We start from the raw sequence: 120704 nt of genomic DNA, 5'->3' as shown, positions 1-120704 counted from the left end.
TCACTCATAGTTACAAGGTGTGTATTTCCTACCGACTTCCTCTGCAGCCTGTTTAATTGACCTGACCTACAATATCTTGTGTTTTTTAGGTCACCCCCCGCCGCCCCGCCCCTCGCCAACATCTGTGGAGTCCAAAACAAAAACCTCTAAACCAGGCCAACATGGCTGCGTTACGTAACTCCCTCGCACTGTTCAGCCGTCCCAAGGTTATGTTAAAAGACTCAGTCCTCGATTACGTAATGACTGGTCACCCGTGAGTGCGGCCGTCCCTCCCAAAGGCGACTATGATGACACCCAGTTTGTCAGGTTGAAGCAGTTCTTTTGTGTCAGTGGGTTTAGATTCAAAACACATTAATGAAAAAGTTGTTGTTTTTTATTGTTGTGTCTCTCCTCACAACAGTTCTCTGTCTGCAGGGCAACAAACCAGTACACTGCTCTTAATGGGAACAACATGGAGGAAATGTTGGTGCTCTCAACTTTTTTAAGCAGGATGTGGGACAGTGTGGTGAACTCCTTTCTTCTTTTCTGACAACATATTGTTGCAGTGTGACTCACCAGTGAAGGTGTTCACCTTACAGTCAACATTACTAACACAGAGTGAGTGAGTGTCCGCTGCAGTTTGTGTACGTCTGGTTTATAAAACAATAAAGTAGTTGATTTAAATGAATGGAAATGTTTCAGCAAGTGTCAGCAGCAGGCTGTAGCAATAACACATGATATGCTTATCACAAGTTAAGTTAAGTTAAGTTAAAGAGGAACTATGTAAGTCTGGTCACTTTTCTGCAGTTTTGCTAACCCTCCTTCTGGCCATGTGCATTTGTTTACAACGAAGCCATCCAGAATGCAATCAATAGAGCGGTACATAACGTTATATATCATATACGATGTTACGACTGGCATATTTGTGTAGTTTATGTCATAAGCAAGAGATTACGAGTTATGGGGTGCGTTTGTGTCGCAGTGCCACAGGGACGAGGGCTGGGACACAAGGGCGGCGGGCCGGCGTCCCTGATCTTGCACAGTTGTTTTTCAGCCAAGAGACGCAATCAGAGACATGCAAGTGGAAGGCAGAGAGCCTCCATTCTCCCTCGTAACAAGTTAAGCCATTTAATAAGCCATCACAATTATTCCAAAGCTATTTAAAGGGATACTTCACCCAAAATCGATAATTCACCAATTTTCGACTCACCGTCATGCCAAGGAAGGGTTCAGAGAACTTTTGGAGTTATCAAAATGCTTTTGGAGTTCTAGGGGGTGTCCGGCTGGCAACGGATTTTCATATATGGCGGCTGATAGACTTTTGAATCATCCAAAACACACACTATGAAACATCCAAATACCTCCATACTGCTCGTCTGTACTGACCCAAGTGTCCTGAAGCCGCGACATGAAAAAGTTGTACGGAAAAAAACAATTTGATTTATGTTTTCCATGTTTATATCATACGTCCAGTGGTTTACAATGATGAACAAACATCTTGCAGCAAATCTCGCGCATGCGCACAAACATCAACAGAGCCAGTCTGGGAGTGATGAGTGAGTGTGGATCAGAGACCTGCATTTAGCTCAGAGAGCTCAGTGACTCTGTTCTGTCACGGTCTTTTAGTCTTTTTTTGCCCACGTGTTCAGTTTCACTCAAACAAACAGGTGTACAACAAACTCCCACAGTTCTCTCAGTGCCCTCCTCCCTCTTTCCTCCAAGATGCCCCCCCCCTCCCTCCATCTTCCCTGCTCGTGCAAATGTCAGCCTTCACATCCTCTGCTATCAAAGGCTCTGCGGCCGCAGCAGGTTCCACCCTGACCTGACTGTTCCTCTCACATCATACAACTTCACACAAAAATGCAGACGGAGGCTCCATGACACACAGTCGCTCTTCCAGAAACACACAATGGTTCCATTTAACAAATATATAAAGTGATAATCAAATTAGCATGCATTTTAATCTTTGTGCAACTTTTCCTCTGGATAGTAGGAAACATAATGCACTAAAAACACAGGATATGATTTTAGTCTTATACAATATTTAAACACACAGATCACATGTGGTGCTTCCCATAGTCTGGAAGGCATTAAAGTCAGCAAAGGACAATGTGATCACCACGGAGACCAGGCAAAGTGTACCGACTGTAAAGACAAATTAAAATTCACATCACCTCATTCTGACTAATAGCGACGAAAAGAACAGAGCTTGTTTGTGCCGTGATGTCACAAAAACAAAAAGATGTTTTATACTGAATCATCGCTGAATTAAAACCTCCACTGCTTTTATCTAAAACTTTACGGGCCACTGCACAGGATCCACTAATCAAAATAAAGTCGCTAGTTCTTAGTGACACTTTCTTGACCTCTGGGGGTTATGTCATCTTCGCTACCTCAGGCTGGTGCTGAGGACTTTTCATTTACTAACAAGAAGTCTGAAACATGAGCGTTTACCACCAGGAGGGGACAAGATGCTAAAGGAGCAAACACTTTTCTGAGCTTGAGCCACTTACTGTAGTAAGACCCACCAGTGTTGTTATGTAATCTGTCTCTCATAAATCCTCAAACTATAGCAATGACCAACAGTGAATCACTGGAGTGAATTAGAATCATTTACTGTAACCTGTGTTCAACTTTAAAGCTCCTCTTCCTCATGACATAATTTATGACATACAAATCCCAAATCAATATATTTTCTTTTATTCAAAACTTTAACACATGAACACATGAAAGCAGTTTCCTACTGCAAAGTCCAGGCCAGAGAAGTCTATTTCCTCCTATGTCTGACAACTCATGTAAAGGAAATAGATTTAAAGAAAATATAGAGTTACACTAAGGGTGATTCACATAAGGAAAATAAAAAGTCTGTCCCGGGAAATCTTTGATAACCATGACTCAATTTCACTGCGAAGATGGCGACCATTGTTGTACATTCTCATTCCTCTTTTGTTCGTATTTTTTTGGGGCGATGGAAGGTTTTCTGAACACGTGTGATTAAAAATCATGCGTGACTGCTGGCTGCAGGGTGGCAGCCTCCTGTCAGTGGGATGTGGAGAACAGAGGAGATCTTTAGCCCTCGTGGCGCCGTGGCCCTTTGGAGCTCACTGTAGTTAATTAGTGGCATGGCCTCGGGACTTTTATCTGCTCTGTGTATGGGCGAGAGAGAGAGGGAGAGAGAGAGAGAAAGAGAGGGGGAAAAAGAGAGAGAGAGTACTGATGCTGCACTGGGGAGCTGCTGTGACCTGTGTGTGTGTGTGTGTGTGTGTGTGGAGCGAATTTTTAATTGTAAGAGCGTTCTGAGCTGGTTGCATGTTTGCGTGCTTTGCATATTATATCTGGGTGTGTTGGGTTCAGTGTATGTGTGTGTGCGTGTGTGTGTGTGTGTGTGTGTGTGTGTTTGAGATCTACTGATGGCTCATCAGGGTCTTTGAGAGATGATAGGGGCTGGCTGAGTGAGGCTTGAAAGACTGGGGGGGCATTAGAGCTCGATTCAGTCAATGTTACAGAGAAAGGAAAGAGGAGGAGATGGTGAAGAGGTCACTTTATCCCCACTGTTCAAAACAAGAGCTCTCTAATTACCAACACATCTCCCCAGAATTCATGGGCTATTGAAGCTCCTGTGGGTTTTGAAATTAGTCTCTTTTCATTGGGGATCTCTCTCCCTGTAGGAGTGAGCTGCAGCAAAATGGCCGATCTGGAAAGATATCCTCCTTGTTTCGTTCCACCACTGAAACCTTCTCTGTAGCAGAACGTTTTCCCCTGTGCATCCTTCTTCCTCATCAAAATCAGGTGCCTACACTACCCATGATGCAACTCAGCCACTGCCAGCTCCATCAGAGATTTGGCTGTACAGTACATTACTGTATAATTAGCAGCTAATGTGGTTTAGCAGTACGCATCAAGTGGAAATGAGTGACTTCATTTCCGTCATTTTTTTTTGTTGGTTCCAACTGAAGTCAACTGAATGCAATACTAGTAATTAATAATAATGACTTGAAATAAATCATTTATTTGCCCTCCAGATGCGTCTTTAAACCTGAGCTGATTCATTGTGAATACAGCTTGTCATGTGCAACAGAAAGTGTCTGAGCTAAACTGTGAAAGTCTCACCAGGAACCAGTAAACAATGTTCTGCACCTCTGTCACACTGAAGAGCTCAGGTGTAAAACAATGACAAGTAATGCAACACAAGTGCAGTAAGTGAGGAAACCATAGAGATGCATCACTGTGTGTGTGTGTGTGAGCCACAAGTTGTTATTTGTTACTCCTCAAAGATGTTAAACAGTCTGTGAGTGTGTGAAGTGGCAAAGAAGAGAAATTGTAAGTGGGAGTGAGTTCACCCTTAGTTGTTGTTGTCTTAGAGCTTTGTCCCCTCTCGATAACAGAGCTAAACAAATCATTTAGTCGCTAAATGTGTGTTTCGTCTATTGTTATGTGGGTGATGTGTTAATGTGGGTATGTGCATCTTGAGGATGTTTTGTACGGGTTGGTGAAAACAAGTTTCCTGCAAAGGACAAATAAAGATGAATCTGAAGAGTATAGAAAAACAAATAGACTCTGAAATACTTTCAAGGCTATTCTAAGATGGAAAAGGTAAAGAGTGTGTCAGTGTGTGTTCACACTCATGAGCTTCCTCCATCAGACCGCTGAGAGGAAGGGATGATGATGTGCTTTCAGAATGAAGTGCATGAGACCATTGTGGTTAAAACATTGAAGTGGTTGCTGTTCCCACACAGTGAGCAGGTTTGTGTTTTGGTCCTGACACATGAAGCGGTTCAGGGTTGAGACTTGATTCGGGATAACACAGATCTGTGTTTAGAAAAACATTTAGATTAATTGTTTTTTTAATTAAGTCTAAATGTTTTATGGAAATTAAAATTTCCTGCACTTGCAACCACTAACAACTCTTCAAATTTTGTTTTGCACACTGCAAACGTAAAAAAAAAATAGTCAGACTTGTTGATTCCCAGATGCTTGTAAGAGGTGAACACAGCTGATTTCTTAACAATGGCGCCCTCTTGTGGTCTTTCTTTATCTAACCAGGATTATTCCTGGTTATTATATTATAACAGGTGTAACAGGTTACCAATGGTTAAACTAATTAATAACAACACTAAAAAGCAGGTTCAGATGTTGTTTTTTATAAAATGAATGTTAATTGCTTTTTGAGTAGTAAAAACTTAATTGTCTTTTGACACATTTACATGCTATATGATTTATTTTGTGCTGTGAATGCAAAAGAAAAACAGACACACCTTCGAGTTTTTTATAGTATTTTTATTTTTTTAACTTTTTTTCTTTAAAAAATGACAAGGTCCAAGGATTTTGGAAGCCCCGCCCTCACCGTATGTTCCCCAGCCGGCCAGCTCGACTCTAAAGCAACCAGCAAAGAAAAATAGTCATATGGACAATTGATAATATACACCCCATATACAGCAATACATAGTGGTCTACCATAATGTTACCAATAATACGCAACCTCCAATGAGGCTTCAATTCAAACTGTTGCCACTGATATGGTTCATTTCAATAGCAACTGTCAACCAATGACGGTTGGTTTCTTTTTTTTTTGTTTTGTTTGTTTTTGCTTTTTTTTGACTAGTGTGGGCGGGGTTCAGGTTTCCACGGTGAGATGATGAGACCACCGACTGTGCCGTTTGTTTTCACACCATCAACTGACCAGTACAGCACACTGTAGCGTTCAATCAGCATCACCACGCAGCGCTGACACTTCAGCCGTCCGCCTGAACTCCCCCCCTTTAAACCAATCAGATTCAGCATAAGTGCAAAGTTTAGGAGGCACTGACACACACACTCTGCTTTTTTTTTTTCCTCCAGGAGCCAACGACGGCTCCTCGTCAACTTTCGTCTGTCAAACCGTTTTCCAAGGGTTGAAATGACGTTATTACAGTGACCTACAGTTTTTCTGCTGGTTCAATTAACCTGGTTATACTGGAGAAGATGGGATGTTACAGTCTCCTGTACCAATCCCCATAGAATTAAAATTCAAAGTCCACTTCAGTCCCACCTATTCAAGTCTTCTCTATGAATTTAATATCTATGTTTTGTCCACCTCATCCTGCATATAGTAACAGCCAGTGAAAGACAGGGTAAATTGTGTAAATGTGTGTGTGTGTGCGTGTATTTGCATGTGCCAGTGACCCCTGCAGTGGTAGAGACAGCATAGAGAAGGTTTCTGTATGTGCATGAAATAAAGACAGAGCCTGTACACAGTGTGAGCGAGTGTGTGTCCGTCTGTGCGCGCCGAGCTACAGACACGACTCCCAGTGCAGCTGCAGGTCCGTGCTGTCCAGAAAATCGGCCGAGAAGACGCTCGGCGGAGTGTGCGGCGCCAGCGGGGCCAGACTCGTCCCTCCGTCTCCTTCGCCGGCTCCTCCTCCTCCCCCTCTCCCGCCGCCGCTTCCTCCGCTGGCGCTCCCCACCATGGAGATGTCCAGCCAGTCCATGCTGTCCAAGGCGGCGTCGCCAAAGTCCAACCCCGCGGAGTGGGGCGAGAAGCCCAGGTCGGACGTGTCCATGGGGGAGGGGGGGTGGTCCAGGATGCTGTGCGTGCTCAGCATCTGGCTGTGCAGGTCGTCGATCAGCGTCAGGCCGCCGTCGGGCTCCACGCCCAGCAGGGGGGCCCCCGTGGTGCTCTCCAGGAAGTCCTCCAGGCGCCCGCTGCCCGCGCAGGGCTCGCCCACGGAGGGCTGAGGGGAGATGAGGGGGGAGGTGGGGGTGGGAGGGGAGAGGTGGAGGGGAGACGGGGGAGAGGACGGGGAGGGCGGGTCGGAGTGGAGGGGGGCGAGGGAAGGGTCCGGGTTGGCCTTGAAGCCGGGGATTTCTGAGGGAGGACAGAGAGAGAAAATCTGGTCAGTGCCGGGGACGACAGACTCGGGACGTCTTCGTGTCCACGGTGACGACGGGTCGTTACCTCCGCTCTTCAGCAGGATGTCAAACAGGTCGTCCATGTGCTGACTGTTCACACCGTTCTCCTGCAAACAGACAGAGAGGGAAACATGAGTCCATAGACAACAAGAGCACAAAGCACACAGACACAATGCACCATAGACAAACTCCACGTTTTTAAATAGAGATAAACTCTGCATTTTGCATTTTACCTTGATTTATTTCTTATTTCATTGAATAACTGGACATCCCATTACAGCACATTTACAATACAGTGTGCAGCCTGTTTGACTTTATCTAAATCAGCAGTTCCTAAACCTTTTAAACCACAGCACTGCTTCATTATGAGTTTGTCGGTGCACTAACTTCCCACCTCCCCTAAACGTCTCATATAGAAACTAAAAAAATATTCAATTTATGATGTACGTATGTGGTCTCAAGAAGGATGTGGAGGTATTTAAAAAAAACATGAGGGGGCATTTACTTCTTTACTTAAATCTTATATTACGTCTTCAAAGTGCCGATATTGCGTGTTTAGGGATTTCCACCTACTTTAGTGTCATGGTTCATGTGCATCTAAAGCTGAAAAGTTCTCATTACAGGCTTTTCTTCTCTCACAGTGAACAGCAGACTGGTTAGTTTCTGACTGTTGCTATGTGATTCTCACTTTCTCTTGACATGAAACACTTGAATAACCACCAGTTCATTTTGTCTACAGATGTCTGATGTCTGAGTGAAAGTTTACAACAACTTTCTGTGAAATGTCTGGAGCATTATGGGAAACACAGTCAGTAAATTAAAAGGACACAACAAAACACAGAAAAGAAAACATATCAAGATGATGACTTCACAGGAGGTTGTTACTTTAAGTCAGACACATTTCAAAGTTCAGTAAAATGTGCACAATAAAGTTTGGAAATGGAGAGACAGACAAAAAAGAAGGACAATAAAGAAAAGAGGGAAAGAAAAGACATGCTAGAAGACATACTTTGGAGCGTTGAGTAGGAAGGGAGGTGTTGGGTTTGGGAGAGGGAGGGGTGAACAGTGTGTGCCGGTCGTAAGGCGGACACACCTCCTCTCCCTGCCAGGATGGAGTGATGAAGTGATGAAATGAAAAAGAAAAGAGGGAGAAACAAGGAGAAAAAAGGTTAATGAAGTTGACAACATGTGGAGCGGCAGACTGAGCAGTAAGGTCGACATGACGACGGGAGCTCCCAAGAGCAGAGGAGGTAGAGGCGGAGGCGGCGGCTGTGGTGTTACCTTCAGAGACGAGATTAAACTGCTTTGGCTTTCGCTGTCCGACATGTCGTCGAAGAAGGGCTGCAGGTTGGGCGGAGCTGTGGCTGGCAGGCTGGGCTGGGGGACGCCGTTGGTGTCTAGGTGCAGCCCCGCCTTCTGTCCCTGAGGGGAGACACAGGGACGAGAAGATATGTTAAATACTCAGTTGTGATTGGCTCGTGAAGCAATACATCTGAATAACAAGCTGCTTTTCTCATGATTCCTCATGATTTTCATTAACTGTGTGAGTGGCGACCCTCTGTGGCAGAGGGATGTTACTGCTGTTGCATTACAGTTGGTTTTATTAATATTTTTTCCGATGTGCACACACAGTCGGACATATTTAAGGTTCTACTGTCAGGTTCGACACCCATAGACAAAAGGAGCTGATGAATGCCAATCACATCCTTTAATCATGATATTATATGAGACATTTAAGGTAAGTTGTTAGGAGTAAAAATACAATTTTGGACATAATAAAAACTGTCCATAGTTAGGGATAGTTTTTATGTCAGCCTGTTCTTGAATGTTATTGTGTTCATCAGGATATGTCATAATAATATATCATCATACATATGCTTTATATGTGTATATGTTCAAGATACACCTATGATGTGGTTGTGGAAGAAAGAAAGAAATTTGTGGATTTGATTTAAAAAAAAAGAAAAGAAAACCAAACCATTAACAATAAATTATGTGTATGTATTCACATAGGTGGCTTTTAGATCCTGCTCCTTTCTGACCATTGAAAGAAAGAAATATAGAAAGGAATATAAGCCTACAAATCTAGTTTTATTAAGTGACATAATTTTAGCGTCTGGAGATTTTGAGCAAGATCATTCAAAACTTACACCTAAAAGAAGGTGGCTAATGTGAGACTATTAAATTGTGCACTACTAAATAATAACAAGGTGTATTTGATGGTAACACATGCTGAGTATGGATCGTACCTTTTTGATTGGCTGGCTCACAGGCTCGGCCTCTGGCTGCTCTTTTGATTGGCTGTCATTGCTGGGCAGTTTACTTGGAGTCGACTGCAATCTCTGAAAAACAACAACAATACACATAAATACTCCATCACACATCAACACAGTTCAGTCCTACAAAGAATCAACATTGTACTGTACCTGCAGTGTGATGCGTCCATTGGTTTTGGCCAATGGGGACACTCCGTTCTGACTCTCTGTGGCTTGACTGGTGAGAGCGATCAGGTAGTGGTTGCCGTTGCTGTCGGTGACCAGTGTGGGCGTGCCGTTGGCCTTGAGGAGGTCTAGTGAAATGGCCTGAGTGTGGATCTGGGTGCCGTTCTGCTGGTTGATGAAGACCGGAGTCACCTGGGAATCAAACAGGACGTTTTTCCATTTTACCATTGATGATATTTTAACACCAAGAAACTTCAACATATCGACATTTTAGCTGTGAGGTGGCTAAAATGACCTCACCTTGACCTAACAATAATTTCAACAAAGTAAAGAAATAATATTAACATACCTTGTGCGAGGTAGAGAAATAAAAAAAATAAAAAATAGAAATTAAAATAAATGAAGTAAATTAAAAAAAAAATATATATATATAAAATAGTAGTAGTAGTAATGATAATAACTAAATGAATAAATAAATGGGAAAAAGGTTACAGTCTATTGAAACTAAAAATTCTAGTGAGGGTTGATGACTGTGTTAAAGTTGGTCGGGGTGATCACCTGTTGCGTGGCAACGGTTGCCGTCTGCTGTTTCTGCTGCTGCCTGTGTTGAGTCTTCTGCTGTTTCCTCTGCTGGGTCAGGGTCGTAGTCGCCGGCTTCTGGCTCGCCGCCGTCTGGTTCTGGATCTGCACCTGGACCTGCTTCAGCTGGACTTGGCTCTTCTGCTGGCTCTGCTGGACCTGGCCCTGGGTCTGTTTGAGCTGGTTCTGCTGCGCGAGCTTCTGCTGCGTGAGTTTCTGCTGCGTGAGTTTCTGCTGGGCCAGTTTCTGCTGGGCCAGTTTCTGCTGGGCCAGTTTCTGCTGCGCTAACTTCTGCTGGGCCTGGAGCTGCTTCTGTTGGGTCTGCTGGATGATGAGCTGCTGGAGGTGCTGCTGCTGCTGGAGCAGGATCTGAGCTTCTTTCTTTTGCTGCTGCTGCTGCTGCTGTTGTTGTTGTTGTTGTTGTTGTTTCTGAGGGTTTGCTTTGGCCTCCGGTGCCCTCTGCAGCTGCACCTGGCCCTGCGGCAGTTTGGGCTGCTGTAGCTGCTGTTTCTGCTGCTCGGCCTGTTGGACCTGCAGCCGGTGAATCTGCTGCAGCCTCAGCAGAGTCTCCTGTGAACACTGCATCGGCTGGGCCAGCTTCTTGCCCAGGGCCTCCTCCGTTATCCCCTCCATTTCTTCCTCGGACTCCACCTCCTTCTTCACCTTCACCACCACGCCGTTAGGGAGAATCGGGGGTTGAATGGCTGAGGCTTTTATTAGAGTCTGGAGTTTCACCTCTGGGCACGTTTTGCTCTTCTCGCCTCCTTCTTTCTCCGCGACTGTTCCACCCGCCATTTTGCCCTGCTCCAGCTGGGACCTGAGGGTCTCCACTAGTCTCTGCTTCTGCCTCAACATCCTGGTCAGCTCCTCAATCTGTTTGTCCTTCTCCTGGAGCATCTGGTCCTTGTCCAAAGAGGACGTGTCCATGGCCAAGGCCGGCAGGGACTCAGGAGTTTGGCCTGAGGCGGCTGAAGACTTGGCCTGGCTGCATGCGCTCTGGGTCTCCTCCTTGACCTTAGAGAGAGGCTGTGAGAGTGGAGAGATGTTCGATGGGTGCTGAGGAGACGGGTGTAGGGTGAGCTGGGTAAGGGGAGAGCTCACCTGAAGGACAACAAAACAGGAAGAGGATGTTAGAAAACGCTTCAAAGGAACTTAGTCAATGTTGTTTTTTCCTTTTTACTGTGAAATACAAGACAAACAACATAGTGGACATACATCAGTGTTTATACAAAGTGTGAACAAGGTGTGTGTGTATGTGTGCGTGTGTAATTCAAATATAATATATAATATAAATGGTGGTCATGACAGTAATAGCAGTAATAAAGAAAGAAATTAAGGAATAATAATAGTAATATTGGTCATAATAATAATAATATCATATATTAATAATAACATTAATCATAACATAAATATGAATAATATTAATAATAATAGTTGTGACAGCAATAGCTAGACAGCAATAATTACAGTAATAATAATAGCAATAATAACAGCAATAATTCTAAAAATAAGAAAGAAAAATTTGAATGAAGGATGAAAGAAGGATGTAGGAGGGGAGGATGCCTCCTTGCCCTATATGGAAATTATAATTTTTTTTATTTGTTTGTGTATGTTAATGATGTGCATTAAAAACAGGGTAGGAGTTAGTCAACATCTGCACAAGTCTATCGACTTTGTAATCAATGCTGTTAACAAACATCTGCTTTACATAAAGCTCTCACCATCTCTCCAAACATGTCTCCGTTACAGCTCGTCTCGTCTGGACTCATACCGGCCAGCGACCTCTCAGACGGAGTGGGCGACACGGGAGGGCTGGAGCTGGTGCTGCCGAAACGCATGACCCTCCCAGGGACCGCGTGAGCCAATGAGGACAGAGCTAACTTAAAACCACACTCTCCTGGCTGGGCGTCAGGGGCGGCGGTGGCTGTTGGTGAGGATACGATGCCACTGGAGGCCGAGCCGACGCCCTGCTGGCTGGGCGGCAACATGCCGTTTTTCAAAACCGTCGTGCCGCCTCCGCCATTTTGCTCCTGGTAGTTGCGGAGCCTCTCGATGAGATCATTCTTGGTGCCTGACACGGTCAAACCACGTAACTTCAGTTCCTGTTTCAGCTCAGCGACCTGATGAGAAACCAAACCACCATTGACTCAAAGTGAAAGAGCAAAACGACTGATAGGTCAGAAAACATGATTTCATAGTCAGATGTCCCCTTATCATACGTTGGACTTTTAGAAGACAGTTACAGTCTGTGTAATGTCTGCTATCACTATTTATAATTTATTCTACTAATTTAAGTCAGTTCTCTTAATGAAAACAAGTATCCATTCTTGAGAAGTACATTTCTGAGTCAAGTTGTCTATAAATTACTTTGAACTCATCCAGGTTGGCTGGCAGAGTGCCGGGTTTGGCTCCCGCTGTCTGGCCCTGACGTGCATTCCCACTCTGATTGGAGGAGGCCATGGTTGTTGTCGTGGGAGTGCTGCGCGAGGGGGAGGGGCCAGAGTTGGTTGTCGGGGGCTGCTCAGTCGGAGGCCTGAAGGGAGACAGAAAACAATCAAGTATGAAAATCCCAGCGATGGATCGTTTTGGAAACATCTTTTCCTATTACTATCAACACCGTGGGGGACTCACTTGGGCGGTGCAGGGAGGATGGTGTGGTAGTTGTAGTGCTGCTGTTGCTGGCTGAGGATCTGCAGCTGCAGGAAGAGCTGCTGCTGCTGGAGCAGCTTCGCGTAGGACGAGTCCATCTGCGGTGGACGCTCCTTATCTGCCTTCTGGTCTGGAGGGATGTATTGGTGGTACTTCAGCTTCTTCACCTACACCCAGATGAAGAGGACGGTTAAAATGACAATTCCACTCTTTAATGCTTTTACACTGTACGATGTCTTTAAAGGGACTACGAGGACTTTCGGAAAGCAGAAGTGTTTTCACACTACATTTCCAATGAGCCTCAGTGCGCACGGTGAAATTCTTGGGCCGGCGCAAGACGGACGAAAGCGAAAACATTTGCCAAGAATGTTTTCATTAATCAAGAATGAAAGTCTGAGGTTCGAGGATGATCAGATACCGTCGTAATTCCGACCATAAACGATGCCAACTAGTGATCCGGCAGCGTTATTCCCATGACCCTGGGGGCAGCGTCCGGGAAACCGAAACTAGGAAATGCTGGGCGAGTCGACCACTAAATAATAATATCAAAATAACTATAAAGACAAAACGATATATTTATCGAAAATAGACCCATTAACAAGTGTGGGTAACGTAGATTCATCCACATTAATGAGACTCTTTGATAACCAAAAGCAAACTCCTTGGGGTCTCTTTAATGAGGGATGCTTGTTGTGTAGATAACACTGGATATTCCTAGAAAATGCTGAAAGAACCTTTGAAAAACCAGCATGCGTATTCAACAGGTCTTCATGGAAAGAGCATAACTAGAACAAAAGAGCAAGTGTTTACTCTGTTGAACTGAGCAGTATCTCTTCCTCTTCTTTGATGGATGGGATTGTTAAATGTGAAAACGTTGTGGGTGTTCAGTTTAGAGTCTATGAAACCTGTCACCACATCTTTTATTAACGTTATAGAGGTAGGTGATGGAGTTAGGACCACATGATGACTTGAACAGCTGAACTGGTGTCACGAGAAAACAATGCTACTGTTCCTCCATGTCACTTACCCATCAAAGCCATAAAATCATGCGTCACTGCCTGTCAAAGTGAAAATGAAATGAAACACAAAGCATGCTGACCTTGGGTTTGTTGTCCTTTGGTTTCTTGGGTCTCTGTGGGGGACGATCTGAAGACGACTTAGCTTGAGACTGTTGACAGAGTGTGAGAAATGTGGTTGAGGAGGGGGAAGTGAGGAAAGGAAGACATGAGGGAGGGGTTAGACACTTATAGCTGCACCACAAATACAGATCAGATCGAGGTCGTATTTACTCACTTGTCATCAAATCTACAAGATGTTTAGTTTGAAACAACCTAATTCTCAGTGACTCTGTGTGCAGAAAACAACCAGCATTCACACACCTTGATGTGTCCTGTAAGACGGGAGTTTGCCGAGGTCACCGTCGTTCCATTTGTCAATTTTGGGGGTGGGGTGGCGGGTGACCCATTCACCTGTGGAGGAGGTGGTGGAGGGGGTGGAGGAGGAGGCTGAGCAAACTGAGGAAAACATAACTGGTTAATGGCATGACTGCAAATTTGAATTTTGTTCTGATAACATGAACCTTTAAGTGACTCTCTACCTGTGTGGGAGACAGTTCCCCGTTCTGTGTGACCGCGTCGGAGGGGGACAGCTGAGGGACCGCGCTCAGGGGAGAGTCATGGTTGGTCAGCGTGTCCGGCGACAGAGCGTCACTGCTGTCTTCATCCAAAGACGAGCTCTCTCCTTTTGGAGAATCTGTGACAGAGCAGATAAAGTTTTCAGTTTCAGCTCAACTGAGTCACGGTGGCATCTTTGTTGCTTTTTTCTTCTGTGGTCAATAAAAAAAAAGTGACCACGGCTCATGAATCAAACTTCTCCCAGACCACAGTGTGTAACACTGTTACAGCGATGAAGATTGCAAAAGAGGGATGAGCAATTTTAGAGAAGCTATGTCCAAGTAACCAAGTTTCAAAACAGGACTGTGTCCAAACAATGGTGTTGTGTCATTTCTGTGCGGTTGACTTTTTATTATCACATCTACTGGAATGACGCAACCTGAACTACTAAGCAGTGTGTGTTTGAACACTCACCCTGGAAATATTGTATTAAGTGTGTGAGGATTCCTAAATGTTGTAATTACTCAGGTTAAGGTGTGTTCGCAATCAACGTAAATCAATGGTACGGTGGCAATGAAATAACGGAGGTGAGCATGTTGCAACATCTCCACTCATCCCCTGACCTGCATGACCCAATGAATCAGCGAGCAGACAGCGTATACGTGAGGCAATACTTGAATGCATCTTTAGGAGCCATAAGGTTGTGTGTAAGTGTTTATAAATCCTGCATTTGTGCTTGTGAGTGTTACAAAACGCTGCGTAAAGGTGTGCATTCCTGCACCGGCTTGTTTTGAACACCATAATGGATTAGAATAGAGTTGTGTTGGGTGTGTTTTTCTTGCTTTATCTCAGCCTGTGCTCATGTTCTAATGCCGTTTTACAGCGGTACAGATAACAAGTCGGCCCATATTCTGCAAGGGGTGCGGCCGACTGTGGTAAGGTGTGTGTGTGTGTGTGTTTACTCACCCAGCAGCGGCGAGTGCACAGGGCAGGTGACAGACAGGATGTTTTTGTGAACCAGTTCGATGGGCCCCGGCCTGTGCGAGATCTTGTCGTTGAGGTCGTCGGCCAGTCGCGCTCGCTTCAGCTGCAGCTGCTTGGCCTGCAGGGACGGCTCTGCTGACGTCTCTGTGTAGGAGACAACACGACAACATGCATACACGCAAATTTATTAATCAAACGAATCACTTGGGTGTACAGCATCGGGAAAAACGGCCCATGGGAAGCGCTTAGTATCTGAGGGATATAAATCAACACTGTAGATGAAATATTGTACAGATACAGGAAGCTGGTTTTCCTGAGATCACAGATATCGTGTTTTGGGCCTTTTTTTGGCACTTCCTGATTCAGAATAGATCTAAACCAAAAGCTGCTTCTCGCAAATGAAAATATATCTTCTACTTTGCATTAACTGGTTTTGCAATATAACAAATTCTAGGGCAACAAGTTGAACTGGAAAAGGCCTCATATCTGACTCAGAGGTCGATGTCGCTTATAAGAACTTACAGCAACCAAGTAGGAACTATACAGTAACCTCATCACTTGGAATTGTTCCGTTTCGTTTGTTATATGGTTCCTTTTAAAAAGGTTTCTAACTTTTCATCTCAGGGCTCCAGACTAACTGTTTTTACTCACAGCACAGTGGCACCTAACCTAAAATTGTGCAAGCAGAAAGTTTAGGGGCGCACACTGTAAATCGACTTGAAAAGCAAATATTCACATCTCCTATTCATTCATGATCCTCACACACATTGGCCTGACACCTGTAATGACATAGTCCACATTCTTTGAGTCGTCACTTCCATGTTTCACCAGTGTAAAAAAAAAAAAAGCCCCACATCTGGAGCACTGCATCTGATGTCCACCTTTCTTCCTACTCTGCGCTTTTGTTCTCGCCGACAGCGCAGCTCCATTTGCAGGTAAAAACTTACCCTCCAGGATGTGCATCCTGACGAGCTCGGAGCGCTCGGGACGACTCCGGATCTTCCTCTTCAGATAGTCCTCGGTCTGGGGGATGAGACAAAGAGACGCACATGTCAGGGCGGGGCAGCGAATGGAAGACAAGAGGCAGGAGGAAGAGAAAGAAGAAACGCTCTTACCATTCGATAAACTGCTACTGATCACACATTTTTGCCGTGTCTCAGCATTACACTTCCCAGAAATCAACTAATAAGCAGTGTGATCTGGTGCTTTTTTTTTTTTCTTTGTTTGAATGGATGGTTCTCAACGCTAACACGAAGTACTGCAAAGTATCAATAAGCTATAGAGTGAGACATGCATGTTGTAGGCTGCAGGCTGGAGCAGGTCTGAACTAATACAACCCTGCCAGTTCATGTGGCTTCATATAACATAGATGTGCTGCTTTAATACTGTTTGTTTGGTTCCAAGGTTTTGATTTGCTTCCTGTAAGCAAATAAGTGTCTGCGCTAACATTAGAATTCAATTCCTGCTTTGTGTTATGCTCTTTTACACAGTACGAGTGTTTTCAAGCACATTTTACTCCACATAAATCCATCACTGTGCTTAAGACACTCACCCTTGCTCGCTCCAGACTCCTCCGCTGTTCGTGAAAGGCTGCCGGGCTTTTCAGTGCTGCATGGAGAAAGGGATGGAGGGAGGGAGGGAGGGAAACGGAGAGAGAGATGAGCGTGGCACAGAATCGCACAGCCTTGTGTCGTGATGCTCTTTTCAGCAGGGGACTCTGAGAGAACAGAAAAAGCTATAGAGGAAGACAGACTCAAAGCAGAAGAGGCTGCAGATGAGAAGGTCAAGATGGCTATTCTAAACCACACACACACACACACACACACAGAGAAGCACACACTCTGATCGGCCTCTGCGGCGTGCTGCTGTGTGCGCACACTTTTTCTGCAGTGGAGGCAAATCTGTTATCGCTATGAAAATTCAAAACCAAAGTTGTTTTTCTTGTTACTGTGCTGTTTAGATCCCTGTGGCTTTTTTACATCGAAGCAGCTGAAAAACAGCGGTGCAGGCTTTTTAGGTGAGTTACGCTTTCATAGGAGCAAACAGTCAGCCATACCTCCACTGTAACCGTGACCAAACCCTAACTCAGCAGTTTCATCGGCCAAACTGTAACCGAACTCCGCTGTGGGAGCTCAGACGCTCACATTATTCCATACGCTTTTTCCGACATTCTAAGTATTTTCCAGCGGCACCAACTCCAACAAACACAACCGCATCAATGTAGCAAAATCTTTTCACTTATCGAATACTTGATTCAAGTCTTACATACTCTAACAGCCTGGAAAGAGGGATGCTTTATGATAAGTTATATGTATACTTCTCCCTCTGTGTGCTGACTTTTCCGTAGCAGACAACACACATTGTTTCAAAGGCCAATTGTCTGCGTTAAGTCTGATAGATGGACTGAGCCTGGGAGTCAATTCTTGATGTCCAGTATAAAAATTTTAAAAAAGTACCATGAAGACAGAGGAAGAGTGTGTATGTGGACTGATGGATGGACCGCTGCTCGCAAAAAAAACATCTACATTCATCACTGGCCGTAATGTATGTGGGCGGGGGCGTAAATGTCTATGTGCTGTGTGTGTCTGTGAGTAAGAACAGATATTTTGATATTTTTAGCGAGTCAGTTGTGGCCTGTGTTTGGCTGCTTTTAAAAACACAACTGAGAACAACAACAAAAAATAAAATCGCTTTGAATTGTAGTTGAATCTGTACCATGCATAAAGTTTATTCTCACTTTTAACATCAGAGGATGTGGCCTGGTCACAGTTTCTTTCTAAACTGAATAAAGAATATTTGATTTTTTTTCTTTTTAATAAAATTCATAAAAGTTTTTAACATATAACCTTACCATTTCAAATATAAAGGAGAAGCTTAACAGTCTCAAACAAAGCAGTCTGCTCTATTTGGGGAAGGATACTCGGAGGACAGTGGCAGTTACAATGATGTAACGGAGCGATGGTTTGATTGGTCAAGAGCTGGTGAAATTTGTGCCCAGGGGTGTGTGAGCGTGGACATTCTGGCTACAGCCTGGGGCGTCGACTGTGTGTGTGTGTGCCACAGATGACTGGGTGGGGGTGGGAGGCATTCCTATGTCACAACCCCCTCGACTTGGAAAGAAGAAGACCCACATACCGACTGTGATATAACCAAACGGTCCAGATCACAACAAAAAACTAAGCGGCCAGTCAGCTGATCCCGTCACTATCGTCTGCTGTGACTCGTATTTCTTGCCTCCTATTGGCTGTTTTTGACCATTCACTGATTCTGTTCATGCATTTAACCTTTCTACGGTGTTTTGTGAAACTGATTCTAGGGCAAGTTCCTCCAGGACCTAAGGAGCTGTTAAACATGAAAGGATGAAATTACTGTGACCTGAGGAAAGTGCACATACATTTGACAACACTTTTCATAACTGGAAACGGAAAAACCGAGCTTTTCTTGAACGGTGACATGTAACTGTCAGCGTCTCAATCTCTTCTACTATTTCCACTTCCACTGCAGCTGCTGCCACCGACTCCCTCTGTTATTGCTTGTTGTTTTGTACGTTATATCGTGTTTTTAGGTATGATTGACATCTTTATTCTGTTTCTGCACAAGTGTAAAACAATAAGCGTCTGAACAGCTGGCCTTCGTGACAGGAACATCACTCTCTGCTCTATCCTTATGAAATTAACAGGAACAATCCAAACAACACCTGTGTTGTGTATCTGGCTACAGTGAACAAAAGACACAATCACAGGGAAATCAAAACAAAGGGTTACCCCGATGAACAAGCCGAGTAAAAAGACGTGTTTCTGCAATGATCTATTGATTCAACAGAGCTCCTTACAAGCTGCTGCAGCTGTTGTACAACTGAATTCTTTGACAACAAACTAAATAAGAAATGAAAATGAATGACGCAAGGAGAAGAGAAGGATACAGAGTATTTTCAAATCTGTTTTCAGCAGTGAGATCATGACCTGATACCTGATATCGCCCTTCACAAAAACTACCCTGACACTGACCTATTATGTCACAGATGAATCACATGACCGACCTAAAGACACAGGAGCATTGTTATTGCTTGTCCGCCCGTATTTCTATACATTTAAAGGGATAGTTCAACATTTTGGCAAATTGGCCCATTGCCATAATCCCTATAGTTTTAGGAGTAGATTTGTTACCTTTAATTGTTGAATGGCAGAGTCGAGCCACGAGCTGCTCAGAGCTACACGACGGACGCTCATGGGATTTCAAACGCTGTCATGGACAAGTTGTGACCAGCACATTCACCACGCTATGAGATAATAACAGAATGTTACGAGACAGAGTTGTTTTCAAGGCAAACGCAGAGACTGCTTGCTGAAAAACTGCCCCTGACGGGAACACGCATCAGCGGTTTTGCTTGAATTTACCTCAAAAAACAACTCTGTCTCGCAACGTTCTGTTATTATCTCATAGCGTGGTGAATGTGCAGGTCACAACTTGTCCACCAGAGCGTTTTGGAGTTGTTGGATTGTGTATTTGATGAGTTTGATGAGGGAAACCGAGAAATCCCATGAGCCTCCGTAGCGGTAGCTGAGCAGTTCGCGTCGCTGCTCTGCTGTTCTAAAAATAGCTTGCACCGACAATTAAAGGTAACAAACCTACTGCTAAAACTATAGGGATTATGGCAATGGGCCAATTAGCCAAAATGTTGAACTATCTCTTTAACCTAATCCTCCACAATTACTCTCTTCTGTATCCTTGTACCCAGGATCAACCTACGTTACATTTACGTGGCAGACATTGACACAGAACGACAGCAGTGACTTAAGTTCATCACTGCAGCGACGGGAGGTCAAGTGTCTTGACCAAAAATATCTAGACCAGACAGAAAGAGAGAGACAGAGAGAGGGTTGGTGGAAAGTTTCTCATTCACACCACCTACTGCTGCAAAAACCTGAGTGTGAGGATTCGATACCACAGCAGGAACTCACCCTTCATCAGTTCCCAGTAACTGGCTGCGTCCTCTACAGGTTTGCACCATAACGTCACAATTATGGTGACTGTTTACGTTTGTATCGTCATGATACGATTCCACTGAAAGCCGATAAGGATAACGCACCCTCCCTCCTCTCCCGTCAGCAGTTCATATGATCTTTACGGTTCTATAACTCAACATGGGGCCTTGACAGCTGAAGGGCCTTTGCTCTACCTTTGCTCAGTCTCAAGGCAACAGTCAAAACAAGTGCTCTTTGTTGGGGGGCAAACACAGTCTTTGATAACTCTCTTATCACCTCTCATGTCCCTTTATGTTTTTACCCTCTCTCTCAACAGAACTATATCTAGACAATGAAATATCCCACCAGTACATACTGATCCCAGGGCAGCTAATGGCCTGGCATGAGGCCTGTTGCATAAGGAGGACAGGACATATTCACTGTAACGACTTAATAGTCGAATGTGAGACTCCGTGCTGCCCACTGAAACATGCCCTGTATCTCAGAGCCCACTCTTTTCTTTTGTGCCTGATGCTTTTATCTAAACCAAGCCTGCCTACTTACTTCATCTATTTTAAGTGGACTTACAGCACTTAATTCAGGGTCAGATGTTACCATTAGCAAACAGCAGACAACAAAGATCGACATGAGGCTCTGAACAGGAAAACAGCAACCCTGCGAGCTGTTCTACTTCCATGTGTCTCTCTCTTGGTCACAGAAGATTAGCCACCATATGTGCTGTATGGAGCTGGATGCTGGGTACTTTTCTGTTTTTTATAGAAAGAACCTTCTTGAAAAAAGCCTGTTGGGAAAAGAAAGTTTTTAATAACTTTGTCTCCGCCTCTTATGATGTGTGGGACCATGAAACAGGAAGTGGATACAGAAGAAGAGGAAGCTGCTGTGTTTGATAACACAAAGTGGTGCAAAGACGCCACAGAATATAACACATACAGAGAGCACAAAACTCATACTGATATTGCATGTAGATAAGGCCATTGTCTGCCAGTACTTGAATGTCTTAACCTTTATATTATATTCACTTAAGATTCTTTGATATCAAACACTGGCAGACGGATAAAATTACAAATTGCTGACATGTCTTGTATTGCTGACGTAGATAACCAGATATGATATGTGTAACAAGGCCCATTCATTGTGTGGATCAATGGCCCATATACAGAGGTCAGTGTTGGTATCATATAACAAACCCAATCAATCTTTGACAGGATCCGACATGCTGTCTGATGCTGGAGCAGGAAGGAGTTAACACACTCCGATCTCGACTCACGGGCACAGATACACTTCCCTAGTTGTCTGCATGGGTGTATATGAAGCGTTGTAACACTAAGATCTTCTATATATTAACTATGTTCAGGCGAGGCTGTCTCAGTTTGACCTTTTTCTGCCTGTGAATCACCCTGCAAAACGTATATATGTTCGAGTGGAACTAACCGCACTGACGGCGCATTGTGGAAGTTGCACAGCGCTGCGCTGTTTGACTCACCGACACATACCCCCCACCCCCCGAGCATCACAGAGACTTAAGGGCAAAGGAGACTTACGTGGCATGATCCCTTGGCTGACCAGTTCCTCTCGTGTTCGTCTCTGCTGGAGTTTGAGCTGGAGGACTGCATGGAGACAGAGGAGGTGAGGGGGGGGGGGGACACAGAGGAGAAGACAGAGTCAGTCAACGGCCCCGGTGAGAGCGAGACGCTGCAGCGGCGGAGCTCTGAGCCCTTAAAGCTTCCTTATTCTCGCTTGTTGTCCACTGATCTGCCACATTCAGATGGATAACCGACGCAAGGGGAGCCCAGATGCAACCGCTCTGACATGAAGAGGACCTGCGCTCTCTAGCACCCAAGTCATCCTCCCATTTCCCCCTTCTTTGCAGCTTTTTTAGAAGCTACAGAGGAGGCGGGCACAGAGAGGGTGTGAGCAGAGTACTACATACTTCCTGTTTCTGGACTTTTTTTTTTAAAATTCTGTGCAGAGATGTGTATGAAAGAAAAAGTAACCATTCATCACATAACCAGTGAGAGGCACGGAGCAAATGCAGCATATGAAAAAAAAAAAGATAAAAAGAAATCAGCAGAAGAAGCAAAAAGAACAATGAGAATTTAGCAGTCACGATCTGAGTGGAGATGAGGAGAGAGAAAAAAAACAGAGCATATGGGCTGATTGCGGCGTCATTTCAAAACAGGAAGTGCTTGTTACATAACGCCGATGCAAGTTTAAGGAACACAGCACTGGACAAAAGTACATGGACCATGTTTGACCCTCTTGCACACACCAAGTCTCACTTCTTGTGCATCGTGTTGCCCAGTTGTTCTCGTCTTGGTGCCTTTAAAGAAAAACAAAACAACACACCACTGATCCCCCGTTTGCAGCCTCTAGCCTCAGAACCTGCATGTTAGACTTCAAAACACTTAGGAATGAATGAAACTGTCAAAACTGGAGAGGTTTACAAAAAGAATTATATAAGCACGGACGGCTGCAGGATCAAGCCAGTGCAACGTATTTCTTCATACATGTTGCAGTATCAGTTTCTTGCGACACAGTTGAAACTAAGGGAAGTAAAAGCGACGTTCGATCGACCTTCAGTCTGACATCTAACTTCAAAGATCACTATGACAGAAATACACAAAACAGAGAACCGTCTGTGGTTTGGATGCTGTTTCTCAGATCAATAAGTGAACTCCACTTCCACTGTACTTCTTAGCAACAGCCTGTTGCCATTTTTAAACTGACAGTGCGACACATGTTCTCATTGTCTCGGCCTCGAGTTCACACAGTTTGATAAAATCAAAAAGGAAAGAGTACATGCGCTGCTGGTATACCAAATACTATTTTCACCGACAGACAGCTCAGCTCCACTCAGCTGAGACTCTTGTTTTATATGCACCAGCTGTCGCTGCTGAAGCGGTGTGTGTGTGTGTGTGCATGCATGAAGTGGAACACACCACTGAGGCTTCCCGAGCATTTCTGGCCAGGGTTGTGTCTGCTACTTTGAGGACAAGCAGCACCTGTTCCTCCCCCACTAACAGAATGACATCATTGGTGCTCGCGGGGCTAGCCGGCCTGTTAGCGTCCTGCGTAGCCCGGCCGCCGTTTGTGTTGTTAGCCCTCTCTGTTTGTTATGACAAAACGGTCCGATTCCTGGGCGGCGACGCTGCGATTCGCGTGAACTAACGTCACAGCCCGTGTGAGTAAACGTCGTTCTCCCCGGCTCTAAATCCTTGGCCTGCGATCCTGCGGCCTCCCTTCTGTTATAGTTACAAGTGTGTGTGCTCTAAATCTGGAGGGATCAGAGCGGCACGGGAGACTCCCTCTTCTCTGGAAGCAATAACATGTCAGCTCACATTCAGCGGCATAAACACACAGACCTGAACGGAGCCAGAGGACTTCATGTATATGTTGCACCCATGCAGCAGCTCAGAGATTAATATCCCCCCCCCCCGGTGCCAAGCACACAAGCAAACACTTAGGAGACTCACGTGTTGCCTGGACCAGTGCACACACAAATGCAAAAACACACACACAGACATGCTGACCGTGCCGTGGCACAGTGCAGGATAAGATGCCGAGAGGTTTATTCTGGGAAGGAGAATCTTACACTTTCTCTCCATCTCACTGCTCCATCCTTCCACACCAAGGACACTACAGTTCATTTATTTATTCTCTCCTGCTGCACTCCCCCTTTTCTCATCATTCTTCCTCTTGGTGTGACGCCAAGCGAAATGGAAGCTTGCGTCGCGTTTAGTCCGGTGGCCACGTTTGCTTGAAATGGCTTTTATAACCGGCTAAGAGTGATAAAGTGTCGACCATCACTGAAGTCATTTTTACAGAGAGGAAGACAAAAAAGCCAAAGAAGAAGTCTCACGCTCTTAGGTGCTTGTGAACCGTGTGTGAGAAAAGTGTGAAAAGCTGCAATGGTGAGGAAGCTGTGAGATGAAGTGGGGGGGGGGACCGAATCATATGATAGTGAAGAGATAACAACTTCACTTCTGAATAAATGAAACAAAGTTATCCAAACAGTTAACAAGTATGGAGGAAGAAATGGGTAGTCCAATCACAATAACCGTTACATAAGCTCTGCATTTGCGTCACTATCTGTTACAAACAAAACCATCACTGGAGAAAGGATATTAAATATTTTAGTTAGTAAGAAAAGTTCTATGATGGCAGATTGGAGAGAAAAGTTATAACTACAGAGCATGTAAATATGTTATCTGATCTGACCAACAGTAACCTGATTCCACATGTGTTTAAGTTAATATTGCAAATGTAAGAAGCTAATGGATGATTTAAAAAGAACAAAAAAGAACTGAGGTGAAACATAAAACCGTCTTTGTCTTCAGGAGATCAGGACACACTCTGGAGCTTAAATCAGGTTTGAAGGCCATTTTGGTTAATTTAAGAAAAGGATGAGAAGGCAGGGCAGTTTTATTAGGATACTAGGCCACAGCCAAAACCGGCCTCCGCAGTCAAACGAAGTTAGAGCGAAGGAACACGGAGGGAGAGAGAGGGAGAGGGAGATGAGACGGCTGCTTTAACATGAATCAAAGGAAACGACTATCGCTGTGCTTCCTATTCAAACCTGCAATCTGTTGGTTACTAGGTGTCATCTCAAGTCAACCTGCTGCTAGACTGAGACTGAGTCACAGTGAAAGTCACAAAATGTCAAGTTTTCACGCTTCGTTATATTAAATTTAGACATCTGGATGTTCACTTTTTTTCAATTATCTGCCAATATTGAATGTCTTGGGGCATCATGTAGCTCAGTGGGTATAGCAGGTGGTGCCCCACATACAGAGGCTGCAGCGGCCTAGGTTCGATTCCACCAGTTGCCCCCCTGCTGCATGTCATTCCTCGTTGCTCTGTCTCGCCATTTCCTGTCTCTCTATTGTCCTATCCATTAAAATAAATAAAAACAAATGAAATAAATGTGTCATCTTTCTGTCCCTATGTCACACACAATGACAAAAATATAGAGAAAATAAAGCAATTATTGATATTTCACCTGATCAATATCCAGATAACTACAACTGATTACATTTTTGATTGAATATCACATTATTTGAGCAATACAAGAATACTTGTCACACATTTCCAATCTTGTTCTGCAGACTTTACAGTAGTCCACCATGGCACACAGTTTGTGAGCGCATTCACTGATTCAGAGGTCATGTATTAAGGGGCCACCTTTAACAGTAAACCTGTGTAAAAGTGAAAACAGGTTGGATTTAAGGTTTCAAGTTGCCTCAAGAAAGGGAGAAGAAGAAGATCTCTGACGTAGAGTCAAGTTCTTAGTAGTAGCCAACTGGGCTAATCCTGCTGCGCTCATGTGTCATTAGATCTGATTAAACATGTCTGAGTTTGTCACTGTCCCCAAAGACCCCCGGGCCTGGCACAGCTAAGCCTCACACACACACACACACACACACCCATTTTAGCAAGACACATGAGGGAATGAATGCTACGAGAAGCCCACACCGGCTGAGGAAGTGGGCACACGAAGACAGAGACATATGTGATTACACTGACCCGCACCCAGCTACTGAACCCACTCACACAAGTCTCTCAGACTCTCCGGGCATTACACTTGGCACCGATGATGGAAATATTCTTTTTGGAAAGCTTGTTAACGTCCTCCCGCATGAGCTCATCCTCTGCACGGTAGCAGCAGTTTGATTGCATCTGCCGAGCGGAGAGACCCGACGCTGCGCTGCGCCCGACCGCGGCGAATGTTTCACACGTCGGTGAGAATGGAAAAGATGCTAGAGGGCAGGAACAATACAAGGTTAAGGCCTTGGACTGGCTCCCACTGCCTTCACACTGCTGCACTGCTCCGGGAAGGCAGATGACAACAAGGAGGGCTGGAGTGAATACTAATTATCTTCAAGTTCAAGGAACACAAGTTGAATTCTTAAAGCCTGTCGTTGCTTAATGTGTTTCATCGTATCATTTCTGTGGACGTGATGTGTGCTCCTGATGAGCAGGTAGCAAAAAATGTAAATGTGGACCATGCCACATGTCAGTGGTTCTCACAGCACTGTAAAAATACATTTCTATAAATTTGATTACACTTTATTCAATATAACCTTATCTTCTAACGACTATTTTTATTTCACTGTCACACTGACTCTAAACCCTTTTCACACTGGGCAAAAAAAAAAAACAGCTGACATCCAGCTTTGTACTATCAATGTGAAAGGGGACGTAACGACATTCACTCCTGCGTCAAATGACTCTGCAGTTGTCACAAGTATTTCTTGGCGCCGACTCCGATCGGTGGGGATGCAAATGTGATATGTGGGTGAAGACGCCAATTTTCGCAGCGGCGTCTCTCGGAGCACGTAAACACTGTAAATAAATGTGTCGCACGCCCAGCGTGGCGCCGTTAAAGCAGAAACACTGCGGCTAAACCTTCCACGGAGAGCGTGCTGCAAGACTGAACACACAATCACTGGTGTCTCACACGGAGGCCCAGACACTGACAGGAGCACCGGGATGCAACAGATCCATTATACTGTACCAGCCTGCACTTTCTGGAGATATTTCTTCCCCAGCGTCCAACTGTGTGTGTGTGTGTGATGATGTTGCTCCCTGTAATTGTGTGTCTGTGTGTCCTCTCAGTCTGGACACAGCAAACTTGTCTTTTAGCAGGTTTAATAACCTTCTTTCATGTGTTAGTTTTAGTGTAAAAAGGCTGTCAGGCTATATCTCAAAAAATTGATTTCACTGCCGGCTTCTTTGGAGCAAGATGTTTTTGTACATTTTTCACTCACAGCACATCCAAATCCCCAAATCCCTGTGCTAATAAGTGTCACGCCATCACCTTGATAAACGGTATAAAGCCTAGAATACTTTGGATACTACTATTCACCACAACCAGGAAAACTATTGAAAAGCAGCAATTTTCAGTTTGGCAGAAAACTTAATTCTATCTGAATCAAACAGTTGGAAAGTGTCCCTTGCTGAGGCAGAAATGAAAACTGCTCTGTGGAGTTTCTGGCCAACAGCAGCAGCAGCAGCAGCAGCAGCACCATGCTATAAATGTTCCAGTGAGTCAATGTTTTGTTTGTTATCTGGCACGTACACGTGACATGATATCAGCCCTCCTACTGGCTTCACTGATCTACAGGTGGCAGCAATGCCACAAGAGACGCAGAGTATTCTTACCAAGAAAAACAGAGGAAGAAGGCGACTACTAGCTAGCGTGCTAAAGTAGTTGTAAATCGGTTTTATAATCAATAATTCACACATTTGTTCGATTTCAATGACAAAACCAATCTATTCTGTAAACGCAAACATTCATTTTTACATTTAGAGAAAAAAAATAAATACCACAGAGCACCTTTAATCTTGAAACGATCTGACTTTAACATAACTCCTACACTCTTTCACACGTCCTTAATTTAACACAGAGGTCAAGTTTGGTCTATTGAGGAGGTGTATCAGACACAACATATAACCACTGTGGCTTCCGGCCATCTTATCTGGCACTCTTATCTTTAGTGAAACCCCATAAACTATTTCTATGAAGCCATAAAGTGAGATATAAACCTGGGGAGGCACACAAACACAAATCATATCAGATAACTTTGTGTTTTTTCTGAGCCTGGCTCCAGATTGCCCACCTTCTTTCAAGCTGTGATAGACATGTCTGTCATGCTCCATCTTCAGTCCTGCCTTCTCCATGTCATCTCCCATTGGAGGAGAACCCATGGGGGAGGTTTCGAAGGACAGGCAGTGGTTGGTGTCCAGCATTATCATTCAGAATGAAGCCCAGTTATTTGGTAAACATTGAACTTCTCAGTCAAAAGCGGTCCTACTCCAAAGTACCCAAATGTTTAGCAGTCTTTGAGCTGAAGAGCAGAGGGGGGAGAAGAGTCCTTGATGTGTCAAAACTGCACTGGCTGTCCCTTCAGTTAGCTGTCCCCTCTTTCCAAGGGGAGGACGTGAATGAAATGCTTTAGAAGACTCCCATACAAGTCCGAGAAAACCTCCTTTCAAAAGCAAAGCAAGTAGGAAAATCACTGCTACTGCCTCTCCACTCCCAGTGCCTCTCTCCTCTGTATGAGAGTAATCGATTGGTCTGTCTCAGCTTCTCTTCTCTTTCACTTCTTCCTCCTGCTCTCTCCTTCCCTTGCAGTGGCAGCCGGAGAGTCACGACGGCGCTGCTCTGCGAAAAGGTTTCCCGGAGAGATGAGGGAGGGAAGAAATCCACACAGGGACTGGTCGTGGATGAGAAAGAACGAGGGAGCCGAAAGGGGAGGAAACTGAAAAGAGGCCAGTGGAGGAGGAAGCGAGGACAGCAGTGAGCTCAGCAGAGAAGAGTGCCCAGAGAGACTGCTCTGGTTGCTGCTCCTCCTGAATCTACACACACACACACACACAGAGACGGACACACAAGCAGGGAGTGCTGCTAAAGTTCTCCTGCTCAGCTGTTGCCATTCATTCACCGTTACAGGCTGAGGGGGTCGGCCACATGCGAAACCTCCTCCCGTTTCGAACGCCAACACACCAATAACACCATCGATGACACAATTTGTTCCTCCGCACACACAGACTCGCTCTCAAAAAACAGTGACTCAGGCCGACTATGAACACTTTTTATTGAACAGCGGTAACCGCTTACAGCGATGACCTCATTGACCGTAATTGACCTTTGTTCAGAGATGCTTGAGTAAATCTGATCTGGGGATGAATCACGCGTCCTCTGGAGTGATTGATTGATACCCAATCACTGATGCAATTCTGAAATGTGTTTTTTTGGGACAGTCTGTCCTTGAGAACAGGCGGTTTACTCATACAGGGACTCTGAGAATATGTTTCGAGAGCGGACGAGACTCTTATTAGACTCGTGCAACCTGAGGATGGAATCAAAGCGGATGTATTTTAATCCTTCCGAAAAACTCGATTCTTTTGCAGTCCAGCGCTGCCATCAAACTGTCTCTGACTCCTGCAGAATGCTGATGGTAAACGCCACCACCCCTCCTCCTCTCCACTGTTTTAAATAGAAAAGGCCAGCTGGCCATAAGGGGGCTATATTCAGCTTGGTATCACCTGTGCACTTGCAGGGTAAGGTTACTTTGAGGCACACACATCACAGCCTGCAAACACACACAAACTTTAAGTTCCATTTCCTGAGACAGAATCAATATTTTATCAGTCACGACACAAAGGGAGATTCGAGGCTTTCAAACATATCTTTTTCTCCATACATACAGCACAGAGCGAAGTCGACTCATTAATAAAACAGGAGGCATGAGTATAAATATCAGATATGAAACTTGCATGCTGCGTGGCACGGTGTCTGAACAGTGCAGCGCTCTCCTGTGTCACACAGGTGACACACACACGACTACGGTGCACCTGAAAACATAGACGACACCTTAAACAAACGGTGGCCAGCATCTACAATAACTGTCTGTCATGAATGTGTGATTAAAGTCCACCTGCTGGTATGATTCACAGTCTGGGCAGGAAACGCAGAGATGACAACACACACTGGGATTAGGATGTTGCTGTGTGGGTTGAACCAATCTCAGTAACACACACACACACACACCACTGATTTGCTATATTCTTGGGGACACGTCTCTGACACACTGCATTCCACAGTCCCTTAACTTAACGTGTGACTCTGACCGAAACAAGCCTTTAAACTCAGAAGGTCCGACATTTTTGTCCCCACAAAGCTCATAGACGCCACATATAGGCTATAGCCAACCCTTGTGAACCCTGTGAATGTAGGACAACAAGTCCACACCCACACCCACACACACACACACACATACACATACACAAACACAAACACATTCAAAAGCAGAAACCCAATTCCTAAGGTAATATAAACCCCATGTGAGGCGGGTAATTTACAGCTTAGCAGTTAAGTATAAATTCAGTGTTGTTTGATAATTGTTATCTGTAGCTTTACTGAGGAGATAAAGATGCAGTTTGCATGGAAGCCTTTATGGTTTTAGGGCTTATTGGACAGTATGTGGGAAGTACCGCTGATGTTTCCCATGGTTGTCTACACTTGAATTAGTAGCTGTGAAACACTTTAAGAACCGGAGGACAATGTGTCTTGGAAATATTTTATGTGGCGTTTACAGGCATGCTGATGGCTTGGAGCTAAATCCCAAAGCTAGCGTGACAACATGGCCTCAATCACAATGATATTATTCCGTATCATTATATAGCTTGTACAGTGTTTACTACTGTCACTATTTTAACTTAGCTATCATGCTAACAAGGGCGGCAGAACCCTACATGGACATAGCCAACGAATGGATGGGTCATGCTAATGTTAGCTAATTAGCACTAAACTCAAAGAACAGCTGAGGAGGATGTGAATGTCTAGTGAGAATGTGAATATAATTTTGCAAGTATTTAGTTATGAAAAAAAGCAGAGTAGCTGAGAAGTCAGTGAATTACTAAATTACATGACAATCTATCCAGTAAAGGCAAAAGTATGACTAGAGCCATGCTGCTGTGCTAGCTAGACTAAAAACAGCATGATAATATGAGCTACCAAGCATGACATGCCCGATTCCCAAGAGGCCGCCCATGTTTACATGTTGAATATCAGTACTACTACTATAAGATGCTTTTGCATGCTGTTTATATTTAGTATGACAGTCACGGCCATTTGATTGGGTGGTAATTTTAACCTTTAGCAAGAGAAATTAGCTGTCATGGCTCAGGCTTTGGGAACATTCCAGTGAAGCTATTTGGCCTTGGACATCCTTATCTGTGTCTGAAAGAAGTTCTGGGAAATTAAGAAAGAAAAAAAACACTCCTCTTTATGCAAGCACACAGGATACAATTACAATACGAAGGTCTGGCTGAAATAGTGACTCAAAGACTTCCTGTGGATGTGTAAATGAATGGGAAACTCCCCCACGGCTTCCAGTTGGTCATTATAACCTGGACAACTTGGAACATAGTCAGCTAAAAAATGTGTTTTCTTTATTTCTACATTATTGGAATAAAGGCCAATCCTGATTCAAAAGGCAACACGCAAATCCAAATCCAATAATCACATCAACTGAACTTTCAATCAACACAGATGAGCGTTAAAATGTCATCCAGCAAATTATCTCAGCACAAGTTCAGGCAAGAAGACAACCATCAACCAGAGCTTTCTCACCATCACACTAGTGCCACCTCTGTCCTATTCGTTGGTTGGCTTTGACTACTGATCATCTTAGCTGAGGAATATAAACCAGCAAACTCCATATTATCTCTCTCTGCTGCCACTGCAGTCCATACCCTCCATCAACCCAGCGCCACCAGCGACACGGCCCCCTCTAACCCTCCCTCAGGGGGTTTTAGATTGACTGCTATTCATAGGACTCTGTCTCTATACATCTCCTTTATCAAGAAGGATTAATGCCAAAGACGTTCATAAAAAAGTTCCTGCCTGTTCTTGACTTAACTGGTTGTTAGTGTTAGGTGAAGTTGAAGACTCAGAGAACATGTCAGAACTAAAAGCCCCATCTCTGCCAGCTGAAGACAAGACAGTGTTGTAGCATGCCACAGTGTGGACTGTCAATGACCTGACACCAGATTTATCTGTGCGCTATTCAGTACATTACCGCTGTTTGTCTACTACAGCTATACTTGCTGTGGCGTCCCAGACATCAGCCCCCAAATTAAACAAACAGCTGCAAAAATACAACATGACCTCCCAGTGGATCTTTTATTATCCTCAGAAACGACTGCAGTTGTGGATAACCCGTCATCCTACATGTTTTTCTAACCTGGTCGTGGAACACCATGACCGTCTTGGCACGGCGTGCATGTCCTTCAGACACGAGCTGCCCAAAACAATCACCCCTCTGCATTCCATTAACCTCCCCACAACAATTAGCAGCTTTCGCAAACCTACCCCCACCTCCCCAGTCTTCGCTAACAAACAAGACCGGGCAAGTCTGGTCAAGGTGAACCACGGGAATATCCAAATATTTCACGGAGATTTTCCGTCCACAATTGGCACTAGAACACTTTCCAAAGCTGTCATGAACTCCTGCCTTCAGACCTTGTTGTCTAACGACTTCTATGCAAATGTGTTATTACCTCTCATGAAGTTTCATGATACTTACTTACTAACTCCTCCTTAATTTTGATCATGATAACAAACAAACAAAAAACTAGCTTGGTTACTATGCCACTATCCACTTCCACCATCTTCAAAATCTCTACCCACTGGTTATGCTACGCTGCAACAGAATGGTGCTGGTACCCACTTATCTCCATGGTCTATGAATTTGAGTGTAATGAAGAAAATCTGATCAGTCAGTAAATTTACCTAGTAGTGACTGTTTGATTGCTTGTTTAAGAGTGATTTACCATTGATGATTCCTGGGCACATATTTACACACTTGACAGCTGATAACATTGGCAGAGCATGGAAGCACATTAATGGGATACCAGTATCTCTCTGAGAGTATACATAGGCCTATGATCTATTCCAAGCTCTAATTCTTGCCAAGCATTTTAGGTTGTCTTTGAATTATTGGTTGTAATCTCAGGCATGTTTATGTATCTCCTGACCAGATATAAATGAGAAAACTTGATACTCTATTCAATCGGGGCAAAGTTCAGCATTTAACACTGATGCATCCATCAAATGCTCAATTTGATGAATTAAAAACACCATTAAAGACATCCAGATTCCAAAAATGTCCAGTATCAAACACTTAGATACTGGAACAATACTGTTCTGTTATTTGGCTGGTAGCATATTGGGACTGTACACAGGGAAACTGGTCACTTTGTTATTTCCTGGATTTTGAACTGGTGACCCCACACTCACAGGCAAGTTTAACAACAAGGCGTCTGGATAAAGAATGCACCAAACAGATGAACCAAACAAAACCCGACCAGCAGAGAAAAACCAACCAGGCTGAGTCTCAATCTGCCACAGGTCACCCCAGTCATTAACATTCCAGCAGCGAAAACAGAAGGTGTTTTTCCCCTTTACTTCCTGGTTCCCCCACACCCACCCAGCCTGCTATGGAATTTACCAGCACTGTTTGCATTTGGCTGCTGGTCAACACTGACATCAGGCCTGGGATTTCTTAGTGTTGATCCATAGACATTCGTGAACTGTCAAGAGACGCATCCCGAGGAATCGTGTTAATGACATCTGATGAAGGTGTTCAGGCTGAGGAGACTCTTCGCTCTGAGGAGACTGGTGGCTCCGTGGCAGATCCGTGTGCAGTCACCAGTGGGAGGGAGGAGTCCAGCAACAAAACCTAAATGTAAAGGCAGCTACAGCAAGCCTGCACTTAATCACTTACTGTGTTTGTACTCTTCCAGTACAAACAGAGTGAGTGTTTGTACTGGAAGATGTAAACTCACTGCCAGGAGCTCGCAGGCCAACTCTTCATGTGTGTGCAAATGTAGCAATTGTAGAACTCCTTCTGGGATGCATAACCCCGCACTGACCGACTCACTTCGGCTCGGCTCCCAAAGGAAACTGTGTTTTATTCTCTTTCCAGCTGCCTGGGGTAAAATTACATAACGCCAATTGGCCGATAACATATGCAAACTGTTTCAAAGAGAGTTCTGTTTAGTGATGTACTGATTGCTTTTTATCACTTCAATATCTTCAAAACAGAGGTGTCACACGTGCAGGGAATATGTGCAATGAAGGATCTGTGCGACAGCTAACACAACAATAAGTGGTTAGAGTCCTAAATGAGCCGAAAACTTTCATTCTTCAAGGAGATTTAAATCACTACAAACTATAGATAATTACAACTTTGATCTTATTTTGGTAACTCCAGCTGTTAGCTAAGCAACTTGATTTGATAACACTTTATTTGGAAATAAAACACAAGGTAAACAATGAAAATGCTGCTCATAATCACAATCATTCTAATGGGAAACTTAAATACAAACTAATGGAATAAGTAAGGTGCAATTGTGATACATTAAAGACCAGGTGACTTGGTTGTACGGTCTTTTTACCAATTAACTTTCTTTTCCAAATATGTTTAGCTAGTAGGTAGATAAGTACTGAGTGTTTGACTCTTTCCTGGAGCCCTGTTCTGGGATCTAAGTGTTGGTGAATAGTATATCCTAAAGAACCAAGACATGAAAATAAATAATAGAGTGACCTTTAAAAGTCAAAGGTTCTTTGTTTACCAGCCCGCAGCAGCACACATCACCGTGTCATATCTCGTCAATAAAAAGTAGTGCAACTGCAGTCTAATTGTGCACTGTTGAAGGACAGAGCAGCATCTATAAGAGCACAAGTGGTGAGTGAAAAACAGAGCCATGGGCCAGCTGGCAGCTGTTAGCATCTGGTAACATGAAGCCCCACTGTAAGACAGATAGGACTGGACGAGGAGGAGGAGGAAGAGGACGATGAGGAGGAGAGTCGAGGTTGTGCTCTGCAAAAAAGATTTCCAGAGAGTAACCAGTCTGAAAGAGAGGAAGAGGGAGAGGGAGAGGGAGAGGGGTGCAGAGTACCAGGGCTGGAGAGGGGGGGTGTTCCCTGCTTGGCGATGACGACTGTTTAACATACTGTTACATAACTCCAACATCTGAAAATGATTTTTATTGTAACGAACCGTCTAACCTCCTACCCCACTTATAGAGGAAACACAGCTTTCTGCTTTCAGAGTGGTTTCCATTGCAGTCCTAAAACAACAGAGTAGAAACAAAGAAAGTAGGAATAAGGAGTAAGAGGCCGTCGGACCGACCGGCCGTCAGAAAGTCTCTGGATGTTGTAGTGTGTGTGCTCAGGTCGATCTTTGGAGTTTTATTGGGCTCTTCTTCCTGCCTCCCTCTCCGCCCCTCTTTCTGTTCTAATAAAAGCCTGGCTGTTAATTTGCTCCAGCGACTAAAATGACAAGGTTTTTATTAGACACCAACTTTTAATGGGGACACAGGTTTCTATTTTATCGGAGTATTTAAGCAAGGATGCTGACGCTAAATGATATGGGCATGGGACAAAATCTAATGGAACACTTTTACATGAAAATTCAAAATGCAAAAACTCTGTTTCTTTTCTATAAATAATCTCTTAAAGGGATAGTTCAACAGAGTTGTTTTAGAGGTAAATTCATGCAAAACCGCTGAGCCTGACCGCGTTCCCGTTTTTCTGTTTTTCGACAAGCAGTCTCTGCATTTGCCTGAAAACAACTCTGTCTTGCAACGTTCCGTTATTATCTCATAGCGTGGTGAATGTGCAGGTCACAACTTGTCCGCGAGAGCGTTTTGGAGTTGTTGGATTGCGTATTTGATGAGTTTGATGGGGGAAACCAAGAAATTCCATTAGCCTCTGTAATGTAGCGCTCAGCAGCTCGCGGCTCTGCTCCGCCGTTCTAAAAACAGCTTGCACCGACAATTAAAGGTAACCAACCTACTCCTAAAACTATAGGGATTATGGCAATAGTCCAATTTGCCAAAATGTTGAACTATCCCTTTAATAATCATTTTCACAAATCACATAAACTGAAACCTCACCTTGCTTTCACAAACTACCCCTCTTTCTGGTCTACAGGGCTTATGCTTATGTCCTGGAAAATAACCTCACAATTTGTCAGTAACACAGAACTGGATTTATCCTCTTGAGATTTCTGGATGAAATTCAGTGATTTTGAATCGGCATGTTACTGGGATCAGACCCAACACTGTGGAAATTTGACACAAGTCCTTTTCTCCGGCACATGGTTCTTCGACTGAGTCAGTCTGACAAAACAACAGGAGTCCCGTCAGCTCTGGGTGACCTCTGCTACATTCATCGGCTAACGTTAAGTGTGCCACACTTGTGAGTCACAGGCTAATAGCTGCTGTATTATTCAGAAACACCAGAGCAAGTTGAGTTGGAGCAGAGACATAAACTAACAGGCTCGAGGACATGAGTCTGTGCGGCTTCGTGTTGGAGAGGACGCAGGCGTGTACCTGTGACACCAGGAGCTTTTAACTTTGTGTGTGTTTGTATGAGCTCATCGCAGTAATGCTCACGTTCATAGTGGATAATGTCAGGTTAGTTTTAACAGCATAGCAGAGCATTTACGCCACATAATCATCTTTTAATAAGTGTAAATTATTACAGTGCTTTCTCAGAAGCATGTAGCAGCACTGTGGCTCGTTCTACCGCACAATGCAACGCTGTGATTTTTAGACGGCGCAGCGATCTCATTAACACTCTGCACACTTTGTCTGCAACACGATGCTGCATTCATTTTCAGCTTTGCAATTCATGACACTAGTTATAAATGTACACGTGAGAGTGAGATGCAGCTCTGCCCAAAACTACACACCACATCATTGGTGCATTGATCAAGATTAGTACACAGAGGCTTAGAGACCTACAGATGTAGCATGATATCAATGGATGGAAGTGTCATTTAGCTTCGTAGGGAACAAAATGTGCATTTGCAGCTGCTCCGTTCTATATGCTCTAAGACTGCCTCACACCTTCAAGTGCATGTTATAAGATCCAGTAGGTAGGTGTGTGTGTGTGTGTCTGAAAAGATCACTGAGCTAACATGAGTGGGCTTGTACCACCGTGTGTGCAGCCAGGCACCATATTCCTGTTGCTACGGGCAGACCTACGGAGCTGATAAAGCTCTTTTCTTTAGCTTTGGGCTACAGATCTGAGTGGGGCTGTTTGGCAGTGCTCTCACACTTCTCATTATCTAAGAGGAATTTACTGGATCACAAATCAAGATGTGAGTGCGTTAGAGCTTGTTGAAATACTGTGCTGTCAGGACACACTGTGAAAATGGAAAGCTACCAAAGCCTGTAAGTGCATGTCCAGGTCCTGACAGTGACATGAGTTGTGAAGTGTATGTGCATGTGTGTATGTGTGTGTGTGTCCATGTCCTAGTGAGTCATGCATAGTCTGTGGGTGTGCGTGGTGCGCTCTGCACATTTAAGATTTAAGCCTTTTGCAAAAAACTACCTCACTTGCATAAAAATGTTTCTGCGCGTGTGTTTATTAGATCAAACGCTGTTTACATGCGGCAGAAACGACGACATGTGCAGTTGGTTTGTTTAGATCCAGCCTGTTTTGTAATGTTACTGGAAGGCTGAGATTTGTGCCACAGCCTAATAAGCACAAACATGTTCAGCTCCAATCCTGTTATATTTGATTTTGATACATTCTTTTAACTTGGACGTTTTTCTCGCTTCTTTTAAGCCTCTTAGGAACACAGAGATTATCTAATGCTGAGATAGCCACATTGGCAGAGCGATGAGGAGACATGCAGCTGGATTGTGTCTGCTGCAGCTGTGTGTTTAGATAAGATCGAAACATAAACCCCTCCTTCCTTCCTTCCGTCCTTTTACCATGTCTTGCTCTACGGTCTTTTTTAAAGCCTTATTTTAACATTCTTCCCTTTTCTCATCTCTCATTTTACATTTCTTCGCTCTCTTCCCTTAACCCCCGAGCTTATTCCTTCTCTTTCCCTCGATCTATCGGTCTATCTATCTCATTCTTCCCTCTGCTTCCCCCCTCCTACTCTCAGCCAGACTGAGTGCTGTAGGGACTCTGCTGCTGGCAGCTTTCCAATCTGTTACATAACAGTACCATCAGCCTCCCTGAATCACTGCTGGGCTAGGCCGGCCTCAGCCAGGCTGCATATCAAGCTCTCGTGTTTTAAATACTGCTCAACGGCATAAGAGTCTGGCTGTGTGGGCTCACATTACATTAGTGGTTTTAATTTCTGAAAGCAAGCTTATCAATTCTGGCTCTTGTCAACCAAAACCCATCATTTAATGATCCGACATTAGAGTGGGGAGCTATTGTCGTTATGCAAGGGCGGGGACGAAGAGGGATGTGATCTTTATCTGTTTTTGTTTACAAGTCTGGGTGATGTAGTCAACCACAACTTCACTGATAAGACCTCAGTCTGAGTCAGCACCCTATTCTTGACCATTGTCTAAAAGTCATTATCCTGAAGTCCAAGTGGCACATAGCACCTCCTATAAAGCTGCGGTAACTTTTCCCAGTCTCAGTCCCAGTTTCTTATTGTGACTACAAACAAAATCACTGCGGTCCAGTCAGGCCCTAAACTTGCCGTGTTCCCGTATTCAATTCAAAACAAACACCGCAGTACCAGAGCTGCAACAATTAATCGAACATAATCAATTATTAAATTAATCAACTATTTTGATAATCGATTAATCAGTTTGGGTAGTTTTTTAGAAAAAAAAGTCCAAATTATCTTATTTCAGCTCCTTAAATGTGAATATTTCTGGTTTCTTTGTTCCTTTATGACAATAAACTGGTTTTCTTTGGTTTGTGGACAAAACAAGAGATTTGAGGACGTCATCTTGTGGTTTGGGAAACTCTGATTGATATTTTTGAACATTTTTGAACATTTTATTGACCAAACAACTAATCGATTAATCATTTAACGAATTGATAACGAAAATAATCGTTAGTTGCGGCCCTCCACAGTACCCGTTATTCTGACTGTTGATGTATGAATCAGTGGCATCATGCAGACGCTGTGATTAAACATCACTGTTGATTCTTCTTGAAGACGGGGCTGGACTGGCACACGGTCTAGTTGCATTTATCATCTCAAACCTACCGTAGTAAGACATAGTCTTTGTCATGATGAGGAACAAGCTGTTCTGACTGAAATGAGTGGGTCATTTCCACTTATATCTGGAGCAGAGTGTGTGATGCCTCTAACCTACTTCCCCCCCTCCGTCAGTGAACCCCGGCTCTGTTCTCGACTCCCTCCTCCCTCAGCCAAACCTCTCATGTCTGGATCCTGGCCCCCCCTTAGCCTGCAGTCAGTCCTGGGGGCGTGAGTGGTGCCTTGTCTTTCCTCAGTGGGGGTCGGGGGCCTGTCATTTTCTGAGAAGAGCTCAATTCATCAACCACACCTTCTAACCTGCTTGACCTATTCATCTGCCAGGCGAACCCAGCCTCGCAGCTCCCAGCCTGGAGAGCCTGGGAGGTTAACCCCTAAAAAACAACATTTACACACCACTGTACATACTGTCTGGTTTATTTGCCTCTGACTCAGACTTATGAAAGAACTGTATTTACAGCATCCACGCTCTACATCATTATCCAATTTGGTAACATCTGGAAAGTTTGCGGTTTATTTCTTCTTTTAATTGAAGTTTTCCTTTGTAGCTGCCATTAAAATCCTCAGCGCAGCCTCACTGAGCTTCAAGTAAAACTGTCATCAAACTTATCACTGCTTCCAATCATAAATACCGACAGGTTTAGTTGACAGCAGCGGCCGGTATGCGTCTTAGGAAAACTTTGCGAGAACATTTCAGCAGCTGTGTAGCGGAGCGGCCGTGCTCATACAAAAACAATTAAACCAGCTCCTAATACTTCAGAGTCAACACTTCTAACATTTACACATGCAAGCAGACACACACACACACACCACACCTGTAGCCAAACAAACAACAGCACGCTGAAATGGATATTACCTGACAGGATAGTCATTTCCCTCTGCACCATGCTGAAGGGAAAGCTTCACCCTCCCGGCAAACTTTAGCGACTCATACTTCCGACACACATGCACAGTGAACAGTGTGTGGGGGGAAAAAAAACAAAAAAAAACCACAACAGCGGTAGAAGGCTGAAGAGAAATCCCGACAAGAGAAAAGCCACAGTAAACACGTTTTCTTCTCACCGGCAGCTGGTAACTCCACAGGTAGCAGTGCACCTCACATTCCCTCTCTGTGGACTGTCTGTCTCCAAGTGTGTGCACACCCCGTCAGAGAGGGCGTGTGTGTAGGTCTGTGTGCGTGTCCCTTATTGCTCCTTGGATAACAACAAGGTCCACCCATGGGTTCCAGTCTCTCTGTGGCAACACCTTTTTTTCCTCCTCCTGCTCATGTGAACTTTTTTTTTCTTTGAGCTCTTCTTACAAAATAATGATAACACCGGTAATGATGAACAAAAAAAACTTTTAGTCACTCCTCTGTAGTGTATCAGCCAGTCTGGAAGTGAAAACTAAAAAACCAAGCCTCACCTCCTCCTGCACAAGTAACACACCCCCTTTTTTCTTGCTTTCCATTTTTCCCTCGCTTTCCTTCTGTTCCATCGCGAAGAAGTTATGCAATCCTGCCATTTCAGACATGACCTCCTCCTCCTCCTCTCTTCCCCTTCCTCCTCCTCCTTCTTCTCCTGCCTCTGCAGCCCTCACTCCCACACTCCAACCAGCTTCTCCACCTCAAAACTTTTGAATGATGTGAATCACATCATCAAAACGTGACTGCTTGCTTTCCTTTGCCGTGGGACAAATTCATTTGTGCGACTGGGAAGACAGGAAGTGTCAAAATGTTTTCATAAGGCCGCTCTCTGGTGGCGGTGGTTATTGTACGCCTTGTATAAAAAGCCGCCTCTTTCACACTCACACACGTGCGCACAATGACCTCCACATCTGTCTCTCATCCTCATCCTGCAAAACAAGTCACCTCTCTATATACACACGTGTGTTTGACAATAAATCTGCAGAACGCGTCTCTTACCGAGGAAGGAAACTTGTGCAATAAACAAGATTGCATAACCTGGTGAGAGATAAAACTTTGATAAGCTTTACTGTGTGGGCATGTCGTATTCATATTCTACTGCCACACACACACGCACACACTGTATGCATATAGAAAATTCACATGCAATGCAACCCCCTGGGTCTTTAAAAGCATCTGGGTGCAAGTTTAGCTGCAAGAGTACCTGCAGCAACACGCCTGCTACTGGCTAGAAGAATGAAGCGTATAGGGAACAGGCCAACAAGAGCTGGGGTTGTTTAAATTTGGGAGTGGTGGCCTGAGGCTGTGTGAAAGAGAGTGTGTGTGTGTGTGTGTGTGTGTGTGTGTGTGTGTCTTGTGTGTTTCTGTGAGGTAAACACAGTCCTGTGACTACTTGTCACAGGACCATTCTTAAACATTTCTTAAATGATGTAAACATCGCCTGGAATATTTATGACATACACAATCACAGTTTCCTGATTTTATCACTTGTATTAAAGTCTGTGGTTAAAGCGAGCTGCGCAGTGCTTAGACTTTCACTTTAAGATTTTTATTGTATGGGCTATTGTGCATTATTCTCTGTCACTGTTGGACTCCCCTCTGACGATAGTAAATCATTTACTGGTCCGGCCTTGCCTTACCTTCCTCTCCTGGCAAATCAACAACAGGTCAACCAACTGTCTCCACAGAACCGGGTAACCAACGCCTAGCTTGAAACAATGGCCTGGGGTGGCCGAGTCTTCCGATATGGCAAGGTGTGTGTTTGTGGGTGAGTAAGGCGAACACTGTGCCAGGACTGTGCTGATATATTATCTTTCCTGGACATTTTCCCACTGATAATGTTCAGAGAAGTACAATAGAACCAAGTCAGGTGAGAGAGATGCTATGAAATGCCACCTAATCTCAGGAGCACTACGTAGCTGCATCAAGTCCACTGAATATGTGTGTATGTTGTGGTTTTACCATCCAGTTGTGGTGCATTATTTTAGGTCCGGTGATGTAATCTGAAGCAACAACAGGAAACGACCTCGGGAACAGACTGTGTGTGTGTGTGTACAAGGAGGCGAGTGTTTACATCTGGTGGCCAGCAATCACTGGTTTCTTGAGACAAAACATGAACTCAATCAGATCTGATGATTGATTTAATAGTGAAAAATCCCCATCACAATGTTCCAGTGCCTTAAGTGACACATTCAAATGTCTTGTTTTGGCCAACAGGTTTATCTTCGTTGCACTTCTTTTTTTTTTAAAGGTAGAGTCTGGAATTTTTTGCCCAAAATAAACGCTAAACTTATACAAATGAAATCCGTCTTAAACTATAGCTATGGGCTTCTAGTCCTGTGTGGTGGTGGCTGTGTCTGCAGCGCCCCCTTCCCTTGCCTGTATTTTGAACACTAACCTGGATGTTAGTGAGTGCTAGCACTTCTCTTTCTCTCTCTATCTTTCTTTCTCTCTCTCTCTCTCAGCAGCAGCATCGCGAAGAAAAAGAAAATGCAGTCTGAGTGAAGCGCTGATGCCCGATGCTAACTTCGGCTAGCGGTAGCGGTTAGCATCCGCTACTAACACCCGCTTCCCACCTCACCACAATGGCCCTCCTGCTCATTACAGCAAAACACTGGAGACTCCCATTGTTGGTGACGGCCGGGTATCGGCCCACGGCTCCAGCGCTTCACTTTGACTGTATTTCCTTTGCGGTCCTGACTACTGCTGCTGTCAGGGGCAGGAGGCTACACAGTTGAGCCCGAGAGGAGGGGCCCAGCTTGAATGTTTTGTTTACAAACTGCAACAAACAAAACTCCAGACTTTACCTTTAAGGTATATTTTGGGTTTTTTCGCCTTTAATGGATAGTATAGTCGAGACAGAGACAGGAAATGGGATGCAGAGAGAGTGGGAATGACATGCAGCAAAGGGCTGCCTCACTTGGGATTCGATACAGGGCCGGCTGCAGCGAGGACTGTAGCCTCTGCATATGGGGCCTCTGCTGTACCAACTGAGCTAAACGATGCCCCTTCGTTGTACTTTTTAACAACAAGGCGATTTATGGTGCTGTCACACAACGATATACAACAGAGCAAAGCAGCAAATCTATTCATCTGAGAAGCCTGAATGTTTGACAACTTTGCATTAACAGTTTCTATATGTGTTATAGATTAACTGACTTCTAATTATTTCAACCCTGTATCCATATTCACCCATTCATTAAAAGCAGAGAGAGGATATTGTGTCCTGTATCAGTTGTCAGTTGCAGCTCATGTCAGACATGGTGACAATTGACAAAGCTGTCCAACAAACAAAACAAACTATCTTTAAGTGCTTGTGACTTTTACTTGAGGGATCTCGACTCACGTGACCCTCAACAAAGCAAATATTCTAACTAGGTGACGACTTAGCCCTGAGGAAGGTGATGCACGTTCTCTCCGCGAAGTGGTTTATGCTAACTCCAGACACAAAAAGGCCTACAGAGTCTTAAGCAGCAAACGTGCAGCACACTCTAATCTACAGTAACAGCAGGTCAGTGCAGAGGAGCAAGCCAATTACCTACAGCATCTTCTTTACTTCCTACTTTATAGAGACTTCGCCGCAGACAGCCTCCTGTATACACACACACACCTGAGCACTTAAATCCCTATGACTCTCTCGCCTTTGAACGCCCTCTGTGGTGAGGTAAGCTCTCCTCTGACAAATGAACACGACGTACAGACACATCTGACATTTAACTTCTGCCTCTCAGATAAGTGGGTTTTCCCACTTTCAACTTGGCCTCAACTTACGTAACACGTTCTGCATGCACACTTTTTTTTTAGTTTGGAGGAATTTATATTGGAAAGAGTCCACCTCTGTGAAGGATGAGGAGTGCTACGCCAAAATATTCACTTGAGATGGGCAGCAAGAAAACAGGTCTGCCGAGTAGGTAGAGTGATGGTGAACAGTGTTCGCTACACACTCGAACGGTAGCTCAGACAAAAAACGGTCTCTTTAGTCTAGGGGGGAAAAAAAGTTCATCCTTGATGTCCGACATCCAAATAAGGTATTGGACAAAGTTGGAGTCTTTGCCTTCTTCAAAACAATGTGTATCTGCCAAATGAGTTTCTGTGTCTCTGTGGTTTACTTTACCAAAATAAGAGCAAACTTATGGGTGAGAGCCGCCATAGTCAGACGGAAGGGCAAAAGGGCAACAACACAATGTTTCTACATGTCTGCTAGATAGCTGTATATCACCTGATTATAAATCATCATTATCATCTGAATGAGAAGAGATCATACCCACATGCATAGTCTCAATAAAAGCCTGCATAGGATGATCCACAAATTAAAGAGATAGTTCAACATTTTGGCAAATGGGCCCATTGCCATAATCCCTATAGTTTTAGGAGTAAGTTTGTTACCTTTTATTGTCGGTGCAAGCTATTTTTAGAACGGCGGAGCAGAGCCGCAAGCTGCTCAGAGCTATGCTACAGAGGCTAATGGGATTTCTTGGTTTCCCTCATCAAACTCATCAAATACACAATCCAACAACTCCAAAACGCTCTCAAGTTGTGACTTGTGGCAATGGGCCAATTTGCCAAAATGTTCAACTATCCCTTTAAGTAAAGTCATTTCTACCAGAACAGAGGTTTTGCAAAGTAACCAGGCTGTCTGTCCCAGTCCTGACCAAATGATGGCTGTTATGTAAAAAAAGAAAAACATCAACAAAGAGGGTGAGAAAGTTTGGGAAAATTATGTAAATCCAGTACTGTGGACTTGAAGTTTTCATATGTATACAGTTTTCATATTCATCTGCCTAAAGCTGCATTCAAATCGATAAGAGCTCTGCATCAAAAACTTTCACAGAGGTTATTCTGGGAGCTAAAACACTGTAGTTTCTGCATTGGGGAGCTACAAGTGTCTCCCTGGAGTGGACCCACTGCAAAAACTGAGGCAGGCAGGATGAACATTTTGTGTGAAGGCTTCTCTGACCGATCGATCCAAAAATCACAACAAAACCAGCTGGTGATTGAAAGGTGAACAAAAGACAAGTGTGCACGTAACGCCCCCCTCACCATTCTTGCGCTCCTGTAATGGCAGCAGGTTGGGCGCAGGTTGAAGGGACAGCTCCTGAAGCTCATTGGTCACTGACTCGCTCTGAGGGCTTGGGGCTGAGCCTGGCGCCCCGGCCACTTCCATGCTGCCAGGACTCGGCTCCTCCCCCGTCTGTGGGTGTAACGTTGCCAGGGTGACAGAGAGACCTGTGGACAAAAACAAGGACAGCAACAGTTTAAAGACCCATTGAAATGCTAGATGTGATATTACCAATGACACCTACAAAGAATTAACTGGAAATACTTATGTAAATAAAATGATTCAGCGCGGATGGCTGTAGTCACAGAGCTGGTGTTGCGTTCACTGACAGGTATCCAGCTTTATAATGTAGCTATGGAGCACATCATAATGTTTGTGTTAGAGCTGAGTGTTTCCAGCCATTTGCCATTTCACAGGAATAAAATGCAAAGATGCACCTATGAAAATGAGCCTTGGCAAAGGTATACATTGTACATTCCGGTGTAAAGGGCAGTAACATTATATGGGGGATGGTATTAATTTGGTAAATATACCCTTCCATCTAATCTCCAGTCCCTCCCTTTTTTTCCACAAGTGTTGAGTGTTCAGAAATGTCACATTATCTTTATTGACCAACCAGAGTTGAGTATTCTACAAGGCAATGGCATAATAGAGAAAACAGCACCTCAGGCATTTTTACAGGCTACGACAAGTTAAAAAGTTATTCCCAGACATTTGAGCACCTCTCTCTCTCTCTTTCTCTGCGTCTCTTACTCACAGCACAAGCAACTGCAAAAACGAGGAAGAATGTGAGGTCGCAGACTGGGGGATTAAATCAGCCATCAGGGAAGAATTTGCATGTTTGAGCTTTTACGACTGTTGCTGTGGCCGCTGCTTTAGAAAGGCTGAACTCTCTTTATGGATTTTTTTTCTCTCTTGCTTCTTAACAACCTCAGTGTGATTTCCATATATTAAACTCATTTGACAACTTTCCCTCAGAGTTGGAGCTGCTTCATAGAGGAAGTCATAAAAAAAAGCATGTTTGTGTGTTTGTATTCTGGTCTGTATAGTCTGGCTGCAAGAACAATTTGGCCCCCTTGGGAAAAATTTGGGGTAGATTTGATCATTTGAAATGGCGCTCAATGTGAAAAGCTTGACTTGAGTGAACTTAACAACACAAACTGTTCAGTAAAGCTGACCTGGAATAAATGTTATCAGGCTAAAATGAGCCTGGATAGTTCATTTTGGGAAATACACTCCTTTACATTCTTGCTCAGAATTCATTGTGAAAGGTCTACAAATAAAGCTACAACCAACCAGCATATAGTTCACTTAGCTTAGCACAAGTAACAGCTAACCTGGCTCTGTCCAAGGTAATGGACGTACCAGCATTTCTAAAGCCCACTGCTGATCACAATGTACCGTACTCCATACGGCAATTTTGCAAACATATAAATGAGAATTTGCTGCATTACTGATCAAAAAATTAAAAGACACAATATATATTTTCTTAAAAAAAAAAACAGACCCATGTTTCCATGTCAAAAACTGATTTAGTCAGTTTTACAGTACAGTTTGCGCTGAATAGTCTACTTCACAACAACATATAATTAGGCACTTTATTTATTTACCTTGCTGTTATGGGTTTTTATTTGAGTTTATTTGCATATTTTAGTTTTTTTATTCCCTACTTGCCACATACTACTTTGCTCCCTTGTTTGATACTATAAATATTTGTCTTGTTAATTTGGTGACTGTAAGAACTGAATTGCCTTTCTGGAACAAATAAAGCATTCTGAATCTGAATCTGAATAATAGGAAAATAACAGGTATCATATATAAACATGAATATAATATATATAAACATGTATATTGCATTACAAGTGTAGTACAGTAACACTGTGTGTGTCCCCATGTCTGTGACAGTGAGCTAACAGCAGGAGCCACCATACATACTATTATCTATGCTTAAAATGTTGATCAATGACACATTTACAAATATGACACAGATTATTATTGAATTATTGCCCAGGCCTTCCACTAACGGTGTCAAAGTTTTGACATGATGTACAATTCACATGTCCAGTACCACAGTTATGAGAGTCAGTTGGGGAGGAACAATAGAAACAACATTGTGTCTCAGACTGACAGGTGCATTTGCTATACAAACTGGTTAAGCATGAAGTCATGTTAAGCGCACACACAAAGCTGTCTGAGATTAAACTGTCTGAAGGGTTATGTTTCCACTGGAACTTGCATCAAATTTATTTATGGAAGAGATTTTCCTGCTTTACTGGAGCGCGCCCGGTGTAACTGGTTATCATCCTTTCATGAAACACTCCTCTGGGCTGAGCAGGCCCAGTAGCTCGGGCGCCCGGTTGCTAATTGTTGTTTACAAAGGCAGGCCTGCCGCTATGCTGCGTGTTGATCTCTCTCTTGCTCTCTCTGCAAATATGTGTTTTCAAGCCGTGGGGTTCTGATGGGGATTCTGTCATTACTGCACAGTGGGGCCGCAAACAATGAGGCAGTGTTGTCTGAGATGTCACTCTTCTCTCTCACAATCAAATGCCGGCGCACACATGTCTGAATAGAGGCACACTAACCACATGACCCACCAAATGTGCTCTTTATGTCATTGGCCTCAGGATGTCGGGATGCAATAGTTATGGTGTCAAATTTATAAACATTAGACACTTTTATAATGCTTGCAGCTTGTTAGTACATGAGACTATATTCTTCACCAGATATATGACAGCACCTGCAGATCTATCAGAATGGAGGTAAATGGAAATACCCTCTGTAGGAAGTGTGTATAATTTTGTGTTAAATCAACTGTACATACAAAATATAAAAACATAACCAACATTTCTCACACTTTTGGGGCATGCATGGCTGGTATTAGTTCAACTGAGTACACAGCGCTCATCAGCAGACATCCTGTGTCCGGCCAAGAGCGTCAGAGAAACACAGATGTCCAACAGAGTGATAAAAACTTATTAAAGGATGGAATGTTTTATTTGTGCCACTGTTGGACACAGTAATGCAAATCATGGAGGAGGTCACAGCCCTTTTGTTTGTGTTGATCCATCCTGATTAACACTGGTACAACTGACCAATCGGCAGCTTTCAGTGCAGCAAGTCCCGCCCTGAAAGTTCCTGAACCCTCAGAAGTTGCAGCCTCCGAGGCACGGATCTTTCTCGGGCTAGAAATACAGGTAATTTCAAAGGGTTCCTATTCCCCAGGGAAACCTCCTGCTGTGGAAACACGCCTAATGAAGGCATTTCAGCCAGCACCAAACAAACAACTACTGACATTCAATACCCAGTTGTACTAACATGTTCTGTGAGATTGTTTTTTAACTTTTCTGCCCCAAGTTAGCTTTGTGAGTTTCTTTAAATGGGTTTCAGAGTAGCATTATCCATACAGGACAAATAATATACCCACAGCCATGGTATATTTAAACTAAAATGAGCATTTGTGATAAAGACATACTCAGAAAATAATATTGCATAACACTTTGACATCTTACGCCACCGTGTTTACATATTATGCCATCTGATATCCTTCAGTCAAATAGTCTGCCATTGTGCTGTCGTGTGATGAAAGCATCAACAGGCAAATCCTCTGGTATTTAAGCTAATCCATCTCCACTACAGTCAAAGAAGAGTGCTAAGCAAAAGCACACAAAATTGCGATTTTGAACATCACATCATCGTGTTACAACTGTGAAATCACATGTTAATAACCAAGAAAGTCTGGCGCAGACTCACACAAGCCGCACCACTGAGACTGAGAAAGTCAAACCAGGAAATTGATCCAGGAAGGGAAGCACATAACATGAATATTCAATCAAAAAGCATCTCAGACTGATGCAGTATGACAAATATTTCTGTGGGGAAATTACTCAGTACTTTTGATGAACACTCGATAATGCATTACTAGTATCTAGGACAGAGTGTGCGCTTTATGATGGTGCAAGCTACTGTGATGTCACGGTGCCAGCATGTGATCTCTGACACATGCAAAACACCACTTTGAAAAGCATGTTTCCTGTCAGCAAGATGAAATGACACTAGTATATTTGTGTCTTTATATTTCCGCAATGTATACAAAGATACCAAATTCATGGGCTCTGACCTAACACAGCCCATACACACTACAGTGGCCATGATATTCAGGGGGATGCTCACCGCAACATCAATTGCTTCATCTTAACTTTCCCAACAAACTGCTACTGTCCTAACCTGCAGTGTTTACTGTTCTGGTGCAATGCATTACACAGAGATACTAAAGTACTCCAGCATTCCTCACTGCACGCCCACACTAGCCTTTCAGATGTGTATCACTGTTACACTAGCGCACACACACACACACACACACACACACACACACACACACACACACACACACACACACACACACACACACACACACACACACACACACACACACACCTGCTGACAGTCATGCTTTCTTCACCGTCAGACACAGGAAAACCACAACCAAGAATTGCAACACCTCAGATGGCAGCAGCCCAGGTGAAGGATGCAGTTCCTGCACCTACTCTGCTGTAAACTAAGGCTGGGTGGGAGTCTAGGCTTGTTTGCTTACCTGTGTTACAAAATCCTGAAGGGGCGTTTTCCCATCTCAGAAGGACAGAGCTTTGAATGGTTCTGTTGAGGAAAAACAAAACAGAAAACATCAGCAATAGGAACTATCTGCTCAAACCAGTTTCACTGCCCCAGTCCTTCCCTGTGCCCTACTCCTCCATCCAGATTGTGATGGTGAGCAGCACAAGTACATGAACAGCTGTAGCCATGTGAAAATGTGGCTCTCTAAGTGGCGAACATAAGAGGCTGGAAATAATCGTGAGAAGTCATTAATAAGATCTAGTCGGATCCACGCAGCAGGAGGCCTCCTCACAGATGTCATGGGGCAGCAGCCTACAGCTGTCACTGTCCAAAACACAGACACACTGCTAAGCTATTGTTAGCCTGTCTGGGGGTGGGAGTTAACCTAAACAGTCTAAACAAAAAAGTGAGACTACAGTGTAAAAATCGCGTACGACACAATAAAACGCGAAATATTACCGACTACAGATTAGCGTGCTTATTTCTAGCTCCTGTGATACATCTCTAACCTCACCACTGCAGACAGAGAGACCCCCCAAGTTAGCCCGCTAGCCACCGTTAGCATGCTACAACAGACAGGCATTCCCCGCTACCCGCTAGCGGGATAGCTAGCTGCTCGGCTAGTCCGTCTGGCATAGCGGTGGTTTTGTTGTCAAGCTAACACAAACAAGCTAAATGCTCTGGAGCTACCTACTGGGTGAGTGTATTTTTCGCTTACTTATCATGGTCGCCACTTTGTGTGCGGTGTCTGTGAGGATAAACGGCTTTGGCATCACACTGCCACTTCCGAATCACAAAGGAAACTTTAACCGGAAAACCCTCCTCTGCGTGGGACGTAAAACCCACTTCCTCCACATCACCTTCTTCCTCCTCACTGGTTCACCGCCGCCGCTCCTCTTCAGCAGGATACAGGAGGAGAGAGGAGCTGTGTTGGCACATGTCAGACATAAAGCTACCCTACTCCAGCACAATAAATGTACACTCTTCAATTTCAGGAGACGAGTAAATAAACGATGGAGGTATGCAGTTAAAAGTATGTAGTAGTCTTTGTCTCCACCTAGTGGTATACTCTGGGTACTCCGAGAGCTACAGGTTTGTCTAGCACTGGAAACAACCATGGACTGTCACTAATAAAGATAAATAATCAGACAATGTACCAATAAACATTAAAAACAATAATGAAAGACTCACATATTTGTTGGATTAGCCTATGCCATTATTTCCTATCATGTTTTGGTTGAATACTGTACATTCATGCAAAATTTGAATTCACATTCTCAAGTTTCAAAAATACAGTCCTTCAGCACAGTTCAAATGGTCAAATGCTTTACATGCATAATATAATGCTTTGATTTCTGTAATATATTGTAAATAATGATTTACTACTGCAGCTTTGGCTTAGTGTATTTGCAATGATTTAATGTGGATGTGAATAAAATATGTTATTCTTCTTGAATATAAATTTTTATTCAAGAAGAATAACATATTTTATTCACATCCACATTAATATATTATTTCATGCAGTGGAAGATGAAGAGAAAGCAAAATAAAGTCCAAAATAAATAAAATAAAGATCCGCTTGTATTAAAACAGACCACTGCACATTACAGAAAAAAACATTTTTTCCACCGTCAATGTGATGATTCTGGAAATTATGAATAATAACCTTGGTAGTTTTTAGGTTAGGTAAAATTGTTTGAGTTTCTGAGTTGTGTAATTTGGCACATTTCTCCAAAACAACAAACTGTTCTAGAGCCCAGTAAATATTTATGTATTGTTAATTATCAAAAAATAAAAATCAGTGTATATTTGTCCAATTGTACTATATACAATTTCTACACTTTTGTAGGAAGAAGTTATTACTGTGCACCAAGACTAAGCTGCACCAGGTTATTCCAGTTTAGAGCATTATTCCCACAGTGATCTACCTGATTTCAGAACAGTATTTGACGGTATCTGGTAACCAAAATGTTAAGGCCATGATGGTGTTATTGTTTGACACCTGACCTCACCTATCTGGCTCAATAAATAGATGTAATTGCCTCCATGGCCCAGTTTAAACACTGAAGGTTTACAATGCCAAGAGTTAATCCTCAGTTAATAGCATTACAAACTTGTAACATAAAATCTGAAAAATGTGGGTGTTTCCCAGGCAGCCAGGGTCATGTGAAATGAGGCTTTAGTTAAGGAATAGGATATCAACAAATGTTGCATACTAACTATTCTTGTTTTAATTGGTCTTTCTCTGGGTAACCGTAGTTAAATCGAAATATGACATTAAATCATAAAGAATTAAAGCTGGAACTTGGTGGTATTACAGATCTCATGAATATGTTCTTTGAAAGCTAGATGAAGAAGCTACAACTGTAATTAATTAAGGGAAAACTTCTGTATTGACCATTATCTCTTATTTTAAATGCGAAAAATCCTTTGCATTTCAGATCCTAAATTCACATTCACACATCCACACATCTTTAATTTAAGATCCTTTTTGTGTTTATGAGGTTGGGGCTCTTCTCTAACAAGGGCAAACCTACAAGAATTGACTCGAGGGAGAGACAAACAAACCTCACAAAAACACATGACCGTGACCCCCTATCTTCTATCTGCCACTACTAGTAATCTTATCTCCCCGTGTTCACTCCTCACACCCCCATGCTGCATTCAGGGTGATTTGCTAGTCACAAGGCTGCGTGAACTTTTATTCCCGTGCTCACACACCCATTTACTACTACGCCTCACCGGCTACGGCAAGCGACGAGGGACCGCTCTGTTTAAGGCTTTCCGGTTTCTCAGTGTCAACATTCGGAGTGAGACAGCGCTGCTGCGGAGCAACGACGATGTCGGAGCAGGAGTCTCTGAGGTGCTCCAGTGCCAGAAACCGCGGAGGCGTCCAGAGGGTCGAAGGAAAACTGCGAGCCAGTGTGGAAAAGGGGGATTACTATGAAGCACACCAAATGTACAGGACTTTATTTTTTAGGTAAGGCATCGTTTCGTGTCCGTAACTGCAGTTGTATACAGTCATTTTGGCTTTGGGGCCTGCCTGTTCCAGATCATTCCGCTGTCAACCTTGCTGCCGTATCTGCCCGTCTCTGATTGGTCGAATCTCACCACGGATCCGCCCACTCGTGTCGATCCGTCTGTTTGTTTGGACAGCTGGGGTGTCCATCTGCGGCTACCAACGGGTCGATAGCAGGCTAGGAGTTAGCAGCGTAGCCAACAGCTAACGATAGCGGACCTAGAGTTAGCTTGCCTGTGAATGCAAGACATTCAAACGGGCTCGAGTCTTTGTGTTATATCGGTAAAGATGTCCAAGCGCTAAATATCCGAATATAGGAGATAATCATTTTGCTAACTGCTTGTATCTAGTAAACGTGTGTCTTGAACCTGTCCAGCTGTGTTAGCATTTAGCCACACTGCACCACCGCAGCCTGGACTAAGGTGGTTAGACGTGTTTCTACTTAGTTCATTTGTTTTGTCGTAACTCTGAAGTGGCAACGCTGTTATGACCATTGGTCACATTTGCAGAAACCAGAATAAGCCACGTCATGGTTGCTCTATTGTCCAGTGTGAGTGTGTGTGTCTCACTAATGAACATTCACACCCTTATTGGTGTGCACATCTACTCCCACGGACTTGGGCGCTGTTGGGGGTAATGCACGGATCCATTGTGCTGCCAATCTGACTGGAAATCTACCTCCCAATAAAGTTCCATTAAAAAAGGTGGTTTGCTCTAATCCAAATCAAATCAAAGTCAAACCTCCTCAATACCACAGTGTGGTCAATGGCTTGCTTCATGTCATGGCTAAAAGTCACAATTGCCTTATTCACCCCTGAACTCCTGTCACACCTGGTCAAAGGCATTATACTCATTGTAACATCCACATTGATCCCTTGTTGTATATGTGACGCAAAAGCAGCTTTCATGCATCTGATAGTCTTAAATTGAACTTGATCTGTAACACTTCTGTTTTCCATCAGGTACATGTCACAGGCAAAACATGCTGAGGCCAGGGAGTTGATGTACAATGGTGCTCTACTCTTCTTCAGCTATAACCAGGTATATGCAACATTTGATTTCTGCTCAAAATTAAGTTAAGGAGTTAAGTTAGAAAGCAACTCTGGGAGGCTGTGTTCATTTCCCCCTATTGTGGTATCATTTGTATAGTACTATTAATGTCTTCAATAAGTGAAACTGAGTATCTGAGATTCATTTTTTTCAACAGTGTGCAGTGGTGATAAGGACAATATATTAGTGATTGGGCTTATCAATTACAAGAGCAAGAGCAGGTTTTCAGCCTTTATCTAGCGAGTGAAAGAAACTTGTTCTTTGTGTACTTTTTACAGAAGCTAAGAATTTATGTTTCTAAATGTGTGTCTGTAAATTCTGATACAGATTTTGAAAAAACATACAAACAATTTGTTGTGAATTACAGCAAAACAGTGCAGCAGACCTGTCCATGCTGGTGCTGGAAGTGTTAGAGAAATCTGAGACAAAAGTTGAAGAGGAAATATTAGGTGAGTATCGACCTTTAACTTTGAAAACACAGATTCATCTACAAGACTGTGTGGAAAATCTGCAACAGGGTGGATAGGCACATTTGCTGTCCTCTGGATTTATGTCATTATTAAAGTCTGAGCTGCAGTGGGAAATTTGTACTTGTTATTTGCACCATCAATACCCCCCCCCCCCCCCCCCAAAAAAAAAAAACCTAGCTGTCACAGCAAGATAGATAACCTTGGTCGTGTGTATAGTGCATTAGGAAAGTGTTCAGACCCCTCTGATTGTTTCACATTTTGTCTGTTAAAAGGGAAATTTTAAAATATCATATTCAGATCATTCAGTAACATCCAGATCCCTTTTCATGACACCTCAAATTTTGCTCAGGTGCCTTCTGTTTCTCTTGATCATCTCCAAGATTTTTCGACACTTTGGATAGATAGATAGATAGATAGATAGATAGATAGATAGATAGATAGATAGATAGATAGATACCAGATCGATAGATAGAACAATCGATCAGTCTTGACTAGAGAACCTTGTTTCTCACAGTCTGAGTCCTTCAGCTGCTTTTTTACAGACTTTCAGTGAGTGGCTTCTGTCTGGCTGCTCTGCCATAAATCCCAGATGGGTGGAGGGCTGTAATGACAGTTGTCCTTCCGGAAGTTTTCTGCTATCTCCACACATGATCTCTGGAGGGCAGCCATGGTGACCGTTGGCTTCTTTCATCTCTCTTAAATAAGGCCTTTCTTCCTGAATCACTTAGTTCGGCTGGACGGCCAGATCTCGGAAAATCTTGGTTGTTTTTATTAAAACTATTAAGACTGTAATCTAGGGAACCTTCCGTGCAAAAGAAACTTGTTTTGTAGCCGTCCCTAGACCTGTTCCTCAACACCCTCTGGTCTCTGTTGGCAGTTCCTTCCTCCTCATCGCTTCCCTTTCACTCTGATATGCGTCGACAGCTGTGAGACCTTTTATATATAGACGAGTGCGTCTTTTCAAATCATGTCCATTCAGCTGTATCTATTATAGGTGGAGTGAAGTCAAAGTGTAGAAACATCTCAAAGATGATCAAAAAAAATGGGAGACACCTGGGCAAAATTTCAAGTGTGACGGCAAATGAATGAATTAATGTGATGTTTCAGTTTTTCCTTTTTTAATGAATTTGCAAAAAATTTGTTTAAAATACTGTTTTCACATCATAATAAGGCAATTGAGTGACAATCGATGACAGGGTTTGTTTTATTTTGGCATAAAATGGCTGCAATAGAGCCAAATGGAGAAACCTGACTGGACCTGAATGTATAGCCAATACATTCACACCTCTGATTGGCATTGATCCTGCTCCGCTCTGCTGGATCTATTTGTGACACCTCTTCTCTAGATAAATGCTTCAGCCTCAGACTCTCATGACATCCAGGGAAGTCAACCTTCCTTGAGGACAGCGAATCAGAAGGGACGTCCTCTGATGTTGTTGGGGTGATTTGTTTGTTTGTTGAGCAGAAAGCCTGGCTAAGCTGTTCAGCCTGATGGACCAGAACTCCCCAGAGAGAGTAGCGTTTGTTTCCAGAGCCTTGAAATGGTCGACTGGAGGCTCCGGCAAGTTGGGTCACCCAAAACTACACCAACTCCTAGCTGTCACCTTGTGGAAAGGTAATCAGTTAATAATCCATTTTATACTGTATTGACGATAATAACACAAATTATTTGATATATTTATATTGAATATATATTTGAAACAGTTGAGAACCATTAAATCAGTATTAAGGTAGTAATAACAAGCCTACTGTGTGAATCCACACACCAGCCGCATCACGGTGCTTGTCGACACACATCAGCATAGCCCACCGTCCTCTTTCTCAGCATCTGGCTGGTATGTGTTCTTCCTTATACAACAGCAGCTGTCCTCCCGGCTATGAGTTTGATACCGAAACAGTCAAAATATCGAACTTTTGTGTGTTCAGAGCAAAACTACAGTGAGTCTCGCTACCACTTCCTGCATTCGTCTGATGGAGAGGGCTGCGCGCAGATGCTGGTGGAGTATTCGGCGTCACGAGGCTTCCGCAGTGAGGTCGACATGTTTGTGGCGCAGGCCGTCCTACAGTAAGTGTTGCTCCTGCGCTCTTGAAGGTCCAGTGTGTGAAATGAGAAGAAAATAGTGACATCTAGTGTTCAGATTCTATTATTTATCTATTAAATCATTCTATTGTTTATTTATGAACGTGAAACTCTTGAAACGTGCTCTCTGGTTGGCTGGATTTTCCATTCCGTACAAACATGGCGGCACAAGATGGCGACACTCTCTAAGCGAGACCCTTGCTATACGTATGTATAAGAAGAATTATAAGGCTACGAAAACCAAACAGATTTTATTTTATAGCGATTATACAAATATATTCGTTGGTAATATATTCAGATTTTGCCAATAAACCTTGACAAATATTACATACTGGACCTTTAAAGCGCAATGTTTTTCAATCATTACATTGCAGAAATTGAAAATTTCGTCTCAAATGTCAAACCTCCTACCTGTAAATGAGTGCAGCAGTTGTTCTGTAATGTCCAGTCACCGATACATCCTCTTTCAGCATGCCAGCCTGCAGTCGTATCCATTTCCTGTTTGTCAGCAGTTTGATTGAAGTGTCTTTTTTCCCACTGTCCCTCTCTATTTCTTTGTGTTTGTCACATTTTCTGCCATATTTTCTTTCCTATCATCTCATTTTGTTCATGTTGTCTGTACCTTTTTTCTATTTCTGTACTTTCCTCCTCTTACCTCCCAACCCCTGCAGGTTCCTCTGCTTAAAGAACAAAAATAGTGCTTCTGTGGTGTTCAGCACGTACACAGAGAAACACCCGTCCATAGAGAAGGGCCCTCCCTTCGTCCAGCCTCTACTAAACTTTATCTGGTTTCTGCTGCTGGCAGTGGATGGGTGAGGAAAAAATATTTTATTTAATTAAATTTGATTTAATGCTGCACACTTAACTTATTTTAAATGTTGTTGAACTTGTAATTCCAATACTTGACACAAACAGATCAGTATAAATCAGTTAATGATTTGTAGTTGATAAATTGATTGAAGATCATATTGTGCAGTCTTTAAAACTTTTCTTAACTTTTTTTCTCCAGGGGTAAATTAACAGTTTTCACAGTGTTATGTGAACAATATCAACCTTCCCTGAAGAGGGACCCCATGTATAATGAGGTGAGTGTAAAGGTCTTCTGTCTTCACCATTTCATTTATTAAGCATGTATTAAATGAGCTAGTGTGATGTTACTATAACCAGAATACACCATGTCTACAATTATATGCACTACGCCTGCGCACATTATTTAACCTAAGGTAATCAAGAACATGACAGTAGGTGGGTTTCCATGCAAATATAGAACCACATTTTGAGAAATCCTGGAAAAGATTCCTAATTAGAATCCTATAAAGAATCCTAATTAATGCACGTCTGTCCTTCCCTGTGAAAATTTCAATAAGGAGAGATCAAAGGGAAGTGAAGAGCAACTCACAAAAGTCTCCATCCATGTGAAGCCTTGTTATAAATGTATGCCCATATGTAGATGGGAGATGGGATGTGATGCCTTGGAGTGTAGGTACTGGTGGTGGTGGTGGTGGTGGTGGTGGTGTAGAGTCGGAGGGTGTTTGATGCAGGGAACGTGTCCTTGGACTTAAATGGAGGTTGCTGTGGTGATGGGAAGGGCTGAGATGGGCAATAGTAAAGCTGAAAGACAGACTAATGCAATGACATTAAGAAAGTGGCATCTAGTAATTAATTGGCCAGGCAGAAAGGTCATTGGCCAGATACAGTGAGGTTGGGACTGAATGGAGGGATTTGAAAGAGAGGGAGAGAGCAGAAGTATAAACCCATAGCGGGGCAAGTTAGAAGGGAGATATTTTCTTTGTCTTTTCACCAAAGCTTCATCAGTTGTTGGTTCATTAAGTGGCCTCTTGATTAACCAAGGTCCCACTAAAACCACTGCAGAAGAAAAGGCCAGAGTACATCATGATTTATATTAGTGTTAAATTCATTATCAGTTAGTTGTACATTTGCCTTTGTTAATACTTAAAACTGTGTCAGCCAACCAAGCAGAACAACCTTTTTGAGATTCATTTTTGCCATAGGGAAATTACCACAGTATAAAATCAGATAGATGGAAACCCACAAGTGTCTTGTTGAAATATTGGTGTAATAGTTACATTTTAACATTTAATGTAAACCCAGTCCACATCTTTGACTGTAACTTTGTAACTTTGTAACCATGTCTCTCTGTGCTCCTCCTCCTGCCTCCCCAGTATCTCGACAGAATAGGACAGGTTTTCTTTGGCGTTCCACCCAAACAGTCTCCATCATATGGTGGGCTGCTAGGTGAGTGCAACAAGGCTTTGATCATCTCAGCGCATGTTATGGATCATTATTTGTACATAGATTATTGATGAGCCCCTTTTCAACTGTGCTGTTGGACAGATCATGTGTGATACATGGGATTTGTCTTATTGAATACTTCTCAAGTTTTGTACATGATGATAGTGTGTTATGTGCTTACTGCTTTCTTCTTGGCAGTCATATGTAAGATTGACACCATTCTCACATCTGTACAGTAAAAGAGGAACTATATATTTGCCAGAGACAACAACTTCTTGTAGTTGTATCATCAGGTAGGCGACCAGAGGAGAGATGAGTTTGTAGTGTAGGTGTAGTGAGCTTTACATCATGTCCACACACACAAGTCGTAGCACGAGCTGAACATTAGCAGCGAAGCTTAGAGTCAGAGTCAAAATAACACTCAAACCTTCCAGCACTACGAGGTTTTCCGAGTCATAACAAGCCTTTGGAAGCATTCATTGTGACGTGATATAAAACTATGCTTTAGGTTGTTTACGAGCATTTAGAGAGTAAAGCTGCATTCACATGGAATCAGGCAGACGGGAGATGACAAACAGAACAGCCATGGGACGGAACGCAAAAAACAAACAAGCTGTCCAACAGCAAAACACAACTGCAACAATACACACGACGTGATGATATGTTGCCATGCTGATGACGTGTTGTTGAAGAACAAAGTCTTGTGTATTATTTAATGTTATCACCATAGTTATATGTATATGGCCATAAAATCCTGATAGCTCTTGATATTGTAGCATAGCTAAATATCCCGCAGAGTTCCTCTTTAAAATATTTTAACTTTGGATTGCATTGCTGTTTACCGTTGCCGTCTCTGCCAGCCTCGCCCAGGTTTACTGTCCTTCTCTCATTCACTAAAATGACATCTGGTTTGCCGTCTGCCGGATTCCATGTGAATGCAGCATGAAAGTGTAGAGAGGCATCAGAACTGCAGGTTGGCACATTTGTTGTCACTGGACAGAGACAGGAGAACTGTCCCTGCCTCCAGCCCTATGCTAAGCTAACCCAGCTGCTCATCTTCTGTACAGGCATGAGAGTGGTAGCAGTCTTCTCATCTAACTCCTTTATGACTGGTCTGGAAGCACTTGATTAGAACTCATGAAGGTCATTGTGTTGCGTCATGCAGGAAACCTGCTGAACAGCCTGATGGGAGCAGGCGAGGAGGATGATGGTGCCGAAGAAGCCCAGGAGGACAGCAGCCCCATAGAGCTGGACTGAGCCCGCAGCCCAGGACGTGCAGAACAAACGAACACACACACACACACACAAAAAAAAGAGGAAGACCACCCCGCCTCCCTTCGTCACCTCGACAACAGGGATGGGGTGCGAGGCTCTGGTCGATGTTTTCAGAGGCGTGCTGTTTCCAGACACCCCATCCCACCTATAAAGTCCTAAAATCAGAATAAGAATCAGGCCACCAAAACATCCCTGTCAGCACTGCCTGGACTGACTGCGCCAAACTGCAAACTCTTCCTGTGTTGAATTATTATTATTATTATTATTATTAATATTATTATTATTATTGTTATTAATAAGACTATACTATTTTATTTTAGACATTTGGGTAGTTTGGGACTCCTGCTCTGTGGTGAGGGTTGGTCAGTTTTAAACAACAGATAAACAACTGCCCTCTCTCTGTGAATACCTGCTCTGAAGACATGGGAGTCTCCCAGTGGAGAGAATACAATCCCAAGTGCAAGCCCAAGTTAACGTCATCATTATTAAAGAGTTTAGGCAACTCACAAATATTCAACTGTTATCTTTCATTCAATCGGAGCCATGGCTGTCGAAGTTGTTGGCATTTATCAACAGCTTTTATTCCGTTACAAGTCTCTTCTGTCGGTAGTGAATTAACTTGTAGTCAGGGCCACGTTTCACTTTCTTACTCTCGTTTGTCCATCGACTTCATGGACAAACCAGACATCAGACATCAAACCAGACATCAGAGACAAGTTATTATCATAGGTCATCTTGTACCTTGAATTTCAACCAAACAAACCTTTCCTGCTCAGTGTCTCCTCTATGGATCATAGTGGTGGCTGCTTTTTTTTTTTTTTTTTTTTTTTTTTTTTTTAATTCAAGTGAATTACTACCAACATAGAGCTGTCTGTATACAAATAGCTCCAGTGTAGACGTGTCACTTTTTTTTTTTTTAACGTGCACTTGCTGAACTGCTGCTGAGCTTGTTTGCGCCATCTCCAAGAGAAACTGCGTAAAGGAAGATCCAACATTGGCCTTGTTACAGTTGCCAGAAGCCCTGCAGATTCTGGTAATGAGGTGTTTGAAGCACTGAGGGTCTTTAAAGTGATCCTCTGACGAGTGGAGCGAAATGAGACACTGTGAAAACCCCGTCTGTTGGAGTGAACCTTGCTTTGCATGTTATCAAGATGCTAATATTTAAGCTTGCTGCTTATCTGACTATTTCTGACTTTGTCTTTTGTCTTTGATTCTGTTTTTGTTTCTGTTAAACAGTTTCCTCTTGGAGGTGGAGCAGTCATTAGTTCAGCCGGTGCACATTACAATAGCTGCTGTCCATCAGTGTTAACTTCTTTGGCCCTCAGAGAACACACTCGGCTTGTTTCCCCCTCGACAGCTCGTTTTTCTTTGCTCACATCATTCAGTCTTCAGCTTCATTTTGTCCTTGTAGTGACATTCGATCAGTCCAGGTCTTGTCAGTTTGCTGTTTTAGGATTTTTTTTTTTTTAAAGAAAAAAACCTAACTGTGCTCCAGATAATCTAGAGGGGCCAAATCCCCCTTGTGAAGTCAAAATTTTTATTAAATACTAGGAAACTAGGAATGTCCACAGGTCTTCCAATGTAGAATAGTGTTTATTTACTTCTATGTAATTATCTGTGTGGGACTGTGGAAATCCAAAATGGCCAATATTCAATAAAAACGGCATTAAATAAATGTTAAATATCACTTGAGAGACGATAAAATAATTTTTATTCAAAACACATTTTTTTGGAAGTGTTATTTCAGCGTTTTTATTTTCAAGAATATGTATTGAATCAAATCTTGAAGATGAATAAAAATGGCTGAAATACCATTTCACAGTATTTTTTAATGCATTGGATTACACCACAGGTCATCAGTTAGATCAGATATTTTGACTTTTATTTCATATAGATTTAATTTTGGTCATTTTGGTCTTCCATAGAGGACTGGCTGGCTCAATGTCATAGTGCTACAGAGGGACGATAGAATAGTGTTGAGTTGTCAGTGTACATGCTCTGTCGTGATTGCATCTATCTAATGTGGTTGAGGATCATCATAGAGACCAGTGATGTGGCGGTCAAAGAGTGAGTCAAAAAGCAGCGGTCATCAGAGACTGAAAAACAGAGAAATCTACAATTACTCTGCCACAAAATCCTCCAAATGATTATTTAAATGACTTGACAAGATTGTATTAATGTGTTTTAAGTCATTGGAAATTGAGGATGAGGATTCTCTCTGGTGGCCAGCTCCTCCTGCAGGCCTCTTTGTTTTACCACCATCCATCATCCAAAAAGGGAAATCCAGACAAAACTGACTGAGGTTCCTCAACAACAGTCACATTTTCTACAGAGATCAACTAAATGTCATAAAACAACTTTCAGATGAAGACGGAACAAAACTTACAATTTCTTTTCTCCCCATTTCCATCACTAACCTCAGAGTCAGTTTTGTCTGGATTCTCTCTTATCTGGCAGTAAAAAAGGTGTGTGACCAAAGGCCTACTGTGTGTGTGTCTCAGTGAACATCGTCACAGCTTTTGTATATGTTTTTTTTTTTCCTTTGAGGACTTACGGGGAGTGTTTGCCTTTTCAATGATTCACTAATTGAATAAATAAAATACAACTGAGAAGAGTTTGAGAATGTCTTCAAACAAGCGCTGTCCTGTCCGTTTTATTACTGCATCATACTCTGTATTAAAATAAAACGCTGAAGCTAACCAAAACTCTAAATACTGTAATGAAAAAGATACATAATAAGTATTTAAATACAAAGCAGAATGTTTATTTCTACAAACACATGAAGAGGACATAATGTTAAAACACTGTCATTAAATCAACATTATTACATTATATATATTGTATGCATGTGATACAGAGAACAGTTGTGCAAATTCACATGTACATGTTTTTCTTCTGGGTGTGTGTTAAAGAAATGCAGCAAAACATAGACCAGCATTGATGAAAAGCTATCACTGCATGAAAAAGGTTAAGTGCAGCAGTAGCAGTATTTCAACATTATAAGTATTTTTACTTTGACAAAATAACTAGGCCAGAAGCACATCTGTGATGAGACTTGAAAGCCAGAAAATCTGAACCTTGGATTCTTTGATCTTGAAATAATTAGGTTCCAATGTCGGCAATAATTGTCTATGATAATTGATAGTTTTGGGACAACATCCGTCTACAATCATTAACATTTCTAATATTGATCCAATGAATTTAAGTCATTTTTCTACTTCCATAACCCCTCAGATGTCCATAGTGTCATCACACACAAAAATACATGAAGGCACGTTCTCCTCTGTGCTTCCTGTCATCTTTTATTTACACAACCCCTCGCTGTGTGGTGACAAGTTTTGATGAGGCGTGTAGAGGCTGGTGCTCAGGTGCGGGACTGCAGCGTGAGCCTCTGGACTGTATCTGACAGGTAAGCCATGTTGGGCTGCTGAGACTGGTGTTTGATGAACTCCAGAGTCCGAACCTGAAGCGGAGAGGGAGAGAGCGACCAGAGAGATCAGCGAGGAGGAAGATAAGAAACTGACATAACTACGAGCGGAGCTGTTTGAGAGATGCTGAACTACGTCCCAAGGTGTGGACGTGAACTCACCGAGAGCCGTGTCTCGCAGTATCCGTGTTTGTGGCTGAGGTTCCACAGGTTGACGGCCAGCTGGCTCAGCTTGTTGTTCCTCAGGTCGCCGTGAGCCAACAGGACACCGAACAGGGAGAAGGCCACGGCGCCCTGACGCCGTGTGCTCTGCTGTGAAGGGCAAGAAGCAGGTCAGTGCAGGACACACAAACAGCCTCATTAGGCCCAATCCCAGTGTCCTCTGTAACACCAGAGGCATTAATCCTCACAGACTTAAAGGGATAGTTCAACATTTTGGCAAATTGGCCATAATCCCTATAGTTTTAGCAGTAGGTTCGTCCTTTAATTATTGGTGCAAGCTATTTTTAGAACGGCGGAGCAGAGCAAGCTGCTCAGAGCTACGCTACGGAGGCTCATGTGATTTCTTGGTTTCCCTCATCAAACTCATCAAATACACAATCCAACAACTCCAAAACACTCTCGTGGACAAGTTGTGACCTGCACTTTCACCACGCTATGAGATAATAACAGAACGTTACGAGACAGAGTTGTTTTCAAGGTAAATTCATGCAAAACCGCTGATGTGCGTTCCTGTCGAGGGCAGTTTTTCTGCAAGCAGTCTCTGCATTTGCCTCTAAAGCAACTCTGTCTCGTAACGTTCTGTTATTATCTCATAGCGTGGTGAATGTGCAGGTCACAACTTGTCCACCAGAGCATTTTGGAGTTGCTGGATTGTGTATTTGATGAGTTTGATGAGGGAAACCAAGAAATGCCTCCGTAGCGCAGCTCTGAGCAGCTTGTGGCTCTGCTCCTCCATTCTAAAAATAGCTTGCACCGACAAGTAAGGGTAACAAACCTACTCCTAAAACTATAGGAATTATGGCAATGGGCAAATCTGCCAAAATGTTGAACTGATTTTACCTGCTCGGTGACTGAATGTGAGAAACTGCAGATGGTATCAGAGGAATGGGACAGCACTTTGGTACTTGCTCTCTATTCTCTTCCTCTGCTCCCTCTTTGTAAACAACATAATGATGTTGGATCTAATCAAATCAGATATAGAATTCATCTTCACCTCATCTGGGGACATATAACTTCACACAACCCTGGCTCTGAACCACCAGTGAACTTATTTCTTTACTTTTATGGCTGTTTTGTTTTTTGTTTTACTTCTGGACAATACTTAATAGTAAACACACTAACCCTGTATTTAATATTGTGAGTTATTATCTCAGACAACAGCTGTGTCCAAAATCACTCACTGTTTTGCTTTCTCTATAGTACTATATAGTGATTTCATTGGTATGATGAAAGCACATTTTCAGACTATTTTCTCTCCACTGATTTTCTGTCTTTCAGCACAAGCAAAATGCATAATGACATACAGTATTGCTTAGTTAGTGATCATCAGATGTACACTACTTTTCATGATGCATTGCGGGATGTTATGAGTCCACTATACAGGGTATAATCATTTCTCACACACACGTGAACAGCAACACAAGATGGTAAAGAAAGAGAAGATGGTATGTAAATGCAGCATAATAACACTGGATAGACCCCAGGTCTTCTCAACTGGAGACCTGAGTGTATGGTGACAGAATTAAGAAGCACAAAGGAGCAAAAACATTTTTTCTGTTGTCACCTCGTCTCGACCGAGCGTCTTCAGATGATCCAGGACTTGACCGATCAGGGTCTCGCACAGCTTGTTGATTTCAGACAGAAACTTGGGGTCTCCTCCGTAAAGTGTCTCATTGGAATCCACTGAGCCCAGGAAAGAGAGGGAAAAGATACATGTAGAAATGTGCTTTTAATGAAGCGGTTCATAAAGTAGGCACTCACATAAAATCCCTCTATAAACTACTACAGCTTACAGACGGATAAAAAGCAGAGCCTCTCGTCACGAAGCGGAGCAGCAGAAGTGTTACAACACTAAAAACTTGGTTATCTACATTTATACAGGAATTAACCCTGCAGTAATCCATAAAGTAGGATTAGGGAGTTCTGAAATTTCAGAAAATCCTGGATGGTGTGTTCCAAAAATAAGAACTACAAGAAAAGTAAGATTCATTTTTGCATCTGTATTTGTCTGATGATCTTGGTGATCTTCTAATCTATGCCAGGGTTGTCAAAATCATTCTAGTTCAGGGGCCACATACATCTCTGAATCTCTGAATTTGAGTAATAACCTATAAATAATAAGAACTATAAACCTTTCCCTATGTTTTAGTGCAAACAAGTACAATATTAAGATGTTTACATTAAATAAACTATTGTTTTACAAAACATTATGAACAACTTGCAATTTCTTGAGAAAAATATGTGCAATTTCAACAACACTATGCCTCTTCTGTCTTCTATGAAACTTAAACACTTCAAAAATTCATCCCGTGGGCTAGTTTTGGCCCTCAGGCTGCATGTTTGACACCCCTGTTTTAGGCAAAGAGATGTTTTAACAGAATGTGTGTGCATGTACCTTTGGGGACAGAGTACAGGTAGGTTTCCTGACCCATGGCGGCCAGCAGGGGCAGAGCACTGATGTAGACCCGCACCTTGGCATCACTGTTGTCCTCCCAGGTGTAATCTTGGACCATGTTGAGCAGACCACGGACCAGATAGAGCACACCGTGCTCTGGATGATCCTGCAGACACGCACACACATAGTCATGAATGTAGGGATTTTGTGAGGGATTGTGGATCTGGTTCATCTAACCACATGACTTTCCTTATCTTTTTATACTGGAAAGCTTGGAAAGAGTTGAGTACGTTACCGGGACAACCAGCAGCGTGGCCAGGAAGTTGTTGATGAAGTCCATCAGGAAGCTCTCGGACGAGCGAAGTTTCCCCTCCACGCTGATGGAGCGAGGAACCTCCGGGAGAAGACTGACCGCTGCCTTCAGGAAGGCATCCGCTGCAGGAGAGGAAGGATAGAGAGAAGGAGAGGGAATCAAAGTGAAGACAGGGAACAAACATGACACACACAAAATGAGAGAGAGGGTTTGATGCAGAAAGAAAGGCAAAAGAAAGATAACAAAGGTGAGATAAGGAAAGAAAAGGGTTAGAAGGAAAAGATACGATTTGTTAAACTGATAAAAGAAATAAACTGGTCCCAGTTTGAAATGTGAAACCGGGCAGTCTGCTCACCCTGGGAGAGACACTGGTTTGCCAGTGCGACCTGACCAGAGAGCAGGTAGAGGCTGAGACGACTGAAGATGCTGCTTAGAGACGGGATGGTGATGAAGCTGTACGCAGCACACGCCTGGAGGACAGACACACAGAAACATGGTTATGGACTCATCCATCCATCATACATAACACCATGCAGTTATGTACGGTGGCTTGCAGGGATCAGACTCGTGTTGCTGCTGCGTGCATGGACTCACCCTGACGAACGCTGCCGTTTTCCTGGAGTGACTCCCTCTCATCACCCTCCTGGTCTCCATCGCCAGCTGGTTCACCGTCTGCAAACCACAAGACCAGCTCAGCATGAAGATGACGTGTGTGTATTGTATTTGTGTGTGTGTGTGTGAGAGAGAATCCCTTTCAACTAATTTGAGTGGATGTATACTGACATGAATGAGCTGCACCAGCACTGGCTCCAGGTTACAGAAGGTGGCTCTGGCCTCCACACAGAAACTCAACTGCTGCTCAAAGTCTCGACCAAAGGAAACCTGAACAACAGGAAGCAGAAACAACAGGGAGTGAAAACAGAGAAATGATGGGAGAATGAGCTCCACTGTTGCTCCAGTTTATTCTCAATTCTAAATCTGGGAACTGCAGTTTATTTTGATTTATATACACCGTCCTGCTGCCTCAGATATTCACAAGATCACTGAGGCTGGAATACACCAAGGTTGAACTCATAAACCAGATTAACTCGGTTTAAATTGAAATTCTGTTGCACTAAACACGTTTAGAATTAAATTCTTTTTTAAATTAACCGTCTATTTAAACTCAGTTAGGTTTTTCCCAGAGGAAATTTAACTCTGTTGCGCCAAAACCTTCAACTCTAATTGAATCTGTGATGAACACCAGCTGAGGAGGTTCACCTTTAATAATATACGTGTAATTTATGACGTAGATAAAACCAAAAAAGTGAATAACATAACATGACAAATCATTTAAAAACATTAAAAGACTAAAAGAAAAAAAACTTTATTTAAAGCCAGAGTTAGAACAGACAACTACCAGACTGATAGACAGTCTGACTAGTACATATGAGATGAATGGAATGTGATGGTGAAAAACCATGAAGTGCTTTAGAACAAAATTTTAAAATCAACACAGAAACTGAATCAATGTAAGTATGACATGTTCTGAGTTAGCTGCAATAGCTTATAATATTTTTGGAAAGAGCAGATATGAGATCATCATAATATTCAAGCCACTGCATATACAGTACAAGCATGCAGCAGTTTACTGAGTCACTCAGACAGAGGAATGGTGGCACTTTTAAAGTGCCCAGCTGCTTTAGGAAATGACTTTTTAAGAGAGGTCAGAAATGACGAGGCAGATTACAGACGTCATTCTCACCATACGGATGAAGCCGATGATCAGCAGAGCCAAAGATCGTTTCTCATCCTCCAGAGTGAGAGCGCTGCAGGGCACAGAGCAGAGGGGTTAGTGACTGAAAACAAACAGACTGCACATTCAATATCTGTCCTTATCAACAATATCAGAAATCCCAAGAAGAAAATTAAGTTAGATGTTACATTAAAAATGTGGATATGTTTTACTGTCATTTAAAAAAACACCACAGTGACAACAGACAACAATTTCCCCAAATCCATAAAAGACAACACCCTACTTGACAGAGTCGTGCATGGTCTTGCAGATGTGCAGCATGGCGTTGAGGATGACTGGATCTCTGGTGAGCTCCACCTGGTGTCTGTAATTATTTTTTAGAAACACATTTATGAGAAGGTGTCACTTTCTGTCACAAAGCATATAAATATCATTATTTAAACCAAACACTTGGGGGCTTCTCTTACTTGATGAAGACCTCCATGATGGATCTGCAGACCTCCACCCTCACACTGTCCTTCTGGAACATGTCGAGGAACGGCAGGAAACGCTCCTGAGAAACAAAAAGCAGTTAGACTGAAGAGCTGTGGCAGGATGACGGGACACAGGTAATTTTCTTTTCTCATTAAAGGGGACATATGGAAATATCACTTTTTGAAGGTTTGTCTTGCCTTCCCGACCCCCAAAATGTGGGAATTGACAAAATAATCTCTAATGTGCAGGCTCACTAGATTGAAATCCACATGGTTTTACGAGCTGTTCCCTAAACTGTTTTCCAGTGACGTAACTAGGATTCAAATTTGCATAATCCCACCCCTACCTGGGACCAGTAGAATGGGTGGGGCGGGGCAAGCAGTGGCTAATTTGCATTTAAAGGGACAGGCACTGAAACCAGCCGTTCTGAACAGGGCTGAGTATGAAAAGAGCTGTGATGTTTGATCCTTGGGGTATTTTGACCACAGCATGTCACAGACATGTCTTTAAAACACCTGGGAACTACTTTAATTTGTGGAAAGGGGGCATAATATGTCTCCTTTAACACAGCTCACCATGGAGAAGAGGATGGAGAAGTCCTGGAGGTAGGTGAGGATCTTCCTGATCACTGACTGCAGCTACACACCGGACAAAAACAAACAAGAGTTGCTGAAAAGGAGATGGCAGAGACAGTGGGGTGGCTCTGTTTGCAAGCGAGTTGCTAACCTGAGGATATGCATCCTCGAACGCTCTGTCAGGGGTCATGTGTTTGATGATGTCGGCGAGGATGGTGTTGACCTCTCGTTTCTGTGAATGAGAGATGGAGATACAATAAGATTGTATCAAAATCCAAGCGATAGAAAATGAAACAACTCATCCTCCCTCTGTGTTTTACTCACTGTAAAGTGTCGGCAGGTGAACTCCACCCAGATCTCAGCACAGTTGATGTAATCCTGGAAAAAAATTCAGCAATAATCACACATGCGGTCATGATCTAGAACATATAAGCAGCTATGTGGAAACAGCTTCAGTCTGACACGTACCCGAGGACTGCGCACTTTGGTGATGACCTTCCAGGCTTCGTTCAGGATCGTCAGCCTCTCGGGTTCTGGAGGGTCGGCACAAGCCAGACTGCGACCCAGAGATCCAAACAGCAGGTGCTGGAGAGGAGGAAACAAGAGGGTTTATAGGAAGGCACAAGGATAAGCCTCTGTTATTTCCAGATGAATGACAAGAAGCAAACAGTCAATGAAAAACAGGAATCATTTAATGGATGATTATATTATAACAAGTATCTTTGTCCTCTGACCTTTGGGAAACCAGCTTCATCACAGTCTTTGATCATCCCGATGAAGTCAGAGGCTCTGGCTGCCACAAACTCCGGCCTGAATGCCCTCATGACTGAATTCAACAGCAAAGCACTGTGGGAAACAGGAACACCATCATATTTCCTGTTTTTACCACCAGCAGAAACCAATAAACGCTCTGTAACACCACTGTTGAGAAGCTTTTTAGATTGTGACACCTTAAACCACAACAATGTCTGGTTATAAACCCCTTGCTTCATGCCGGCTGTGACCGGTGGACCCAGAGAGTTTTTACTTCTCAAAGTGAAAAGATGGAGACTTTTCTTCAGTAAGTCACTAATGAAAAAAATGTGCTACATAATATGAACTGAAAAAAAGCAATATAATAAAGACCAGTAGAGGACTTAATTAACTTAATTAAACTGAGGCAGGAAGTCAGACTTCATTTTTCTCTCCTCAGGAAAATGAGGATTTTCAGCTCTTATCAAAATAAAACCAGACAAATTAAAGTTCCCTCATTATCGTTAAGCTGTTCAAACACTCACTTGTGTCCCAGTTTCTTGCATCTCTCCATCATCTCTGTCAGCAGTTGCTGCAATGAAAACACAAACAGCATGACTTCACTGATAACTACTGACAACGGTAGTTTTTTTGGGGGCAAATGTTCAATATCATTCATTGAATTAAAAATTCCAGCTTCCTAAGTTAAATGGATGTGAATACAAACCTCTGGAGCTCTGTAGGCGATGCACTGCAGGATCCAGCTGATGGCAGGTGAGTAGAGCGTCAGGTACTCGGGAGCCTCCACCCTCTGCAGCACCAGCTGGTTCCGGACACTCTCCCCGTTGATCTGGCGGAAGGTCCCGAGCAGGTCGAAGAAGTTGCAGTTGAGGCTGTCCTTCAGGTGGGGGGCCACCTCCATGCCCACCTGGAGGAAGAGAGGAACATGGTCTCTTAAGTATATTTTTACTCTTTACTTCATGTACAGTACTTTCTTTTACTCTTTTTTTCTTGCTTTTAATTGTATGTTTAATGTTTCCAATTTTTACTATTTTGGGTTTTATTAAAATTTTTCTCAGTTTTTTTCCATTTCCAATTTTTACTTTTGTTCTTATGTTAAGCACATTGAGTTGCCCCTTGGTATGAAATGCGCTATATAAATAAAGCTGCCTTGCCAGCCTAAGTAAACTGCTAACCTACCTACATATCAATGACAGATGAAGAGAAAATACTGAGCACATGGAAAAAGTGGAAAAAGTCCAGCCTCACCCTGCAGAGATAAGCTCTGGCATACGCAGCCACCAAAGGGTCACCAATCCCTCTGATCATGGCCGTCAACCGAGGCAGCGTCTCCTGAATCCCACTACAGAGAGAGAGGATGATGAGGCATAAAAAGGCTCTGTTATTTATTTAAAAATCGCTTTTGGCTGAGTGGAATATTTTAAATCTTTCATTTTCTATGGAAACTAAATATCCAATTATGAGTTGAAGGGGAATGTGAATGATATGATACAGAACTAATATGTCTTCCCTAAGGCTGGTAGGAGGTTTATGAAGCAGGAAAGGTAAAAGTTAATTTGTATGGAGATGTAAGACGAAAATCAGAGATCAGGTTTCAAAGGCTGATAAAGAAAAAAAAAGTAAACGTACGATTTGTTGAGGAAGCGGTTGCACTTGAGAATGGCGGCCTCCACGTATCTGTTCATGGAGGTTAAAGACTCAAATTTATACATGAGGTAAAGGCTGTGTTAATGAGTTTGAATCCTGATGGTATGAAACCTCAGTTAAGTTCTTTTTAAAAACAAAATCTTTTTTGATACCAATTTTATCAAATCCATTTTAGCATAAACAAAAGTACAATACACATTACTATACAATTTCCTTGTTTCACTTTTAAACCAGGTCTCTGTTTGTGTTAATAAACAGCCAATCATCAGCAGGATCAGATTTAAACATCTACTCCTTAGGTACTGGAATCTGTTATCGACTGATGAGACTTTTTTTCAGTCTCAGATAGTATCAAACCAATTCAGCTGACTCATAAAAGTATCAGAGTTTGATACCCAGCTCTACTGACCTGCAGGCGCTCTGGAATCTGGTCTAATTGAATTTAACAAGCAAAATGTAATAAGTGAAAATAGAGCCGGCATCAATCCAGATGAGCTGAGGACCGATTTGAGCTGTGCTGCTGTGATAACGTCAGTGGAGGATACAGTCTGGGCAGGAGCTCTCTGATGGAGGCGATCTTGAAGAACCAGTTGAGGCACGTCTCCTTGGCCGTGTCGTTCACGTCCTCTACTGTGAACGAGTCTGAGGAGAGAGGACAGGACACACAAAACCAATCAATGCACGGCCTCCTTGGAGGTTACAGAAAAACACTCTTATCATATATGCGTTCCACACCTGGCAGGGGTCGCGGGTCTGAACACATGGTCCAGATTCTGTCAAACACCAGGCGACCTACAGACGACAGCAAAACCATATTCAAAAGACTTGCAAATGATTTGTTTTTCAACTGAGGTAAACAAGACTTCTCTACGTACCAAAGGTGTCGAGGATATCTGTGATGAGAACAAACTTGCTGGGGTAGAACTGGATCACCGAGGTGTCGGACAGAAGCTTCGAGCACTGGAACACATATTGATGCAATGTTATTCAAGAGAAAACCAGGTAATAAAGACATAACGCTGATTAACTACGGTATATCTGAGTTGTTGCAGTTCTTTTGTGGATCTTTTCAAACTGCTGAGTCACCTGGATGACGATCTTCAGGGCTTTGACCTTCTGGTCAGAAGCCCACGCCTCCTTGAGGGACTGGTTCAGCTCCTCGATGCGGTTTGCATAATCCTGCTGGGAGAGGTTCAGCAGCTCTCTCTGGGAACCCTGAACACACACATACACACAGTCAAGCCCAAAATACATCCTTACTATACTACAGTTTCACTCTGCTTTGCCCAAAATGATACTTACTTCAATGGAAATGGTATGGTGTTGATGAAGATCGCAAGTTATTTCATTTATGCGATAATTCATAACAGAGACAGAAGCAGTGCTGTATTTGCATATTCATGTATATGGAAATTTAATTCAGTTTTAGCCTTACAGTACCAGGAGAGCAGAATAAATCTGAACCCTCAAGAGGTATTCCACACTCGCTCCATGTAAGCTGTACAGATATAAACCTACCTCCTCCAGATCATCCAGTTCCTCCAGACGAGTGCGGACTTTCTCTGAAACAGCTGAGGATCCTGGGCTCGGAGCTTTTCCTGCAAAGACAACACATTTGTCATTGTCTCTGTCTTGTTGTTTTTTTATTGCTACTTAAAGCAACCCTGATTCATTACTTTTGTTTATAGGGTACGGATGCTAACCATTTAGCAAACCATTTCCTGTTTACACAATGAGCATAAGATCAAATCAAAAACAGTTTCAGTACGTCTTACCTCTGTCAGAGCCCATGAAAAGATTCTATGGAGAAAAATAAATTTTAATCAATTTCCATCCAGTAAAAGGCGGCCAAGCAATACAACCTTCTATAACTTTGGTTAATTTGGTAGTTTGCTAGTTAGTTTGTTAGTTTGTCTTTATTATCTCCCTTGGGAGAAATTCGTCCTGGACAGACCAGAGACTCCAGGCGCCATGAACACATATACACATAGACATATAGATTCTTGGTGTTGACTGAGAGAAGGACTCACATTTAGGGCTAATTGCAATAAACAATTTAATTGTCTTTTTCTGATCATGTTATAGAAAATCTTTGTACCTAGATCCATCAGGTTTTTTTAATTATTAAATAAAGTAATTTGTATTCATATTCGTATTCATATATTATAGTATAAGCCTTTGCAACATTAAACATTTGCAACAACTCCGCCTTGTAACGTGGCAATGGGCAAATTTACCAAAATGTTGAATTTTCCTTTTAATAATACACATACACCTTAGTAGAAGAGCCATTTGTTGGCATTTCACATAGGAAAATATAAATGAAAAAAAAAAGCACTTCTGGTTGCCTTTAGGCTTTGCTAAATCCATGATGCTAATCTCAATAGATATTCATCAAAATGCAGTCCTCCAATGTAAGAAATTAAGTGCCTTGAGATTAACAGTTTGCTGATTGAACCATTGAACGATAGAAGAAGAAGGGGGTGCATGATGATGTCATTAAAAGAGGACCATTCAAACCTCAAACAACAAGGAAATAGTGTTGGAAATGCGACAATTCTGTTAGTTTCATCCAGCTCTTTTTATACTGATGAATGGCAACGTTTTTAATGATTATGCAAAATAACTGCGGTCAGCCGAAATATTTGCGATCAGGCAATTATGTAATAATTGTGACAGGCGTACTCACAATTGAGAGTTTTTCAGTGGTGGTGAACCTGGCCAGGATTTCTCCTCTCTTGGACGACCAGGGCTCAAAGTCTGGTCCCACGGCTTCTTCCTCCTTCTCCTTCCTCTTCTTCCCCAGGTCCTAGAAGCACAGCATCTCAGCATTCAAATTGAATAGGGGAAATATCTTCTGAAAATTGATGTTTCTGCAATGTTTGATGTGTTTGTGTGAACATCAGTCAGCGTGTCTGCAGAATGAACTGACCCCTGTGGAGGCGCTGTGGGACATGGCTGGAGTCTCACTGGCTGAGGCTGCTGCAAACATGGACAGGGGGTCGGTCCCATCCAGCATGGAGCTCAGGGGGTCCGGGGGCACAGAGGAAGAGGAGGAGGAAGAGGAGGAGGTGCTGCCTTTACGAGCCCCACGTCGAGTCTTTGTATCCGTCACCTATGTAAAGGGGAGAAGGTCAAGTCAGAGCTACTGCCGGGACACTGAGGGATTGTACCAACTCATTAAATACAAATTATCATCACCACTAATTATTCCACATCACAAGTTAACACATTGCTTTCCGATCTTATAGACAATAGATAATAGCTTGTTTTAGTTTATTCTGTCTGCTTTAAAAATGAAGACGGAAAAGTGCTGATACCATTATGGGTTTGAGTGGATGGTAGTCTCCAAACTCCACCGGAGCCACTTCAGGACGGCACCTCTGCAGCTCGGCCTCATAGTTGCGCCCGCGGGATCGCCTGGTCGCCCAACAGACAGACAGAAGAGACAGAACAGGTTGAGCTGTTTTTACTGGCACTTTCTGAACACTCACTCTGATTCAGCAGCTGAAGTGAGAATACTGTGTATTTACTTTACCTAATGGTTACCTTTATAACTTGATACATAATTAAACAACATAATATTCAGTTAATAAATAAACAAAACAATATAACACACATTAGTCCTTGAAGCATAACATGCACAGGGATTAATTTACTAATACAATGGTTGATGATGAATTTTCATTCAATCTGCTCATCTGCTGCTATGGCTTGTAAGACAAAACAACATGTAACCTTTGCATGTGCTTGAACAGAGCTGTCATGATATAGGACTGGAGGATATAGAGGTATTTCTTTGTAATATAACAAACATAGCATTTTCTTTTCTTTTCCAATATCGATTACCTGCGAATATATTTGATTCAGGATGTTTACAGCACATCCTCACAGTCTCTGAGAGAGCGCAGCTAAACTAAAGGCAAGGAGGACGTGTGAGTTGAAACCAAAGCCATGATAACACTTAGTAATGTTGAATTTGACTGTAAAGCTTATGATGAAAACATGCTAATAAAGCTGGCACTTTATTTCAGGCGTTATATTAAACAGAAGCTCAGATACAAGCTTTTGCATTGCACATACCTTCCCACATTCCATATTATATGAACAAATACATGACTTAAATGCCTTTTATTGACAATAAGCTGTTTATTTTAAATAAGAAAACATCAACTTACCACTGCACCGCGGCCATTTTTCTACAATCATATGACCTCTTAGCACTTCCTGGTTACGCCAAATTTAGGGAAAGTGATATTTTTCTTTTCAAATGCTCGTTTTTAAAAAAGCATTAATCACTTCATGCAAAGTTTTATCGCCGTAAATATATAATTACTGGCTGTTGTAGCGTTTTATTGCTGTAAGCGTGAGTTCAGAGATGTTTTAATGAAACGTTAGAGCAAAATAAGACTCAATTTCCCAGGATGCCTTGCGCGCTCTCAAGCGAGCCGGTACCAAAGACACGAAGTAGAGATGAGGTGTCACTTGGGTATACATTTTCGGGAAAAGTAAGAACAGTGAGCAACTTCCCATAGTTTGTAGTACTCGTTGTGGAGTTACAATGGACCGACACAGCTTATTAAAAAAACAAACATAAAAAACCCTCAAATGTTCAGCAGTCAGGTTAGCAGGTCAAAGGGCGTGTTAGCTTTTTCTAATGTTGAGTGAACCATCTGTACGATAAACAATCTTGGTGTGAACCGCCGAGCTGTGCGGAGTGTTTGCTGCAGTCAGTCAGTGGAGACCTAAGCTAACACAGTGTCGACCGAACATGACCTGACTGGTGCCGTAGGCTCGTCCGCCCCTTTCACCTGACCAGGTACAGTACTAATGTCACCTTTAGCCTGACTCGGTCTAATGCCTGTGAGAAGACGGTTCATTAAGGCGGGCTGGTTGGCGGTGGCTGGAGGCAGAAAGGTGTTGGCTAGCTAACGTTAAAGCGTGACAGATTGTCTGGACATAATAGATGGGAAGCGTTTATGAATTAATTGACTGAACAAGATGGGATGTTTCTGTTGGATGGTGGTGTCATTCAGTGTGTCCGGCTGAGCGTTTATCACACAGTTTGACCTCACTCTGACATATCAATCAGCCGTCATATAGACAAAGGTGCTAGACTCTGTGTGCTCTTTACAGCCTCATGACAAATCACAAGCACTGAGACATAATCAATTAACTTAGTTTCACTCAGTGGTTATATGAACCAGTGTGTTAGATGTTGTGTTTGACTGCTCATGCTGTCACTCTGTATGTAATCCACACTATAGAGTCTAAAGGGGGAGCAAATGCAAGAAATGTGTAGGCTACTTGACTTGCTTCTCAGAGTGGGAAAATACATTATATCATAATAGATATGCATTAATAAGGACAATTCGTATTAATAGATTCATTATTTTATCTTTACATGGTCACAAAATGGTGAAAAATTCCTGAAGCTGATGTCTTCTGTTCATCAAATGACTGAAAAGATTATTGATGATCAGAATATAGCTGATACATTTTCTACCAACTGACCAATTCATTAGTAATGTAATAATGAATAATGACTCCATGCCTGCATAATACATGTATTATGCCCTGTGGTTGGTTATAGTTATTTAACCACAGGCAAAACTTCATATAAACGTAAAGATGAAGGCAGCAACAGCCCTAAGATGTGATTACAGCCCTCATCCTTTCAGCCTGCCTCATATGCAGCAGGTAGACGAGTGCAGTAAGTCTGAACTTGCATCCGGGGGCGGTACTTCACTGTTACCTGTCTCAAAGGACTAATCAGAGAGAAAGCTATTACAAAGCAGACCAGAGGCTGTCGTTTCATGTCAAAGTGGTGAGTCAGTGTTAAGTTATAGATGCACAAGCCACGACAGAGCTGCAGCTTATTACACTACTGCAGCAGCAGGGAGGCGCAGAGACGAGGAGAGCATGAAGTATAAAAAGCATTTTATTAACACGATCCAGCAGCTGGAAAATCTCTCGTATGGGTCAGAGGATAAATGTGAAACAGATCAAAACAAAAAGCCTTAAGACAGCCCTGGTTGCTGATGTTTATTTGAAGTTGTCTAATAATATATTTATAGATATGATTAATGCTGGATGAAATACCAATCATACAAAACCACTCTTGTTTTCCACAGGCTGCTCTCTGACAATCTGAGCAGGAGCCAGAAATCCAAAGTATTTATCTGGGATTATAAAGTAAATCATCTCAACATCTGGGAGCAGCAGCCAGCACATGTTTTTCTTAATAGATTACCCCATAAATGTCATTAATAGACTGACTTACTAATGGACATATGTTTTTGCATGATTTGTGTTACCGTTCCTCCACAACAAGATAAATGATCACACTGAGGTGAATAAATGGCCTGAAAGTCAAAAAACTGTCAGAGACGTCCTGCTCCTCTGTGTCTGAGCCAGTTCAGAGGTAGAGGACGGAGTAAAGCTTATTACAGTCAGACACACAGGGAGTGATCGTCCTTTCTTCTAAGACCAGATTTAGGCCAGCGGGTTGCCATAGAGACTGCGGTGCCCTGCTGCGTGCCACTCTCTCGTGTTCTCTGTCTCTCTCAGGTGCAATACATGGAGATTAGGCCTAATACTGTGTTTTAACCACTGTGTGTAGTAGCCAGTAGCCAGCAGCCTGTGTGTGTTGTTGTTGTTGTGTGCGTCTACATTCTTCACATCTCTCCGTCTCTCACATCGTCGTATTGATATTCAGCCATTACGTCTGCTGGCCCTGAATGTTTCATGTAACCTTCAGTATCATCCACACATGCTGTTACAGCTCTCTGAATGATTTCTGTGGTGAAATATCTTGGTTTTCTTTCTAATCACGATCTGGTGGAGAGATCTAGTTTGTCCTGAAGCCACTTTCTGCCCAAAAAAGAGCAAAAAATGAAAGAAAGGCCGGGAGTGTTCTCAGACCAGTGGTGTTTATTACAGGGAAAAAAACTGCTTCTGATTTGAATCATGAGAATGTGATCTCACCTCGATCTGACCCCTGTGCAAGGACTACTGAGTTAAAAGGCTCTCACAGCCAAGTGTGCTTTGCATTCTGGGATACTACAACAGCTAGCCCAGTGTTTTTCAACCTTGGGGTCGGGACCCCATGTGGGGTCGCCTGGACTTCAAATGAGGTCACCTGAAATGTCCAGTAATTGATTAAAATATTTTTTAAACTAATTATTAGGCTATTCTTTTAAAAAAAATATGATTAAAAACACCACACACAATCCTAAACAACTGTATACTTCCACTTTCTCGAATTTAAATCGAGTTCAAATAAAATGCAGCATATAAAAATATCTGAGTTGGTGCATCTTGATTGACCGGGTCACCAGAAATTTGTGATGTCAAAATGGGAAAAGGTTGGGAACCATTGAGCTAGCCAGAGAATCAATCAATGTCACAGTCTGACCTGGACAAGTGACAAAGTTTGTTGCCTCACTGACGTCATCTGGGAAAATAGTAGAAGTTTGGAATCAACCACAGGCCCCATGATACAATACTATCACAATCCTAAAGTCAGTATGATGTTATTGCAATTTTAATATTGAAACATCAAACTGTATTGTGATTTATACTGAGTCTAAAAAGTACTCTGGTATTCCAGTACCAAAACTTAAATACATATCATTTACATAATAAAAGATAAATACTTTGCATCAGTTTATCAATACAATATTGCCACACAAAATATTTGGATATGATGCAGCATTGATCAAATCTTTTGGATAGAACAAACGATAACAGATAAAAGATAATCTGAGTCTTAATTGAAAGTAAAAAATAATCAGTTGCAGCTCAAACTTTTGACCCATCTTCCATGAATAACTAAATGAAGCAACATTTAGTTTAATAGTAATTTGTCTATGAGAATGAAGTTAATTAGCAGCACTTTGAATAATTAACTGCCTAATTAAATTTGATAAATAATTTCACTGCCAACTATTTTCTGGCTTCTTCTTCTCCTTCTCCGGGCACTGGGGAAGCATGATGAGTATTTTTTCATGATTTTCTGACATTTTACAGACAAAACAAAGAAACAATTATTCTAAAGAATCATCAGAAAATGAATAGATTTAGTAAATAACAGTTCTCTGCAGTTAAAACTATCAGTATGTTCAGTCTCATGTCATTTTTTCTTCCATCTTTCTTCCTGGTGAAATTTGGCTTCCATACATTTATGTAGAGTAATTCAACTAATGCTTCTGAATGAATGTGGTCATGATTTATTCATGTTAATTTATATTAATGATGTATTAAAGTTGAGTGTGGCACCTCTTACACCTATCAGTGTCATCGTGTTTAACCTTGACAGATGGCACATGTGCTTTTGTGTTTCTGTTTTCTGACATTTCAGAAACTGTCCAACAAAGTGCTGAATAAAACCATGTGGTCCAGTGGTCACCATGAGAGATCAAGCACCTGATGGTAGGAGGAGGGAAAAAAGAGATAGGTGCATATTGTTGCTCAGCTTTACTGTTAGGTCCCTGATTAACATCTCTCATTATTCATGCCATCCTATTTTGGAGAACCTGAACAAGCCTTATCTGTGTAACCAATACTCACTTTCATGAAATGATGCCCTGGGATCAGGTAGCCACTTTATTTCCTTCTTAAGACATTCATCCCTCGGCGTTTCCCCTCTTATAGGGTTACCACTCTGCATCTCCGCCCGCAGGTTTCTAGGAGGTCTTTGGCCTGGAGATCTGGATTTGCTGTAAATAATTAACAGGAGAAGTTTATTTCTCGTGGTGGCCGATGGCTGCAGCTCATTACCTGAAAGCTCCTGTCCTGGTTGGCTTTGATGGACAAGTGTAGCATGGAGGACGCTGTCTCCAAACTTCAAGTATTTTAATGCTTTCTAGGAAACAGAGGGGCTTTCTATAGGAGCGTTCATTATTCCACAGATGCACCAGGAGCTCTGACAGCCTCTCTCCCCTCCATGGAGACCCCGGTGGTCGCCAGGCTGCGCTACGAAGAGCTGCTGTTCTACGCCGCCTGTGTGTGTAACTGCTGGGGCGTGTGTCTGTGTGTGTGCGTGTGTCTGGAGGGCAGAGTGTTTAGGCGAGGAGGAGGCGGCAGTGGCGGCGGTGGCATGCGTATGGGCAGCAGCTGGAGGTGGCAGCTCTCCCGGGTCATGAGGCTCGCGCTGCGCTGGTGCCGGCTGTGCCGCCCGCACAGAGGAGGAGGAGGAGGAGGAGGAGGAGGAGGAGGAGGAGGAGGAGGCGGCGGCGGGAGCAAGCCCTGGGTCAGCGGGAAGCTGCTGGAGCTGTGGAGCTACAGCAGACTGCTGCTCAGGTCACTGTACTACAACAGCCTCAACAACGCAGACACTCTGCTGGACTGTGTGTTCGAACCCGTCTACTGGATTGTAGACAACGTGACCCGCTGGTTTGGAGTGGTGAGTTCCTTTCTTTTCTTTCTCCCTTTCCTTTCCTCTCCTCACCTTTTCTTTCCTTTCCTTCCCTCTCCTTTGATCTTTTCTCCTTTCTTCTCCTTTGCTCTCCTCTCCTCACCTCACCCTTCCTTTCCTTTCCCCTCCACTCCTTCCGTCTCCTCTTCTCTCCTTTCGTTTCCTCTCCTCTCCTCTCCTCTCCTCTCCTCTCCTCTCCTCTCCTCTCCTCTCCTCTCCTCTCCTCTCCTCTCCTCTCCTCTCCTCTCCTCACCTCACCTCACCTCACCTCACCTCACCTCACCCTTCCCTTCCCTTCCTTTCCTCTCCTCTCCTTTCCTTTCCCCTCCTCTCCTATTGTCTCTTCTCCTTTCCTTTCCTTTCCTTTCCTTTCCTTTCCTTTCCTTTCCTTTCCTTTCCTTTCCTTTCCTTTCCTTTCCTTTCCTTTCCTTTCCTCTCCTCTCCTCTCCTCTCCTCACCCCTGACTGGGGAAGAGGAAAGGAGAGTCCTTTCCTTCCCTCTTCCCTGTCCTTTCCTCTCCTTACTCTGTCTTTTCTGTCTCCCTCTCAGGTGTTTGTGTGTCTTGTCGTCCTTCTGACGACCTCGGTCGTGGTCATCGTCTACATGTTCATCCTGCCCACGATCATCAACACCTACCCCCTGCACTGGGTGCTGTGGCACCTCTGCTGTGGCCACTGGCTGCTGGTCATGGTGGTCTTCCACTACTACAAGGCCACCACCACCTCTCCAGGACACCCTCCAAAGGTACCACACTCCTCATGGCTCTCAGGGAAAAATAAAATGTTTATGTTTATATTACTTTTGTGTAAGTATATTTTTGGCTTTTTTATGCCTTTAATGGATAGTACAGTTGAGAGAGACAGGAAATGGGGAGGCAGAGAGAGGGGGAATGACATGCAGTAAATGGCCGCCCGATGTTGGATACTTCTCTATTTTGATGTAGCATGTTAACAAGTGACAATCTGAAGAGTTTCATGACTTTATCTTGCATGTCTGTGACACATCGCAGTGCCAAAATGCCAAAGTTATCCTCAAAGAAAATTGCATTTAAAGCAGAAAAACTCTTGCACAATCAATAACAACATGATAAAATGCTTAAAGAATATATCATCTTTACCTTATTGTTTTGTTTTTTCTACTTTAGGACAACATTCATGTTCCCTCAGTGTCCATCTGTAAGAAGTGCATCACTCCAAAACCTGCCAGGACGCACCACTGCAGCATCTGCAACATGTGAGATCATTTGTCGACGCTGTTCATCAGAGTTATTTGATCGGTTCAGTTTTAATTGTTCTCTGTCATATTGCAGGTGTGTTTTGAAGATGGACCATCACTGTCGTATCCTTTTTAAAAGCAGCACATAAAAGCATAAAAGCATGAGAACACCCTGTGCTTCAGTGTTTTGTAATTTCCCACTCTCTGCACATTGACCTGAACGCGTTTTCCCAGCCTGGCTGAACAACTGCGTGGGCCACTTCAACCATCGCTACTTCTTCTCCTTCTGCCTCTACATGACTCTGGGCTGCCTCTACTGCAGCATCAGCAGCAGGGACTTGTTTCTGGAGGCGTACAACGCTATAGAGGTGACTGTTCCGCTCAGGTTTGCCCATAACTGGATGTTATTTCCTATTTTCCCCCGAGGTTTTGTCTCTGATGAATAATTTCGTAGCGGCTGCCAGGCGGCAATTAGGAAACATGTGTCGATCTCGAATGGCAAAAGACGAGTGAAACGGGACACTCGAAAACAATCTAGGATTCCTGATCTCAAAGTTACGTCTCGTCCAAGACGGTCGTATCTCACGGGTGTTTGTTCAACAGATGGTAAACAAACACTGTAAATAGTTTGCAGGATGTTAGACGTCGGCACTGAAATAAAACACTGACGGACTGAGTCTGAAAGTGAAATGACACCATATTTGATACCTGACTATGTGTGTGTATGTGTTTCCCCCCCACCCCCTTAGTCTTATTATCAGACCCCACCTCCAGACTACAGCTTCAGAGAAACCACTGCTCACAAGAGTGTCATCTTCCTCTGGGTGCTAACCAGGTGAGCAACACACCACTGTTTGTATCTATATGTTTGAAAAAAATAAATAATAAAGTCTGTAATCCATGATCCTCCCTCCCTCTCTGTCCCTCCAGCTCAGTGGCAGTAGCTCTGGGGGGGCTCACCCTGTGGCACACCATCCTCATCAGCAGAGGAGAGACCAGCGTGGAGCGCCACATCAACCGCAAAGAGACTAAAAGACTCAGGGAGAGGGGCAAGGTGCGGACTGTGATGGATGGAGTCAGAGGTTTTGGCTACAGCACGGATGCTTTAACTGGGAAACTTAAAGGGATACATCACCCAAAATCAACGATTCACCAATTTTCTATTCACTGTCATGGCAAGGAAGGGTTTGGAGAAATTTCAGAGTCATCAAAACGCTTTTGGAGTTCCAGGGGAGGGGTCCAGCTGGGAACAGATTTTCATATAATGGCGGCGGATAGAGTTCACTTTTGAATCATCCAAAACACACTATGAAACATCCAAATACCTCCATACTGCTCGTCTGTACTGACCAAAGGGAAAATTAATTTTAATTTTAGCCTTGTTGTAGTAGTAGCTCCCAGTGGCTGCGCGAGGTGCGGGAGGTTTGCTGCGAGATGTTCTTCCATGTTTACATCATACATCCAATGGTTTACGCACAAACATCAACAGAGCCACTGGGAGCTACTGCTACAACAAGGCTAAAAACAGAGATCAATCTTTTTTTTTTTTTCATGTCGCGGCTTTAGGACACTTGGGTCAGTACAGACGAGCAGTATGGAGGTATTTGTATGTTTCATAGGGTGTGTTTTGGATGATTCAAAAGTGAGCTCTATCCGCCGCCATTATATGAAAATCTGCTGCCAGCCGGACCCCCCCTGGAACTCCAAAAGCGTTTTGACAACTGAGTAGAAAATTGGTGAATTATTGATTTTGGGTGAAGTATCCCTTTAACTTCTGCTCTACTATGGTTAAAATCAACTTTTGAAAATGGCTGTTAAATATTTCTTGTGTTCCGATGCAGGCGTTCAGAAACCCCTATCACCGTGGCGGAGTGAACAACTGGAAGTTACTGTTTGGTGTAGAGAAAAGGAGGTGAGTTCAATTACACATCTTACTCAGCTGTACATGTAATGATATCTCACTCTGGTATACAGCTTAGACATGCAGCAAAGCTCTTGCACTCACATTCTTCTAACCATTATTGTTATAATTATTTTTAAGGATTTTCTTTCGCCCCAAACAACTGTAGTGATTCTTTACCTTAATAAGGAGTAAGAGCACAGTCAGACTGGATTAAGTTCAACATAAACAACACTTGTTTAATATAAAAATACTCCCAGATTTGGGACTTTTATGAGTTTGGTAGATGCTCCTTTGTCCAGGCGACTGAGATGTTGCCTGACAGCTGGCAGATAAAATGATGCAGTGTTCTGTTCAGGCAATTACAACAAATAATCCATCCATTGTCTATATCACTTATCCGTGAAGGGGCGAGGGGGGGGGCTGCAGCCGATCCCAACTGACACAGGGCGAGGGTGGGGTACAGCCTGGACTGGTAGCCAGTCTATCACAGGGCTGACTTATAGAGATAAAACCCTCACACCCATATTCATACCTAGAGGCAGTTAGTCATCGATTAACCCAATGTACATGTCTTTAGAGTCTGGGATGAACCTAGAGAACCCAGAGAGAAGCCACACAGGCAGAGGGAGAGAATGCAGATCCACCCAGAAAGGCCTCAGACCCAGAACCTTCTTGCCACTAACCACTGTACCGCTGCGCTGTCCCTAAAACAAAGAAAACAAAGCCATTATTTGCATGCTAGCAAACTGCACCTAAACACTATGCAATATGATGCACCAAACTGATTTCACGAGGCACCTGCATCATTATGAATTAACATTTTGGCAAATTGGCCCATTGCCATAATCCCTATAGTCATAGCAGTAGGTTCGTTACCTTTAATTGTCGGTGCAAGCTATTTTTAGAACGGCGGAGCAGAGCCGCAAGCTGCTCAGAGCTACGCTACGGAGCCTAATGGGATTTCTTGGTTTCCCTCATCAAACTCATCAAATACACAATCCAACAACTCCAAAACGCTCTCATGCACAAGTTGTGACCTGCACATTCACCACGCTATGAGATAATAACGCAACGTTAAAAGACAAGTAGTCTCTGCATTTGAGACAAATTTGTCTCGTAACGTTCCGTTATTATTTCATAGTGTGGTGAATGTGCAGGTCACAATTTGTCCACCAGAGCGTTTTGGAGTTGTTGGATTGTGTATTAGATGAGTTTGATGAGGGAAACCAAGAAATCCCTTTAGCCTCCGTAGCGTAGCTTTGAGCAGCTCGTGGCTCTGCTCTGCCATTCTAAAAATAGCTTGCACCAACAATTAAAGGTAACAAACCTACTCCTAAAACTATAGGGATTATGGCAATGGGCCAATTTGCCAAAATGTTGAACTATCCCTTTAAAGTGAAACCCACACAGCTCCATTCACGAAGTGTCTGATATGAGCAATACAAGCTGTTGGCTGCCAGCCGTATTTGTTTTAATACAATAAGCAACAAGTGATAGATATGTGGGTTAAGGTTTACCACCAGATCTCTGTGTGTCTAGTTTATTTATTCATAAGGTTAAAGACGTAGACAACTGCTGGAAGTTGGTGGAGTCAATCTTTGAGTGCTACAGTTAAAATGAGCTCTGAACCTCTCTCAGAAAATGTGAAAAACTATTTTGTCTTCAGTTAGATTTGAATGGACCTGTTCTTCTGTTCCTCAGTCACTGGTTCACACAGGTGCTGTTGCCCTCCAGCCACCTTCCCATCGGTGACGGCATCATGTGGGACTGCACCTTCACCAGGAGAGACCCCATGGCCATCTGACCTTCATACATCGATGAAACTCTCACCTGCACCTTCAACTACAAGCACCGTGGCTGCTGTGTCACACAGTTGTGAAAAACCCTGTTGTGCTCTGCTGCTGCAATCATTCAGCGAGGGAATAAGTTGCTTTGTGAATGTGTACGGGGAGAAAAAAAAACCTTCATCCTCTCAGACTGTCCACCAGCCTTGTACAGTGGGTCTGATCACAGACCACCACCTGTGTTGTCGTCTCGTCCGGTTTATAGAAGGTGCTGCTGGCCAGCTGATGAAGCCCAAACACCTTTCTCTTAACCATCTCTAAAGACACAACAAAACAGTTTTGTGCGTTTCCTGCACCAGCACTACAGCCTCTTTCAACAACTGTGAAAGTGTGTACGATGAAGGAATGGATGCGTGGCCTCACTGAGGACTGACTCACAGTGTCTTAAAGGTGCTGTTGCATTTTTAAACATCGATACAGCACATTGTGAAGTGATGATGAGGTAACAAGTATGAATTCTGTGACTTGTTGAATGACACAAGTTGACACCTTTAATAACCGACATTATGTTGATCCCTGAAATGTGTAATCAGGGATCTGAGCCTAAACCATGTCTGCTTTATTAAACACATCTTTTTATTGGTATTGTTTTTATTGTTCGTAATAACGTGTGCTCCTCAATGTGAGGGAGGCGAGTCAGGAGATAAAAATACATTATTCGTTTGTGATCGTTTGATAGACGTCCTATAATCATTTCAAAGTAATTGTTGATTTCAAAACGTTAAGTTTCAAAGTTTGCATGCTTAACACCTGCGATGTTTTGTAGACGTGTTTTGGAGAGATCCACTGGTCTGAACTGATCCGCTGCCAAAGAAGAGTGAAAAACCAAGAGGTTGACTCGTCTCTCAATATTTCTGACTTTTACTCACGACATTTAGATGAAAAGGAAACCGTGTGCAGCCCTCGTGTTATCATGTGTAACATTTTATTCTTAGACTCTGGTGAAGAAACTGTCGTGTGCCTTTTTGGATGTTTGGCCTTTAAATTGAGACACTTTAAATAAGTGATGAAAGGCACTGTGAATTTTTTTAATTTGTTGTAAATTTTTCACCCCAACATGACATATCCAAAACTTTATGAGTTAGATCTGTAGTTGCCATAGAAACATGATGTTTAGGTGTGATTATAATTGTGACCAGTTGGAGCTGTGCTCCGGTTTGACTCGTTGTCTTTTCTAATAAAACAAGTGTTTGATATTCCTTGGAGTCTGCTGCGTGTCGTGTAGCTCACTGGGTTGAGCAGGCGTCCCATATACAGAGGCTTTAGTCCTCGCAGCAGCTGGCCCCTGTTTGAATCCCCCAGTGTGCCCTTTGCTGCATGTCATTCCCCCTGTCTCTACCTCTCTACCATTTCCAGTCTATCTCTATTGTCCTGCCAATTAAAGGCAAGAAGTACAAAAAAATACTTTGAAAAAAAAAAAGACAGATGGCTTTAGTGTAATTACAAAGAAAAGTTTTAATGACATCTTAAGTTAGACATTTTAAATATTGTCTATTTCCTTGGCTTCCATGATGAGAGGTCCGAAGTCAGCCAACCTTAATGAAATGATTCAACATTAACTGTGATATAGCATCAATACTTGTTGAGCCGATACAAGGCAGATGTTGGACAAACTTCACATAACTTACAATCAATCATTAATGAATTTTAACGTAAACACATATTTAATTCTGTAAAAATTAATCTTAAAATTTCACCCAGTCAGTGGAGGCGTGATACACGTAGAGGTGCTTGATTCTTGTCGCCCTATGAGCAACCGCGGGATGTGGTAGTAGTGGTGATGGTGGTGGGGGAGGGGTGATTGGCACATCCACATTTTACATTTTCCCTTGTCGCTACAACTCCACCCGGGCCGGTGCACCACAGTGACAGAAATCAAACACGCCAGCTGTTGCTAAGACACGGCTGCTCAGTAAACACATTCATCCAGATGAGAAGATACAAGGCTGTCAGTGCCTGCTGGGTTCAGTGCTTCATTTGGCTTCAAGTCCACGTCTTTGTATCCAGTGATGTTTTCCTGGGGTCCCAGTTCTCTAAATGGTCATAAAGTTTTATAAAAGAGAAAATGTTTGCCGCCACAGGTCAGGAGATCACTCAGTCCACCAGCACTGCAGTGACTCTTCCACTGATTATATGTACCGTTTCCTTTTTCTCTTCATACAGGAGTTGAAACATGCAAAGTGCATTGAAGTCATTTTGAATTTTAGATCCTATGAATTTGATCAGGTTTCATCACTTATTCTCATTATTCTCTTTTACTATTTCATAAGCCAGAGACATTCTATTTGGTGAAACTGCGGTAACTCATCTTTCATTTCATCATGACATCCTGTTTTCTGAGAAGTTGTTGTAGCTGTTCATATGACTGATTGACAGTAAGTAAGAACTAGTACACATGACCAAAATGTCTTCACGCAACCCAGTCTCCTGTGATATGTAGAGAAAAAGACAACAATGTACATGTAATGTGGGGTTACACATTAATATTAATAAACTAGTTGTTTTCAATCTTTTAACTTAGACTATGCTCCACAGTCAGTCCATGTTCTTTTACTTGTGCGTTTATAAAGATAGAAATGCTCAGAACAAAAAGCATTTTCGGTAAAAAGGGAAAGAAGGTGGAAGATGGAGGGATTCTGGTTAAAGAGATGAGAGCAGGAAGGGCAAGAGGGGGTGCTGGAAGATCCATAGAGTGGATAAGGGAAGGATGTGTGTGTGTGTTGGGGGGGTAATGAGAGCTGGTGTGTGGACAGCACAGCTCTGATCCTGGAGACTGAGGCTCTCAACTGTGTCGGGGGGTTGAAGGGGTCGAAGGGGACATTGGGGTTGTGTTTGAGGAGTAAAGTCACCTTCCCCCAGGACTTCCTAAAAGGAACCTGTGAGGAAAACAAGTCAGAGACAAGCTGACACACAGATCCAACCATAAACACAGTGACAGTATTGTAGCAGTGTAAATATCCTGTACTGTCTTACCACTCTCCTCGTGCCTCGACTGCCACTCTCCTCACCAGCCTCTTCTTGTCGTCCAGAGGTTGAGCCAGAGCTCGCAGCACGCGGGCCCGTAACGGCATGATCTGAAACATACAAGTGATCACAGACGGTTTTTCTTTTGCTATCACAATTTTGGTTTCATAAGATTTCTTATCACACAAATGTCACGTGGCATCAGCAGCTCAGACTTATCCGCTTACAGCACTTGCTTTAGGTGAAGATGCTGTATTATATTCATGGGTTTTGTGTGTGACATGATTTTATAGAGTCAATACCCACTATTAACATAAAATAACTTGAGACAATAGGTTAGGTTTACTCTGCTTCAACATTTTATAATAATATTCAGAAAATCACAACTGATCAAAAAAAATCCTGTCCTCACTATATAAAACCCCCAAACTACCTGAATGAAGAATCCACATCAATTGAATGGAAGTGAATGGAATATATGGGGTGGAGCATTTCATGTGAAATTCTTAAGTTAAGTTCCCTCCGAGATTATTTATACTTGCATACTGGCCAAGAAGAGACTCTCTAATTTAATATTTAACTGCACCACAAGGTTTTCACACATAAACACATGGACATGTTTAGAGTTTTACCTCATGTTCAGGGAAGCGGGACAGAGCATGGATGCAGCGCAGTGAGGCGATCCTGACGCTCTGTGAGGAGCAAGAAACAGACAAAATGCTGTCAAGAGCTGGGACTAATGAACAGGTTCATGCTGTATGATTGACAGATCCGTCTGAATGATAAAGACCCAGTGTTATGCCACAACATATTTCTGTTTGAGAATAAAAATGAGAATAGAGATCAGTCAGAAGTTCAGCGTCTCACTGACCATGACTGGACTGGTGATGAGGGCCAGCAGCCTGCTGACCAGCGCCTCCAGCTGCTGTATGAGAGCTGGTAGTGGGTCGATGAGGACGGGCTCCAGACAGGACAGGGTGGACAGCTGGACGCCCTGATCGGGACACGACAAGGCCTCCAGCAGCAAAGACAGGAGCTGGACAGAGACAAGACCGTTCACATTATTACTGGGCCAGCAGACGGTCACTGTCTACAGCAGCTTACGTAAGTGCCGTTTATGCATGAACAGCTTCCTGTTTACTCACCGCTGGCAGCTCAGTGATTTGAACCTGCTTTGGCAGTTTATTGACGATGTTGGACAGAGCCTTCAGGTAGTTAGGCTTCTTCTCTAGAGAAAAGACAGAGAATGTGTAACATTAACTGCGTGTAATGAAAGTAGGACAAAAACAAGGTCTGTCAGTGTCTCCTATAAACACTGAACTCTGCAGAGCTGTGGCTCGATACCTTGCGGCGCAGCATTGAAGCCCTGAACCAACTTTGCGGAATTCTCGCTGAAGAAGCGCTGGCGGTACATGATGCGGACGTCGGCATGGCAACCGCGGTTCAGGACGTCGGCGGAGTCGCTCATCAGCAGCGAGAAGCTGTCCGCTGCCATCGGACCCAGGTCGGCATCGTCGAGCAGAGAGAAGAGCTTCAAGAGACACACAAACATTTTGTCTGTGATGCTACTCAAGCACTCAGATAAGGAGTGTTAAATAAAGGACATCATTATTTACCTTGTCAGTCAGTGCTGTAGACAGTGGGTGGTATCGGAGAAGCAAAGCTTTGGCCACCTGGAGACAAAGACAAACTCACTGCATTGTCTTTCTCTTATACTCAAATAATTAGCTATATTTATTTAGTGACATCTGACAATAAAAAATTATAAAATTGAATTAAACCTTTCCATATTTTCTATGTGAAACATAATCATGCAAAAAATGAGCAGCCAACAGACAGATATGAATCGGAGTAAGTCTTACCCAGATCATGAGGGTGAATGCCTGAGTGCGTGCAGCAGAGGATGTGGACTCCAGCTCCCTACACACTCTTTTCATCGTGCTCTGAATCAGACTGTCAAGAGAATCGCCTGCAGAAAAAACCCAAAGAAAAATCCTAAGTTTCTATTTGACAAGATGAAGCTCTACGTTTCTCCAATAAAACGTGTCCCTGTATCAAACTGACCCTGTGATCTCTTGTTGACCAGCCCAGCGAAGCACTTTGCAGCAGAGGTGTATGACAGCGGGTGGCTGCAGGTGCAGCTCATCTCCTCCAGCTGTGACAGCAGCTGGTCCATCCGGGGCACCTCCACCTTGACCGCACACGGATCACAATACACGTCACAACACAGCTTCAGGAACCACAGCAGTGAGTTTTAAGACTTTCAGTAAAAATGGAAAAAGGCGCTGAAGATGAAACTCACATTGCGAGGTAACGAACACACGCAGCCGATAAGCAGGCAAACCATCTGAGACTGGCTCCATGAGTCCCCCTGCTGCTTCAGGACAAACATTACACACTTCCGTAACCACAACATTCAGGAAATACTGACATGAAAGGTGCAAATTCTACAAAAAATAACCTCTAATTAAGGTAATATGTTAGGTATACGTATTTAAATTTTGCAATACAGTTGACAACAACAAATTTGTTCTTTTACCAAAATATAAGGAGACAATCTTTAAAGCAAACATCTTGTATACACACATTTCTATACAGACAGACCTTGAGCAGCTGGATGTGTGAGGGGAAGGAGTTGTCAGGCAAAAAGGAGACGTCTCCGTCCAGGAAGAGAGACACGGCCCTCGACGCCGTCTGTCCCGCCAGCCTGATGACACCAATCGCCCCGGGAGGAAAACCACACAAACCCCATGAAACGTGCTTTTCACAGCACATCAGTGCAAAAAACATCAAAGTGCATCAAAGACAGAGAATTGAGACAGACAGGAAACTGATGCTAAATATTCAAGGTTTCCCATGTGCAAGGTTGAGAGAAGATCTGAGAACTGATTTAAGAAACATAAACATAAACATAAACATAAACATAAACAATCAACTGTTTTAAAAACGGCTTGTTCACAACTGTTTACAGTGCCACAAGTTCTTCAGACAGAATGGCTGCAAGATTAATAGAGAGAGTAGGGTTTTAATTATGAAGCATATGAATGTGATCTGGGTTTAAAATGCAAAAGACTAAGGGCCTTTTCTAGACCTGCTCTCTGCAGAACTTTATTAGACTGATGAGTTTTGGTTTGAGGTCTTCATCCTATGGATTATAGATCCGCCATGTACTTTGACGTTGTACCAGAATAAAATATCAAACAAATATTATAGTGCTGCACTTTTTGCAGCATTGAATTGAATTGAAAGCCTTTATTATCATTGCAAATTAAAATATGAGATTGAGAGCACTACTCCACAGTGGTGCATCAACAAATATAATAAATGCAAACAGGTGGACTGAGTTTATTTACTGTGTTTGTTAAATGAGATTATGGTATTGGGAAAGAAGCTAATTGTAAATCTAGTAGTTGCGGATTTGATAGACCTATGGCCCCTATGGTAAAAGTTCAAACAGGTGGTAACCGGGGTCTACAGTATATTGTCCTTAACGATGCTGTTGGCTCTTGAGAGAGTGTTACTGTTTGTGATGTCTGACAGAGAGGGGAGGGGGCGGCAATGTTACACAAGTCTTCTTGAAAAAGGAAAAACAAAGACAGAAAGAGCAGCAGAGAGCTTGCACTGACTTTGGCTGTAGCCTGGAGCAGGATGTGCTGATGACTGGGGCCATCGCAGACAGGACCACCTCCTCTACCAGAGGGCTGCTACCACCAGAGGAACCGTCACCTGCAAAAAAAAACATGCACCAGTGTGGTGACAGTGAGGAACAAAGGTGGTGTGAGGTCACCGTTAAACACAAGCCAGGTACGGTCAGACTCCTCTAGTGATATCTGATGCTGGGATGGAGGATGAGAGAATAGGAAGAGCTGCTCACCCTGCAGAGCTGCTTGGAGCGCCAGTGAGAGCAGGCGTGGGACGATGACATCATGGAAGCACTGTCCCGTCTCCTCTGTGTCCTGAACCTGCTCCGCTATCCTCTGAAGGCTGCGACACGCCAACACCACCTCCTCTACTGAGAAACCCACGCTGCCTGAAAACGACAAGAAGTGTCACTCATTGGCGGTTTCATATATCCTGTCTTAGGTTACTGTTATTCTGCTCTTATGTTTTTGGTCTTAATAATATAATGTATTACTGTATCTATTAATTCTTCTATATATATTTTCTTCCTTGTGTCGAGGTAATGTTTATTCTGTAGTAATTGGAAGTCAGGCCAGGAGGGGAGGGTAGGAGGAATGGACTGATCTGGTATTTATGTTCATATTCTTGTACAGTGTTGCATTTTTCAGCTCAAGGGTTGTTATGTTTTTTAAAAAATCAATAAAGACAAAAAACAAGTGTTACTCATATGAAGTTTCCTATTGAATTTATACAAGACAGTTCATGTTGGCACACTGAAGATGGGAGATTTGAAGAGTCAGCTAACAGTCACTTATACAGAAAGTGATTAGTTAAAGGGATAGTTCAACATTTTGGCAAATTGGCCTATTGACATAATCCTTATAGTCTTACAGTAGGAGTAGGTTCATTACCTTTAATTGTCAGTGCTAGCTATTTTTAGCTAGGAGGAGGTAAATTCATGCAAAACCGCTGATGCGCATTCCCGTCGGTAGCAGTTTTTCGGCAAGCAGTCTCTGCATTTACCTCTAAAACAACTCTGTCTCATAACGTTCTGTTATTATCTCATAGCGTGGTGAATGTGCAGGTCACAACTTGTCCACCAGAGCGTTTTGGAGTTGTTGGATTGTGTATTTGATGAGTTTGATGAGGGAAACCAAGAAATCCCATCTGCCTCTGTAGCGTAGCTCTGAGCAGCTTGCGGCTCTGCTCCGGCGTTCTAAAAGTAGCTTGCACCAACAATTAAAAGTAACGAACCTACTACTAAAACTATAGGGATTATTGCAATGGGCCAATGTGCCAAAATGTTGAACTATCCCTTCAACACGTTATATATCATATATCAAGTATCATACCTCCTGTCTCACTCCACCATCAATTTTCCAGAAGAGCAATTTATGAATGAACAATATCATTCTTATGTGGTCGTGGATAAACCAGATGTTGAGTCAGATATTCTGATGCACTGAGTTTCTGCTCTATAGTACTAAAACTCAACATCTGTGCAGACGGATCACCTGTGTGTGCTGAGCTGAGGACCTCCAGGAGGACCGGCGTGCTCTCCCGTACAACACTGGGTTGGGTGGACACAGCAGCCAGAGCGGACAAACACCGCTGACGCACTGCATGATGGGATTGCTGCTCCGAAGCCACTTTGTTGCTGTCTTGATCCATAGGCTCTGAGCAGAGAGAGAAGAGAAAGAGGTTTATTGGGTCTTTCCTTTTTTTTATAAAATCGTTTATGCCGGTCTTGATTCTGTAATTAGAGATTAGATTAGAGATTTATTGTCCTCATATTAACACAGAGTGCATCAACATGATGGTCAGTGCAATAAGAAAAACACAATAAAAAGAAAATGAAAAATGAAAAAACTATCTAAAAAAACAGTGTAATATTTAATAGTGTAGAACTGTTTTTTAATTTGAAGAGATTTTGACATTGACAAGTTTTAAATAGAAAATCAACTGTGATTAATTGAGGAAAATTCCTTCAAGTACTTCAAACAAAAAACACATGTCAACATATGTAGAGTGCTTCTACATTTTCCATACTGCGTGTCCACATGTCTATTTTTGGTCAAGGCTTTTCACTTACCATCAAACATCTCCTTCTTTAGCCTAGGGATCAGTTTAGTGATGAAGGCTGCTGGGTGAAGCTCTGCTAAGGCTCCGGTGCACTCTACCACAGCCAGGCTGGAGGCACAGACAGGACGTTATAGAGACACAATCAGTGTTTAGTTCAACTGAAATGTCCTGATTTTGTTAAAAATAAAAAGGGAAAGGAAGCTTAAAGCTGTTGCTCTGTTTCATTGTTTTGTGTGTGAGAGAGAAACAGGAAAGTAGCAAAAAAATGAATCAAATGATTAATAGATGAAAGTTGAGCTGACCTGACTCTGTCATCCTCCTCTTTCAGCAACAGACCGATCAGGTGATCAACAGCCCGCTCAATGTCCGAGTCCAACAGCAGACCTGAGAGAGAAAGTGTGAGTAACACCTGAGACGGGTGCTGAATTTCTGCCTCTGCTGTGTGTTGTAAATTGAAGTGATTTACTGCCTCTCACCTGTTTGTTGGGCCAGTGTGGTGAGCAGAGAGGTGGCTGTGATCTGCAGACTGGAGTTGTTCTCTGTCAGAGCTGAAAACGCCATGCTGCACAGAGACTCGCGGAAGGCTAGAAGCACCCTCTCCTCTGATGAGCAGGGAAGAAACACGAAGACACAGAGTTAAAATCTGGAGTTTGTTTCAGACTTTGAGGAAAGTTAACTCTGTCCCTCGTCTCCATTGTCACAGAACATAAATATACAGTGATGAAAACAATACTAATACAATATAAACATGCACAAACTTCAATGTTAAGAGATTAAACTATGTTGTTATGTTGTTGATATTCCTCCCTCACAAATGGAGGAACTATGATTTGATGGTTAATGATGTTTTCATCATTTTTTATGGTTGTGAAAATAGAACAAGAGCCAGCTGTAAGAGGGGGAGGTCAGACATGACCTGACAGCCTGGAGCTGATCTGACATACTGAGCTGTCTGATGAATGAAGCACTCACCATTCTCCAAAGACCGGCTGGTTTTGACTGACTGGATGAATCGCAGCACCACCTCCAGTAATGTCCGTCTATGGGAACACTGTTAGAGAGGACAGAGTCAGCCTTTGTTGTTTATTATAAAGTTGCCCCGACCAGGAAATAAGCATGAAAAACCACAGTGTAGATATTCAGTAGAATTGTTGTCTTTGTTTTCTAATTTTAGATATTTTCTTTCTCTTCCTCTCATTTTTTAAGATTTAATTCTTTTACACCGAGGTGGTCAGTCCTAAATGGGTGTAAGTGCACACCCACCTCCTCAAAAACTACAATGTTTGAAGCATGCAAATAAAGTCAACGCAATCAAAATCAAACTTGTATCAGAAAGTAAAAGTAAAAGCTCAACTCATCCTATCAAACAGCTATAAATTGTTTAAATTAAGCTAATAAACATATATATATCTCAGTTTTATTTATTTACCTGTGTATTGCTGTTGTACTGCTCGATGAGAGAGGGCATAACAGCCGTTGTTATGATGTGACTCGCCCTGTTGGAGGCACTGCAGGCAGCCTGCAGCAGCTTGGCGCTGGGCCACACGAGCTTCAGGTCCGGCTCAGACAGGTGATGTTTACAGTCTGAAACAACATCATCAATAACAACACTGGGCTTTTATTGTAGATGAGATACTGAGGAGAAAGTTTAGTTCCTTGTTTAGCTGCAGAGTCATGAGTGTGTTATTGAAGTTGTAAAGTGTTAGTAAAGTCTTAGTAGAGAGACTCTCTGGGCCAGAAAAGGCAGCTCTCACTAAAAACCTCTTGATCTAGTGTTGATCTTCAGTGTCTCACATTCTGTTTTAAAGGCTTTACTGCCCTGAATAGAACAACTCCCTGAGGACATTTCTGGATTCTGATTGGCTGGAGGGTGTGGATATAATAAACTAGACATTTTATATACGTTTGTCTGCACCACTAAATGAATATCCACTGAACTGTAGGGAAAGAAAACAAAAACATACGTTAAATGTCATATTGACAGGTTAACAGTCTTGGTGGTACTTGGTGGTTCTCAGCCAACCAGCACAAGGCTGTTGACAAGACATTTAACTGTGAATGTGTGAACAGTCATTGTGGTGATAATTTCCTGCCCATCTGTACAAGCAGCGCTACACTGCAGTGAACCCTCCCATTACCACAGCGCTGACACATTCACTTCATCAGCACTGCCCTGCTGTTATTGCATCAGGACATTTAAGTCAGTCGTTTATCAAGTCTTTTCTATTTCGGCTGCTTTAGTGTCATCCAAGGTCACTTCATAAAACGAGTGAATTTTGCATTTTATGCGATCAATTAATTCATGTGTTTTTATTTGTTTTTTTTATAACATGTATGCACTTAGGTTAGATTTCTGCATTTCACCTTTGAGAACCAGGTCCAGGAAGGTGCTGAGGGCGTCTTCAGAGTCAGAGTTGAGGACTGAGCGAGACAGACAGGAAGTGAGCGCGGTAAGAGCAGCGAGGCCTGCAGACTCGATCCTCTCGCTGGATGTCTGAAACACCTGCCATCAAACAATGAGAGGAACATTTAACTTCACACTCTCTCAGCAGCTTGTTTACTCTGGTGTGGATGGTGAAACAACAAAGGACATGGTTATTCTAATGCACAACTGTGATCAGTTTGTTAAGATTTTACATACAGCATGAAGGTCTTGTCTAAAGTCTTAGACAAGACATACAGTAAAAGACTCCATCTTGTTTTGCTTGAATTTCAAATGCACAACCAACTGCATCTGTTCCTCTCTTCTCATACACTTTGGTCTCGCTTACGTGAATCATCACTCACTTCTTTTGTTTAAGGATTCTGACTTGTACGGCACCTTACTGCCATAATCTGGTGCCATCTGGTGACAAACAACAAACTAATCACATCAACACTGTGGAGATTAAAACTGCTGATCCAGAGTTGGTTGACACAGCTGTAATGTTGTTTGTTGTTAAGTATGTATTGATATTAGTACTCTAACACTCCAACGCTAATCACAAAATCAAACCTTCAATATTTTATGTACTAACAAAGCTTAGACACCACATTTGTACAACAGTCACGACAATAACACTTCTGATATTAATAAAACCCACCTCTCTGCGCAGTGAGGTCCACAGTCCCTCCAGGAATTCTGCACAGTCCTTATGTTCATACTGTGACACACTGGCAGTCTGCAAAATATGGAGTTCATTAACTTTTCTGAAACTGAATTTTTACTTTTCTAACCCTTTACCAATACATTACTTGACCAAAATAACTAATCAGACACACATGTATGCATATTTTAGCAGCAGCACATTGTTTTCTCCAACACCACAGGATGGTGAAGGGAGGATATTTTAGAAATGGGCTCAGGAATCTCACCAGAGTGTGCAGCGAGTCCAGCTTGGCGCTCTGAACGTCCGAGTCCAGCTTCTCAATTATAAGAGGCAACAGGAACTGTAACGGTGCAGTAACAAACATCATGAACACCAACTCATACAGCTCACGTCGTGTCCATTACACCAAAAAGCAAACATAAATGGACCCACCTCTGCAAACTTAGGCGTCCCGCTGAGGACGGCCCTCAGTGCCTCTATCAGCTCATCTTTGGTGATGCCGTGGGGGTCGTTGGAAGGCTGGGGTGGAAAATTGATGGTTATTAAAACACAGGGAAATCATTTATGAACATACACATTCACAAATGTAATAAATAGATCACCAGGGAGAAGCTCAGCAGTGACACATTCTCCATGTTAATAATTAGTGTCTCTTAGCAATGCAAATTCTATGAATGCATCACAATAGCATTACCTGTTCATGCAAACTTAAACTTAATAGTGAATGGAGCTTGTAAAAACAAAATTTTCATCCATGTTTAAACATTAATTTCATGATCATTCCAATGTGCAATTGATTTAAGTTAATAGGTTTGAAATTCATGTTAAAAAAATCTAACACTTCCTCTGGGGTGGATGGTTTATTCTGTGCAGCTTCTCAGTTTGGTTTCGAGTGCTATCACACAAGAAATCTTAACTAAACCACGAAATATTCATGTCAAAGACCAAGAAGGCATTGTAAGATTTCAATGTGATAAAAGCATATCAGTCATCATACTACACAAAACACGGCACGTCATATCGGCAGCACTGTGGTTTGCCTCAGAGTCAACAAACAATCACAGAGATGTGATGCTCAGTGACGTAGAGAGTGCGTGCCTGAGACGGTGGCTGTATTTTTGTTTTCGAAATTCGTCTGAGGTGGCAGGAAGTCGCTGATGACATTTCTGTCTGCTACGCTCTGTTGCTTTCATCAGCTCTCGGTCCAAAGCAGCTGAGCAAACAGGGACTTACGGGGGTGAAGTCGATGGGGAAATAGCAGGACGTCACTTCAAACAGCTCCTCTGTGAATTTACCTGTGACAGCAAACAGGAAATGAACGGGAGTTCAAATAGATAAATACCCCGTTAGAGTTAGAAGAAGGTTAGTAAAAGGTCAAAGAGACACAGACAGTATGAAGACACCAGTGAGAGAGATGCTGTTTTCTCTCACCTAGGTCGTAGCCTCGGTGGATGATGTTCTTTGCAATCTGAAAGGCTAACAGGAGATTGCGAGGATCCCTCTCACCGTCCATTGACTGGACAAAGCCAAATACAAAGTCGGCCCCCAGACCCTTCAGTTCTGTGGATTCATCAAAAATGGGAGGAGCCAGATTTATTCAGGTTTGTTAAATACATGACAGAAGCTGCAAAATGACTAAAATTCTACATGGGAACAGTTGCCAAGTTGGTGGAGTTGCACCACTAAAATCTTTTTTAGCGCTTCCTCTAAATCTGAGGAAGTTCGGGACTGGTTAGTCAGACAGAGTATGACTAAAACTCAACCGATTCACTGTTTTATATGAGATGGAGAAAAGAACTGGAAAACAGATCTGGAAAACAACTGGACGAAAACCCTGCGTCTTACCGGCCTCCCTGGTTTCCATGAGGTTGATGAGCATGTTGTAGACACATGATCTCTCAGCCAGCATCAGAGACTGAGGAAAAATGAACAAAACCACAATGCTTACATATAAGAGCAGTTATGTATGTATTTACCCATAAAATATGAATACAAGAGGGGTGGTGGGTTATTTATATGTATTTAAACCAACTTGCTGCAATTTATAAAGGTATTCCTGAGGAACAGCAATTGTGTGTACTTTGTCTTAGTTGTGGAGGATGAATATCACTTTGTGTTTCACTGTCCACTTTATCACGGTTTAATAAGTGTTTTATTTGAAAAAATCCAAGAAAAGAATCACGATTTGTTTTGTATCACTGAAAGTTCTGTTGGTTGGTTGTTTAAGGAGGAAGTATTTACTTTATCTACGGTAAGTTCTTGGAGAAGGCATGGCAGTTGTGCAGGAGAACAGGTGAAAATTCACATTTTCAGAATATTAATTGTATTTTATTTTTTGGATTATCTTGGATATTATCATATTTGATTCACGTGAGTGTTACTTACTCAATATAAAATCTTATTGTTACACAACATCAAAACTCACCTGTACATGAACATCCTGAAACAATGACCTCAGCATGGACACAGCTGAGCCCGGAGGCAACACTGTACATTTTGTCTGGGAAAAACACAAACACACACAACATCCATGTTGCTGTCATGTCATCTGAAAATTCTCAAAAATTACTCTCATAACTATCCAGCATAAACCAACTTGCAGATGTAACAGTCGGTTAATGTAATGCTGGGTGTTTCAGATGATGTAACAGTCAGACACTCACCAGTGCTTTGAGCCCCTGCAGGACAGGTGGAGTTATGACGTAATGGTCCTTTAGACGGTTTTCATAGAAGGCAATCAGCACTTCCACTATGGAGAAGAGGAACAGGGATATATATATGTGTTACTGATAATGACATTGGTAATTGTTTCCCCTTTTTTCCATTCATTGATAGCAAATGGAGCTTTCCATGCAAATACCATGTTTCAAATTCCACCATGATACATTTATTCATGACGGTTTCCAAATACCCTTCAGAAAATATGGTGTCTGTTGGTCCAGACAATCCCCAAGAAGTAGTGAGAAGTGAATAAAATATAACAAAGTGAAAAAGATGTGTACCTTCTGCCACTGTAAGATTCCCATAGCACTCATGCAAAACCTCAGACAGCAGCTGGACTCCTCTGGCTCGAGTGTGTGGCTGAGAGCTCGTCAAACTCAGTCTACAGTCGAGAAAAAAACATAGAAGTAAATGAAGAGTATTTGGAGTATTTAAAAAGCACCTAAAATTGAGCCTAGCTATTTTTTTTTATAGAAGCCTCTGACATATCAAATAAACATTTGAGGAGATGAAGTTCAGCTATTTCAAAAGATATAACTAACTTTGTTAGAACTTCATCATGAAACCATGTTGTGTCTTGATATCTCGATATTTCTAATGTCATGCATCTCTGAAACCTCTTCACTCCCACGTCCATAAGACAAAGAAACACAATGACATTGACTGCAGCATTGTCATGCTTTATAGTGTAATTATCATTATTGTGAGGATGCTGACAACTCACCCCAGCGCCTCCACCAGCTGCAGTATTGTGAACTGTCCATCTTTGACACCTGAAATAAAAACACATTTAGTGAATTGTTAAAAACACTGGTGCAATAACCAATTTTACCCCATACACAAAACTGACCTGACACGAGTTATCTCTGGTAATTACCTACAGATTAACTAGCGGCATTTGGCGAGGTTCAAAGGTAACTTACAGAGTTCATTGACAGGATGCTTTCAGCCGGACACAAACACTGCAGCTAGCAAGCAGCATGTGGTTAGACCACACCGAGCTAGTGGTCAAATCCACTACACTACTAATGTGACAGTGCAATAAAACACTAGGAATACATCCAGTATGTGTTAGGAAGTAAACGAAGTAAGCAGACTATAAGCGCAACGAGTGTTTTTTTGTGTCATGAGGTCGTAACACCACACAGGATGTTGTGGCGCTAAGTTAGCTAGTTAAGCATCATGCAATGTTGCGCATCGTCGAGGCGGCAACTCTGCAGCCCCCAACGGCGTTTATTCACACCGCACCGACCTGAAGACATGTCAGGGGAAATGAGACGAAGAGTTATTTACCTGTCGCTGTATCTTTGGCCTTGCTGTCTTGTAGTCCCGAGACAAATTCCTCCACCAGAGACAGCAGCAAGGCACTATCCGCAGCCATCGTGCCCCTGAACCTCAAATGACACTGCGCATGCGCCAAAAGTTCGGCGTGAGAAGCAAAACTGGCACATTTTACATAAAGTTTTAAAAGCCGAATCGGTAACGGACAATACCATGTCGAATTGAAGGCATTCTGACTTTTTTTTGTGAGATTTAGCAGTGTATTGGAGGTTGAAATAAAACTAAAACATTTAGTTAATGGTGCTGCCTTCAGGTACTGTCCGAATTTTTAAACACTACAAAGAGAACATCCTCGCTAACGTGGGAATTTCTGTGCTTTTCCTCATGTGCATGTGCTTACTTACTTACTTTGTGTTATTATTATTTTTTAGTCCTCTTTAAATGAATGAATATCCGCATAAATAAGAAACAATACACGCAACAGACGCAACGTTGTTGTGTGTAGACTTTCGTCGTCCATTCATAGTTGTCCTACACCCTGACGTACGGGAACGCAACACCTGCATGCGTGCTTACGCTCAGGCGTAAAAAAGTTCGGTGGTGCTACTAGCTCTGCCGCTAGTCACCTTTCACCAGCAGGGAGGGAAGTAACGATTTGGGGGGATTTAAACGGCTAAGCTCCGGAGACAGTATCAAGGGATTGAAGTTGTACATTGAGGGCTGCGGGAAAAGTGTAACCACCTTACCACAGCTGGGAGACAATCGTCGTGTAGGGGAAGTGGTCACGAGTGCGCGGAAGTTTGTGTTTACTGATGTTGAGGTAGCTAGCTGGCTGGCCCTGTTAGCCTGTTAGCGAGGAAGGTGCGCTGCTGCTGCTGCTGCTGCTGCTGCTGTGGACATCAACATTCACAACTAACTCAACTTCACAGGCAAGTTAGGAAACATCCATGTTGTCGGTTTTAGCGTAATATTTAAAAACAGATGTAACGGATAGCTGTCGGTGTGGCAACCTCAAACTCTCCTATAGCGTAGGTGTGGGCCACGAGCTTTGAATCGTCTGGGGTCGTGTCCAAACACAAGTAGCGCACAGATACAGAGAGAAAACGCACATCGAGCCCGCAGGTACGGCTCAGTCCTGCGGTATCAAGCACGACACCGATTCCCCCCGTTTGCGCCGTCACGAATGACATCGGGTTTGCAACTCCGGACCTGCTGCGACCCTTCCTCCTCCTCTTCCTCCTGCCCCATCGGACCGAGTTCATCACCGTCTTTGTCCGTGATGGGCCCCCTGCTCAGCTGGTGAGACGCGTGGATAAACAGTGTGCCATCTGACCATGGGAGGATGTGTGGGCAGATACTGGGAGGGCTGGGAGGACACACAGAGCCGAGGGTCGTCCAGGAACGGTGGACGAGGAGGTAAGAGATGTGTGTGTGTGAGTGAGTGTGTGAACTGGTATTCATGCAGTGTCAGAAATCACTCTGGCATTGACATCTTGATTAATTCACATTTTTTGATCACTGCTGTGATCAAAAAATGAATCTGACAGCACCTATCCTATTGGATTAAGTGCAAATATACTCAAAATACATCACATGACATATCACCAAGGTGATAAAGTATAAAATATGTGTCAAAATCTATTAAAATAAAATATGTGTCAAAATCTATTAAAAAATGCACAAAAAGACTACATAGAGGTTCCTGAAACTCGCACTGTTTAGATGTATTCCACTCCTGCATCTCAAGTGACCAACTTGTTCTTGGGTTTCACCTCCTTGTTCACCTTTGTTTTGATGTGGGGAAACTCTGGCTGCTGGTAAACATAGTAAATTACACCTAGGTGCAAAACCATGCACCTGAAGAAAACAGGACTCTGTTGTCAAGTAGGGATTTGATTTTACAATGCACTACGTTTCTTCTCACGCAAATAGAAACACATATCAACATGCATGCTTGGACCAAAGTGTATACAAAGGCCCAGTGTGTGTGTTGATTAGATAGTGATCATATTGTGCAGGTACAAACGTTGGAAGTGTTAGCGCAAATAAAGGGGGAAGGACGTGTACAGGTACCAGATTTAATTTTGGATATAGGCAGTCAAGTTTCTAGAGACACAGTCTGAGTTGAAAATATAAGTGCAGTTACATTTCTCCTGTACCGGACACAGACTTAACAGTGGCTTTGCCTCATCAATACACCAACCAGCTTGTCGCACCTCTCTTGGCCAGTGCTCTGACTGTGGTGTCCCAGACCTGTGCTATTTAAGTTGAGCATCTATGTACGGTGTTTCATCTCAACACCGAGTACAGCCAAACTCACCTACACTGCACCCACATTCTCCTGGCTGACACTGCACCTATATCGAGAGAAGACCTGACAATTTTCTCACCCAGCAATTTCAAGCCTCGCTCTAATCCCACCTGGGTCAACAGCAGCTATCTTAAAAGTGGCACCGTGGTCGCCCTGCCTGTGAACGCGCAGTCGGGGATCAAGCAGGATGTCGTGCCTGCTGTAAACCGCCAGCAAAGCAGAGGAGGCCGCATTGATTCCCCCGAAGTTGCTGATGTGCCGATTATTCACATCAGGGACTTGAGTTCATGTCCATTATTACCTTCCCCGCAAGATAACATTCTTCCAAAGATAAACACTGGCAAACCGCCACATTTTGTTCTTTTTACACTTGTCTTTGATAGTGACGGATGGAATTTGGATTGCTGCTTCAGCACTTAGCGAGAGTAAATGTTATATTTATAACCAGACTAAACTCGGTGACGCAGGCGCCGCACAGCTGAATTGGCAGTCTGAAATTCTGCATAGTTTTGACCCACAGACAACAACGTCGGTGATATTTAGCACAACCTTTTATGACAGATGGAGCGATATGAGCATTATCAATGTTTTAATGGGTGAAGAAAGGAGTTGTAGATTTGTAAGTTCAGGAATTGATGTAAAAAGACGTTCAGCTACCTGCTGAGGTGTGGCAGTAAAGTCCTTACATCAGTTTGTCAGTTCAGCAATTAAGAAATATGCGATTTTACCTGAAGCAAAATAGTGTAGACGGGTGATTCAGAGTCAAGAGTGAAATATATTTGAGTTCCTGCATCTTTGGCACAGCCGTTCCCTTGATAGTTGGCGTCTGTTATTCATTTGGACGCAGGTTGTGTCCCTTTGTTTCCCACTGACGGAAAGTTTTTCAATTAGTCTTTTTCCAGCTGGAATTGTCTCCAGTTTACATCACAAAGACGGGATGTTTTCAACATGTACTCCAGATTTGGATCACAGAATGAAGGAGACTTTTTGACCCCATGTCCCCCTGGAGATAACCCAGAAAACAACCCCCATCAAATATAGATTAATTTCCAGAGCAGAACATGACCCTTTTTTAAATAAGTTTTCCATTTTTGTTTCTTACCAAAGTGGCGGATGTACAGACTATTTAAAGTCAAAGTCATCACAGCTGAGATTGCCGGCGGTTTTGGCGCCGGTTCTTGGTAATTTCCCACCCTGATCGGTATCAACAGACACTCCCCACCAGAGCAGGCTGCGACCGTAGAGAACAAGTCATGTCATGTCCTGCTGCGTCATTGACCGGCTCCTCCAACACGACTCCATCTGCGCTGCTGGACACGCCCTCGTACAGACAGCCATGTGAGAGGCAGCAGGTACAACAGAGGCATAATCTACCATCTCTTCATCTGTCACAGCATGGGTGGATTCATTTCCGCCCTCAACCAAGAGTTTGTCCTTAGTTTCCTTGAACAAAACAGCTCTGATTTTTGAATTGTACTGAAAGGGCTAGAGATGAAACAAAAAAAGAAGGGAAAAAAGGCCACATTTGGTTTAGATAATCTGGTAGAACAAGTCTGGACAACATGTCCACTGTGTCTGAAAAGTTAAGAAGTATCCTCTCCGGAGGTTGCATGAGAAGATGGATGAGAAGGTTTATGAAGCAGAGCTGATTGTTTACTTGAGTTCATTTAATTTATTTGTGAGAGGCCGTGTATAGAAGAGCACTGATGTCACTGAGATAAGAAGCTTTGCATAACATTGTAGCAATTTTCTCATTTCCATCTGCACACAGAATACAGTATGTACAGTCCAAAAAGAGCACACAATATACATCACAATACAAATATACGTCACTGTCACATTTCATATGCTGCTTTGAAAACAGGATTAAAGGGATAGCTCAACATTTTGGCAAATTGGCCCATTGCCATAATCCCTATAGTCTTAGCAGTAGGTTCATTACCTTTAATTGTCGGTGCAAGCTATTTTTAGAACGGCGTAGCAGAGCTGCGAGCTGCTCAGAGCTACGCTATGGAGGCTAATGGGATTTCTTGGTTTCCCTCATCAAACTCATCAAATACACAATCCAACAACTCCACAACGCTCTAGTGGACAAGTTGTGACCTGCACATTCACCACACTATGAGATAATAACGGAACGGTACGAGACAGAGTTGTTTTTGAGGCAAATGCAGAGACTGAAACGGAAAAACTGCCCCTGATGGGAACGCATCAGCAGTTTTGTATGAATTTACCTCTAAAGTAAGTAGTAATAATGTTCCGTTATTATCTCATAGCGTGGTGAATGTGCAGGTCACAACTTGTCCACCGAGCATTTTGGAGTTGTTGGATCAATTGTGAGTTTGAGGGAAACCAAGAAATCCCATTAGCCTCCGTAGCGTAGTTTTGAGCAGCTGGCCGCTCTGCTCCGCCGTTCTAAAAATAGCTGCTATGACTATAGGAGTTATGGCACTAGGCCAATTTTCCAAAATGTTGAACTATCCCTTTAAAGTCATTTAATTCCAGAGTGAGTTAAAGCAAAGGGGAGACTATCTGTCCACTAGAGGTATTTCTTCAGAAATCAATAATGGGAGAAATTTAATTACCTTCCGGTCCAGTGAAGGATGTTTTTAAAAGCCACGCTATAGATCAGGACTGAGTCAAGATACAGAGGCCGACTTTATCTGTAGTCGCAGAAAGACAAATGCGTTGTTGCGGCGATAAGACGTCCAGCTGTGAGGATCAGACTACACGTGGGAACGTATGTTTGTGTATGTTATCTGTCCGGAGGAAATGCAGCCACACGTAGATCCAGTCTTGGTCTGGTTGAAAGAGTTCACTTCCCATCCATCCTGCGTTGCGCTCCAGTTTATGTTCTACATTGAATGCTGTTAAAGAGCAACACAGAAAACACCCTACATTAATTATTTGCCTCATGTCGGGGGAATGCGAGAGGCTGTTAAATATCTTTACGGGGCCAAAGCAACAGTGTGTGTGTTGTGTTGTCGTTCTCTTCCCAGAAACAGGTAATCCTTCAACAGCCCTCCGACGACTCCGAGCCTCACATGACTGTTGTGTTTGTATCCTCACGCGCAGCAGCCTGACGCCGCGTATATGAACCTTATACCTTGTTTATGACTTGTTTCATTAACACTCACATATACGACCCAGCACGTGGCACCTGCTCATGTATCTGTCGGACACTGATTCACGGCTCTGTTTTGTTTTGACAACAAAGGACAGATCAATCAATCGCTCCAATCAATCACATGCTTTTTCATACAGGTTGTCCACTATGACCCTGGTATTTACATAAAACAGGACTTTTTTTTGTGCTTCCACCTCTTTACAACAGTTTAAGTATTAAACTTTCCCACACCTCCTTGTGCTGACTGTGCAGCGTGTCCACAGTGTATCCTCTGTAGATGTTAGGGAGTGTGTCAGTGTCAATAACAGTCAGTCAGTCAGTCAGTCAGTCAGTCAGTCCTCCCTGTACGCAGGAAAGGACAGACGGTAAAAACCCCAGAGCTTGAATCACAGGAGTAGCTCACAATACTTCACTGTATTATTAAAATACAAACAAAACCATTCACACTGAAACTGCAATAACATATAGTATCTCATCTAAACAAAATATGATGCAGCCCTAAAAAGATTTTTTTTATTTTTTAATTCCTTTAAAATATTATAGCGAATTCTCCAGTCTGACTTGTGCATGTTGTATAGACACATACACACAGTAGACAGATATTAGGTGCATCTCAATGAATTAGAATATCATGGAAAAGTCATTTTCCAGTAGTTCAAGTCAAATAGTATTGAGTTCGTATAGATGGACATACTTTTCAGAAGGCCAACATTTCCATATTAAAAATGCTTGGTCTCTTTTTTGTAATTCTTATTGACACTGAATTTTAGGACTTCATTATATGTAAGCCATAGTCATTGCAATTAAAAGAAATTAAAAGGACAATAAATGTTTAATTCAGTGTATAATGGATATATATAATGTATTAGTTTCACTTTTTGAATTGAATTACTGACATAAATAAACTTTTCCATGATATCTAATTCATTGAGATGCACCATAGATTACAAACAGTGCGAGACGAAGCTTCTTGTTTGAAAGGAGGAAGCACATGGGGGTGGTTTATTGTGTGACAGCATAATAACCACCTGGCCTGGGCTGTTGTTTTGCTTGTGACTTGTGTTGTAATATCTGTGAATACAGACCAAAATGTGACAGACATGCTCAGATCCTGTCACAAGCACAGGACGGTGAGGAAAACCCGTTCGTCTCAGTTGGGATCTTCTCCCGCCCCAAGTGTTAATCCTACACCGCCGCACGTCCAACAAATGACTCCTCCGGCGCTGCCTGTACTATAAATAATTTGTTTGACAGAAAGGCAACCTCTTGGATGCGTGCTGTCTCTTGTACACTCTTCTCCGTTTTCCATCAACTCCGCTCCTCTGGTGACTGGCATCGCTGCCTCAGGCGTTTGAACGGGGGGAAGCTTAAGCCCGTTCAGCCCCCAGACATTAGAGGATACTGACAACAGGAAGTGAAGAGGCTGAATGTCAGCACTCGTGCCGAAACATCTCCAGTAGCAGTGATCTGTCACAGCCAGGAAATGTTATGAATTTAAGATGAGGGTCAGACATGTTGCTCTCCGGATGCTAGCCTGTTGCCTGTTGCTGGTCTACGTACTTGAATAAGCGCTTCCCCCTGACCCAGCTGTGTTTTGGGTTAATGCTAAGTGGTGGGAAACGCGTGTAACATTACACACGCGGATATAAGCTACACATGCTTCATGCATATTGCAAACTCTGAATGACCTCCTAATTTTAGATTCAGATGACATAGTGGGGTGAGGTGGGTGGGGTGTGCTCTGTCTCTGGTGACAGTGAGCTGCATATCTCTCTGAAGGCCAGCTGTGTTTATGACGGCCAGGAGATGAAAGCGGGATGTGAATTTACGTAAACGCCATGGTAATTAGACATTAATCTGTTGTGCAGGCAAACATTGGAGACCCACTTAAATCATTTGTACTGTAATCATCATTCAACCTGTGGAGTTTATGACCTTTAGTATCAAAAACAGGGCCTCAATGCATCCAGCATGTTTGTTAACAGATATGAGTGGTAGAAATTGCATTGTTAAGTGCAAGATATGAATCTTAGAGGAGGCAATTTTTTTTATATGAAGGTCAAATGTGTCACAACATTATTGTGCATTGTTTGCACCATAAGTGTTGTGTTACTACAGAGATGCCCTGGACAACAAATCTTATTCTCAAAATCCGAAGGGATGTCTTTGTTCAGAACAAGAAGCAGCAAACATAACATCATCAAATATATATTTTTGAAATGAAAATTGACTAGAATTTCACACAGAAAATGCTTATCACACTTAATATCGGCCCATATCATCACCATTATGTGTTTTTTTGCAACCGTAGCATAAATGTACGCCTGCCTGGTGCTTTCACGTTCCTCTCGTCACCATTTGACTTTTTTGTTTTTCCTCCTACAGTGTAAAAAATCAGTGCACATCCCCAAGTGCAAATATTTTAGCATCACAGGGCAAACACACAGGACTCCCTCTGTAAATGTCAGATTTTAAAGACTTTTTATACCGTGCACATATCGGTGTTTGTCAGTTTGTGTCACTCACTGTCCCTTATTTGCACAGTCATTGTGGTATTCTAACTGCTGTTCCCAGGCTTTACATGCCATCTTGTATGTTTCTGTTCACCGCTTCCTGTTTTGGTTTCATCCCATGCCATGCAAATCGCTAAAATTGCACTTTGCTAAACAAGAACCACAGCGACTCCAGCCAGCAGGAATCACAATGAGGTCACCAGATCTCACACATCCCTCTGACAAAATACTGGCAAACAGTAGTTCACAGGCTGCCATGGACCTGAAACCAAAGGAATAAAATAAAAACAAAAAAAACCTCAAGTTTAAGAATTTAATAAAACAAATCCTGTTCATTGTCTAAAGTGGATGATAATCCTCTTCATCTTCAGACTGTATTATCTTCTCTCCACCTGTAACAATCCTCTGTGGTTTTTTCTTTCCATCGCAGGACGTAATGAGCCTCTGAAGAAAGATCGTCCCAAGTGGAAGAGCGACTACCCGATGACGGAGGGGCAGCTACGGAGCAAGCGGGACGAGTTCTGGGACACGGCGCCGGCCTTCGAGGGCCGTAAGGAGATCTGGGACGCCCTGAAGGCCGCCGCTGTGGCGCTGGAGTGCAACGACCACGAGCTGGCCCAGGCCATAGTGGACGGAGCCAACATCACACTGCCACACGGTGAGAACGGAACATGCACAGTGAAAATAGCAGGTTGACCCCCACCCCCACCCCCGGTCAACCAGAACATAAATTCAGATAAACATCAGCAGAAGATTATTTTTGGATTGGACAGTAGATTTAGAGCTTGAACTGTCCTCCTCCTCCTCCTCCACTCCCCTCTGCAGGTACTCTCACAGAGTGTTACGATGAACTGGGGAATCGCTACCAGCTGCCCGTCTACTGCCTGGCTCCACCCGTCAACCTCATCTCAGAGCGCAGCGACGAGGACCCCAGTGACAGCCCCGAACCCCCGGTAGCACCCAAAAAGGAATTCCAGCTCAAGGTACCTCAACAAGCTCTGAACAGACTTCATATCTTGTTTTTCTAATTGAATCGAGCCTTGAAGAGCGACTGGACCCAACCACTGACACCTCCACTTTTAATGTTGAGAACCACAATTACATATACGTAGAACTTATTTTAACGTTGACTATGTTTACATGTACAGCATATTCAGAGTAAGGTCCATATTATGGCTGTGGCAATATTCTGAATAGAGTGTTAACATACTCAGCAGCTACTGGAATATTACTGTTTACATGTAAATCAGCATATTCTGAATAACACTAATAGTGGTAACCGCATCAGGTGCATTCTTTGTCCTCATTGCAGTGTCACACATCCAAACACTTCATAATAGTCATTTCAAATATTAAGCCTGGCTGTTGTTTCTCCCTCCCTCCAACAATGAAATGACATCTTTTCTTTGAAAAAGTCATGTGTCTTTTGTTTTACACAGGGATAGTTCAACATTTTGGCAAATTCGCCTATTTTCATAATCCCTATAGTCATAGAAGTAGGTACATTACTTTTATTTATCGGTGCATGTTGTTTTGAGATCTGCGGGGCACAGACGCAAGCTGCTCAGCAAACACAAGGTCCCCTGTCCCTCAAAACTCATCAAACACACAATCCAACAACTCCAAAACACTCTTGTGGACAAGTTGTGACCTGCACATTCATCATGCAGGTCACAACAAGCGTTTTGTAGTTGTTGGACAAACCCTACCCCTATGACCATATAGGGATTATGGCAACAGGCAAATTTGCCAAAATGTTGAACTATCCCTTTAACAGCTGTAAACCAGAGCATGTTGTTGACCATTGCTGAGCAAATATGGGAATATTTGTAGGAATATTTAGGGTGTTTACATGTCTCAATAATGTGACAAAGCTGGTGATACTTCACATGTCCAATAACCTTACCCTGACCCGACTGTTGACATTGTCATGACTTATCTGGAATATGAACTTATTCAGGTTAATATCAGAGTATTTCTGTGCATGTAAACATGCTCAGTGTTAGCAGCTGGTTCCAGTCGGTGTTTCACTTACTCTCTGTCCTGCTCTCAACTTACCTTCCAAAATTTAAAGTAGTTAGAGTGACTTCAAAAGGAAATGTTGTAACATTTGGAAATGAACACTTTGCAGCTATTAAGCCACATTCTTTTATGTTGTTCTCTACTGATTTGTTTTTTAAACACTCATCCTGTTGATAGCCCACGCACATGGGACAGAAAGTGAAAAACGAGGAGTGCAATCTCATCTCCAGACACAACAGGCTGTTTTGCAGGTTCCTGCTTTGGTTTATACTTGAAACATGAGTGTTAACCGTGTTCCCCTGCAGGTACGACTGTCCACGGGTAAGGACCTGCGTCTCAGCGCCAGCATGGCCGACTCCATAGGGCAACTCAAGAAGCAGCTGCAGGCCCAGGAGGACATCGACGCCACCCACCAGCGCTGGTTCTTCTCCGGCAAGCTGCTCACGGACAAGACGCGGCTGCAAGACACTAAGATCCAGAAGGACTTTGTCATCCAAGTCATCGTCAACCCGCAGGCGCTCCGAGCGCCCAAGCCATCGCCCGCCTCACCTGAATAGCGAAGAACAAAGAGGAGGGGGGGGGGGGGGGCAGCTGGAGAGGCGATTTGCAATGGGTGGCGAAACACTTTAGGACCAGAGGTGCCTCCTGATGCTGGACGGAAACTGTGGAGGTACAAAACTACATGAGGGAGTAACTTTAAAGTGCTGCTTTCTTTCATCTACCACGTGTCATTGTATTTTTTTTTTTCTTCCCCCTTTTTGTACGTTGGGTTGTTCTCGAGTCACCACACTAACTCTGGAGATTCTCTTCCCCTCGTCTCTTTGAACCCTTTCAAATCAAAGCGGAACTTATGCTAATGAGCAGCCTTTTCTAATGTGCGTTTTGTCATTGTACACACCGCACATACAAGGACCCGCTGGCCGCTGCCCCTTTTTTCTCCTGCACTAACTATGGTAATGGTAACTAAGTGCCAATGGAAGAAATGCAGAAGTGTTTGTGTTGGTTCTAAAGCACATTTCTCCCAGGACTGCACTGCAATCCTCTACTCCTACACACAACACACACATATACAGGAGGGAAAGGCAGAGAGTGTGATCTCCAACATCTTGTTTCCCTATTTTTTTTTTCTTTTATCAAGGAAATAATGTAATCTGAGCTTTTTTGCACATTTGAAGATTATTACTATACTTTTGTGGTAGTTTGTGTGCCTTCTACATGAAAACAAAAAAAGGGTCAAATATCCTGAAAGATGCTAGTTTTACCACTAGATTAAGCCTTCTGTATTTTTGTTAGATTCAGGAACTCTTAGATTGACCCAAGCTATAACTGCTGCCTTTTTTAATGATTTCACAAGTCATGCTGACAAAACATATGGTGTGTGGGTGCTGACGTGTGTGTTTGGGCAAAAGGAATTGTGTATTTTACCCACGTGATACATTTAATTTTGACATAGCTCGTAGAGACAAGACTGTTCCCTTGTGTACAAGTCATAGCTTTGTGGTCAATCATATCTTTTTTTTTTTGTTTATGGAAATGCAAAAGTCATGGTCTTAGATTGGTCTTATTGACCAGTGAATGACCCCTCCCCCCACACCCCAGACCACTAGGGGGCAACAACACAGCCCTGGTATAATCAGTACAGTTGCTTGGGGCACCTGATGAATGTAAATCCAGTATTGGCTCACCTTCTGTCCTCTATGTGGTTCAGTTGTTTCAGATATTTGTCGCATTTTGTTCTTGACTTTCTTCACCAGCAGACGGATGAGTGAGAGTGAGCCGGTTTTGGCACAAAATGGCTACCGACAGGTTTTATATGTGGGAGGGAGGGGGGGAGAGAGAGGTGAGGAGGCGACCGTGTGGAGCAGTGAACCAAAACAATGAGCTGAAAAGCTGCAGATCTGAGCATCAGTCACAAGTGGATGCAGGAGTACAAACTTTACAGGACAGGGAGTTCATTTTCTTTGTGTCATTTAAAAGTTGTGCATAATTTAAAGGGCCTATACACTCATTTTAGATGGGAACAAACTAGCGTACTTTGCCTGTAAAAACGACTTTACAGGTTAGAAAATAACCTCTATGATGTCATCAGAGTTATCCCAGCTTGGGGAAGAATTTCTATCACAAAAGCTTGTAATATTTTATTTTATCATAGGAGCCAAAACACCACACAAGGGGCTACCAGTCAGGATGCATAAACCTCCATAGCTTTGACTGAACGACTTAAAGGAAATCACAGGATTGGCTCAACACAGTTGACATGATTTCATAGATTTTATCAGAAAGGTTTAAAATATATGTAACAGTTTATGTTGAGTCTTTCCTCAGTTGACAATCCACTTTGAATCCTGTACTTTTGTGTTAACACACCTAGTCTTTGCACAAGCCGCGTTGCCTGACAGTTCAAAGCGTCTCTAACTAAGCAGTGGGCTGGCTGCAGTTTTCCTTTTATATAGTTGTACAGAAAAGCACAACGTCAGTGTGTTTGCACTGTGACTGATCGGGGTTGTCCAGCAAAGATAATTGTTTTGAATGGAAAAAGCTTTGTCCAGGTTTGTCGCCAACCCACAAATGTCTGCCAGGAGACACAGACGCATTGGCTTCAAACAGCGTCACCCAGAAATGATGCTGCTGGCAGCTCCTGGCTGAAGATGCCATTAACGTTGACGCATTAAAACACTGTGGCTACGTCCACACCACAGCTTTAGATGTTTCCCACCATCACATGGCAACAAAATCCATAAGTGTCTTGAAACCTGAAACCTGAGACATTTATCATACATTTGATAATTGATCTTTGATCAGACCTCTTGCGTTTGGTCCAGTTGGTTCATTAATAGAAGCTTTTTGACATTTTTAAAAAGCTAGTGAATTGTGAAATCTGATCACTGCTCATTACTTTAGTTTGTGGGTGTAAAATAAAAAAAAAAACACTGAATTTGAATTCATAGAAAACTATATTTTAACTTGAAAATGCCAGAATTTAAATGAATAACTTTCACAGTGTGTGTCCAGAGTGACTGAGAGAATTTAATCCAACTTGCATCTTCTACTTCACTTTTCATCTTGACATCTCAGTGCCTAAACTTCATCTGCAGCTTAAGATTTTGACTTTACGTAAAGTTTATACAGACCTGCAGTATCTCTACATCCTGGTCATGTTAGTATTATTGTTCCAGCTCACAACAGTTTCTTATGCAGCTCACATTCGTGCATCAAGACCTGCCTTGTAGTGTGTAGCGTGTCGCACCATTCATCCTGATGAGACCTGAGTCTGCAGCCTGATGAGCGCTTGTTTTCCTTCACTGCTCCTGTTGCACAACCATCACTGAGGAAGTGAAACTGACCTGAGCCACACACCGACCCATCAAGACACGTGTTTTATCTTTCGATTATTTTCTCTATCTCGTCTCTTTTCTACAGTGTCATCATCACAGCTCATCACAATCACACATGATTTTGTTTTGGTTTTTTTTAGTTCTAGGATTTTTTTCTTTTATTTTTGCTCCACCGATGGTTCTTTTGGGGGATTTCTTGATCATTTTATACAAACTTGAATAAGCGTCATTTTTCTCTGTATGTGCAATACAATAGACATAGACCTCATATCTTCTTTTTGTTTTCTTAGAGCACCAGCTATGAGTATTGTCAAACCACAGGTACAAGCCTGCTACAATCTGATGCCTGTGTCAACTGTTTCAAATGTTTCATGTTTGTTTTGTTACTCGGAAATGTGTTCCCAGTCTGACGCCCTGACCGCTCAGACGGCCTTTTATCTTTTATCACAGACTAAATATCTGAACATTAAAAATGCCTACACAACTTTTCTTCCCCGGTGTCCATTTAGCGTTCTGCCCTGCTCGTCTCAGCGGTGCAGGTCAGGGTGTCGCTGAGCCTCAGGTTTGGGGGAGGAAAAGCTCTGCTCGACAACTTTATCGATAGCGTCTCCCGTTACAGCATCCTCCTCGCCGATGGGAGCCGGGTGGGCGTCTGTCACGTCTCTGGCTGTCATCTCTCCCTGTGCGTTCATCCTCCTCCTAAATTCAGTGAAGTTATCAGGTTTAACTTAAAAGGTACAACATCTTATTTTGTTGTAAAAGGGCTTAAGGAACTTTTAAGGTGTCCCTCAGGTTGCAGAGAACTCCTGAAGTCAAAACCGGTCCCTGTCCCACCAGCACCTCAATACAGTGTCTCTGTTCTAAGGGAAGGCAGATAAGCTGATCCCAGATAAATGTGTTGTGAAATGGATGAGATTTTTTTGATGGTTGCATGTTTGGATACAGGCAATGCCCCCCCCCCCACATTTAAACCTACAATGATAAATCAGTACAAGATGTAGCAAAAGTTTAATCTTCAAATGATTATTTGAAGTAAATGTCTGTCTTTTCCATTCTCCAACACTTGTGTTTAGATTAGGTGTTTGACTTGTCATGGTAGGAGAAGCAAAGGTGTCAGTAATAACATTAACATTGGCTCCGATTAGCTCAAGTGAGACATCGCAGCGACTGAGCCAACAATATCCCAGAACCCTAAAAGACTGACGCAGCTGAATGGAAGTCAGCCATTTGTTCTTTTTCTTATTTAGACCAGTGGTTTAGTTTCACCATGATGAAATGTGAAAAGGGCCATTATTCTGACAGACAGCACAGTGTCAACAGAAGGAGCACAGTGTATTCCCACAGAGGTTCCAGCAAACTGGAAACACCTCTGTGTGTGTGTGTGTGTGTGTGTGTGTGTGTGTGTGTGGCCCCTCAGGGTGCAGGGGCCGATCACATGCTCCAGTCACACTCAGACTCTGTATAGAGACAATTATTGTGCCCTATATAGTAGACTCTGCATCACGAAGTAGTGCACAAGCAATATAGACCATCATGCATTCACTGAAAGATAGAAAAACAGTGCAGAGAAACTCACCCCAGTGGTGTCCAACAATGTTTTCCATGTATCCAATGAGCTCACTCTCCAGTACTAACAGTCCTCTACACTGAGCTCCCCGGATGATGAGTAGAGAGAAGTGAGTGTGAGTGAGTGATTTGATTTCAGACACAACCAGAGACTCCCACACAAACTCCCAGGTCACTCAGGTTCCCTCTGCGTATTCTTTACCTGTTTATTGTTGATATTTAAATCCAAATCTGTAGCAGATGACCTGTGAATTACACTTCAGTATCTCCAACCGCTTGACTTCAGTCATCATTAGTTTTTTATGTAAAGGTTTGACCTCGCTGGCACCGACCTGTAAGTCCCACCTTAAGTTTAAGTTTAGTTCTGTTAAAAAGCAAGAACTGCAAACCTTCAGTCGTAGAGATCAGGCGAGGGACTGAAAGGAGCGCTCAAATCAATCTAAAGCAAATTTCAAATATTTGGAGATATCATTGTTCAGCAATTTTAACTCAAAGTCCACTTGCTGGCTTTTTCCAGACCCCTTCAACCACATTTTGTGGTCTTCCTCATGGAGTTTGTGAAGTAATTTCCAAACTTCTCTCCTGAGAAAAGCGCTGTTCACAGTCAGTAGCAGTGTTGTTACTGGACACGGATCGTGACACCATCAAGATGCAACAGTTACTGTCCCGCACTCATTTGAATGTATGTACATTTCTACACACTTGATCACATGTATGACCTGACTCTGAAAACAGAGTCCGATGTCTGCATTACGTCATGCACATGTATATTGGTGATATTATACAGATCAATCTGAGTTGCGTATGAAGTTGTTTATTAAGCTGGTTACACACTAAAAGCCATAGTAGGCCAGAAATATTTATTTTAGACTTCTAACAGCAAATAATATAACTATCCTCTCTTTTAAGAACTCCGACTCCCAAAAGACAGTTAGATAAAGCTTTCTCATTGTTTTAACAGATTACACACACACAACACATTAAGACATGTCTGAACCACTTCAACAAAGATTTTTCTTAAATTGTCTATACCACCTGAGTATGTGTAAAAAGAATCAGTATATTCAAAGAGAAAAATCAAGTCACTATAAAGACAGTTTCCTCATGATGAATGACACCCACTATTTTATTTTACTAGGTGTTCATCATTTATATGCTGATTTTGTTTTAAATCATGTTTTTAAACTGTTGAATAAAATCAAACTATTGCAAAAATACGTTGTTTTTTGCTTTTTCTTGTTCCTTCGACTTGATCAAATCACAGTGGGTTGAGTAAAGGTAATGGCAAATAGCTTTAAAATGGAGAAATCCCAGTCAGCTTGCTGCAGGACGTCCTGATTGATCGTGGCCACATGATGGAGCTCTGCCCCTCTGTAAAAACCCCAGCGAACCTTGGCTTGCTGGAGACTAGGGAATGAACATGACTAGGGTGAACACACACAGCCTTGTTTGTTTCAGCCTCTAACATATTCATGGATCGGATGATTTACAGTGTGTTCCTTGAAAGCAGCAAAGTTAAAAAAAAAAAAGAAAAAAAAGAGCACTATGGAAAAGTTCTTTCTCCTAAAAACAAAGTTGTCTTCTGCATTTTTTTTTTTTTGAAGAGAAGAGGAGCTCAGAAAAGTAACCCTTCCCTACTTTGTCTGCTTCATGTCATGACTTCCTACATTTCCCAAAATGCCTTTGGACAATCCTCAAATAAGGGTGTGCGCAGTTGCAATCAAAGGTGGCTTTATGGGCATATAAATGGTTCGGAGGTGTTCAGCTGCAGGCTACTGTACACGTGTGCACGAGTTACTGATGCACAGAACTCGACGATGTTGAACAGCGTTTCCCAGCAGCCACCTGTCAGTCACACAGGACACATTGGCAGGGTAATGGGGCGCTTTCTTTCGATGAAGTTTGAGGTTCTGTAGGTGGAGCTCTTTTTTTTCTCCAGCTGTTGAAGCGTGGTGAGCATCAGTGGTTATGGTATAATCACCAATTTTTCCCTCTGGTTATACCAAACACACCATAACTGTAAAATCTGTCATTTCCTGTCTGAAAGGCAGAAAAAAAGCTGCCAGATCAACTGGGCTGTGGCTGAGTTCATATTTTGTCTAGTAAACGGTCAGTGAGGTCATTTTTCTGTTGCTTTATGTGGAAATATCCATTATTTCTGTCACGCTGCACATCTTGTTGCAGCCTCCTTCGCTCTCCTCGTACATGCGGAGGGAACTTTTTAAGCAGTACAACTCCGACTCGTTTTCTCTCTCAGTCTCTGCAAATTCAGTCAACACGGGGTCTCTGGAGGGTTGTGGTGCATGGGGCCTGGAAAAAGCCCCTATTGACAGTGGAATTTCACAGGGAGCGCTGTTTGTGGTCACTCGCCCAGTCAGCTTTATTCTAAGCTCCGTTCCCCCCACCGACAGTCCCAGGATGACCCTGACGCCACAGCGGAGTTTGGAGGGTTTGGACAGAGGCTCATGTCTAAGGGGTCATAACAATGTCCAAGGCTTATGATTTTAATAGGACTTTGGATCTCATTCAATCTGCTTTATGAAACTCCCACATCGTAATGTGTGTGTCTGATTTTCTTCGCCTCGGCCTCTTTCCAGTGTGCAGCAGAACCACTGAGTGGACACCGTGAAGTTTAACATTAATCCTCCCCAATGAACTACAAAATCATGACTAAGATTTTATATGAAATCCTCAACATAACCTAGTTTATACAGTAGTAGAGTTCAAAAGTACCAAGTGACACACTAAAGACAAAGCTTATCAATGGAAAGCATATTATTTAAATCATCTATTTTCATTCATACTGCTTGAATAAGTTATAACTCTGGTTTTGGGACTGACTGGCCGCTGGTTAGTTTAAACCACCCCAACAATCAGAAGAACTAATACTCAGTAGGAGTGTTTCCTAAGTAGCGCACCAGTTTGGGTCCAGCTAAACTTTGTGTCCAGACTAGACTTAAGGATCTTGTAGCCAGCGAAGAGGTTTCCTTAGAAATTCAACATAATGATGGTTGTGCATACAGTATACAGTGCAATAACCTCATCTCAGGTCTTTTAAAGAGAATATTTGTAAATTTCCTGTGCTGCCAAAAACAGGTTCTGTCCATTAGCTTGAGAATCGTTGCGGTTACTTTGGTGTTAGTTTGATGTTCTCTGAGCAGTGTTTCTTGGATTTGTTTTTGTTGTGTCTATTTACATGTGTTTATTTCAATTCAAGTGTGTTGATCTCTCTGGGTCACCGTCAAGTAGGCACAGACTGTAAATTAAGAAGGATGTAGTCTCTGTAATGCCACCCATAGCTTCTGAGGAGAGATTTTGAAGCTCGGAGTGAGCTGCTGCACCATTGCCATCTTGGCAGTGCCTCATCAGTAGGCCTACCTGGTCAGTTATTTATGTTGTTTATAGGGACGCATTATCACTAGAATCCAGATAACAATTTCCCTCCAGTATGCCGAAGTCATCTCTTTTCCATTATTTGTAGCAGTTAGTTTCTCCAGCAGGCTAACATAACCTTTAGTTGTCTGCCAGGTTTAACAGGTATTTATTTAGCAAATTTCGCTGAACATTAGCACTTAGCTTTAGTATTTCTTGCACAAACACACTACAAAAAGGGCTATTTAGCTAGCTAAGAGAGAAAGTAGCCTGGATGGAAAAGAAGCATCTGAGTTACGGAGACCCTCCTCGATCTGGCTATCTCCACAGATGTGCGGTCTGCAGCTGGACCTTCATGGACACTTTGCCACAAAAGTGTGTTTTAATAGACTGTAAAAAAAAAAAATTTAAAAAAGTTGGTTGTGCTATGTAGTGTAACATTTATAGCAATGGGAATTTATAGCGCCGGCAACAGATAGCTGTGGCCTCGGAAAAAATACAGACCTGAAAAATCTTGACGGTCTCCAACTTGGAAGGCTTGCTTAAATTTTTCCTAGTAGTAGTAGTGGAATTTCCGATTATCACAGCATCCCAGAAAGGCACCAAATGAAAAATAAAACTAGTTCACTGAAGGCAATGCATGATTTCTGAGTGATGAAATGGTCATGGTGCTAATTCTGCAGCCGTATTTGAGTTCTACACTCACAGCTCTAATTTCTGCTTGTTCTCTGTATTCACTCACTGTTTTCCATCAACAAAGATTTTCCTCCTTTGAGAATAAAATTAGCATCTCTGACATTTGGTAAAATCTTGATGACATTTTTGTTTTCCTTAATCTCCTGGCTTGATTATCCCGTGAGTGGTGATGATGATATTTTCCGTGGAACTTCAATTAACTAATACTGTTTTGTCTCATAGCAGCAGTAAACAACTCCAAACTGGTAAGTTTTCCAGTATATCTTGATTGTGTTTCCACTGGGAATAGAAATATGTTGTCCCATTTATCGTCTGGTCTGCAGCTCCTGCAGCAGCTCTTTAAAAGAAACCCACCATTATTTCTGATACTGCTCCCTTTCAGTGCAGTGCGTCCTTGATGTTAGTGAACCTACAGTAATCTGCTGAGCTAACTTACAGGAACTGGAGGTCGTTCATGAGTCATCAGGATGTTTATGAGAGGAGTGTGTGTTTGTGTGTGTGTGTGTGCTCTCTGTGGGATAAATACAGAGGATTGTTATGCACAGCAGACTTTTGTCCAGAATAACAACCAGAATAGATGAACAAGTAAAATCCTATCAGGACATAGCCTGTGTGTGTATGTGTGTCTGTGTGCGTGCGTGCGTGTGTGTTTGTCTGCATGCATACGTGTGCTCGTGGGGCTAGTTA

At 42.8% G+C, this 120704-nt stretch overlaps 6 protein-coding genes across 16 annotated transcripts; 3 read left to right on the top strand and 3 right to left on the bottom strand.

The window, feature by feature from the left end:
• Positions 1-5235: 5235 nt before the first annotated feature.
• Positions 5236-50277, bottom strand: mrtfab (myocardin related transcription factor Ab). 9 transcript variants are annotated; one of them, XM_085761934.1, is made up of 20 exons: positions 49968-50277; positions 49230-49291; positions 44620-44805; positions 21660-21725; positions 16686-16741; positions 16081-16156; positions 15116-15277; positions 14134-14288; positions 13916-14050; positions 13636-13704; positions 12519-12703; positions 12255-12420; positions 11609-12007; positions 9867-10988; positions 9294-9500; positions 9117-9209; positions 8149-8289; positions 7877-7969; positions 6914-6974; positions 5236-6823 (listed from the first exon to the last, which is right to left on the bottom strand). In XM_085761934.1, exons 3-20 carry the CDS (start codon positions 44741-44743, stop codon positions 6249-6251), a joined length of 3885 nt encoding a protein of 1294 aa, XP_085618060.1. In that variant the 5' UTR covers positions 44744-44805; positions 49230-49291; positions 49968-50277; the 3' UTR covers positions 5236-6248. The 9 variants fall into 9 exon arrangements, with proteins under 9 accessions (XP_085618060.1, XP_085618058.1, XP_085618056.1 ...); XM_085761932.1 differs by having other exon boundaries at positions 15116-15290; positions 16082-16156; positions 49968-50209; XM_085761930.1 differs by lacking the exon at positions 49230-49291 and having other exon boundaries at positions 49968-50142.
• A 1704-nt stretch (positions 50278-51981) lies between these two features.
• Positions 51982-59416, top strand: get4 (guided entry of tail-anchored proteins factor 4). Its single transcript, XM_085761983.1, has 9 exons — positions 51982-52229; positions 53231-53309; positions 53686-53767; positions 55254-55403; positions 55715-55853; positions 56540-56680; positions 56878-56953; positions 58052-58124; positions 59287-59416. The coding sequence occupies exons 1-9, from the start codon at positions 52090-52092 to the stop codon at positions 59376-59378; spliced, it is 972 nt and encodes a 323-aa protein (XP_085618109.1). The 5' UTR covers positions 51982-52089; the 3' UTR covers positions 59379-59416.
• A 2719-nt stretch (positions 59417-62135) lies between these two features.
• Positions 62136-75144, bottom strand: vps35l (VPS35 endosomal protein sorting factor like). The gene is made up of 30 exons (XM_085761982.1): positions 75116-75144; positions 74258-74357; positions 73870-74052; positions 73627-73746; positions 72713-72737; positions 72456-72535; positions 72024-72152; positions 71813-71897; positions 71673-71729; positions 71483-71579; positions 70920-70967; positions 70539-70632; positions 69997-70197; positions 69815-69861; positions 69272-69383; positions 69006-69122; positions 68862-68915; positions 68689-68769; positions 68538-68600; positions 67956-68041; positions 67772-67852; positions 67498-67561; positions 66537-66635; positions 66348-66425; positions 66109-66223; positions 65736-65875; positions 65441-65606; positions 64610-64728; positions 62986-63135; positions 62136-62859 (listed from the first exon to the last, which is right to left on the bottom strand). The coding sequence occupies exons 1-30, from the start codon at positions 75130-75132 to the stop codon at positions 62761-62763; spliced, it is 2907 nt and encodes a 968-aa protein (XP_085618108.1). The 5' UTR covers positions 75133-75144; the 3' UTR covers positions 62136-62760.
• A 521-nt stretch (positions 75145-75665) lies between these two features.
• zdhhc16b (zDHHC palmitoyltransferase 16b) lies at positions 75666-86515 on the top strand. Of its 2 annotated transcripts, none has more exons than XM_085762076.1 (10): positions 75666-75756; positions 79998-80343; positions 80905-81099; positions 81500-81588; positions 81665-81693; positions 81805-81938; positions 82320-82405; positions 82501-82624; positions 83412-83482; positions 85175-86515. In XM_085762076.1, the coding sequence occupies exons 2-10, from the start codon at positions 80038-80040 to the stop codon at positions 85275-85277; spliced, it is 1137 nt and encodes a 378-aa protein (XP_085618202.1). In that variant the 5' UTR covers positions 75666-75756; positions 79998-80037; the 3' UTR covers positions 85278-86515. The 2 variants fall into 2 exon arrangements, with proteins under 2 accessions (XP_085618202.1, XP_085618203.1); XM_085762077.1 differs by having other exon boundaries at positions 75666-75761; positions 80012-80343.
• Positions 86516-86754: 239 nt separating this feature from the next.
• mms19 (MMS19 homolog, cytosolic iron-sulfur assembly component) lies at positions 86755-101193 on the bottom strand. Of its 2 annotated transcripts, none has more exons than XM_085762074.1 (31): positions 101088-101193; positions 100519-100567; positions 100076-100176; positions 99737-99822; positions 99499-99573; positions 98919-98988; positions 98505-98633; positions 98307-98368; positions 97506-97592; positions 97339-97413; positions 97068-97145; positions 96349-96487; positions 95414-95568; positions 94957-95035; positions 94461-94586; positions 94287-94368; positions 93995-94092; positions 93417-93578; positions 92156-92311; positions 91908-92007; positions 90886-90988; positions 90584-90658; positions 90346-90472; positions 90144-90250; positions 89898-89954; positions 89626-89812; positions 89427-89509; positions 89153-89317; positions 88914-88973; positions 88291-88391; positions 86755-88193 (listed from the first exon to the last, which is right to left on the bottom strand). In XM_085762074.1, the coding sequence occupies exons 1-31, from the start codon at positions 101173-101175 to the stop codon at positions 88163-88165; spliced, it is 3093 nt and encodes a 1030-aa protein (XP_085618200.1). In that variant the 5' UTR covers positions 101176-101193; the 3' UTR covers positions 86755-88162. The 2 variants fall into 2 exon arrangements, with proteins under 2 accessions (XP_085618200.1, XP_085618201.1); XM_085762075.1 differs by having other exon boundaries at positions 90584-90655.
• A 407-nt stretch (positions 101194-101600) lies between these two features.
• ubtd1b (ubiquitin domain containing 1b) lies at positions 101601-113025 on the top strand. The gene is made up of 4 exons (XM_085761189.1): positions 101601-102491; positions 109457-109684; positions 109852-110009; positions 111354-113025. The coding sequence occupies exons 1-4, from the start codon at positions 102410-102412 to the stop codon at positions 111603-111605; spliced, it is 720 nt and encodes a 239-aa protein (XP_085617315.1). The 5' UTR covers positions 101601-102409; the 3' UTR covers positions 111606-113025.
• Positions 113026-120704: the final 7679 nt, after the last annotated feature.

Source organism: Trachurus japonicus, chromosome 19, assembly GCF_045865225.1.
Source record: "Trachurus japonicus isolate A0001 chromosome 19, Traja_1.0".
Classification (NCBI taxonomy): Eukaryota; Metazoa; Chordata; class Actinopteri; order Carangiformes; family Carangidae; genus Trachurus; species Trachurus japonicus.
Note: the sequence above shows the minus strand (reverse complement) of the source record. Positions and strands in the feature narration are given on the sequence as shown.

Bases quoted from the DNA above. Each gene is read 5' to 3' on its own strand.
- mms19 (XM_085762074.1), bottom strand. From the start codon at position 101,175: ATGGCTGCGGATAGTGCCTTGCTGCTGTCTCTGGTGGAGGAATTTGTC. The intron at 92,008-92,155 runs GTGAGCAGCTCT...TTTTTTTTGCAG, and splicing joins GCTCCAAGCAGCTCTGCAGG to GTGACGGTTCCTCTGGTGGT. The intron at 89,318-89,426 runs GTGAGTAAACAG...GTCTCTGTCCAG, and splicing joins AAATCACTGAGCTGCCAGCG to CTCCTGTCTTTGCTGCTGGA.
- ubtd1b (XM_085761189.1), top strand. From the start codon at position 102,410: ATGGGAGGATGTGTGGGCAGATACTGGGAGGGCTGGGAGGACACACAG. The intron at 109,685-109,851 runs GTGAGAACGGAA...TCCCCTCTGCAG, and splicing joins CAACATCACACTGCCACACG to GTACTCTCACAGAGTGTTAC. The intron at 110,010-111,353 runs GTACCTCAACAA...GTTCCCCTGCAG, and splicing joins AAAAGGAATTCCAGCTCAAG to GTACGACTGTCCACGGGTAA.
- vps35l (XM_085761982.1), bottom strand. The intron at 72,738-73,626 runs GTGAGTACGCCT...TTTTCTCCATAG, and splicing joins CCACTGAAAAACTCTCAATT to AATCTTTTCATGGGCTCTGA. The intron at 71,730-71,812 runs GTACGTAGAGAA...TGTCGTCTGTAG, and splicing joins AGATATCCTCGACACCTTTG to GTCGCCTGGTGTTTGACAGA.
- zdhhc16b (XM_085762076.1), top strand. From the start codon at position 80,038: ATGCGTATGGGCAGCAGCTGGAGGTGGCAGCTCTCCCGGGTCATGAGG. The intron at 80,344-80,904 runs GTGAGTTCCTTT...TCTCCCTCTCAG, and splicing joins TGACCCGCTGGTTTGGAGTG to GTGTTTGTGTGTCTTGTCGT. The intron at 82,625-83,411 runs GTGCGGACTGTG...GTTCCGATGCAG, and splicing joins GACTCAGGGAGAGGGGCAAG to GCGTTCAGAAACCCCTATCA.
- get4 (XM_085761983.1), top strand. From the start codon at position 52,090: ATGTCGGAGCAGGAGTCTCTGAGGTGCTCCAGTGCCAGAAACCGCGGA. The intron at 53,768-55,253 runs GTGAGTATCGAC...TTTGTTGAGCAG, and splicing joins AGTTGAAGAGGAAATATTAG to AAAGCCTGGCTAAGCTGTTC. The intron at 56,681-56,877 runs GTGAGGAAAAAA...TTTTTTCTCCAG, and splicing joins CTGCTGCTGGCAGTGGATGG to GGGTAAATTAACAGTTTTCA.
- mrtfab (XM_085761930.1), bottom strand. From the start codon at position 50,022: ATGCCAAAGCCGTTTATCCTCACAGACACCGCACACAAAGTGGCGACC. The intron at 21,726-44,619 runs GTGAGGGGGGCG...GTCTCCATGCAG, and splicing joins ATTACAGGAGCGCAAGAATG to TCCTCCAGCTCAAACTCCAG. The intron at 16,742-21,659 runs GTAAGTCTCCTT...TTCTCCATGCAG, and splicing joins CAGCCAAGGGATCATGCCAC to CACTGAAAAGCCCGGCAGCC.